At 41.5% G+C, this 144,179-nt stretch overlaps 1 protein-coding gene across 1 annotated transcript; it reads left to right on the forward strand.

Annotated features, from left to right (window-relative positions):
* Nucleotides 1-10,804: 10,804 nt before the first annotated feature.
* Nucleotides 10,805-117,817, forward strand: LOC124556028 (CLIP domain-containing serine protease 2-like). Its single transcript, XM_047130093.1, has 7 exons — nucleotides 10,805-10,874; nucleotides 85,503-85,651; nucleotides 97,029-97,266; nucleotides 102,321-102,429; nucleotides 102,506-102,699; nucleotides 113,762-113,857; nucleotides 117,286-117,817. Exons 1-7 carry the CDS (start codon nucleotides 10,805-10,807, stop codon nucleotides 117,600-117,602), a joined length of 1,173 nt encoding a protein of 390 aa, XP_046986049.1. The 3' UTR covers nucleotides 117,603-117,817.
* The last annotated feature ends 26,362 nt before the right edge of the window (nucleotides 117,818-144,179 follow it).

The following is a 144,179-nucleotide window of genomic DNA, read 5'->3' on the forward strand; positions in this document are numbered from 1 at the left end:
GTCTTTAATGAAAATTCTAAAGTTCCCTGATACGGATTTCTTATTCAACAATGAGTCCTAACTACGCGACTGCATAGCCAATGAATAAAAAAATATTACCTTCATTCCTCTTCATACTGTTTTAATTCCGAATCACTCATCAAATCCTTCTCGTCTGGTTCACAATATTCAAATAAAATCATTCTACTTAAACTTTCCGTTTGTTTAGCATTGGGTGACTTTGCGCATTTTCAACTGCGAGAGAAAACAAATATATCTGCCTGCGAGAATGCAATATGAATTTGGGAATAGCGGAAAGGTCGGGGAAGAAGGCCAGTGTTCACTCTGTCTGCTTGCCGGGGGGTCCCATCCGAGATGTGGAGGGGACCCTGCCGGCGGCGATAGAGAACACTGGGTGCACCCGACTGCAAATTGTTGCTCATGTCGGCACCAATGACTCCTGCCGTCTGGGTTCAGAGGTCATCCTCAGTTCGTACAGGCTGTTGGCGGAATTGGTGAAGGCGGAAAGTCTCGCTCCCGGGGTGGAATCAGAGCTAACTATTTGTAGTATCGTTCCCAGAACCGATCGCGGTCCTCTAGTTTGGAGCCGAGTGGAAGGCTTAAACCAGAGGCTCAGACGATTCTGCGGAGATCTGGGGTGCAAATTTCTCGGCCTCCGCTATCGGGTGGAGAAATGTAGGGTCCTCCTGAATAGGTCAGGCGTGCACTACACGCCGGAAGCGGCTACAAGGGTAGCGGAGTACGTGTGGAGTGCACATGGGGGTTTTTTAGGTTAGAGAATTCCCTCCCTAGGCCCGACAAGATGCCTCCTGAGACGCGGCAAGGTAGGAGTAGGCAAAATGCAACAGGGAATAACAATATTAATGTGCTAATAGTAAACTGTAGGAGCGTCTATAGAAAGGTCCCACAACTACTCTCATTAATAAACGGTCACAACGCCCATATAGTACTAGGGACAGAAAGTTGGCTGAAACCAGGCGTAAACAGTAATGAAATCCTAAACTCAGATTGGACTGTATACCGCAGAGACATGCTGGACAGTGAAGGGGGAGGCGTGTTTATAGCGATTAGAAGTGCAATGGTATCGAAGGAAATTGACGGAGATCCGAAATGTGAAATGATTTGGGTCACGGTTAAAGCAGGCTCAGACATGGTAATTAGATGTCGCTATAGACCCCCTGGCTCAGAAGCTGTTGTCGCTGAGCACTCGAAGGATAATTTGGAAAATATTTCGAGTAGATTTCCCCACCATGTTATAGTTCTGGGTGGAGATTTTAATTTGCCGTATATAGACTGGGAGACTCAAACGTTCATAACGGGTGGCAGGGACAAAGAATCCAGTGAAATATTTTTAAGTGCTTTATCTGAAAACTACGTTGAGCAGTTAAACAGAGAACCGACTCGTGACGATAACATATTAGACCTTCTGGTGACAAACAGACCCGAACTATTTGAAACGGTTAACGCAGAACAGGGAATCAGCAATCATAAAGCGGTTACGGCATCGATGATTTCAGCCGTAAATAGAAATATCAAAAAAGGTAGGAAGATTTTTCTGTTTAGCAAAAGTGACAAAAAGCAGATTACAGAGTACCTGACGGCTCAACACAAAAGTTTTGTCTCAAGTACAGACAGTGTTGAGGATCAGTGGACAAAGTTCAAAACCATCGTACAATATGTGTTAGATAAGTATGTGCCAAGCAATATCGTAAGAGATGGAAAAGAGCCACCGTGGTACAACAACCGAGTTAGAAAACTGCTGCGGAAGCAAAGGGAACTTCACAACAAACATAAACATAGCCAAAGCCTTGCAGACAAACAAAAATTACGCAAAGCGAAATGTAGTGTGAGGAGGGCTATGCGAGAGGCGTTCAATGAATTCGAAAGTAAAGTTCTATGTACTGACTTGGCAGAAAATCCTAAGAAATTTTGGTCTTATGTCAAAGCAGTAGGTGGATCAAAACAAAATGTCCAGACACTCTGTGACCAAAATGGTACTGAAACAGAGGATGACAGACTAAAGGCCGAAGTACTAAATGTCTTTTTCCAAAGCTGTTTCACAGAGGAAGATTGCACTGTAGTTCCTTCTCTAGATTGTCGTACAGATGACAAAATGGTAGATATAGAAATAGACGACAGAGGGATAGAGAAACAATTAAAATCGCTCAAAAGAGGAAAGGCCGCTGGACCTGATGGGATACCAGTTCGATTTTACACAGAGTACGCGAAGGAACTTGCCCCCCTTCTTGCAGCGGTGTTCCGTAGGTCTCTAGAAGAGCGTAGCGTTCCAAAGGATTGGAAAAGGGCACAGGTCATCCCCGTTTTCGAGAAGGGACGTCGAACAGATGTGCAGAACTATAGACCTATATCTCTAACGTCGATCAGTTGTAGAATTTTGGAACACGTATTATGTTCGAGTATAATGAATTTTCTGGAGATTAGAAATCTACTCTGTAGAAATGAGCATAGGTATCGAAAAAGACGGTCGTGTGAAACCCAGCTCGCGCTATTCGTCCACGAGACTCAGAGGGCCATAGACACGGGTTCACGGGTAGATGCCGTGTTTCTTGACTTCCGCAAGGCGTTCGATGCAGTTCCCCACAGTCGTTTAATGAACAAAGTAAGAGCATATGGACTATCAGACCAATTGTGTGATTGAATTGAAGATTTCCTAGATAACAGAACGCAGCATGTCATTCTCAATGGAGAGAAGTCTTCCGAAGTGAGAGTGATTTCAGGTGTGCCGCAGGGGAGTGTCATAGGACCGTTGCTATTCACAATATACATAAATGACCTTGTGGATGACATCGGAAGTTCACTGAGGCTTTTTGCAGATGATGCTGTGGTGTATCGAGAGGTTGTAACAATGGAAAATTGTACTGAGATACAGCAGGATCTGCAGCGAATTGACGCATGGTGCAGGGAATGGCAATTGAATCTCAATGTAGACAACTATAATGTGCTGCGAATACATAGAAAGATAGATCCCTTATCATTTAGCTACAAAATAGCAGGTCAGCAACTGGAAGTAGTTAATTCCATAAATTATCTGGGAGTACGCATTAGGAGTGACTTAATCGTCGGTAAAGCAGATGCCAGACTGAGATTCATTGGAAGAATCCTAAGGAAATGCAATCCGAAAACAAAGGAAGTAGGTTACAGTACGCTTGTTCGCTCACTGCTTGAATACTGTTCAGCAGTGTGGGATCCGTACCAGATAGGGTTGATAGAAGAGATAAAGAAGATCCAACGGAGAGCAGCGCGCTTCGTTACAGGACCATTTAGTAATCGCGAAAGCGTTACGGAGATTATAGATAAACTCCAGTGGAAGACTCTGCAGGAGAGACGCTCAGTAGCTCGGTACGGGCTTTTGTTGAAGTTTCGAGAACATACCTTCACCGAAGAGTCAAGCAGTATATTGCTCCCTCCTACGTATATCTCGCGAAGAGACCATGAGGATAAAATCAGAGAGATTAGAGCCCACACAGAAGCATACCAACAATCCTTCTTTACACGAACAATACGAGACTGAAATAGAAGGGAGAACCGATAGAGGTGCTCAGGGTACCCTCCGCCACACACCGTCAGGTGGCTTGCGGCGTATGGATGTAGATGTAGAACACAGGTGCACTTAACGTTATGTCTGCAGTGCCACAAGTCTGCCTTGCGTCCGTCTCTCTAACCCTCTAACGATAGAACTCTCGCGCTCCTCGCTGCCCATTGCAGCGATGACAAAAACACGTCTTCCAGCGACACAGCTACTCTGACCAACAGCCCCAGATATACGAATTTCCGAACCGGGTCGTACCCCCGCCCCCAGTCGAGCGTTTGAAATAGGGCGCCAAAAGTTTAAAAAAAATGATATTTCAAAAATATGTTCATAGCGCATATCTATCCGAAGAGATTAATATATAAAACATATATGTTCGAGGGTGTTAAGTCTGTTAAAGCGCAGCATTCTTCTACCGCACGTCACTGTATTTCACTCTGTGGAATTAAAACGTGTAGATTTTGTAATGCAAGCCATCAAACCTATATTCAGGACAGTGGAAATCAAAATCTCTTGTGGTGCCCCTCCTGGTCCCGGCCGCTTTCGCATCCCGCTTAAAAAAGGACTCACAATTAATAGTGAGAGGAATTATTTGTGAAAAAACGAATAAGAACTCTTCAGGAAATTTGCACTCTTTATTGCCTATTAGCTAATTAAATGCAGAAAAAATAAAACCACCAAAGATAAGAGACAAGCAAGAGGATACATATTTCTACAATCCTTAGGCCCCCAACATTTTTTCTCTCTAATCTTATATAGCTCCACGAAAAATCAAAACGTCGTGGCCTAGTGCTGAAAACGCTGTTAATACGAATAGTACCCAAGACTGGTGTGGCTTCTCGTTTTGATTACGTCTATTTTGTCACTATCAGCTAGATAATAGGAGATAGGCCTTTCTATTATTGCAGCAATTGTAGCACACGCCAGATAAGCGAGACTGTTTTAGCACAAATGGTCATTTTTATGTAACTCGTTCACGTAAATACGCTGCTCGTAACACGACAGAACATAATTCGCAAAATAGCAATATCAAACGCCTATTAGGGCTACTACAAGCAAACAGTTTTATGTTAGGAAATAGTTTCAAATTTCATTCACACCCTACAGTTTCTCAAGCGTGAGATCGAAAAGTAGTAATACGGAATTTTTATATAAATTTGGAATCGTCATATTCTTCCGTATAATCTGTGTGATGTCCCCGATTCTTCTCATTCCTCGTTCTAACAAACAATCTTTGTCATGACTAATTCTGTAACTATTCCTGGCACTGTCAAAACGTATTCTCCGGTTAACTTCACTAAACCCGCCAGAAGCAGGTTGAGTTATCCCGCGTTTATTCTCCGGTTAGGCGTTATTACGTGTTCATACTACGCGTCTTCCGCGCTGTTCCTGGGGTAGAACTTAAGCGGCTGCTAACCGGAGACTGTACAACTGGCAGTGGAGCGACGTGGCAAAAATTTTCTGTAAAAATTTCGTTTTCTTGGACACACCAAGAAGGTAATAAGTAATCTTTCTTCCACGTTATTCCTGTTAGTCGTTTATTTCCACTATGGTAATCTAAAACTATGGATTCCGCTAGTAATTATAACAAAGCCGGCCGGTGTGGCCGTGCGGTTCTAGGCGCTTCAGTTTGGAACCGCGTGACCGCTACGGTAGCAGGTTCGAATCCTGCCTCGGGTACGGATGTGTGTGATGTCCTTAGGTTAGTTAGGTTTAAGTAGTTCTAAGTTCTAGGGGACAGATGACCACAGATGTTAAGTCCCTTAGTGCTCAGAGCCATTTGAACCATTTGAATTATGACAAACCTGATCATTCGCTCACCAGTGAACCACATAAACAAACAGCAATTGGTATTCACCCGTTCGGGTTTATACGGCTCAGCTCCTATAGCCCCGTCCCTTCTGTCCGCGGGCAAGCTCTTTATTTCTAGATGTGACGGGGATTCCCCTGGAAGGGAAATCACGTACACTATGCACGCATCCAAAAATCAACTTATAATGTGTTCAAAATGTTCATAAACCAACTGGGTTGCGTGTCGATATCATATGAATAATCGATAGAGCAACGTGCGCTGCATGATACGCGCTTTCTAAAAGAAGGACTTTTTTTTTCTTCAAGAAAATGAGTTTGGCAGTCCCTGAAATTGCCGCCCGGGGCACATACTCCGGTTCGCTCTCCCCCCCCCCCCCCTCCCTCCTCCCCCATATCCGGGCCTGCCGATCAAAGACTGCAGGGACCGATGACCGTAGCAGTCTGGTTCCTTTAATCCCAACCAACCAACCAAAGACTGCGCGCGAATAATAAGCAATTCAGAAATTGTTGCTTAGAGCCTGAGACATCTATAGAACGTACAAATTCCAGAAATGCAAGTAACAAACTCCCAATACACCTGTTTCATCGGTTATTCGTAAAAAATGAAAAATATCTGTTATAACCGAGACCAAACAAATACTGAAAAATGTTGATGGTGTTAGGACAGCAAGCAGCCACAAATTTAATTTCAGTTCGTTTATTCAAAGGAAACCGTTACCGGTTTCGAATCGTTGTGATTCATCCTCAGACGGTTTACATGCTTTCTTCATGACATTTAGTGTGTTTTTACAGATTAATTGTCGTGAAACGTCTGTTTCGAGTGTTTGTTTTCATAACATTCGTCCAACAGATGTAAATGCATTCCCCCTGCATCCTCGTTGTTGCACACGTAAATAGTTCTCACTGTACACTTTAGATTTGGCGCTGAGATCATTTCAACCACGCACCACATGTTTTGATACATACAAAGAGCTTACAAACATATGTTTGTAAGCTCTTTCTATGTGTCATAACATATGGTGCGTGGTTGAAATGATCTCAGCGACAAATCTAAAGTGTACAGTGAGAACTATTTACGTGTGCAACAACGAGGATGCAGTGGGAATGCATTTACATCTGTTGGACAAATGTTATGAAAACAAACACTCGAAACAGACGTTTCACGACAATTAATCTGTAAAAACACACTAAATGTCATGAAGAAAGCATGTAAACCGTCTGAGGATGAATCACAACGATTCGAAACCGGTAACGGTTTCCTTTGAATAAACGAACTGAAATTAAATTTGTGGCTGCTTGCTGTCCTAACACCATCAACATTTGTCTTCAAACAGCAGCCACGGTCTCCATCATGTCATCATATGACAAAATTGCATTAATACTGAAAAATATCGGTTATTCAGAACTGAAATACCGGTATCGGTTTCAACCGGTCGGTTTTTCCCATCCCTAGACTCCGATGCTGGAAAACACGACAGCCATAACCTAGCCTCAATCCCGTGCGTGTCGAGGTCGGAGCAACCTGCCGTGCAGCTGCGGAGCTTTGGGAGAGCAGTCGTGTGCGGCGCTGTGCTGTTAACCCGTGCCACCTGTTTGGCTCGGCAGGGGCGCGCGGCGCGCCTTGGTGGGAGGTCGGTGGGGCCCGGCCGCTCTCGCCCACCGCCGCCAGTCAGCCGCAGCCTGCCCCATGGCGCACTCGCTGCTACCTGTCCTGCTGCTGCTGCTGCCTCTGCTGGCCGCCGCGCGTAAGTACTGCGGCAAGTGCTGCTGCCGCTGCCGGCAAGCATCTCGCTCGCGTAACGTAGCTGCGCGTTCCTCTCCTTTGTGTGTATTTTCAAGCTGAATGTTCACCGCTGAACATGCCAGCGTTGTTTCGAAGTGAAGTGAAACTAACGAACATGCACCTCAAGTCCAGCCGTGTTACGGATACAGAATTTCACTCTGCGTCTTATGTGCAACAGTTAAGAAGCTTGGGACAGCCGCGGTAAACAAATACGTCTACCGCAACTTTAATTCTCATCGAAACACTTTGGTCTGGGATAGTGCGTCTAGTAAATAATACAGTAAATTTGCTTGAAGCAGACATTTTTCAGTTTGAGCCTACTGTCACCGTGTAACAACAGCTTCTGTTGTGTAACTAGCAGCAATCTTCGTGCTACGCTTTTCGCGTCTTTAATAACTCGTTTTTAGGTATGTGCCTTATTTTTTAATTTTTTCTTTTCACCGTTTTATTTTATCTTATGTTTTTGCTGGACTACGGTACTGTTTGGATGACGAAACCGTACGTGAGCAGAAACAATCTCGCCCGTCCGTTGTCATTTCATTGTCAGCTGTATACTTATTAAATTTCAAATGAAATGCCATAGTCACTGCGATAGATTTTTCTTGACGCATATTTCATAAACAACACACCAAACATTACTGAAGCACCTAAGTATAAGATGGTCATGTATCATAATAATATGATGCGCCATCCAATCTCGAAACAGTCTGTATGAGGATCTCTCATTCAATTGTGAGTGGCCAAGGTGTTCATTTTGTCGTTTAAGATAATTTTCTCACATATTGACGCTAATTGTCCACAACACTTAAGCTGATCAAACTTGATGTGGAATCTGACTCGGGATGACTGCAAGACTGTGCCATGTTGTGCTTTGGAAACAAAGAATGACACTATCCGCGTGTTTGGAATACTAAGAATTGCTGTTATTCTCCCTCTCGGCTGAGAATATAAAATGAAACACGCCTCCAGTATTTCCAAATAGTGGCCTTCTCTTCACCTCGATTGTTCGCTTTATCTGGTTGCAACTGCATATGGGTATAGCTGGTGGTCCATGCAAACAGCACCTCCTTTCCGAACAGTGACACTGTTTATACAGTAGTGCACATCAGTAGGGAAATTGTAACTTGCATCACTCTTTTAGAGGAGCGAAGAGTGCGTAGTTTATCAGAATTTCACAGGTGGTTAGCATCCGGCCATCCTGATTTAGATTTTTCTTGATTTCCCAAAATCGCTTCAGGAAAATTCCAAGATGGTTCCTTTGAAAGGGCACGGCCGATTTCCTTCTCCATCCTTCCTAATTCGAGCACGTGCTCCGTCTCTAATGGTCTCGTTGTCGACGGGACGTTAAATACCTATCTCCTACTAATTTAATTGGTACCGATTCTTCTCACGTAGAGCTGCTGCTATCGTCTTCCGCAGTACTAGGAGAGATTCACGAAAAATTGAAGGTATCTTAAGCGAGCACGGAGAAAACTAGTTATAGCGTCCACCGGCATGCCAGACAGGATACGAAGAAGTAAGCCCAAAGGCAGGCGAACCGGAGAAACTTGCACTTCTGATGTCCTCGGCGAGCTGCGACCAGATAAATAAAAAGAGTGCAGCTCGCGTCCTGGCGCCGCCTCAGAAACACACTCAGTTGGTCGGCAGCTGCAGTACTTTCCTGAATTTGTAGGGTAAAGCTAAACAGTACGAGTAAAGGGAAACTCATTTAGCAGTCATGATTTCTTTTCGAACGTTTTTCCTGCTTGATCTGCATGATTCCTGTAGAGCCCGCCCACCTCGGTGTGTTATACAGGAACGTCTTTGGTGTTTGATCTACGTAATTCGCAATCTACTATACACTGTACTGGAGGAGGCTACTTCACATCATTCCTTTCCTGTTGGGTTTGCAAATTGAGGAAGGGAAAAACCATTGCCTGTGTGCCGCTGTACGAGCCCTAATTTCCCCTATTTTCTCCTTACGGTCCTCATGCTAGATAAACGTTGGAGGTAATAAAAGCGTTCTGCAGCCTGTCAGAAAAGCAGGTTCTTCGACTTCAACATATTTTCTCGAAAAGATAGTCCTCTTACCTCCGAATTCCAAGGATATCCATAAAGAACTCGTATACAAACATCATTGAAAAGTGATTGTAAAAATGGTTACCTTAAAACAAAAAGGTAGGAGCTTACGGGAAAGTAAATTTTAAATACTGTTTCATGAGATTCGAACCAAAAAGGGAGAACATGGCCAAAAAAATTTGCAAAGTGCAAAAATCTGCCTTCTTAAGTAAAATGCTGTAGCTCCGGTCGAAAATTGTTAAATGAAAAAGTTGTAGAGCATAAAAAGATCTGTCGATTGCTTTTTTTAATAAGTATCGATTGCTTTCTTACATTTCGAGATACACCGGAAAATTGGTTAAAAGTTGGGTTCTCTGGAACTCGTAAACATTCGCGTTCCCTTGCCCGCATCTACCGTAAGTGTAACCAACCGTAAATAAATTGAGTACTTGTATGAAAAATTGAAAAATATTCATTATTTTGCGAGATACAACGTTCCTTTTTTTTAAAAAAAAAAGCGCTCTCAACAATTGCCTAGATCTTCTCAATGGATGGCCCTACAACAACGGTTTTAGGTTTATTTCCTTCACAAAGTGTTGTGCTACCATCCTATTAAACAATTTTTACGATTTAATTGTAAGGATCAAAAAATTACTTCGGAAAACTTGCTCTTTCGTTGGGCGTGATTTTTTTGTAATGTAGTAGTTGCAATTACCGTTTCACAGCGATGCCCTTAATAGAGGTTACTAGTGAAAACTTATATTTCTAATAACATTTTTCGATTGGATCTATAGCTTTTTACTTATTTAAGAACAACAGTTTTGTGCAACTTTGAGGACTTTTTTTGGCGCATTCGCTGTCTTCGATTGAGTTTCATGAAAAAGAAATTCTATCAAAAATACAGTTTCTTACACGCTCATTTTTTTTTTTCAAGTAATAATTTTTGCAAATTTAGCATTACGCCACCACAGAATGCTTGGACTAGCACAGAATTTTTCCGCAGCGCTCTCGTGATGATCGAACTGACCGATAACAGATCTAGCAGCACTTCTTTGAATTGTTTCGACGACATAAAACGAATTATAATGAGAGATGCGATTGACTATTTAACAGTAATTTTTTACGTGCAGTATGATAAATTTTTCTCCGGCATCATAACATCGATCACTTCGCCCGTGATTGCTCGCAGTTACCTTTTATTCGTCGAAAGGAGTTTTGTCGTTCTTTTCGAAATGTGGAACAGATCTAGAGTGTGACAGTGTTGTCCCTGGAATGTTGGTTGTGGGGTAGACTGAACTTCAGCGTAGGTTAGACTGTAAAGTGACGGTTGGCTTTGGAACGGCGAAACCAAGGAATATGAATGCGAAATAAATGCTATGGTAACAGACTGGTGCGTAGTGCTGCCTGATATCTACGTTCGCGCCATATTCAACGTACTTCTCGTTACAAAAACTGAAACTTCGTAATAACTTCATAATGCCTATATTAGACAGTGGAGCAGTCTGCGAAGAACACTTTGCATATATCGAACATAAGTTACGAAAAATGGAAGAGAAGAGGGGAGTCCATTACGCAGTTTTTACCCAAAACTGATATTCTCTAAAAATCGCGCAAAGAAAAAGATGGTAAATGAGACGACGGCCCTTAAAAATGGCACGAATGACAATATTTCCTGGGAGGAGTCAGTACCAGGTGAGAGAAGTAGCATTTTCAAGATTTTCGTTTCCACGTTAGCCGCACGCCGCGTGCAGAGTCTCGAACGACGGCAGCTGAGGTTTGCTTGTGTCAGTGCTAATGTGTGTGTGCGTAAAAGCGCTGTGCTCGAGGGCCCGCGATCACAGGGAAGTGTTTGCCGCCAGAGCGGAGGTGGGGGGAGGGGGGTCAAGGACAGCAGCCGTAAACACTGCCGGCTCTGCGTGGATTGACGACTGTCTGTCCCGCCCCTCTCCCATCCCCTCCACTCCCCTCCACACCTCCATTCTGAGCACGGGCTGTACACAACAAGCAAATTATAACCACCATTATCATCAGCCTCTACAATCCACTGCCATTTTATTTTCGTTGCATCTATTTCTTTCTCCAAAGCATTATTGCACACGCTTCAACGTTGGAAACTACCTGCATTTACATACATGTTCCGTAATCGGCTGTACATGGCTCTGTGCTTCGTACCATTATCACTAACACCCTTTCATGCCCCGTCTGTATACCGCGCGATGGAGTGACGTAATAACTGTCTCATCTGCTTTTTAAGTTGGTAAATTTCTGCGAAGTACCTGAAAATTGCGTTAAACGGTAGGGCTGTTGGCGAGAGTGATTCCCACAAGTTTCTTCAAACATATAATAGATGTCTATACTCCGTAAGCCAGCGTATGGTGTATGCCGGAGAGAATTTTGTGTATCGCTGCCAATTCCTGCCTGTGCAGTTCCAGTCCCCAATGATTCCGTCTGAGCTGGAATCTCTGCTATTTTACGAAATAGCAATGTCTGTGTTATTAAGAAGTACGAACGTTGCATCGTACTTCATAATGACACAGACACTGTATTTCGTATTTTTTCGCAAATACCAGGCCCTCGACTCTCAAATATGCCCTTCCTGGATGGGAATACACGTAACGTACGAGTGCAGGTCGTGATACATGGACGACGACTTAAGGAAGTTAGCGTCTGGCCGCGATTCCTGCTCGGATGGCCGATGTGGTTAAAGCGACTGCTCACGTAAAGTGGGAAATCTGGGTTGGAGTACTGGTCCACCACAAATTTTCATTGTCTTACTTCCAACATGCAGCCGGAGGTGGTTCATACTCGCAACTGCGAATACGTTTCCTGTATCTCTTGTGTTGCCTCCACGGTCTTTCCGCGAATTTACAGGAGAAAGTAATACACTGATCAGCCAAAACATTATGAACACCGACCTGCTGTAAACACGTCCAGGGGAGGAATGACTGCTAGTCACACACGCACGGTGCATGTAATATCAGTGAGCGTGCTGTCCATTTGTAGAATGGGGAACGCACGCGAACTATCAGAGTTTGACCTGAGGCAGGTTGTGATGGCCAGGAGGCTCGGCGCAAGTATTTCGTAACCTGCTCGACCTGGTTGTTCGAGGAGTGATGTGGTGTCTTCAACACGTGGTGAAACCAAGGTGAAAGCACGTCCAGTAGAGATGGGCAAACTCGTTCATCCTTGGGAACTAGTTCACTGCTGATAGTTCTTTTTTGGGAACCGTTCATTTTTACTCTTTCACCGTTCATTTGTGCTTGGTATATGGTTCTTATGAAAAACTGAAAACTTGTAGTGTAGGTGACTGAAGGATGGAGGGCACCAAGAGGGGGCATTTGCCTCCCCCCTGGAGTATAGAGTTTATTCATTACAGAATTATTACACACTTTTAGAAGTAATTTCTGTGATTCTGCCGAACCTCTCGTTTAGCCAACTGTAGCGTTGTGCGGCTGATCACAGGGAAATAATATAGGGTGGCGCCCGGAAAACCGGCCCCGAGTACAGACTGCTCGCCAATTACGGACGATGTGTTGCCCGTAACGAGCAGATACAACAAACAGACAAACATGTAATAATTAGGCAGTGAAGAAATAACAAGCTAATGCAAGCAACAATGGCGAAACAATTGATGACGATGTGTAGAGAGCTGGCGAAGAGAACATGAAAATCTCACTCGACGCGCATGAGCTATAGCACATGTAGTCTTGTAAACCTGTTGGTGGCTGTTTCCCAACTTATTAGACCACAAGTTCAAATGGTTCTGAGCACTATGGGACTTAACATCTGAGGTCATCAGTCCCCTAGAACTTAGAACTACTTAAACCTAACTAACCTAAGGACATCACACACATCCATGCCCGAGGCAGCATTTGAACCTGCGACCGTAGCAGTCGCGCGAGACCACAAGTGTCTTGTATAAAATTCTTCGTTTCGACTTCCACTACATAGCTATGCTACGTTGTAAACAATAATCGTTTACACCCTATATATGCTTCACGTTGTCTCTGAGTTCGTAGGCGACGTAGACTTTATGGAAGCATAAAATAAAATGTGGTTTTCTCATCATACTTGCATCACATGCTTAGTAAAAATTAGGTTTTTATGTCGCATTATTAAAGTTAATGCAGCAATAATAATAATAATAATAACAATAATAATAATAATTAAGTTCGCAGTAATAAAGTTTTTGGTTTGAAAGCTCCTTCTGAACAAATGTTTTTGAGGTAATAAGTAAATACGATTTTATGGCAATCTATGTCTTTTCAAATGGAGAGGCACCGCTTTTCATACTGAGCCAAAATGACCCACAACCCACTTTTTTTTTTTTTCAAAGAAATCAAACTAGCAGGTAATGCAAATTGGAAACAACCAAACTTAAAAATAATTAGAGCCTTCCTAAATGTAATGTTTTGTATATGAAAAATACACGAAAATCGTTTTAATTGAATTTTCTTACACTAAAAATTAAGCAAATTATTGAAAGTTAGTTGCTAAATCAAGTCGATGAAACCAAAAAACATATGAATAACAAAAAAACTTGCCTTGTTATAAGTATGTCTTCTGCTGTTCATCGATATAATGAAGTGAGCTGATATGCCCTTTTGTTACCTGAAAAGACGTACCTATTACATACAAATGTAATTTACATAACTATAAAATACTTTTTGATTACCGGTCGTGGACGCTGAATAGCCAGACCCAAGTGCAAGAACAGTTTGAAACACATGTAAAATTGTCGAGCGCAGTGAACGAAACGAACAACTGGATACTGAACTAACTAGGAGCAGTCGGCAGTGGAACTGAGATAGGTGGTCATGCGAAGGACTACGAGTGCGGCCGAGGGAGACCGAGACTGACACGAGTACGCGACCGAGGCTGGAACGAGAACTGCCGAAGTGACCGCCGCGACCAATGTGACCTAGTGAACTATGAACCGATCGTTCCTTGGAATTCGTTCCTCGGTCCTGTCGTTCATCTTGGTGAACCGTTCCTTTGCACCCGTTCGTTCGCGAACTACCCATCTCTAACGTCCAGACGTCGTGGGGTTGGGCGGTCAGCCCCCATTACAAATGCCGGACTTCGTAGGCTGGGTAGAAGTAAAACAGGAAAGGCGGCGAATTGTGGTGGAACTAACATCACACTTTAATGCTAGGCAGAGTAAAAGTGTCTGAACACACAGTGCACCGAATACTCCTAGCGATGTGCCTCCGTAGACAACGATGCATGCATGTGCCAATGTTAACACAACGACATCGGCAATTAAGACTGAAATAGGCACGTGACCGTCGGTACTGGACGTTGGCGCAGTGGCAGAGCGTTGCGTGGTCTGATGAATCGAGGTACCTTCTTCACCGTGTTGGTGGGAGAGCGCGAAATCTATCGTCCTCTAGGAGAACAGCTCATTGACACGTGTACTACGGGACGGAGACAAGCTGGTGGCAATTAGCTTGTGCTCTTGGGAAATACATGGGTCCAGTAGAGCTGGTGTAAGGCACCATGACGGCCAAGGAGTACCATACGACGGTTGCAGACCCCGTACACTCCATGACGATCACGTTTCCTGACGGCAGTGGCATTTTCAACACGATAATGCCGTATGACATAAGGACAAGAGTGCGATGGAGGGGTGAGATGACCGCAGTAGCAAGTTGCGGTTGATGTTCTGCTCTCCCCCCCCCCCCCCCCCCCCCTCCTCCAACTCGCAAGATCTCTGAACGCGATCGAACACATCTGGGATGAGACTGAACGTGGCGACAGAGCTCATCGCCCCCCTTCCCTGGAATTTACGGGAATCAAGTGACTTGTGTGTGTGTGTGTGTGTGTGTGTGTGTGTGTGTGTGTGTGTGTGTGTGTGTGGGCAGATGTGGTGCCAAATCCCCCCAGCAACCTACCAAGGCCTCATTGCTTCCATGCCACGACGCGTCGCCGCTGTTATTCGTGTCAGAGGTGGACATTCCGGCGGTTAGACAGGTAGTCATAATGTACTGGCTGATCAATAAGTTGACTCTTTAAGGTACTCACGAAATTTTTACAATAAACCACTTTGTGATGCTCAACATCTCTGTCTGTTGTAGCTAATGCCTTTGGCGTTGGGTGAGCGCCTTACTAAATGAGCCCTTGACAAAACGTGCTGCTCTTCATCGAATCTTCTCTGTTTCCTCTATCAGTCCTACTCTGTAATGGTACCAGACTGAAGATCAACACTCAGGTGTCTGTCGAAAGAGTACTTTGCTGGGTATCTTCTTCGTGGGAGTATCACTTGAGGATTCTTCAACTGAGTCTTGTCTGGCACCTGCTACTCCTGCGATTAGTTACACTATATGGTAGTGGCACTTCCGGTCGCATACTCGCCGATATTTCTTGGATGTGACTGCTTCCAGTAATTGTCAAGCAATCGTGTAATCATGCAATAACGAGTCTTTCCACATTTGCGGTGCACTGTGTATGGTAATGTGTGTTTCGTACCATTTCACGTTCTATTCGCAAAGCCACGTTCGATTAACGCAGTCAGCTCCTTAACCGTTATTTAAGTGGCTGTATTGATACCTCTTGCAAATCTCTACAAAATATGGGAAATTTTAGTAAGCAATAGAGCTGTTGGGAAGCGTGATTCTGGTAACAGGTTTGTTCGAACATACTTATATTCCATTGTCTGTTCATAGGCATCCTAAGAGACCTTTAATAAGTTTTATAAAAGTGGGCAGAGACGAGCAGCACGTAGTAATAAAACTGTTTTCAGGCAGACTGTTCCCCAAACTGTTGAGGGAAGTTCCAGGCTTTTGCATGAGCAATCAGTACCTTGGATAACTTTAGGCTATAAATGAAGAAGTGTTCTAGAAATTTCGCTGGACCGCGATGCAAGATCGTGGCTTTAAGATTTGAGAGATTACAAGTGTAGGGATTCAATATGAATAGCTGTATGTTATCCTGAATGTACTTCTGAACAGAAAAAACGTATACACAATTGATGTCTGACAAACTCTCGACGAAGGAAGGATTCTTCAAAATATTTGCGAACGTTGAAGCATAATTCGAAGGACTTCGAACTTTTAAGTGAATAGGTGAAACATGTATGCTCCGTTGCGCTTCGAAGACGAAGCTGAAGTCAAAGTAATAGTTTAGCAAAGGTAGAAGTGCACCAAAAATGGTGCAATTACTTTCGTCGTCAGAAAGAGTAGTGACGACTGTCTGTAGCATCACAGGGTATCATCGATATTGGAAAAGGGTAAGACAATAGCTGCCTCTGTTTTCTAGCTTTATTGAACAGCTTTATGTAGTGTGCGTAAGTAGAACAACAGGCACTAAGCACTTTTGCGCCATCTCTGTTTATCTCTCCATCAAATTCGGCTTTTTTTGAATATTTAGTTCAATAACTAAAAAAAGAGCAGTAAAAGAAGAAATTTTTGTTATGTTAAGAGTATGTCTGAGGTGTAAAAGTTTTAAGTAGAACCGGAAAAATTAATTCCCTGAGGGAATAAAATTGGCATCTCGCAGCACCAAAGATATTGAACTAACTGGAGAGCGAAGATTGTCAATAACTTTTTGGCACGAAAAGTTGTTTTCTATTTTTTGTGAAAATTGACGTATCGTTATCGAAAGTGTATCATCGAATCAGTAACACGTTTCGAAGTCCAAGCTACTGCTCGTCGAAATAATCCAGAAGAACTTCGCAAGAATGTCTTTCTCCGAAAGGTTCCCACATTTAACCCGTAACTGGTACACCTATAAATTGTAACACATAAGGTACATCTGGGTCCTCGGGACCCACCCAAGTTTTGAGTATATTTTGGTAAAAAAAACACATTTAAATGAAATTTAAATATGAAACTTTTATTAATGTTTTGTTACTAATGTTTTAAAACCACATTCCTCATTTATGGTCATACCTTAAAGATGTTACAAAAAAGGACAATAAACTGCATAAAATACGAAATGTGAAAAATATACTTTTGGAAAGTCCTGCACATCAGTTACAAATAGTAAGATAGACAACTGAAACTTCACGTTTAAACACAAAATGTACTATGCTTCACAACAGTAAGCCAGAAGAAAAGTTCAAAATCAATATAAAAATTTCTGCAGGCACAACTTTTGGATAAATTTTAGTACATTTCTCAGCTAAATGACTATGTGATCTTTGAAAATAGCAGAAATTATGACAAAATATTAGGTTTCAATTATACAGCATCTTCACCAGTCCATTTCAGTTATTTCATTCATCCAGACTACCGAAACAGTTTGGACATAAAGCAGTGGAACATTCCAAACATAATGGTGTTCGACATCTGGCACACGCCCGGGATGCTTTCCTGTCTTTTTTAGATGGGCACACTGAGCATCTTTTCCTCTTCGATTTAGTAGCACCAGCTTCACTGTGAACCTGGGATGTTCCTGATGCCTTGGAGGGGGTCATGCCTAGAATATCACAAATGGAATTTCGGATATCTTTTCTCAAAAATGGAGAATCCAATCTTCTTTTCATACAATCACTTATGAGTTGTGTACCTAGTTCAATGAGGAATTCTCTGCGTGTCACATCATCAGTATCTTCTTTCCCATGGTACAAAACAAAAGCATTTACACCTGCTATATCTAGCATAGTGTAGAAGACTGCCATAGGCCACCGCCTTGTTCTTCTAGAAGTCGTGTAATTATGCGTCTTTTCGTCAAGTGCGTCAACTCCACCTTTTGTTTTATTGTAGTCATGGATTATTTCAGGCTTATTTTCCACCATACATTCTCCATGGTGCATTGTCGATATCAGGTTGACAACCTTGTTCTTTTTGGGGACGTGTGAAAGTATTGTTACAGAACCAGAGTATCCGTAGATTGAAGAAGACACATTTCTGCCCTTTGCTGTTGAAAAGCTTGGTGGTAGCTCAGCCTTGTTCTTTCTCATGGTGCCAATATAAGTCAAATTACAGTTCGACAACTCATTGACCAACTCCACACTTGAGAACCAGTTGTCCCCTGTCACATTTCTGTTACTTCCCTTGATTGGTTCAACCAACCGCATGACAACAGCTGTTGGTAAGAGGACACGGCGCGGGATGGCTACAGCTGATTTTCCCGAATATATCTCTGCATTCAAACAGTAGTGCATTTTGGCATCAGCTAGAATAAATATTTTTATACCGTATTTCCGTGGCTTGGATGGAATGTACATCCTAAATGGACATCTACCACGGAATCCTACAAGCATTTCGTCAACAGTGACGTACTCTCCGACTGAATAGTTTTCTTGACAAGCTTCTATCAATGAATTGAAGAGCCAAGAGATGTGGTACAGTTTATCTGTGAGTTTCCTTGCGTCACGGGTTGCTGCATCATCAAAACGAAGGCAACGTAATAAAAACAGCAAACGTTTCAAGGGCATAGTTGCCCTAAAAATTGGTCTACCAGTGCCGTTTGTAGCATATAAACCATTCAGATCTTCGTTGTTTGACTTGAAGGCTCCCCACAAATAACAAAGACCTATGACAGCTTTTATTTCAGTACTGTCTGTTAGATTTGAAAAAGAATTCTTTTTTGACTCAGGTGGCAATGACATAATCTTTTCATTGGTTCTGAGTACTACCTCTGCAATCATTTCTTTGCTGAAAAGTAGTTCCCAAAATGCTAGAGGGGTCTTTTCTGTTACCTGTCTAGCTGCATTACGTATGCCAGGAAAGTGAATTGGAGCAATGATGTTGGTTTGAGAGGTTCTTCCACGTATGCTGGGTGTTGTTGACCACTTGAATCTGTTTCTTCCATAGATATAATTAGTTCCAGATTGTTCGTTGTTACTGTCTCCATCATCACTTTCATCACTTCCAGTTTCATGTTCACTAATTTCATAGTCACTGTCGCTTCCACTTATGTCTTCAATATCACTGTCCAATGGTTCGTTCAGATTATCTGTAGTATCTTCCTCGCTCATTTTTCTGAAGCACTACACCGTAAATCCAAGATACCGGAAATAATGCCACGAAAAGAAAACTTTCACTAACGGTACACCTGGGTCCACGGGACCCGATCACCTTTATAGAAACAAAACTAACAAAGAAACGCCTGCAACAATGTTGTGGGCTGGTAGCCAGTTGATTGTTAGGAGAGTACAGGGAGAGGGAAGTCAGTGCTACCACACACATCACGGAGCTGGAAAAAAGAAATTTCGCTCGGGTCCCTGGGACCCAGGTGTACCAGTTACGGGTTAAGTCCCTCGATTATCTCTGTACCATGAAGTGCACTGGTTTTTTCTTTTGGTTTTTTCTGGAACAGATTTGTTTTTAACATTTGACTGCTCCGTTTTTCATTTTCAGAGTATCATTGTTGTTTTACCTCGTGCTGAGAACTAACCAGCAACTGCAGTTAATGGGGCTGCCCTTCCAAATAAAGGAAGGCTCTTACTGATGTTTCTTCTTTTCCTATTTCATAACTGCGTCTCTGTGGTGATAATCTTAAAATACCCACCATATTTAGTCTGATTTTTCACGTGCTGCTCCAGCCATTCTGTTCTGTGTAAATATGGAGACGCATAGGAAGGTACAAATTTAAAATCTCGGGGCTCAGGCTGACAATGCTTGTGGAAAATAACTCATTACTCATTTAGCGAATCCGTAGAACATGTATATAGGGTGGGTGGATGGATACTTGAACCATGCATCTCCTGCTTAGAACATACCCCGGTTTTTTTTTAGTGACAAGCCTGGAATTCATAACTGAATTTATACAAGTGAAACACAATATCAATACGTGTAGTTAACGGTGTATCCAGTTTGGAAGCGCAGCATGTCATGGACACCGGACGGCTCGTGCATGGTTTAAAGTTCTAACGCGTGTTGAGAAAGCGCTCTTGCTCTGGAATGTGATGGCAACGAACGAGAGGGGGAGAGGGGATGGGAAGGGGAGGAGGAGGAGGAGGAGGAGGAGGAAAGGAATGGCACTGCTTGTATCCAGTGCCAACTGTTGCTGTTGAACGGAAGCTGACTGAGACACATCTAAGATGTAATGAAACACGTGAACGAGGTACGTTTGTTTGTTTGTTTGTTTGTTTGTTTGTGTGTGTGTGTGTGTGTGTGTGTGTGTGTGTGTGTGTGTGTTACCAGTGAGACTGAGCAGTGTATCACTTCAGTTAGTTACAGATCTAATTGACAGAGCCACTGCAGGTTATTACAATAGTTCTATTACTCATCAGGCGTGACAGAGCTACTCAGCAATTTTATTTCCAATGTCACGGACAGCCGGCCGTTGTGGCCGAGCGGTTCTAGGCGCTTCAGTTTGGAACCGCGCTGCTGCTACGGTCGTAGGTTCGATCCTGCCTCGGGCACGGATGTGTGTGTGATGTCCTTAGGTTAGTTAGGTTTAAGAAGTTCTCGGTCTAGGGGACTGATGACCTCAGATGTTAAGTCCCATAGTGCTTAGAGCCACTTGATTTTTTTTTTTTTTTTTTTTTTTTTGTCGCGGACACAGGTGGTCTCCAGACACTTGTTCTTTAGGTTGACTGAACCTGGCGATACCAAACATCGGCTTTGACTCGTGATGCATTGTTGCTGTCGTTGTCCATATGACATAAGAAGTGTACAGTACTTGATTTGTTACGGTATGCGCCGGTATTCCATACCGATACCTCCGACGAAAGAAACAACAGAACCGCAGATTTTGAGTGGGGTACGATAGAACTTGCTTTTTAGCAGCATAAATGTTGTATTTGTACTTTTAAAATGCACACAAAAGTGTTTAAATAACGTTTTATGAAGTTCCTGAAGGTCACAGTACTGTATGTGATGTTACGAGAGTAACTAAAATTCTTGCTATGGTACATATTTTACTCTTATTGGAATTAGACGGATTTTCACGCCATTCTGATAATTTCATGCGCCATGCAGACGATAAATTCAATATTTACGAAATTTCATAAGACACTGCAGGCTGGGGTGTCTTCTAGACAATTTTCTGCGTAAATAGAATTCTCGTTTTATTCCCAACTATTAGCACATTTCCATTTTAAACAGTTGCCTTAAGTGTAATTTTTTTTGTATATAGGTACCTGTACGAAGTAGTATCATTACGATGGGAAAGCGAAGGAGGACGCAACGCGAGTTAGTGACCATTAGCTATACGGGCAGGTAGCACAGGTGTAGGACAATAAGCTGCGGTTGTGGCAGGCACAGCTGCGAACTTGGATCACTGTGCAGTATATCCGTTATTAACTATGGCTGCCGGACGGCAGGGTACATACACCGTGACTGTCGAAACTACGGACTGTAGGCTTCTCAGCACAAGGTATGCGGAGATTCGATGGAACCGATACTTTAAGGTTCTATCTATTTTTTAAACATGTTAGGGAAAATACAAGCGGTACTATCATTCAGCAGACTGATCGATTGTACAAAACTATTCGGCGTGAATGAATCGCAGTTTGGGTTCAGAAAGATAAAGTAATAGGTCGCTGAATCTGACCAAACCCAAACGGGGTATCCTGGTCAATAACGCCATAAACCATTTTATTTCATTTCATATCTGAATCAGGCCCGAAAACTGATAAAAACTGCTGACGAAAAGTACACAAATGTAACAATAGACCAATCGAAACATTTCGTAGCCGTAGAAAAAGTGTTTTATGTCCCAAAAAGAGGCAGATGGGATCCATACACGTGTATATCTGAAACTATGGTAGAGAAAGGAAGACCAACCGCTATTTGAGAGGGTCCCCCGATGATCTTAGGACACTTTGTGGAAATATTTGTAAAGACATGCGGAAAAGACATAACGAATAAACCACTGAAAGAAACACATTTCCACATGAGGGGGTAACGTTTGTAATTGTGTACTATGTTTACGTTCCACGTTACCAACGATGCTCAATGTGACGCTCATCTGCATCAACGACAGCCTAGAACCGCGTTCGAGATACCTATTCACAATTGTTCGCAGCACTTTCAGAAAGGTAGACCATAAAATGTTCAGTGGCCGTGACACAAAACGTGCACATTGCGTCCAGCATTCTCAGCCATGGCAACTAACTTGTTCAATATTTGTGGCACAGTCTGTCCTCGGCCTATCCCAGGAGAAATTCCCAAACCGCCAGTTCATTCGAACTTCCGAATCATGTTCTGCAGTCCCGATGTGTAAAGAAGACCTCTCCGTATTACTTTAAGCGTCGATACTCGCGTAGAGAAAGCAGTACTACTGCTGCTGTTTTGATAAAACAGCTTTACGAGTAAAGCTATGCTCATCTTGTCCAGACCCGTGTTGACTGTCGGCAAGTGTAACGCTTACTGATGCTTCTGTTTCACCCTACGTCGCCGTACTAGAGTCGGCGCCAAACGACAAGTCATGACACTGACACTACTGACAACGCGAATCCTGCAGCACCTCGTTAGAAGATCATTCGTATGAATCAGTGTCCATGTATCAACGAAGTAACTACGAATGTTTACGCGATGGAGATGGATACATTTTCAAAGGAAGAGAGAGAGGAGGAAGGAAACACCATAGACAATTAAATGTTTTTATTTACACGGTATATATATATATATATATATGGCTCACCGGCCACTTGATCATCTTCTTCTGTGCGAATGCACAAACAGTGCCCGAACTCTTACGGGAATCGGCAACGCTCCGCGAGTAAAGAGTATAATGGGCTGGGTTCAAAATGGTTCAAATGGCTCTGAGCACTATGGGACTCAACTGCTGAGGTCATAAGTCCCCTAGAACTTAGAACTGCTTAAACCTAACTAACCTAAGGACAACACACACATCCATGCCCGAGGCAGGATTCGAACCTGCGACCGTAGCGGTCGCGCGGTTCCAGACTGTAGCGCCAGAACCGCTCGGCCACCAGCGGCCGGCTAATGGGCTGGGGCACGACGAAAGTAGTGCGGGGCAATACGTTGAGAATGTGGGTTTCGCGGGAGGCGTGCCAGAGATAAATCCCTGCAGTCGCGCTATCCTCTGTGTCCTCGGTGGCTCAGATGGATAGAGCGTCTGCCATGTAAGCAGGAGATCGCGGGTTAGTCCCGGTCGGGGCGCACATTTTCACCTGTCCCCGTTGACGTATGTCAACACCTGTAAGCTGCTAAGGGTATTCATTTCATTGTAATTACCTAATTATATATGTTGGTCCAAAAATGGCGGGTTGATAGGTGTTTGGGGAATACTGAGAATTTTAACTGCTGTGATCTCAGACGGTGTCCGCCGTCACACGTTGTAGTACAGGCGAGGAGGAATGCAAGAAAGCGGAACGTTCGCCGTGGTGAGTGTTTCCTAGCGTCGAGAAGGCAACTTCGCTGGCGGAGGCTGCACAAGTGGAACTGCGAGAACGTGAAATAAGTGTAGCGTGATAGATCAGGAAACACATTTAAAAGAATGTCAGTTTCCCACTTCGGCTTGATCAAGGTTTACAAGATTTGAGAAACACGAAACAGTGTTCTAGTGCTGAAGATCGTAAAATATATGTGTACCTATTTTGACCGAATATTTGATCGGAACTGAGCAGCTGTAAACTTAAAATATATTAAACAGTAGTACATCTCTCATTGTTAAGTAGTACTCACTTCATTCTCTGTTAAAAAAGACTTATATGCAGAAGGCATGCCCCGACATTAAACCAAAATGTCAAATAAAGATATGACACAGACCTTCGATAGTATGTAGTTAAGTTAGTTTGTAAATAGATGTCATAATTAATCTTGTATTATCAGTTAGGCTGGTTTTAATTAATCGTTAGCTAGCCAGTGTAGATGTTAATCTATTTACCGTACAGGTACCCAACTTTATAGGGGATGATGTTCAGACGGTGTGCTGTTTGTAGTGTTATTGTCACGCCTTGACGTTACGCGCAGCTACTTGTATGTATTATATCTCTTAAAAAATAATGTACCTATTTATTTAGAGGAAACACTCTCCTAGTAAATTTGTTTGTCCTTTGATTTATCGTGATCTCTTGCTGATTTTTAGTGAAGTTAGTTTTTACGTTTAGCTTTCAAAAAAATACAAAAGAGATATAATAAGCAAAATAATGAATTTCGTAGGTTGCCAATTACGTATTGTATCTGGTTTTACCGAGCGCCAGGCTCCCTACAAATTACTGTAAATGCAATAGCGTAGTATTACTCAGCTCTGAAATTATTACTATCACAGAAAATAGACAAGTTTTAATAAAATTATTTCACTGGATTCCTTCAATTAATCTCACTGAATATTTTAACATAATTTCTTCCGCTCCGGCTATCAGACATTGTGCTGTGAAAAAATATTTTTAAATGTACCGCGTAATGGCGGCTAATTGTTAACAATCAGAGATCACTGTTACTCGCTCCGCAGCAGCTGGAAACGTGCTAAATAATTTTCACTAAATATTCTTTTCATAAGATAAATGTGGCGTGGCGTAGGTTCTTGAAATAACACACGGAGATCACTTTATACTAATATATTCTTACTAAGACACAGTTTACACCATTAAATATTTGCAATTACGTTACGACAGAAACAAATGCTAGCGCAGCACAATAGCTTGCGCACCTTATTCCAGCTAACACCAGAACGAACAGAACAAAACAGACTAGACAGAAGAATGAGCATTGCATTGTATTTTATACTCTTACAAAGATAATCACATTATAATCTCATACAATAAAAATGTCTTTTCTGCATTTATCGATCTATATAGTAGTATTTTTACAGTTAGTGTTATTACCTTTCGCAGATAAATCAATGTTTGTAATTCATTTTGAGTCACATACAGTCATTTTTATTTATGTTTCACCTCGATAAGGGTGAATATTGCAAAAGGTACACTACACGGCCCCCTGGGCTACAAGGAACACACTACTTAATGTTTGGTCCTTGTAGACCACGAGTGTCACTTTTCTTTCGTTCGTTGGTCACTTTCAGTTGCCGGCCGAAGTGGCCGCGCGGTTCTGGCGCTGCAGTCTGGAGCCGCGAGACCGCTACGGTCGCAGGTTCGAATCCTGCCTCGGGCATGGATGTGTGTGATGTCCTTAGGTTAGTTAGGTTTAACTAGTTCTAAGTTCTAGGGGACTAATGACCTCAGCAGTTGAGTCCCATAGTGCTCAGAACCATTTGAACCATTTTTTTCACTTTCAGTTCACTTTACCGTATATTAGATCATGGGTACACTTTCATTTTCAGTCTTTTTACATAACATGGCTGGGGACACTTGCAATATAACAAGCTCTTCCATTTGGACGAGGGCCGCAGGGAAACCCCAGAAAAACCTCGGCAGAGCTGATAGATTTAACCCTTTGTGTTACTTACATAAGTTGGTTCTACATGTTTTGGTATTACAATTATTTACATCAAATATAAAATTTTCTGAAAAAGAAACAAACATATAGTTTTTATATGAAAGTGTTCATCAAATTTTTTTATATTGTGTTGGTAATATTTTAGTTTTTTATTTTTGTCGGCGCTTTTCTCGTCGTGTGGTGTGGATGATGCTGTATGTCGCTACCGCGATGCCTCGTGCCCGTTGCCATGGAGCGTCGGCTGGAAACTGTTGTCTTCTTTCTTGTCCGTAGCCGGCGGTCAGGATGTGGAGTACGGAACGACGTTATTTTGTCTGCGTGGCGCGTCTGCATTGTTGCGCACCGCTCGTTAAAGTTTTCAGCACGGGAGAGGATGTTGACACGTGCAAATCATGAAACAAATGCACATATGTTATAGAACGGATTTTGTAAGATGTTATGGCTGTGGGTAAGAATTGATTAGTCAATATTATTGCATCATCGAGGCACAGGCTCCGTTACTTGGTATTTTCGTGTTCGTTTGCACGTACTGGTGCTGAATGATGCAGGAGATATGATGCTGAAGTAAGCACTGCACATCCCTGTTGTCATCACTTCGTATGGAATATTTATGTTCTATTATTTTTGTTTGGCGGCGTTCCACCGTAGTTGCCGTTGCAGTAACGTCCTACTACGTGGTCCGTGGCGTTATATTAATTGTTGGCGCACAGGAGGTAGCGTCCAAACTAAAAATTTTGTCTGTACAGTTTCGAACACACACTGATCAGTTTTGTGTTTTCGGTCACTGCACACAGATATGTTTAGTTAATGTTTGTACCTCGCGTTTTTTCAGTTGTACATCACGTAAGTGTTCACTGCCCAAGGTCATCATTAATACGGTTCTCAAAGCTCACACTTCCTCCGCGAATACCAACACACTATTATAGTTCCTGTTAGTATTGCTTACAGCATGACTTTGATACAATTGTATTACATGATTACTGGTTTTATATATATATATATATATCTCACATAGTGACACAGATGTCTGTTCGTTTGCACAATATGTTACAATGAAATTTCACAGATCAAAAGCACTTTTGTTCTGTTATTGCATACAATTAAGTGTTACATCATACATGCAACGGATTCTGGCCTGACTTGTAATGCTTTTATATTTGAGCATTAATAAATTTGTCATAGGGTATATTCATTTGGGGATTAGGACCGCTGCGCATGTGCTTGCTCCATAAGCTGTTAGCGTAATCGCGTATCCTATAAAAGGTTTGCAACTGTCAAAAACAGGCTCTAAAGTGGAGCTCTCATTTAATCTCAAATATTGTGGCTTGATGCTTATACTTTCTCCTTTAAGGTCAAAGCACAGCATCACAGATGTCACATGGTATGTGCGTAGTCTTTTGCATACACCATTCTGTTCATTTTTCATGTGACAGATTAGAATATTTAGTGCATTCTTTAAATAAACATTTATCTCACAGCATAATAAAATTTATAGTTACTAACTCTAGTAACCACTGAAAAACATCTTACTGATTATGTTTCTAAACAAATACTGTCATTGGACTGATGGTCCTTTAGCTTCTTTTTACTCATTTTTGAAGGCTGATGTGTAATTCATTCCTTGACATAAAGACAAAACATCTTACATACTAAGCACAAACAAAACATCAAATTCTTACAACTACACAAAAATATATATTGAAGTCTGTGCAAAATCTACATATTACACAAAAATACGGTAAACCATTCATGTCCTATTGTCAGGTACCACAAATTTCTTTAAGTCCTTATAGGGATACAATCCTTTGATCTTAGTCTTGCAGCTGTCCTACATTCTTGCACAGGTGCAAATATTCGCGACGGTATGGTTGCGACATCATTAATAAAACTTTATATTCTGACGCTCACTCGATCATTCCACCTAGCTGTGACATGCCTACTGGTAGACGTGATAAAGCGTCCGCAATGACATTATCTTTCCCTTTTATGTACATAATTTTTAAATTGTGTTCCTGTAGTACTAATGCCCAACGGGCTAGTCTGGCATGTAATAGTTTGCAGGTTAATAGGAAGCTTAAGGCTTGGTGATCACAGAACAATTTGATTTGCCATAAACACAATAATGAAATTTTTGCAGATCCCTTACAACACTGAGTGCTTCCATTTCGGTCACCGAATATGCTCTTTCACATTGAGTAAGCACTCGGCTGGCAAAAGCTATAACTTTTATTTCCCTGTTCCCACTGGTTTCTTTTACTTGAAACAGACATGCTCCTAAACCATAGGATGATGAGTCAGTGGCTATACAAAAATCCCGGGTCATATCCGGATGGTAGAGCATTTGTGCATTCACTAAGGCTCCTTTGATCTCTTCATAAGCTTACTGACACTCTGCGGACCAGTTCCATGTGACATTTTTTCGCAATAAGGTGAGCAAGGCTTCGTTGTTGAGCAGCTGATTCGGCACAAAACGTCGGAAAAAGGAGACTAGTCCGATAAATGATTTTAACTGTTTTTTGTTTGTGGGCTGTGGGAATTCTTTGATCGCTTGTATCTTCTTGGTATCAGGCATTATTCCGGAAGGTGATATGATGTGTCCAAGGAATTTAAGCTGATCCCTCCCAAATTTTGATTTTTCAAGATTTGCAGTTATTCCTGCTTCTGCGAGATTATTTAACACTCTATCCAGGATTTCTATAAGTTCTTCCCATGTGCTTGTGGCCACTAGACGGTCATCCACGTAAAGAGTAACTTTTTCTAGCAAGTCTGCGCCTAGCGCTTGGTCCAATGCCGTAATGAATACGCCTGCGCTTACGTAGAGTCCAAAAGGTAACACTTTGAATTGATAACTCCTTCCATTGAAAATGAAGGCGGTGAATTTTCTAGATTCCTTGGTTAGCGGGATTTGCCAGTAACTACTTCGCATACCTATCGAGGTGAGATATTTGACTCCATAGAATTTCTGTATTTGTTCTTCTAAATTCACCGGTCTCGTCCTAATGGGTACTATAATTTTATTAATGCTCCTGGCGTCTAGGACAAGTCTGATTTTTCCATCTGGCTTGGCTACAACTACCAGCCGACTGCTGTACGGCGAAAGGGATGGTTCTATTATACCCCATTGCAGCATTTTTTTTATTTCTTTGTTAACTGCCTCCCTTTTCGTCCACGGTACTGAATATGATGCTTGGCAGAATATCGCATGGGGAAACACATCTATATTATACATATACCCTTTGATGATTCCAGGTTTTTCAGAGAAAACATCACTGTAGTTATTCAATAACTGTGCGAGCTGCTTTCGTTGGGATTCAGTTAGATAACATGATTCTTCTGCTTTGTTGTTAAGGGTTTCGGTCCAGCGAAGCGTTTCGTTGTGAGCTACGTCCGAATAATATTCTCCCTGCCCCCTTAAATTGCTGCTTAATTGAAATATGGGCATCTCTTCGCTTTTTACTCGTACGCTCGGGTAATCTTTACCGGGTGTACTTACTGTTCGTGTTAAATCCAGTACAATCTGCTTATTTTCATTCAGTAGGGAGATCTTCCCGCTGGAGAAATCAATTTTTGCTTTCTCCTCGCTCAGGAAACCTCCCCCCAGGATGCAGGTTACTCTCAATCCTTTGACTACGAGAAAGATGCATTTTACGTTATCTTCTCCTAGGCATAAATCTACCAGCACCTGATACTGAACGTTTTGTGCTTGTGCTCCCATGGCTCCAATGACACAGCAGTTTTGTACAGGATATGTCGGTAAGTTGCGGTTTTGGCTCAAGGTTTTGAATAGATCATAGCCCATAACATTAGTAGTGGCACCTGTATCTATGTATATTTCTACTGGTAATTCATTAATTCTAGCTTTTATGATGGTTTGTACTTCAGTTATTTCTGTTTTGTTACATTGGTTTGATTCCATAAGTAAATCATGTTGTGTACTGTTTCCATCTTGGTATCTCAGTAATAATATATTATCTTGTGTATTGTTTATAGGTGTGCCCCCTGTTTTTTCGCCGACCATCAATTGGGAGCTTATTGTGGCCGTTGTTCGTTTGACGGTCTTGAACTATGGTGGTTTCCGTCAGTGGACATTTCTACTATCCTTACTCTGCTATTCGAGTCTGTCCATGTTTGGGGTATTGCGTTAGTATTCTGCATAGAATTCCTATTGTCACACTGGTACTGGTTACCGTTAGGAGGCGGTGGTGGTGGCATAGAAGTTTGCATCCACTGCACCGGGTAAGTGCGGTTGTTGGCACTACTGCTTTGTTGTGGCCATTAACCATCATTTCGACGTTTGCTATTGTAATTATTATTACTGTTACGGTAGCCGGGATGTCCTCTATCTTCCCACCTACGTTTTTGATTGTAAGATTGTTGACCGTTTCCGTTCTTCCTGTTTTGTTCTGCGGATTGATCTTCCTTTCCATTCCCGTGGCTTCCAAAATTGGAATTGTTGTTGCCATTTTTAAACTTGCGTGGTGAACCATTATTACTGTTCTCCCGGTCTTTATTTATCCTATTTTCTTCCTGGGAGAGATCGATTTCGTCCAGGTCATTTTCGGGTACATTTATTAATTTGTCTCGTATATAACCGGGCAATCGTAATTTTACGATTCTGATCACATCACGGGCTGACATAGGGTCATCCCAATATCTAGTTTTGTTGATAAATTTTTCAAAATATTTACGGAGTGTACTCTGTTTGTGATTGTACATTTGCGGGCTGTATACTTCAGTCCTCAGGCGTTCTTGAATAGCCTTAGACCAGTATCTGTCTAGAAAAGATTTTTCAAATTGTGCCAGGCTATGGCAATTTTCTATGACTTCATTTGCCCATAAGACAGCGTCGTCTTGTATATGTGCGATTATGAACTGAATTTTTTGGCGTTCATTCCAGGCACTCGGTAATACATTTCGGAATCCTTTTATGAAGATTACCGGATGCACTGTCTTCTTTTCCGCGTTAAATACTTGGAATTGTCTGCGTTTTATTAAGCTTTCATCAATGTTATTGCTTGTGGATGTAGAAGCTGCCCCCACGGGGTTATCAAAAGAATGCTTCCTGTAAATTGTATGTTTTCTGTTTCCGCATCGCTTTTTTGTTGGTATGAACTGTTCTCATTACCGTTACACGTTCCTAACAGGCGTGCCACCGTTGTTGTTAAGCATTTGCAAATCTGCACGCTCAAGTTCAGCAATTCTGTGTATCATTTCTTGCCTCCACAGCGGTACTGGCAATTTGTATCTCACTTCGCTTTTTTCACCTGCGAGTGGTAGCGTGTCTACTGTGGGTTGTTTACATACAGCTGCTCCGTTAGTTACTTTTTGCAGAGCAGACTGTATTTTGCTTTCTACACGTTCTGTGATCTGGCTTTCTTTTTCAGTGAGCCAGTGATGGAACTCTTTTTCTACTTTTTGGGCTTGATCATTTAACTGTGTTCCTATGGTTTCTTTTTGTGTCATTTCTAAATTGTCCATTCGGTTCGCAAGCTGTTCTACTTCGTCCCGGATGACTGTGTGCGCCGTCTGAAGCGTTTGCACATCTTGTGCTATGTTGCTTACAATGTTCGGCAGTTCGGCATGGGCTTTCTTTATTTCTGTCATTTCTGAATATATCTTTTCGAACATTGTACCTGTACTTTCTATTAAGACCTTTTTTTTCTTCGTTTTTTTTCCCTTATCTGCTTGACTAGCTGTTGATTCCTCTCTTCCCTCAATCTCTCTCTTCGTTCTGTTCCCTTATCTGATTGACTAGCTGTTCGTTCTTTTTCTCTAATTTCCGTAAAAATTCAGCAAATGGATCCGGTATTGGTGAGCATACCGGTGTGGTAGTTGTTCTAATCATTGGAAAATTATCACTAGCCCTACTAGTAGCACCTATTTTACTGTTTTCGTCTGCTGGCTACTTCCTGACATTTCACCGGACACTACATTGTTTACATTTTCTCCCCCCCCCCTATCACTATTAATATTTAGTAAGTCAGTGTCACTATCCATATCGCTCAATAATTGCACATTATTTGTAACATTGAACACATTATCTGGTTGCAAATCTAACACACGTCCAACTTTTCCCATAATGACGATAACTTTCACTGGGCTAACTACAAAAATTGTTTCAAACTACAAATGCGGACTAAGTTCACAAGTCAAACTGCTTATTGTTTCCAAAATCACACAATATTAATATCTACACCACTGTACACCATGTACCATCTATGATACTATACTTTGATGATACGGGCCTATGTAGCAAGCTTTTATGCGTAGTGGTCCTTACCTTGATTTCATTTTTCTTTTCTTTTCTTTTTGCTATCTCGTCCTCTCAGGGTCTATACAGTTCTTCTCCGCTTTCCTCGTTCAAGTTTATACATGAAATGAAATTTGATAGATATTAGAATACATACAACACATTTTAACAATTGCATACAAACCCTAAAAAAAAATATTTTATCTATTCGGGCTCCACGTTGGGCGCCATTTATTATATCTCTTAAAAAAATAATGTAACTATTTATTTAGAGGAAACACTCTCCTAGTAAATTTGTTTGTCCTTTGACTTATCGTGATCTGTTGCTGATTTTTAGTGGAGTTAGTTTTTACGTTTAGCTTTCAAAAAAATACAAAAGAGATATAATAAGCAAAATAATGAATTTCGTAGGTTGCCAATTACGTATTATATCTGGTTTTACCGACCGCCAGGCTCCCTACAAATTACTGTAAATGCAATAGCGTAGTATTACTCAGCTCTGAAATTATTACTATCACAGAAAATAGACAAGTTTTAATAAAATTATTTCACTGAATTCCTTCAATTAATCTCACTGAATATTTTAACATAATTTCTTCCGCTCCGGCTATCAGACATTGTGCTGTGAAAAAATATTTTTAAATGTACCGCGTAATGGCGGCTAATTGTTAACAATCAGAGATCACTGTTACTCGCTCCGCAGCAGCTGGAAACATGCTAAATAATTTTCACTAAATATTATTTTCATAAGATAAATGTGGCGTGGCGTAGGTTCTTGAAATAACACACGGAGATCACTTTATACTAATATATTCTTACTAAGACACAGTTTACACCATTAAATATTTGCAATTACGTTACGACAGAAACAAATGCTAGCGCAGCACAATAGCTTGCGTACCTTATTCCAGCTAACACCAGAACGAACAGAACAAAACAGACTAGACAGAAGAATGAGCATTGCATTGTATTTTATACTCGTACAAAGATAATCGCATTATAATCTCATACAATAAAAATGTCTTTTCTGCATTTATCGATCTATATAGTAGTATTTTTACAGTTAGTGTTATTACCTTTCGCAGATAAATCAATGTTTGTAATTCATTTTGAGTCACATACAGTCATTTTTATTTATGTTTCACCTCGATAAGGGTGAATATTGCAAAAGGGACACTACATATGGCAAAGTAGGGTTTAAACACAACCACCAGTAAATCTGTTATATGAAACCAACAGCAATAGTGCTGCTGCTCTTCGCAATTCTTCTGTCCACACCGGGGTTGAAGAACATGATTCGGAAGTTCGAATTAACTGGCGATTTGGGAATTGCCTCTGGGAGTGGCTGACAGCCTATACCGCCGCAAATTGTTGAACAAGTAACTGTTGCCATGGAGAATGCTGGACGCAATGTGCTCTCTTCAAGCAGTGCACGAGCTCTGTCACGACAGCTGAATCTGGATCGCAAAACTGGTGCGCAAATACCAAAAGTTAACTTTCTCATGTGGAAATTGTTTCTTTCAATGGTTTATTCGTTATTTCTCTTCCGCGCGTCCTTACAAATGTTTCCACAAAGTTTCCTTGTACTATGATCACTCCTTTGTCATGGGGGTTCTTTCTAGTACAGAAAGTTTAATTATAACCACCATATAATTTTTAAAAATTTGTCTATTTTAAATTAAAGGTAACTAACATGTATTCCTATTAAGGAGATGATTAGTAAATAAAAAACTGTTGTTATGATGAAGTAGGTTCGACAGCTTCACTTGGGTTGTCATGATGTTGAAGGAGGCGCATATACTCAAATAGAGAGACTCATAGGAAGCACCTCAGGGACGGTGCCCGCTTTGATAAGGACACCAGTCAAAATATTCGTTACTCTCAGGAGGCATCATGGTGGTAATACAAACGCCGTCTCTGACCTTCAGGTGTGCCATGTCCAGCTGAAGCCACTCATTGATCATCAGATCCCATTGAATTACCAAACTGTGGTGATGTCTATTACGACGTTTCACCCGCTGTTCCAAATGGTCGCAGAGACTTTCTATGGGAGTAAGATTGGATGATTTAGCGAACCTGTCGATGTGCAGTAGGGTGGCTGCTCAGTTCAAGCAATCAGGATCACGTGCGTGCAGTTCTTGAACGCTGCTATCGTCATCTTGAAAGATACGAGTGTCAACAGGATTCTTACCATGAAGATTTAGCAGAAGATAGCACCGAGAATTTTGAAGCACACGTCCTGGTTCGCGTTCTCGGAAAAGTGAATGGGTGGGCCCAATTCATTGTACAAATGCAGTTTCCTTTACTACAAAATGATTCAGATGTACCTGCTTTCGCTGACAACAGCAATTCCTGTCGGGTTTGAAACCGGCTGTAGTTCGCAAGGCATGTCTATGAGGATCTTTCCTGGACTTCATCTGCATCCACATTAACATACATACTCCGCAAGCTGCCATATGCAGAGGGAGAAAAGACTGTCTATATTCCTCCGTACGATCCCTAATGTCTCTAATCTTATCTTCGTGATCCTTACGCGAAATATACTTTGGCGGTAGCAGAATCGTTCTGTAGTCAGTCCCAAATACCTGTTCCTAAAACCTTCTCAATAGTGAACCTCGAAAAGAACGTCGCCTTTCCGCCAGCGATTCCGATTTTAGTTCCCGAAGCATCCCTGTAATACCTGCATGTTGTTCGAACCAACGGTAACCAGTCTAGCAGCCCGCCTCTGAATTGTTTCGATGTCTTCCTTTAATCTGACCTGGTGCGGATCCCAAACACTCGAGTAGTACTCACCAGTACGTGGCACTATCGTCTTACATGTGTCTCCTTTACAGATGAACCGCACTTTCCAATAATTCTCCTAGTAAACCAAAGTCGACGATTCGCCATCCCTACTACGGTCCTTATCTTATCCTCATTCCATGTAATATTAATTTGCAACGTTACGCCTAGATATTTAATCGACGTGTTTGTATCAAGCAGCATGCTTTACTCGAACAGCATAGGTTGTTCTTCCTACTCATCCGCATTAATTTAAATTTTTATACATTTAGAGCTAGATACTATTCATCAACAACTAGAAATTTTGTGTAAGTCCTTCATCTTGCACTCTCCTAAAGTTATGCAACGACGACACCTTCCAATATACACAGAATCGTCAGCAAACAGCCTCAGACTGCTGCTTACCCTGTCCGCCAGATCATTTATGTTTGTGGAAAATAACACTTGCCCGTGGCACTCCTGACGATACCCTTGTCCTTGATGAACACTCGCCGTCGAAGACAACATACTGGGTTCTACTACTTAAGAAGACTTCTATTCGTATGCTCGCACCTTCGTTAACAATCAGCATTGTGGCACCGTGTCAAATTATCGAGGAATATGAAAACCACCTATTGCCCTTCATCCACGCATAGTCTCATGTGAGAAAAGTGCAAGCTGAATTTCCCATGAGCAATGCTTTCTATGTTCATTTGTGGACAAAAGCTTTTCGCCCTCAGGGAAATTTATTATATTCGATCTGAGAATATGTTCAAGGAGCTTGCAGTAAACCGATGTTAAAGATATTGGCTCGGTTCTATTACCCTTCTTATAGCTGTTCTTTCACCATGTTACATTGCTGCGAATGGTATATCGTTCCTTGTGGTCACATTGAGCAGCCAGTATTGATACAGTAATAAATATTCAACTTAATACATGGTGCGGTCATGAGTACATTCAAACATTACAGCTCATTACAGCTACTCAGCAACGTCTCCATGTAGATCCATCGTTGCGTCGGTTCCGGCTGCCGATTGCCGGTACCGGCGCAGGATCCCATGACACCCGGTAACAGTACCATGACGGTCGCTCAATAACTAATGCAACACTTTCTTTTTCTCGGTCAGTTTCGGTTGAAGAAAGCAGGATTTGTTTTGCGACATCGTGGAATATTCCCGCTTTCATTAAGTTACGATAGGTGGCAGCCTTTATAATAGGGGCTGTAACGGAGCTGCGTTCCAAGCAGAGAGCTGTCGTTGAGTTTCTTTCGGTGGGAAACCAGAGCTTCGCAGATATTCATATGCGTTTGAAGAATGTCTACCGAGACCTGGCAGTGAGTCGTTGGGGAAGGCATCTGTCATCATTCCAACAAGGTCGTGCAAACCTATCCGATCTCCCGGATGCCGGCTGACCGCACAATGCTGCGACTCCAGTGTTGGAGCGTACGGACGTTCCCATTCCAGCTGATCGACAAATCTCAATATAACACCTCACTGCACAACTGGACGTCCGTTGGTAGTGCTAACACACGCGTCCACCAGTTGGGTACTCAAAGGCGTGTGGCCGCTGCGTTCCACGCCGCCTAACATAACAAGTTTGGCCCAATGGCGGATGCATTCCGCGGAAGTAGTACGTGGACTATGGGGAGGCTATTGATGCAGCAAGACGATGACTCTGACGTCAACCAGCAGAGTGGTGCCATGTGGGCACGCAGGCCCTGCCAGTAAGCTGGCGCAAGATTGTTGCATTGAACGGCGATTATGCTGAAAATAGGGCTTTGTAGCCAAAAGCGTGGTTATAATAAGGTGATGGGAATCCTGAATAAAACCAACTTGTTTTCAGAAAAAATGTCTTGCATTACTTATTGAACACCGTCTACAGTGTTCCAAAGCAACCAGTGTGATGTTTAAAGGGATGGCATTTCTTCCTGGTGAGATTAGTTATGTCACAAAGAAATGCTCTCAGGTCTGGTACTCGTGACTCCTTAATCCTATGTATCGTCTTGGTGGCCACTGCAACGTGCGGTACCGCTGTAAAGCGGCCTACAGACGATCTGATTCAGTCAGGTGATCGGGCAGGTTTGGTCAGGTCAGACGCATTGCCAGGTCGTGTGTGCGTAGCTGTGTCGGCTGACAATTTCTTGTCGGATGGTTATTGGGTGGCCAGCCCACGCGATCACCAAACTGCCTGACTACGTCAGAATGTCTGTAGCGCTGACGTATGATAACGCTCGTCAGGTATGCTTTGGACTTAACCGCGAGAAGGTCGTGCGTACGTGCACTATAATGGTCGCTGTTGATATTAAGCGACAAGCCATTACGGAGTTCTTAGAACTCTAGAGGGACTTCAAATGTGTGTAGGGAGACTTCTAACAAGCGGTATTGCAACAAGGATTCCAGAAATCAGGCGCTACAAATGGTTGCAGGGATACAGAACAGTTGCTGGTATATGAAACACAGGTGAAGGAAACACGCTGCGTTACATGCAAAAGACGTGCAATAGAAAATCATAAGAAAACAGAAAGGGTTAATCGATATGGCACCTTCATTACTTTCAGCTGAAGAAAGAAAAAAAAAACTGAGATATATGGGAGTGCTGTCGACCTACTGCTACGATAATATGCGATATTTTTATGTAAAATTAGGGAAGCTCATTATACAGTCATCGATTGCGAATTTACTCGTATGTGATACCATCCCGTGCCCTCACTGTAGCCTTCGTCGTCGTCATTGGGCAAGCACAGATTCAGTTGTACTAGCTGTACGTGCAACTTTGCAGTTTCCCCCAATTATTCCAAATATACGCAATTGTGCTGCCCAACATGAAATAGAAGAACAAGAGTGCGAAAACCGGAAACAGTGCTTTCACTGGGAACGAGTTCTGTATACTTGAGAACACTGGTGCACAATAAAACGTCTTTCCACATCAAATAAATTATCAGTTATTTACATCCTCAAAAAGTGATTTCTTTACGTTTGTGGTTCCTCGGAATTCTGCATACTGATTCGCACCTTTCAGTGATTAATTCTGAAAGTAAGTGTTGAGAGATTGCAGTATTGTGTGTAAGATCTGCATAGTCTCTTGCAGCAGCCGAAAATCTTAAAGGTGGCAACCAGCTTTCTTGAGCATGACATAGTTCTGCTTCAAAATCAATGGAGTCATCAAGCGCAGCAGTGTAATGAAGCGGCCTTAGTTCAATCTCAGATAATTGCGAAACTCGTCATTATCCAGCGTCACATGACTTAAATATTTTCGTTTCAGTAACTATTTTTTGGTCCACATCGCTCGTTCTTACGTGAGGAGTTTCTAGAAACGCTACCAGAGCAAAGCCAACTTCGTTTTGTTTCGATAGAACAAGAGGCATGGCGGGCGCACTTGTATTCTCGACAGAAGCCAAGAACCGACTACGCTGAGTCAGGTGGTGTGGATGCCGCACCTGACCTCGCCCGTTCCGCTGCCAGGCCGACAGCTCAGGTCGCCTGTAGCCGATTCCATTTCATTAGTCTGTCTCGTTGACGTCGCGGCCATGTGAGAATCAGCAATGACTCTGTTGGCAAGGGTATGGGCGTTCTCCTTGTTGCAGGAACGAACACATTTTTTGGATGGCGCGATTTGCGATACTCATGAGATGCCTAAATTCCAGTTGGTACAAGGGAATTGATTTCATTCATACCGCACCACTATTCCAGGGTGTTAACCAACGTGCCACTTTGGTCTATTCAATATGCTACCATCCTCTGATTAATTGCTTCTTTGGTAAAACTAAAGAACAGTGCATTATCAATGTTGAACTCTTTTTCCGCTTCTTGTCGGTACGTGTATAGGTAACTGCATACTTTATTGGTTAAAACAAATGCATTCCAGGATTATCTGGCAAAAAAGTGTCAGTCATGACAGATATTATTTCCGATCAGTTTCACACAGTCTATGAAGAAACGAGTTATCTAACTCGAGTAGAAGGACCAAATTACTTTAAATCAATGTTAGGCAACGTCTTTACTAACAGCACAGAGTTTCTCATACGCCAAATGGTTTAGAGGCTAGGAAAATGTCTTCCAATTCTCCTGCAGGTGGCATGAACGATGCTGGTACTGTTGAAATGGGAATTCAGAGAAACACGCCGTCTGAGCGCACTTGCTCGAACTGACGTTAAATCGTTAGTGGCGGCGCCGTGAAAATATGGTAAAGAGGAAATTCCTTGCAACTTACTGTTTCTGTGTGTGGGTATGTGGGTGCGTGAAGAGAGCAGTCATTACAGGAACTGAATTATCTCTACTCAGGCTGCCATTGGTTACGGATATGTCTTCTTCCGTCCGAAACATAGGCTATAAGAAAGATTCGCCTTTTTCTGTTGGTTTTAGACCAGATACGCGGGGCGTTCGCGGTCCTTTCTGTCAAAATTAGTTGTCTAGTCCGCACCATGTTGATTACTTCCGTGCTCCTCGCTTATCCTCACCTAGCCACAACCCAACAACGTAAACGTAGGATAAATCATTTTCCATGCCGGATTTTTAACTCCTCTCCCCCTTTCTTTTAGGTAAATCGCAAAGGTATATTAACAGTGCACAGAGACGTTTAACAATAATATTAATACCATAATAATTGTGTAATACCGTCGAGAATAAGCTATTGTGAGTTAATCGTTTTTAAGAAAAACCATTAACATAAAAAATCTTACTAAGTCTGTAAACACAGAAACGATCACATGAGTTTAAAAATATATGGGACTTGTAGTGACACTTACGCAGTGTGTACAGCATTTAAATGCGGCAGAATGATAAGCGAAGCACGACTGCAGACAAATATGTTTATGTTATAGCTTACAAAATAATTGAAATATGCGATATCAATGTATCAGGTTTGCCACAGGACAAGTGCCGCCATATGTAGAGTGTGATTATCCTTTGCAAGAATACGATGTTGGCGAAGATGTGTATGGGCACCATACGAACTGAATATCAACCCAGTACAACCCCACTGCATATGCGCCCTTAGCAGGGCTGTGGTTTGGAGAGCACTGCGACTAAAAACACGCCTCACAATAATACTCTGAAGAGACAAGTCATGGGATAGCGAAATGCAGATGGCAGTAGAATCGCGCACACAAGATATAAAAGGGCAGTGCAGTTGCACAGCCGTCATTCGTACTCAGGTGACTCAGATGAAAAAGTTTACGGTTTACGACGTGACTATCGCCGCCGCCGCCCCCCCCCCCCCCCCCCCCCCCCCCCCGGCGGGAATTAACACACTCCTGCCACGCGGAATAGTAACAGGAGCTAGACGCATGGGACACTCTGTATTGGAAATCGTTAGGGAATTCAATATTCCGAGCTCCATCGTGTCAGGAGTATCCCGAGAATACCAAATTTAAGCGTTACCTCTCACCACAAGCAACGCAGTAGTCGACGGCTTTCACTTGGTGACTGAGAGCACCGGCGTTTGCACAGAGTTGTCAGCGCTAATAGATAAGCAACATTGCGTGAAAAAACCGCAGAAATCAATGTGGGACGTAGGACGAACATATCCGTTATGACAGTACGGCGAAATTAAGCGTTAAGGGGCTATGGTACCAAATCACCGATGAGCGTGCCTTCGCTAAGAACGCGACACTGCCTGCAGCGGCTTTGCCCAGCTCGTGACTATATCGGTTAGAACTGTGGCCTGGTCAGATGAGTCTCGATAAAGCTGGTAAGAGCTGATGGTTGGATTCGAGTCTGGCGCAGACCCCACGAAGCCATGCATCCAAGCTGTCAACAAGACACTGTGCAAGCTGGTGGTGGCTCCATGAAGGTGTGGGCTGTGTTTACATGGAATGGACAGGGTCGTCTGGTCCATGTTCGGCTACTTGTAGACCATTTGCAGCCATTGATGAACTTCATGTTCCCAAACATCGATGGAATTTTTATGAATGACAATGCGCCTGTCACCGGGCCACCATTGTTTGCGATTGGTTTGATGAACATTCTGGACAGTTCGAGCGGACGATCTGGCCACCCAACGAACATTTTTGGTACATAACTAAGAGGTCATTTCTTTCACAAATTCTTCTACTGGCAACACTTCGCAATTATGGACGGCTACAGATGCAGCATGGCTCAGTATTTCTGCAGGGACTCCCAACTACTTGTGGGGCCCATGCCGCGTCGAGTTGCTGCACTACGCTAGGCAAAAAGAAGTCCGATACGATATTAGGAGCTACCTCGTGACCTTTGTCACCTCAAGTATTTCACATATGTTGTACGATATTGAGGTCAGGAGACTGAGGTGGAAACTTTATGCGCTGGACTGTATGCTGTTGAAGTAGGAGCTCTCGCGAAAACCTGTCGGATAAATTTAGATATTCAGAGAAGACGGTGCGACAACTCTGCTGTCGCCATGTTATACGTCGCCTAGGATCACGTTAGCAAGAAAAGAGAGATTAGGGCGCGGACACAAGCATATTTTAGACTGTCATTTTCCTCTCAACCAGTACGCTAATAAATAAGGACAGAACACAGGTAATACTGGTGCGCAGTACATTCCACTATCACCTGTACTGTGGCTTGCGGGGAACCTACACTTATGAAGCAAAACACTATGACTACGTGCTTAACGGTGTGTTGGTCCACGTTTGGAACGCAATATAGCAGCGATTGTGCGTGGAACCGAATCGACAAGTCCTTATGCGGCACCAGATATCTGCGCGCAGGCTTCGCATTTCCCGAAAATAACGGGCCAGTGGTTTGTGGCGTTGAGCCGGCGCCCGAAAGCGTCTGAAACGTGTTCCATCGGGTTCAGATCAGGCGAATTTGATGGCCAAGACATCAGCGTAAGTTTACTATCATGTTCCTCACGTCATTGTAGCGCGATCCTGGCCTTGTGAAATGGACATTTATCCTGCCAGAAGCTGCTATCAAGTGTGGAGGGTGCAGGTGTTTCACAGTAATGTTCACGTAGTCCATGGCGGTAATGATGGTTTAGATTAACACCGCAGGTCCCGTGGAAGCACACGTGAATGTCCCGCTTAGCGAAATGCTGCCCGCACCAGTCTGCTGTCCGTGGTGTGGTGCATGTCTCGTGCACGCATATGTCTGAATGACGGTTGATAGGGACACGATCGTTGACCTAGTGTAACAAGAAACGTCGTTCATCCGACCAGCCGACAAGTCTACATTGATCCACGGTCCAATCTAGATGATCCCGTGACCACTGCATTTACAATTGAATGTAGAGTGTGTCCGGAAAGTAAGTTGAATGATTTTTTTTTTTTTCCTGCCATCCTAGAAGGTTGCAGTGTTGTGACTGGTGGAGGAAAATTTGGAGAAGGTGACGGGAAAGCAATGCGTTTCTCGCTAGTTGCTTGCTGGTCATTGCCCAGTGTATATTGTGCCTATGTTCCAGTGACTCGTCGGGAGACCAAAATGCCATGATTTACTGAATAGTGGCATGCCATCAAATCAAAACGACAATGAGTAGAGTGGCACACGAAGGCCTTCCCGAAGGCAAAAAAGGCAAGAATGACGAAATACTGGGTGAAGCAGATGCTCATCGTCTTTTTTTATTACAAATGCATTGTCCGCTCGGAGTCTGTGCCACAGGGACAAAATGTCATCAGCAAGTTTCACTTAAAAGTCCTTGAAAGGCTCCAAAACCGGTTGTTTCGCATCACGAAGATCTGTAGAAACTGGCGATTCCATCACGAAAACGCGCCGCCCCATACTGCCTCCATTGTTAGGGAGTTCCTGGCCAGAAACGGTGTGGCAACGCTGCCCCAGGCACCAGCGGACTTCTTTCTCTTTCCTCGAATAAAAAGAAACTTAAAGGGCCATCATTTTGGGACGGTCGATCCCGTGAAAGCCGCTGAGAGGAGATGCCTGAAGGAGGATGCTGTCAATGTGGTCCAGGAAGCCAAGCAAACTTGGAAGAATCGCTGGAAAAAGTTTAATGACGTCCAAGTGTGCTATATCGAAGAATACTAAACATTTGTATTTTATTGTCGAATTTATTCAACTTATTTTTAAGACACAAACTGTACATGGGAACACGTAGGTGTTGTCTGCTTTGGAATCCTATTTTCAACAATCTTCCGTGAACGATGTGCTCTGTAACGTTTACACCTACACCTGCACCCGCACTGTACTCTCTCGTCAGTATGTGCCACAGATCGCCGCTTCTCCTGCTTTGCAGAGCGGGCGACCCTCCGATCTCCATGTTCTGTGGTGAGGCGTGGACTCCACATCGCGTTCCCACCGTTCTTCAACCGCTTTCCATACACACTCACGGTACTAGCACACGAACAGCAAACCATATTTGCCGTTTCCGAGTTGCTCGTTCCCATGCGTTTCGCCATAACACTCTGGCTTTTGTCAAAATCTGTTACTCAGTATATTTCCCCCACTTGGGGCTCGTGTCATCAATGAAATGATTCCCCATTTGTCGCTGTTCCCCTTACATAATTTCCTTACCACGTCACTTACCCACAACCCTACGAGGCAGTATTTAGCTTTGCAGTGGTCAGAACTCATTGGTTTTTGGTCGTCGTGTATGTAGATATGTGGATGCAGAAAATGTTGGTACAGGAGAAAGCCTCGTACAACTAAACAATGCCATCTCATAGGGTGAAGTCATCCGCTATCGCACTCTAGGACTACATAAATATCAGCAAAACTACATACCTAAGCGTGCACAACTCACATGAAAGGTTATTGGGCTCTGCGCGTCTATGTGAAAGTATATCCACTTCGTTCGAATAACTTACGGGAATGCATCTGGGTGACATCGTTGACAACCGCCGTTATGTCGGCAAGTGATTACGAAGTGATTTTCAAAGCAAAACTTCAGCAAGTAAGCACCGTTCAATTGCGTTTAAAACTTCGATTTGCAGTGCAATTCCGGAAAAATAGCACACATACATTCAGCCATAAACGTTAGCGCCACCACACAACGAAAGATGACCGACGCCAAAAGTTATCGATCGTCAAAATTAGCAAAGGACGGGTGAAGTAGCATTAACTTTGTCCGTCTGTTTTTGACAAGGGAGAGAGCAACATTCCACGCAGAATCTACGCAAAAATCTCCATCTGTATTAGAAGGTTACTTGCTAATTTGATTTCAGCAGCTTCTTTAATAACACAGTCCCAATAGCAAGAAGTGCGTGCCTTGCTGCTATATGCTATAGGGTAACCGATGCCAAGACAGTGTTCTGCAGGAGCCGATTTGCTCGGCTGTTGTAAGCGTGTGTGACGCTTTTGCTCAGTACAAAGGTCGTCTACGGTCCTGATAGCCAGACTAATGACACGCCACAACAGCAAGGAATGCGGTAGGTACCCACGTTACGCAAACCAAGATCAACCTTAACGGAATCTAAAAGGACCCTAATCTTGGTTGGAGGTCACAAAACACATTTCACATCATATTTCCGCAAAATACGACGAATCTTATTGGAAATGCTTCCTGCGTAATACCGGTATATATTATAAACGTCACCCGATGTACGGATGGTCAGTACCAAAACGCACGTTTAATTCGTCTTTCAGTACATTCATTCTAATGAAAGGTGACCGCAAGATGGGTTAACTCAGCTGACAAACTCTCAGGGTCTGAAATGACGTGGGCCCTGTGAACCCAGATACGAAGTACTCCTTCACGCTGAGCCGCATGAGGACAAGTATCAGCCTGTAGATACGACTCTGTGTAGGTTTCCTATAAACAGCATATCCCAGCGTACCATCAACCTTTCTCCTGACCAGTACATCAACGAAGGGAAGGCAGCCACCTTTCCCATCTCCATCGTGAAACGAATATTGGGGTGGATTGAATTCAAGTGTTATAAAAAGTCGTTCAAATTCTCACAGTCATGAGACCAAAGGACACAAGTATGGTCTACATAACTGCAAAAAAGACCCAAGTTTCAAAGCCGCCGATTCCAAGGCACGTGCCTCGAAGTATTCCAGAAATAAACTTGCAGTAACAGATAACAACAGGCTTCTCATCGTAACTCCGTCTGTCTGCCCATAGCAGCGGTCATTGAATAATCAGTAAGTGGGTGTCAACACATGTTGAAATAGGATCGTTACTTCAACACCAAACCTAGATTCAAACAGAGAAACACTCCGAAGAGAGAGACCACATCGAAACTTACTGGAATATCAGAGTAACTCCAACGCATTCCCTTTGATCGACGTGAGTTAGGAATCCGCCAAGTTCTTAATGTGGTGTTGTTTGGAAAGCCGTATAACCTAGTCTCCTGCGACAAGTAACTTTTCTTCAGGAGGCTGTTGGTCTTTGTCGCAACATTTTTGTAGGGTCAGCACCGGTCTTCCGACATTCTGAATCTGACAGTAAACACGGCACCTTGTGAACGTAATCCTGCTTGTGCAGAACAGCTGTAGCAATGCCCTTGTCTGTACTTAAAATAACAATATCTGGATCAACTCTTAAGTGAACGTAAAACAGCTCTCTCTGTTGCTGCTATATTACTCTTGGGTGACCGTATTCCAGTTAGTACACGACGTGACTCCCTCCTAGCCACCTCTGCAGCCTCAGGAGGTAGTTTAAGACAGCCTGTTCAACAGAACTAAAAAATCACACACACACACACACACACACACACACACACACACACACACTGGCAAACGCTTGGGTGTCGGTGCTAAAATTAACCTTTTCCCTAGTACGGATAAATCTCTTTCGACTATGTTTAATGACTGCTTCAAAAATGCCCGCTTTTTCTTGGGATTGGCTGCACGATGCTTCATGCTTGCAGCCTTAATGTAAATATTCTGTGACTACCCGGCATTTAGAATGTTTCCGCGACTCGTAGTCTAACTCTACATCTCGCTCGGCGTACTGTACTAAATCTCACGGAGAAAGCGTGTGACGACGCAGCTAGGGAAACGTGCTAAAGAAAGATGTTAGGGAAATGATTAAATTTTGCGAAGACACCCAAGCGTTTGCTAGTGGTAGATTTTATTTGTTCTCTTGAACAGGCTGTTTTTAATTACCTTCTGCGGCTGTGGAGAAGACTAGGACGGAGGCATGTCGTGTGCTGACTGGGGACGTCCACCCAAGACTAATATAACAGCAGCAGAGAGGGCTATTTTATGTTCACTTAGAATAGATCCGGATATTGTTATTTCACCTGCGGACAAGGGCGATGTTGCAGTTGTTCTGGACAAGTATGATTACGTTCAGAACGTGCAGAGTTTTCTGTCTGATCCAGCGTATCACAGGATCGGTGATGGCCGCTCAAAAAAAGTTGAGACAAAGACGAACAGCCTCCTGAAGAAAAGTTCCTTGTCGCAGGAGACTATCGAGAGAAGTAATACTTATTGTGCTGTTCCGCCTAGGTTATATGGCCTTCCAAGTATCCACAAAGAAGGGGTTCCTCTTCGTCAGATTGCAACACTGGTGCTCCGACGTCTCGTGTAGCAGAAACCATGTTACTCTGTTGAGCCCACTAATTGGTCAGTGTGAGCGTGACATTAAGACCTCGGCGGATTTCTTCCTCGATTAGAGGAAATGCGTTGGAGTTACTCCGATATTCTAGTAAGTTGTCTCTTTACAGTGTTCCTCTGTTTGAATTAGGTTTGGTATTGAATTAACGACTTGTGTTGACTTCCACTTACCGTTTATTCAATGACCGCTGCTATGAGCAGACAGATGGAGTTACGATGGGAAGCCCGTTATCATGTGCTACTGCAAATTTGCTTCTGGAACATTTCGAGGCACATGCCTTGGAGTCGACGGCTACGAAACCTACTTTTTTTTCAGTTAGGTAGACGATACTTGGGTTGTAGGATGTGAGGTCCGCCAGTTACGCAAAAGACCCTTTTTTTCCCAAGTAACCAAACATGTTTCAGCACCACTGTGCCATCATCAGTGGGTTTCCGTTTTATTTCATGCGTAATGTGAACATTTTTACTAAATGATTACAAAATTATGTGGATATTTGGTTCTAACAATAGTTTCTTTTTGTTAATATCTTTACACTTAGCGTGCATGATTTTTCAGGACGACTTGTGTGTTATTTGTTACAGGTAGCTTGTCATCTGCAACCGAACGATGTTGATGAAAGTTTGTTGGGAGTTAACCTATCATCTAAAAGTAATTTAGTTTGTCGCGATACTTGTGTCGTTTAACGTCATGGCAGTAAGAAGTTTGAACAACTGAATTCAGTCCAACCGAATATTCGTTACACGATGGAAGTCGAGAAGGACTGTTGCTTTCCCTTTCTTGGTGTGTTGGTCTGGAGGAAGGTAGATGCAACGTTTATAGGAAGCATATGGAAATTGCCTCGTATCTACAGACTGATAGCTGTCACTATCCGTGAAGGAGTACTTTATACCTTGGTTCACAGGGCCCACCGTTATTTCAGAAACTGAGACTTTGTCAGCTAACACATCTTGAGGTCACCATTCGTCAGAACGGCTATAGTGGAAGATCAGAAGTGCATTGTGCTATGGATCACCCGCGCATCGGTTGAGTGATGCTAATGCCGAGTTGGCGCCAAAGTCTTCAGCCTTTCGCAGGAAGCATTTCTAATACGCCTGATCATATTTTGCAGAAATATTAATGGGAAACGTGTTCTCTGACCTCCATATAAGGTTAGAGTCGTTTTAGGTTTCGTTAAATTTGGTTTGCATAAAGGCGGATGTCTATCGTATTCCTTGCAATTGTGGCTGGCTAGCAGGACCGTGGAGGACCGGTGTTTTGAGTATGAGGCACACAGGGAAATACTGGCATGCAATTGTAGCTATTATGGTAGTTGTCGAAATTAAATTAACAAATGACCTTGTAAATAGAGATGGAGGTTTTTGCTTAAATTCTGCGTTTAATCCCGCTCCTTCCCTTGTCAGAAAAGAGAGGGGCAGAATTAATCCTACCTCGCCCGTTGTTTAGTAGTTTTCAATATCGATAGCTTCTAACGTGGGTCATCTTTTATGTGGGGGCGCTGCAGTTTGAGCGAGCGCGCGCGCCCGCGCGCGCGCGCGTGTGTGTGTGTGTGTGTGTGTGTGTGTGTGTGTGTGAGAGAGAGAGAGAGAGAGAGAGAGAGAGAGTGAGTGTTATCTTTCCGGAATTGCTCTGCTATCCGTTGTCGAAATATTGGCGGTTGGCGGCAACAGTACCCGGATGTCTTTCCGTAAGTTATTTGAAGACTGTATATGCCGGCAGAAACGTAGGTCTCGTATATCAACCTCGTTCGAAGAAAACACTGTCGCAAATGTTTTTAGATAACAAGGTAAACCTGCTTTGAAAACTTCAGTCTTTTTTTTCCAAACTAAATCCCGATCTGCTTAGTTACGTCTTGGGCGTCCAACGCAGACGTCTGCAGTGGAGACCGGCGAGCGGTACACGTGTAGCCGGTCAAGTCGTTAACCACCAACACGAAGACAGTGACTATCAGTGATGAAATTAGAGAGGATTTAAAGGGCAGAGTGTCAATAACAAGGAAAGTATTTCTGAAAAATGAGAATTTTTTTAACATCGAATACAAATTTAAGCATTTGGAAGTCTTTTCTGAAGACATTGGCCCGAATGCAGGCAAGTACAGAAGCGAAACGTGGACGGTAATCATTTCAGATGCGGCGCTATAGAAGAATGCTGAAGATTAGATGGCCAGAGCGCACAACTAATGATGTACTGAATTGAATCCAGGAGAAAGAAATTCGTGGGACAAGTTGACTAAAAGAAGGGAATGAATGATGGCAGACATTCTGAGGTAGTTCATACCGAAACTGGCGATTTGCTATCGGAGAGAAGCGTGGGGTATAATAATTGTTGAGGGAGACCAAGACATTTGAATACATTAAGCAGGATCTACATCTACACAGATACTCCGCAAGCCACCATACGGTTCGTGGCGAAAGGTACCCTGTACCACTACTAGCCATTTCCTTTCCTGTTCCACATGCAAATAGAACGAGGGAAAAACGACAGTTATATGCCTCCTCGTGACCCCTTATTTCTCGTGGTTCTTACGCGCAATATATGTTGGCGGCAGTAGAATTGTTCGGCACTTTGCTTCAAACGCCGGTTCTCTAAAGGTTCTCAACAGTGTTTCTCGAAAAGAACGTCGCCTTCCCTCCAGGGATTTCAATTTGAGTTCCTGAAGCATCTCCGTAACACTTACGTGTTGTTCGAAACTACCTGTAACAAATAAAACAGCGCGCCTCTGAATTGCTTCGATTTCTTCCTTCAACCCGACTTGGTACGGATCCCAAACACTCGAGCAGTACTCAAATGCAGTCTCCTTTACAAGATGACCACTCTTTCCCAAAATACTCCCAATAAACCGAACGTCGACCATTTGCTTTCCCTACCATAGTTCTCACATGCTTGTTTCATCTCATATCGCTTTGCAGTGGTACGCCCAAATATTTAAACGACTTTACTATGTCAAGCAGAACACTAGTAATACTGTATCCGAAAATTACAGGTTTATTCTTCCTACTCATCCATATTAACTTACATTTTTCCACATTTAGGGTAAGCTGTCAGTCATCACAACAACTGGACATTTTGTCTAAGTCGTCTTGTATCTTCCAACAGTCACTCAACTTCTACAGCTTACCGTACACCAGAGTATCATCAGCAAACACTGTCCTCCAAATCATTTACATATACAGAGAACAGCAGCAGTCCTACCGCACCTCCCTGGGTCGTTCCTGACGATACCTTGTCTCTGATGAACGATTATGCACACCGCCGTCGAGGACAACGTACTGAGTTCTATTATTTAAGAAGTCTTCGAGCCATTCGCATATCTGTGAACTCATTCAGTTTGCTCGTATCTTCCTTAAAATTCTGCAATGGGGTCTCGGGTCAAATGCGTTCCGGAAGTCTAGAAATATAGAATCTGTCTGTTGCCCTTCATCCATAGCTCGCAGTATATCATGTGACAAAAGGGCAAGCTGAGTTTTGCACGAGCGATGCTTTCTAAAATCATGCTGCTTCGTGGACATAAGCTTCTCACTCTCAAGAAAGTTTGTTGTATTCGAATGAGGAACATGTTCAAGGTTCAAATGGTTCAAATGGCTCTGAGCACTATGCGACTCAACTTCTGAGGTCATCAGTCGCCTAGAACTTAGAACTAATTAAACCTAACTAACCTAAGGACATCACACACATCCATGCCCGAGGCAGGATTCGAACCTGCGACCGTAGTGGTCACGCGGTTCCAGACTGAAGCGCCTTTAACCGCACGGCCACACCGGCCGGCCATGTTCAAGGATTCTGCAGCAAACAGAAGTTAGGGATTTTGGTCTGTAATTTTGCGGGTCCGTTCCTTTACCCTTCTTAAATACTGGACTCACCTGCGCCTTTTTCCATTCGCTTGGGAATTTGCACTGCCGCGCGGGGTAGCCGTGTGGTGTGAGGCGCCTTGTCACGGTTCATTCGGCTCCCCCCGTCGGAGGTTAGAGTCCTCTCTCGGGCATGGGAGTGTGTTGTCCTTAGCGTAAGTTAGCTTAACTTAGATTAAGTAGTGTGTAAGCTTAGGGACCGAAGACCTCAGCAGTCTGGTCCCATAAGATCTTACCACAAATTTCCAAAACTGCGCAGGGCGAGAGATTCGCGACAAATGCAAGCTAGGTAAGTGGCCAGTGCCGTGGAGTACTTTTTGTAACGTCGAACTGGGATTCCATTTGGACCTGGTGATTTATTTGCTTTCAGATTTTTCCGTAGCTTCTCTGCGCCAGGGATGCTTATTAGTATGTCTCTGCTATTGTCAAATGAGGGCATGTTTGTACGATTCTCCTGAGTGAACGATTTCTTGAACGTGAAATTTAAAGCTTCGGCTTTCATTTTGCTATTTGAACTGCCACACCAGACTGGTCAACAAGAGAGTGAAAGTAAGACAAAAATTTCCTCCGGTTATCTGCCAGATCTTTTGCTAAGGTGTGACGGTAGTAGTTGGTGTGCGCTTCGCGTATAGATCTTTTCGCAGACGCCCTAATCTCTACTAATTTTCGCTTGTCGTCATTTGTGCGTTCCCTTTAGAACCGAGAGTGCAAAAGCCTCTGTGCTTCCTCAGCATCCTCCAACATTCGTTATTAAACAGTGGTGAGTCTTTTCAATCCTTTATCGACATACTAGGCACATAAATCTCCATACCACGATTTACTATCTGCTTAAACTTTGCCCATAATTAAAAATTGGTAAGGCTTTCGTGGCCAGTTGTTGACAAACTGCCTATTTGCTTATGTCTCGGGTTCTTCGGCCGACGTTCGTCTGATGATTTTACTGACGTTTCGCCAGCACGAGTGGCTGGCATTGTCAAAGCTTTACCCTCCATTGCCGGTGGTGAACTGGAGCCGAGCTCGCGGCCGCAGACTATATGTACCTGGCGCGCCAACGTCCGAGGGCTTCTCCGCTGTCGTTTCCGGTGCGGTTCTCCTCTTGCTACCTGCGACGGTCGTTCGCTGCAGTACGAGAAGCCAAGATCCGTTTACCTTAAGGCTTTCGTCTTTCTTGTTGAAGCTGTTCCCGTGTTTGTGTATTTCTACAGCTTCTCTAAACAAGCGGGTGTGATAGTGCTTCTCTACAGCCAGAACTTCCGTGTTGGAGAATTTTATTACATGGTCGGTCTCACTCAGCGCGTGCTCTGCCACGGCCGATTTCTCCACCTGCCCCAACCTGCAATGTCCCTTTTGTTCTTTGATCCTGGTGTTGATTGATCGTCCAGTCATTCCGACGTAAACTTTTCCGCATGTGCGTGGTAAGCGGTATATTCCCGACATTGCAGGTGGGTCCCTTTTTCCTTTGCCGATCTAATAATTCCCATAATTCCTCTACATCCATCTTACCGGAACTAAGTGGTGCCAATTCACTGTCTAAATGAGATGCTAATAACTGCTTATATGCTCAGTCTAGTAGAAATAGGCTACCGAAGTTCTCTCCCCGACCGGAGAAAACCTCCAACTCGGCCGGGAACCGGACAATCAAAAAAATATGTAGTTAAAGTCTAAGACGCAGGCCAAGTTTAAAGTTGCCAACCGCACTTGAAGTTCCTTAAGATTTGAACTGTGCTGCAGCGGTGTGAGGCGTGGCGTCACTACCATGGCCATATGAGAAACTGGAGGCGACTGAGGAGACGAGGGTGAGGCTTCGGGCACGCGCGGCCCACATTCGGCTCCAGCTTTCGCAGCAGAGTTCCGGAATGACGGCTGTGCGTGCTCTCACCTACGTGAACCTGGAAACGCGGACTCGGCCGCGCGCTAGTCCCAGAGGAGGTCACGCCCGTTTCCTGCTCGCCGCTAAATGCCTAATAAATATCTGTTCTTTCGGACACGCCCGAAAGAACAGATACCATTAGTGATCTTGCACCTCTCGAAGAAAGAAATTACAATGACATCCAGACCTTTGGCTGCTTACAGGCGTTGATAAATGTCAACGGGGGACAGTTGAAAAATGTGTGCCCCAACCGGGGCTCGAACCTGGGATCTCCTGCTTACATGTCAGACGCTCTATCCGTCTGAGCCACCGAGGACACAGAGGATAGTGCAACTGCAAGGGACTTACCTCTGGCACGCTCCCCGTGACACCCACATTTCCAACTTATTGTCCACACACTACATTTATAGTGCCCCTGCCCACTATACTCATTGCTTGCGGCAGACAATCTACCGATTCCCGTAAGAGTTCCGGCAGTGTGAGTGCATCCGCAGTGAAGAAGATCGTTGGCCGGTAAGCCTTATGTATATGAAGATGGTATCTGTGCGGATGCACTCATATTGCCCGAACTCTTTACGGGAATCGGTAGGCTGACTGCCGCGATTAATGAGTATAGTGGACAGGGTCGTTACCAATGTAGTGTGTGGACAGTAAGTTGGAAATGTGGGTCTCACGGGGAGCGTGCCAGAGATAAGTCCCTGCAGTTGCACTATCCTCTGCGTCCTCGGTGGTTCAGACTGATAGAGCGTCTGCCATGTAAGCAGGAGATCTCGGATTCGAGTCCCGGTCGGGGCACACATTTTTCAACTGTCCCCGTTGATATTTATCAACGCCTGTAAGCAGCTATAGGTCTAGATTACATTGTAATGTCATTCAAATATCTAATCTGTCGTTGGAAGTGGTAGGTGCAGTGTGTCGTAATAACAAACGTACCGTGTCCCCGCATACATCACGTCTGTACTGTCAGTTTGCGGCACTGGAAACGTGTAGGGAAGATCGTGTAGCTCGTAATCGGTAGATTTAATTGCATCGATGTGTAATCAGAAATATGAGATAGTTGGTCTAGATTCTCTGCCATCAGTGAATTGAAAAATAAGAATATTTAATTTTATTTTCATTCTTGCCAATTTTACTTTTGTCATCCAAACATGGAACATACTCAAATCTATCGGTAGGTGATTACTTAGGATCTAAGATGCTATGCGCTTTCATGAGCTAATGTTCGTGTGCACATTTTTCTAAAACTGGTATTTTTTTCCATTGTTACACGGAGGCCCGTAAAGTCCATTAAAAGATCTTTATCAGTGTACTGCGGTATTTTTATCATTTTTTTTGTAAAACTTAGTGTTCTTTTAGTTTTTTATGAACAGTTTGTTAAAAAGCGTGGACTTTGTAATATTGACCTTTGCACTGCGAAACGCGTAGAAGTGAATCATCGCTTTATCTGACGTTAAAAAATCGTATTTTGGTTGGTACTTGCTTCGCTGTACGAGATGGAGTCAGAAAGTTTTAATTATCACTTCAATAAACAACGAACCGCGACTGTGAAAATTGGTGGTGTTACCATTCTCTACGTTTTCACCCTTCAACATGACACATTTTTCCAGACGATGGATGACTTAGTGAAGACCTTGGTTGTAGAAATCTGCATTTTGGCTGTTTGGGAAAAGTCACACCTCGAAAAATCTCCTCTTCGCCATTCTGAAAATGCCTGTCACCCAACTGTTTCCGCTCCCCCGGCGAAAGAGTAAGTGGTAATTGCGTGCTTTGTCAGGAGTTTCGGAAGGGCGAGAGGCAGGAGGTAAGATCTGACAACTCAAAGAAATATCACGTGTAACTGTCATGTGTAGAATGACTTGCGGCGTTGTGGTGGCGCAAAACCGTTTACACAGTTTCCGCTAAACTTCATCTTGACGGCCCTCCTTAATTTCGCCTGGTTTTGGTACTTACAGTGGTATGCTACTGTTCCCCTAGTATGAGCGTAGCTTTTTAGCACTATACCCTGGCAATCTAAAAAAGAAAAAAGATATTGTAACACCGCCCTGGCCGATGTTGGTTGGGTCTCCGACTTATCCGGCCTTGATGAACCCACATGCTTCCAATGCGTATTTTGCTCCCATGTCGCAGGGTCATAGTACATATCCAGCACTTGTCCAAGATGATGACAGTGATTAAGCGGTTTGAGACATTACCTGGATTGGCCTGAGAATGCCACAACATTCCTTCTGTTATCTCAATTTCGCTGGTTTTTTGAATAGGTGTGAGCGGTCGCGGAATCCGGAGGACGATGACATTTGCCATGTTCAAAATGTCGTGCAACAGGCTGAGAAGTGATGCACGACTGATTTTCATTTTTTACACAGTCGTCTCGATGGAGATCCGTAGGTCTTTGAGCGCAAGGCTTTCATTTCTCTTAGGATCCCTGTTCTTCGTAGTTAGTCTGTCGTATCGAACTTTTCCATTCAGACTTCTTTGGCCACACTGGAAGTTTCTGCCGCGCTGTCGTATGTTGTGAAAAAATAAAACACCAACAGCCGTCCGTATCATATATCACGTCAGTTGCCAGCATAATTGGATACGCAGATAATGTGTCAGCGCTCCAACAATCAACTTCGCAGTTGATGGTTGGAGCGCTGACACATTATCTGCGTATCCAGTTATGCTGGCAACTGATGTGATATATATAAGGATCATATCAACCCATACCGCATCAACAACAGCCTGAAGATGGCGCAATGAAGCGTTGAAACTGGTCGCAACAAAATAAAATAAAATCATAAGGACGGCTGTAGGTGTTTCATTTTGTCACAATAGGAAACGGGCGTCGTCCCAAAGACCTCCTGCCAAAAGGATGGACATACAAAAAGTAATTTGTTGTGCTTGGTTGCCATACACTTTCACCATTTCGGCATGGATTGTTGAGGTGTTGTTTCCCTCCAAATGCGGAAAACGAATTATAACGCGATTGTCGCGTTTACAAATGTGCTGCGCAGTGTTATTTTCGCTCTTCTTGCGGCGTGCTACGCCAATGGGACGCGGGTATTTTAGTGTGCACCACTGCTTCAGACGTGTAGCTGGGAAAAATACTTCAGTTTATTTTATCGAGATGATAATTAAAACTTTGTGGCCACCCTTCGTACCTCTTAATATAAGTTTGTAATTTTCACTTCGTCCACTGATAAGGCCGTCATCCAGTTGAAACGACTTAGTGGTCAAATGCACACAAGATGATCGTTCTTAATATTTCATTATTTTTTGTGAGTATGTTTTTCCATATCCACACATTACCAGTTCGTATACTTTCGTCTCACGCCATAGCTGTCTTCACTGCTGCAATCTTTGGTTGTCTACGGTTCCTTTTGTCCCAGACATAGAGATTACTCGTTCATGGAGTGGGACAAACAAATAGTATAGGTCATGAAACCTTACATGGTAAGCCTTTCACTCTTTGGTTTGATAACAAGTGTAATATGCAGGGTGTATCAAAAAGTGTCACCCCATTTGGCACGTTTACATTTCTGAAAGTAATAAACATATACAATCAATTTTGTTTTTTGATGAATGGGAAACTGTTTTTTTTCATACCTTATCATAGGTGTTCAATATGCCCTCGTGAGAACACGGTATTCAAATTGTTCAAGGTCTTGAGTTACAGCTTTCGCAGCTGCTGTTACGCGATATCTCGGTACATTCATTGTTGTTGGTAACTGAGGCACATAGACAGACTCCTTTACAAATCCACACAAGAAATAATCACATCGAGTCGGGTCCGGGGACTTTGGAGGCTAGTAATGTACGGCAGAATCATTCGATCAAGTGCGACCGATACATCGTTCGGTAATCCTTTGATTTAAACATTCCAGCACTTCCAGATGCTAGTGTGGCTGTTTCCCATCCTGCTGATAAACGAAGTCGTTCGAATCAATCTCCAACTCTGGAAAAAGAGAGCTCTGAAGCATATCGAAGTATGTGCTTCCTGTAACAGTGTTCTCGGCAAAGAAAAATGGACCATACACCTTTTCCTGTGAAATTGGACACAACACATTAAATTTTGGAGAGTCCCTCTCATGTTGTACAATTTCATGTTTTTCTTCCATACCCCATATTCTCACATTATGACGCTTAACCTTTCCATTTAAATAGAATGCTGCCTCGTCACTAAGTACTAAGTGTGGAAGAAGACTGCCATCCTTCATCTTGCCAAGAACGAAATTACAGAACACCACACGGTATTGTTTGTCACCTTCACGAAGAGCTTGCAGTAGCTGAATTCTGTATGGTTTCACGTGTAAACGTCGACGGAACGCATGCCAGACGGACATCGGGAGCATGTTGAGCTGTCGAACAACACGGCGAACGGATTTCTGGGACGGTCCGGCGATTTGCCTTTACTCAAACAATCTGTTTCTCGGAATTGTACATGTCATCGTCTAATGCTCTTTGCTGTACGAGGATCGGAGCTTATGGGGCTTATGGGCTGTACGAGGATCCACACCATACTTAGTACGAAAGTCACGCTGGAAAGTTGTTACTGACCCGCATTGCGCAAGAAGTAGAACACAAAACGCTTTGTGTTGTTCCGACACCATTTTTACTAGAAGTGAAGTGGACGCACATTGTAAAACTCGAGGGTTTTCTCTTTCCACCAATACGTCGTTCGCGCGCATCTCAAATAACATATTAGCTATGATTTTCTTAGAAATCGGATGACCCTGTATCACCTAAAACTTGCACCACAAATATTGCGGAAACGGAAAGGGCTATTGATGTGCGGTTTTCACAAAATGGGTTCGTAGTCATGGGCTCGTATTGTTAGCCAATCAGCAGACTATAATAATACACAGAAAGTGCATTTTTTGTGCATACTTTTTAAATGGAACAATGCCTATTGACATCAACAAACTAAAAGTGGGGTAAATTAGAATGTCAGTGGTTTACCATTCTCTACGTTTTCACCTTTAGTTGCAGGATTCTAGTGCGAGTCGTTTACAAGATATGGTATTTTGAAAAGCTTCCCAGACACTTTTTCAATACCTTTGGTAGCACACAAAAAAACAACACAAATGCATACACTAGATTTGTGGATTCTGGCCAGTAACGAGACAGATGACCATCACAGGTTGTGTTCAAAATGACCACTGGCAGCGGCAATACACGCTTCCAGTCTGGTATGGAACGACTGCTGCACACGTGCTAGCATTTCAGCGGAGATGTCCGAACAGGCTGCAGTAATACGTTGATTCATATCAGCGGATGTAGCTCGTATGTCCTTTTAGACAACATCTTTTAGTTTTCCCCACAGGATAAAGTCTACAGGCGTCAAATCCTGGGAACGGGCGGTCCATGGGAAAGAGGGCCTCTGCGTGCAATCCAACGATTTGGAAACAATATCTGAAGACGTGCTGCAGTACTTCGTGCACTATGGCTGGACAGCAAACATGCTGGTAGCACAGGTTCCTAGAGTGCAGAGGAACGTCTTCTAGAATCCGTGGAAGACGGTCTGTTAGGAGGTTGCGACACTTGGCGTTTAGTGTTCTGTCTATAAAGGCGGGCTTACGAGCTAATGGTCCACTATCCCACACCACACGTTTACACCTCATGGGCGCCGACGTTCCACCTAATGAAGCCAATGGGGATTGTCAACAGACCAACAATGCATGTTTCGGCGATGACTGGTAAATATGGCTTCATCTCTAAACAAGATACGTGATATATCTTAAGTATCCTGACTTAATGACCATGTACAGAAGCTAATACACTTCTCAGAATAGTTTCCATGCAGCTTTTGATGGAGAGAGATGTGATAGGGAAGGAACCTGTATCGATGGAGAATGGCGTGGGACACTTGGGTGTCTCACGGCACTTCCTTGTGCGATTGCGCGGGAGCTGACTTGCGGATCAGTTGCAGCAGCAGCAGCAGCAGCAGCAGCAGCAAGAACGTTAATTTCCCCGTCTTCAGTTGTCACGTGTTTCCTTCTGTTACGTTGTCTAGATGTTACACTACTACTTTAACGTTTTTAAGAAGTCGACATTTGAGAAACTTCCCCCAAAAGGTCATAGTACTTTTTATTTTTTGTTTGTTTTGCAAATCACGTTAATGCTATCCATCAGCTAATTCTGACAATTTTCCTAGTGCCTGTATCTGTTTGTTGTTTCTCATAGAACATAAATTAACATATGTTCAAAACTCGTATGACTGCACGATTGTAGTGCGAGTGGGCTTTAAATAGTTATTCATTATTATGACAGGCGAAGTAACTTTTGTTGAATGCTGCACTACACTTCACAGTGACACAGATTCAACAAATTGAGAAAATCTAGTAATCAATGGTTATATTGTACCAGTCATTCAATTCCTTGTCGATGGGAATGCGCTCCCTGGCCACAGAGCATTTCCAGAACAGCTGCGTGGAGGTCCTCATCGTTGGAAAATCTGCGATTACTGCGAATCAGCTCCTCGGCAGCCTGGACAATCCCGTCTGTGGTCGATATCGATGGCCTCCCTTCCCAATCAGCGCCACTCACGTCTGTGCGGCCTCGGTCAAGTGTTGCCTAGACGATACATTGCATTTTGTCCGTATACCGCCAGGATTTCACTGTGACTCTGTGAGAAATTTAGGCGTTTTGTCCACAAGAGTCGTTCTGTTCTACGTACTTCAGATTTGGAGAACGACTCCTATTGCCCAGCCATTTCACTCCCACACTTCCATGCACCTATTTTCCATACCTCAGTAGAACTGTGACTGCAGGAACCCCGGAACATGTATTCTCTTCTGATATTGTGCCGCTCTTGTTGCGCCGTTGTCTTAGTGCGGAACGATATGTGTAGCTTACTCTTTGCAGAGTACTATTGCGTTAACGCTCGGGTATCAGTAGGTGTCGATTATAAGGGGAGGCGACAGGCTGCGACTAGGTTAGGCGTGCTACAACTCGGTCATAATAACAAAATTAAGACATTCGATCTTGGGAGGGGGGCGATGTTGTCGCTTCACGTTTGTCTGTTCACACAATATGTCTGCGGTAGCAGCAACTGAATACATTTACACGCTGTCCCTTAACATGCAGTGCTGGATTGGCTTAGCATCGTGGTTACAGTCTTTATGCGCACTTCCGCAGTTACTTTTGAGTAAAATAAACACGCCGTATACAGAAGCATTGCAGACATCTGCAACTGACTGTGGCAACTGGCATCTGAGGAAGGAGAACGATATGACAGACAGAATAGAACTTTCATTGATTGTTGCAATGGTAGCTGTCCTGTAAATGAATAGCTGCCAATCTCTTTGTTAGTCTGATCTTGGTCACAATAGGGGGGCCATTCGAAAGCAACTCCTTTGGAAGAGTTTCCGCTTTCTAAAATAACTGAGGTCAAGGGTCATGACACAGAACCTGTCTCGGACCATGTTAGGTTGTTAGAACAATCGAAAATAATGAAATTTTACCAGTACACACAAAGCCCAGAACGAAATAGATTCCTAGAAATCTAAGAATGAGCTATTTCGTGAAGACGTTAGGAATTACAGTGCAGCACAGAATTTTAACAAGAACTGCACCACAGATATCTGGTAGAACACTTCCAGTCCATTTGATACAATTGCAGTCATCCGCAAAGTGCTCCTGACAGCAGAGATGACACTCGTTTTCTATCAGACAGAGTGACAGAGCCAAGCCAAATAGTTTCTTTGTTGATACCAAATGAACCGACTGGAAGCCTAGTCAATCTTGACAGTGTACGTTAGATATCAAGTGGATGGGACATTGTAGACGTCCACACCGGTTGACTGACAATTTGTTTAGATCTTTGGTAATGTAACCTGACGCAGAGAAACGTCTTCTGGACGTCCAACAAACTTATTCACTGCTTATGCTGCTACCGTGTACTTAATTGACTAGTAACTTAAAATAGCTGAAGCTAACAGATAACGATTCTCAAAAACATTGCAGTGCAAATTTACGATCAGTTCATCTCTGATAGTAATTTGGCACCGAGAGGAAGAAATGACGAAAACAGTTTAGATAACGTGCGACTTTACACGGCTGGTACGTCTCAAATAACACTGCAAGAATCAAATAACAACCTGGATTAAGAATTGCGTACCATAGAGTCGGTTTTGACCTTAAAATTACGATACAAGATCAAAACATTCGGCTGTTACGTCATTCCGTTAAATATTGGATAGCGCGCTGGAATTAGGCGGAACAGGAAATCCTGTGGCTCACCACAACGTCCATACCTCGCTCGCACTTCTAGGTTTATTTGCTTCCTTTGCGTCCACGAAAATAACTGTACTTCACTCTGGTCTACGAACATACATTAACATCTTTGTAAATTACAATAAGGATGTATGTGAATGAAGCGTACTTTGCATCACAGATTGGGTGCATGGCAGCACCCAAATGATTAGGCTTGAGGAACTGTAACTGATCTACGATTTTGAGAAATCATAATTTGAGAACTCCCACATATTCCAGTCGGCTCTGAAACGTCTGACGTAGGAACTTGAAGATGTTCCTAAGGCATTATTCCCCCTCCCTCCAGTTGGTATGTGTTTCCATGAAGTGTCAGCAGCAGTTACTACTGTGTAAGCACAATTTTCGTAAAGTTGGCCAGAGATGTTTCATGGAAGACATGTCAGGCAAACGTCAGATCAGGGAAGCAGTGGTGCATGTCAACCTTTAGAGAAGTCTTGCCCGAGCATTCGCCTCCTGACAAGTGGAAAACTGAGTTACGTGAATTAGTGTTGATATCTAGGGCCCCAAAAACTCCGATGTTGAAGTTGCTCGCAATAGATAGGATTAGAGATCGCATATCGTATTCATTGGCGCCCCATAACCACACTGTTCTGTTTTGTCAGCTATGTCGTTCAACAACGCAGTCCTCCAGTTTGCAACGCCTAGATGCAGTGGGGCGCGCGCAACACCTGCCCAGCAGCAGCAGGGGGCGCCGAACCGTCGACGCAGAGAGCTGCACTCCCACTGCAGTGCTCCACTGTCAAGCCCGCACTATCGATGAAGCTGTAGGCGCCTTACAGACGTTACACATAACTCATTACGAAAGAAACCTGCATAGGACTCCGGGCAACCGTTTACTGGCCAGGTAACCGTTGCTGTGGCTGGGTGGTGCCCAGGGGGAGAGCCTCCGTTCAGAGTGGATGGTACTGTGGTAGAAGATTCCACATGAAGCGAATTATACTTTCTACAGCTGGCAGCCACAAGGCCCCAGCAGCCTCTTTAGATGCGAAAGATTACCGTAATGCAGAGAGATACGATGTTTCCTTCCCTGGTTACGCCAAATTTGGGGAATTTGAATCTCTGGGGAAAATTCGAAGTGGTTCGTTATTAATTAAAACTTCCACTGCTACCCAATCTACAGATCTTCAAGCATGTGATGATCTAGATAAACATATTTGTAACCATTGCCCGACACAAAAAAAAGACCACGGATAATTACACGGCTACATGCGGCTTTGTCTTGAAGGGAATGTCTTCCCAGAGAACTCCCTTAGGGGGCTCAGCATTCGTTTGCTGGGTACGGGCTTGGCGAACCCGGGGTTCTCGAGCTGTGGACTGGTGTGCGCCGCCAGTCTGCTGATACCGTAAGCTCTGGGCATGCTTCAGCGACGACCGTGTGGCGCAACGGTGGAACGTTGCATGTCGTAGGGACCGGGGATCTTGGCTTGATTGCCTGGATCGCGAGGACGTTACATACCTCTATAAAAAGACCTTCAATCTTAAGGTGTGCTGCGCGCCGATAAGATGCATGGCTGTTGAGGTGGAACAGTCGCTAGCGGGCAACCTCTGGGGAACCTGCCGCACCTCAGTTGTACAAGGCTTATCCAGGCATGCAGGGCTCTGTCTAGATGGACATAAGTTTCCCTAGCTGCTCGTGGGACGACCATGGATACCACGAATTCTTCCTCTTTTCCTCCTCCTAATTTTTCGCTGGCCAGTGGGATGGGTGGACCGCTGGTAGGCACTACCGCCCAATCCAACAAGAGGGCTAGGTTAGCCAGTCCTCCTGACTTAGGCGTCAGCAAACGTACAGCAGTTCAGAGTAACAGAGCACATACTGACAACCAGAATGTGTTTTTAATAACAAAAAGGAAAGAGGGTTCCTTTGAAAAGGTTTCGCCGTTCTATATCCAAAAGGGTCTAGAAGGAAAACCTGGAACTTTAAAATCAGTGAAGCGTTTACGGAATGGGACACTGCTTGTTGAAACATAAACTTCTCAGCAAGCAGTTAACCTTCAAACAGCTAAAAGCTTGGGGGAATACACAATCGATACAGAGCTTCACAGCACCCTGAACTCCAGTAAGGGTGTTATTACCTGTAGGGATCTCGTTGACATTCCTGTAGAAGAATTAAAGAGTGAGTGGGCTCAGGAGGGAATTGTTGACGTTCAGAACATCATGAAAGGGTGGATGGGAACCTGGTGAAATCTGACTCCTTCATTCTTACTTTCAATACCCCCAAACTCCCAGTACACGTCAAGGCCGGATTTCTTCGCCTAAACGTACGGTCGTATGTCCCAAACCCGATGCGCTGTTTTAAGTGCCAGCGTTTTGGGCATACAACTCTAGGGTGTAAAGGATAAGCGAAGTGTGGCAACTGTAGTAAGGCTGCCCATGACGGAATTGACTGTTTTCGTCGCCTGTCAGATGTATAAACTGTTCTGAAAGCCACCCTGTTTGGAGTAGGGACTGTAGAATCTTCCTAGAGGAACGTAAAATACAAGAAATAAAAACAACTAAGCGTATCCCCTACAGTGAAGCCAAAAAGATCTTTAAGGCCATGCAGCCCCCCACATTCGTTACGTCTTTTGCTTCCATTGTTCAGAAGCCGCCTCCAAAAGTCGATGTATCTACACAGACGGAGGTTGTTAGTGTTGGCACGAACACCTGCACATGTCAGTGCACTTGCAAGGCAGCAGGTGTATCAGAGCCTGTAGCCCCTCCTCGAACAGCAGAGAAAGGTACACTAGCTAACATTGAAGAGCCCCAGGCATCTCCGATTGCTGAGGCTGTTCCAAAGCCCAGCATGGTCATAAACACCCCAGCTCCAGTTCCAGCAAAGCCCCCTAAACAAAGGAAAGCACACGTCAAGCAGCACCAACAGATTAAATCGGCTGGTAAACCCTCGGATCATGTTAATGTGGTCCCACTAGGCGCTTCATCAGACTCTTCTCCAGAGCTGATGGAGTCTGAGAATATGGGGCAATCATCTCGCCCCAAGACTGAGCCTACACCCGCTGCAGTCTCCCCACCTCGGCGGAAAGAGAGGCAGAAAATACAACCACCGTGATGGCTCCCATATTACAATGGAACCTGCAAGGGTTCAGGACACATGTGGAGGAACTACGTCTATTGATTGAGGATAGACCTATGTGTGTATGTCTGCAAGAGACAAATTTCAGTGAAACATACACCCCTGAGCGACGTGGTTATGTCCTCCACAAAAAGGACGACCTGAGTGGACAGAGAGCTCGAGGAGAAGTAGGTATCTTCGTCAACACCGACTACCACTCCTCGCCTCTCTCCCTCACGACGAATTTACAGGCAGTTGCAATATTAGTACATGTGCGTCATATGCTAACAGTATGTTCGCTTTACCTGCCCCCATACGATGTGCTCGACGAAGAGACTCTCAGTGATCTTCTGACACAGCTCCCCCACCCCTTCATCCTCTGTGATGATTTTAATGCACACAATATGCTTTGGGTCTCTGTGAGTACTTGCCCCAGGGGTAGAGCAATCGAGAGGCTTCTTCTGTCTTCCAGTGTCTACTCGTATTTGCTAAATACAGGTCAAAGCACGCATTTTTGCATTGCAACTGGGTCGTTCTCTGCCATTGATCTATCGCTTTGCTCTCCAGCCATCGCCCACACTGCTGCATGGGAAGTGGTTGATGATTTACACAGCAGCGATCACTTCCCCATCTGGATTCACCTGCCACATGCGGTGGAACCGGAAAGGAAACCACCTCGATGGGTGCTCGGTAGAGCCAACTGGGCACTATATAGTCAACTAGCCCAGTTTAAACATCGGGTCAGTGTCCAGGAATGGGTGGATCATATTACTGAAGTGATCCACCGCGCCAGTGAAGCGTCGATCCCACAGTCCATGGGACAACCGAAGCGGCAGCCTGTCCCTTGGTGGAGCGACGAATGCCGCTCTGCAGTCAGGGCTAGGTGGGCAGCTCTGCGTAGGTTCAAATGCTGGCCAACTGTAGAGAACCTTGCAGCCTTTCGGGTGGCGAGGGCAAAGTGTCTTCGGATTATACGAGAGAGCAAGAAGAGGTCGTGGTAGTAGTTCCTGAACACCATTAATCGTTCTACTCGAAGTTCCATTGTATGGGAGACCATAAGGAGGATTTCTGGGAGAGGTGGGAGGTGCCCTATGGCTGCTATAATGTGGAATGGTACTCTCCAAACGACCCCAAAAGATATTGCCCAGTCTATGGCGGCTCATTTTGCAGCTATTACTGCAACCGCCAGTCAGAATCCAGCTTTCCAGTCCCACAGAGTGGCTGCTGAGAGGAGCAGTTTTGACTTCCGCTCACCCAATACAGAAGAGTACAACTGCCCATTTTCCATGTGGGAACTGGATTCTGCATTGTGTGGGGCTCGTGATACATCCCCTGGTCAGGATAGAATCCACTATAGCATGCTGCGGCACCTCACAGGGAGAAATAAAGAAATCCTCTTCCGACTTTTTAATCTAGTTTGGATGTTCGGTCACTTCCCCGACTCGTGGCGTGAAGCAATTTTAATTCCTCTTTTAAAACGTGGGAAAGACCGCACGTGCCCGGGTGGGAAAGACCTTGGAGTGGATGGTCAACCGCCGCCTTGTCTGGATGTTATAATCCAGACAACTCCTTAGTCGCTTTCAGTGTGGGTTCAGGAGGTATCGCTCCACCTTTGATAACCTGGCCCTCCTGGAGGCGGCTATACAACAGGCTTTCCTGCGCCAGCATCACCTGTTGGGATTATTTTTTGACATTGAAAAGGCATACGACACTACTTGGAGGCATCTTATCATCAGGCAGCTCCACGAATGGGGTTTTCGTGGATGTCTTCCCAATTTTATTCGGTCCTTCCTGTCGCCACGTTATTTTCGGTAGCGAGTCGGAGACGTACTGTCTAGTCGCTTTGAACAAGAGAACGGTGTCCCTCAAGGTAGTGTTTTAAGTGTGACGGTCTTTGCTATTGCTATTAATAGTATTACGTCTGTTGTGAAAAGTCCTGTGCAATGTTCCTTGTTTGTGGACGATTTCTCTGTATTTTGCTCTTCTTCAAGCCTTGCAACGACGACTCGTCAGTTGCAACTCACTCTGCGACGTTTGGATGAATGGGCACAGAAGAGTGGTTTTAAGTTTTCAACTGATAAGTCGGTGTGTGTTCTTTTTAACCGTTCCCGTTTCATTTTTGACTTGCCTGAGTTGAGAATGAGGGACGCCGTTCTGAATTTTAAAGACACGGTGAAGTTTCTGGGCCTCACTTTTGATTCTAAGCTTACGTGGCTGCCACACATTAAGGAACTGAAAAAACGGTCTCTTAAGGCGCTGTCTATTTTAAAATGTCTTAGTCACCACACATGGGGAGCAGACAGGACTTGTCTGCTCCGGTTTTACAGAGCCTTCGTGCGGTCCCAGCTTGATTATGGATGCACGGTGTATGGGTCTGCAGAACCCACTTATTTGAAGCTGTTGGATGTGGTGCACCATGAGGGGATTCGGTTGGCCACTGGGGCGTTCAGAACGAGCCCCATACCGAGCCTCTGTGCAGAGGCAGGTGAACCGCCACTTCACCTCCGGCGGTGTCTACTAATGGTGCGCCAGGCCTATCAAACATTATCCACACCATACACACCTGCATACCACACTGTTGCTCGGCCTCCACTGGAAAGGCTTTTTCGCAACCGGCAGCGAGCAACAAGGCCCTATGGGATTCGTGCAAAGGATTGCATTTTAGAGATGGGTGTGGCCGGTTTTAATGTTTCACGTCGAGGTTGGAGCAGATATGCACCTTGGCTCCTCCAGAGGCCAAGACTGATTTTAGATTTGGCAAATTTTAAGAAAGACAGTACATCAGATTTTACTTTCAAATCTTAGTTTTTTAACATTTTAGATAGGCATCATGATTTTACAGTAGTCTACACTGATGGATCCCAACAGGGGGATTTTCTTGGATGCTCAGTAGTGTTCCCCGAACGTGTCATCAAGATTCGCATTCCCCAGGAATACACTGTTTTTTCCGCAGAACTTCACGCGATCCTGAAGGCATTGGAGCAGATACGGTGTACTCAGGGCAAACACTTCCTAATTTGCTCTGACTCACTGCAGAACCTGTACCCAGCGGAGAAGTTGGAACAGCTGATTTACGACCAACTGTACATCCTCCAACGACAGGGCAAGCAAGTGTCCTTTTGCTGGGTGCCAGGGCATGTGGGCATACGAGGAAATGAACAAGCTGATAGAGCTGCCAAGGACGCCTGCAGATTACCGGAGGTGACACAATGTTCTATTCCTTTGCAAGGTGTCGTTTCTGTGCTGTGGCGGAAGTATATGCAATTGTGGGAGGAGGAATGGCTGGCGGTGAGGGAAAATAATGTTCCTCCTGCCGGTCACCTAGGCGTGACGAAGTGACCCTTACACGCCTTCGCATAGGGCACTGTCCTCTTACGCATGCCTTCTTACTACGGCGAGAGGAACCCCCGCTGTGTGATGCTTGTGGCGTACGAATCACTGTACGCCACATTTTAGTTGAGTGGATTTATATCGTTCTGTCAGGGTGGAAGTTAATATTAGTGGGGATCTGCCCTCGATTTTAGCCGATGACGAGGCGAGTGTCAAGAAAGTTCTAAGGTACTGTCATGTTTCTGGGCTTAAGCCTAAAATTTTAGGTTGGAATTTTTAGTGTGTTGCCCTGTGGCTGACCACTCCTTTTTCTTCTTGTAATCGGCCGGTTCCAAACATGTGCTGTGTGTTTCATTTTAACCCCTTCCCCTACGTTCTCTTGCAGTTCTCCTCTTAATGTGCTGCTTTCCACTTGGCTACTGTTGCCGTGCACACTGCCTACATAGACTGTCACCTTTAATTTTAGTCCTATTTTTGCACTTGCTGCATTTTAGTGACACTCGTCCGTTGTTGTTTCCGTTCGGGCGCTAAAGACTACACTGTTGAGCGCCCATAACACCACATCCATCCATCCATCTTCCCAGGGAACATTAAGGTCATTGTGTACAGGTTTGATGTGAAACCATATGTCCCACCGCCTATGGGATGCTTCAAATTTTTACAATTTGGTCGTATGTCACCCCAATGCACGGCAGATCCCAAATGCAGCAACTGTGTATGATCACTCAACGAAGGTAGTCCTTGTGAACACCCAGCTTGTGGGTCAACAGGCAGAACATGACCCTCCATGTTCGTCAGTTTGCCCAGTTTTTAAGAACGAACGGAAGATACAAAAATACAGACCTATTGACTGCTATCTGTCATATGCTGAGGCACGGAAGAACTATGATTCGCCAGTTTGCCCAGTTTTTAAGAACCAACGGAAGATACAAAAATACAGGTCTATTGACTACTATCTGTAATATGCTGAGGCACGGAAGAATTATGAATGTCTACATCCTATGGATATCACTCAGTTATGCTAACATCATGACTATCCCCCTCCCCCCTTCATCAACGTTCCTCAAACCAGATGTCTGCCGTGGTTCCTGCTGCACCTTCCCACACCTAGCACGAGAAGCGTCCCGCTTCTCAGCGTCCACTGGTGACAGGACTTCCTCTCGGGATTGCTTTCCTGTGGGTCCCAGAACTTTCCACGCTTCATCCGTCCCTGCACTCTGCACTCCATGCGGATAGCCCCTTAAACGAACCTTGCTCACCAAGAAGAGAAAGACGAAGAAGATCGTACCCTGTAGACAATATCAGTGGTTTATCAGGTGGACACTTGATAGAAATACAGATTTATGCAAGCTTAATGTAAAGCCCGAAACAAAAAGGTGATCAGACTTCGTTACTGTGCACCGTGAGTGGTGTACAATCGGATCAATTAATCGTTTATGCTCCGCCTCTGCTTGCTTATCGTCCAGGTTATTCACCAACTTAGGTATAAAGTCTGATCGCTTTCGTCGTGAATTTCGGACTTTTTAACCAAGATGATCAAACTCTTACCACACATTATGTTGCCAACTCAACATGAACAAAGGCAGTAATTTCCACTTAAGGTACCCGAATCGGCTAAGCTGGAATCGCCCACGAATACCGATCCCTAAGTTCGGAAGTGCGCCCACATTGAAAATAGAATTGTACGTATTACAACATAAAAGAAATAGTATCGACAGTTTCACATGTAATGGATGTATATACTCTACTTTTTATACAGATACGCAGACGTTATCACGCGCCCCTTACAGTTCAAATTACTAATATCTTATTCTCTAGCATTTGTTTTCAGCAAGGTCGTAGTTCCTGCAAAATGACTGATTACTGATAACAATATGTTTTTCAAAAAATAAAAACGAAACATAAATGTCGTCTTTAACTCTTGTGTCTCCAATGTTTTGACTCTGGGAAAAATAGTTTCAATCTGTAAAACATACCAGTTTGTAGTAAGCTGTCAACATAAGGTAACAGATAACCTAACTGGAGTACCATTTAGACTGACGAGGTTATATACATTTAGGTGAAATAGAGGATGGGGACGTAAAGGGAAAGGATGTGTTGGAAATTGTGACTTCCAGCCGCACAGGGCATTGTGTTAATGCAAACGCGAAATTTGTACCTGACCGAGACTCGATGGCGGATGTTTTGCTTCTATAGAACGGTTGCCTTAGCGTCTCGGCCATCCGGACACACTGTTCGTCAAAGTTCTGAACTTACCACAAGCTGCAGCGCAGCGTCCCTCGTCCATTAACCCGCTACTCGTAGATTATTGACTCCCGTAAGAGTTCGGACGATACTAATGCATCCGCACTGAAACAAATGTTTCCTGAAAGTTTGGCTGTACCTTTTTGTAACACCATATATATATATATATAAAGGTACGGCCAAACTCTCAGGAAACATTCCTCACGCACAAATAAAGAAAAGATGTTATGTGGACATGTGTCCGGAAACGCTTAGTTTCCATGTTAGAGCTGATATTAGTTCCGTCAGGATGTACTGTACTTCCTCGATTCACCGCCAGTTGGCCCAATTGAAGGAAGGTAATGTTGACTTCGGTGCTTGTGTTGATATGCGACTTATTGCTCTACAGTACTAGCATCAAGCACATCAGTACGTAGCATCAACACGTTAGTGTTCATCACGAACGTGGTTTTGCAGTCAGTGCAATGTTTACAAATGCGGAGTTGGCAGATTCCCATTTGATGTATGGATTAGCACGGGGCAATAGCCGTGGCGCGGTACGTTTGTATCGAGACAGATTTCCAGAACGAAGGTGTCCCGACAGGAAGACGTTCGAAGCAATTGATCGGCGTCTTAGGGAGCACGGAACATTCCAGCCTATGATTCGCGACTGGGGAAGACCTAGAACGACGAGGACACCTGCAATGGACGAGGCAATTCCTCGTGCAGTTGAAGATAGCCCTAATGTCAGCGTCAGAGAAGTTGCTGCTGTACAAGGTAAAGTTGACCACGTCACTGTATGGAGAGTGCTACGGGAGAACCAGTTGCTTCCGTAGCATGAACAGCGTGTGCAGGCACTATCAGCAGCTGATTGGCCTCCACGGGTACACTTCTGCGAATGGTTCATCCAACAATGTGTCAATCCTCATTTCAGTGCAAATGTTCTCTTTACGGATGAGGCTTCATTCCAACGTGATCAAATTGTAAATTTTCACAATCAACATGTGTGGGCTGACGAGAATCCGCACGCAATAATGCAATCACGTCATCAACACAGATTTTCTGTGAACGTTTGGGCAGGCATTGTTGGTGATGTCTTGATTGGGCCCCACGTTATTCCACCTACGCTCAATGGAGCACGTTATCGTGATTTCATACGGGATACTCTACCTGTGCTGCTAGAACATATGCCTTTACAAGTACGACACAACATGTGGTTCATCCACGATGGAGCTCCTGCACATTTCAGTCGAATTGTTCGTACGCTTCTCAACAACAGATTCGGTGACCGATGGATTGGTGGAGGTGGACCAATTTCATGGCCTCCACGCTCTCCTGACCTCAACCCTCTTGACTTTCATTTATGGGGGCATTTGAAAGCTCTTGTCAACGGAACCCCGGTATCAAATGTAGAGATTCTTCGTGCTCGTATTGTGGACGACTGTGATACAATACGCCATTCTCCAGGGCTGCATCAGCGCATCAGGGATTCCATGCGACGGAGGGTGGACGCATGTATCCTCGCTAACGGAGGACATTTTGAACATTTCCTGTAACAAAGTGTTTGAAGTCACGCTGGTACGTTCTGTTGCTGTGTGTTTCCATTCCATGATTAATGTGATTTGAAGAGAAGTAATAAAATGAGCTCTAACATGGAAAGTAAGCGTTTCCGGACACATGTCCACATAACATATTTTCTTTCTTTGTGAGTGAGGAATGTTTCCTGAAAGTTTGGCCGTACCTTTTTGTAACACCCTGTATATATACCGATCCTAGCACCTGCGCTTCGTTCCTCCAGTAATGCTGTTCATACTTATCCCATAGGAGGACGTCTGGTTTGGAAATCACAGGCGGGAACGTCGGTGACCATGAGAATTGAAGTCACACCAGGAGGCGTGCTGAGAAAGCCAAATTGTCGAGAAAAGGGTCCCGATCTACCATAAACTTCATTACACCCAACATACAGGGAGGGAGTAGTGTAGTATTCTAATTACCAATTCGGATTAATAAAGTTACGGAACTAGATACGTAATTTTTTTTTTTTTTTCGAGGTTATAAATAAAACTTAATGACTGTCCCTCACACTTAACGCAATTTTTTGTCATATGATATTTGAGATCAAAACAACAGTAAAAGCTGTAAAACACAAAAGACAGATATTTAAAGAGAGAAGTCTTGTCGATATAGAATTGCTTAAAATTTGTTATCGATTAAGTCAATGACAGGGCACTACGTAAACGTTTAAGAGAAACAAACAGCTGTGCACATGATTGGATTTAGACCGAAATGAGTGAAGACTGTTTCGAGGCTGATTAGATACAAACGAAAAGAAACATGTAAGTGAATCTCAACGCAGCAGTAACAGACTGAGTCAGAATAGCGTCTGTAGATGTTAGCAGCTGTGACGTAGCAGACGGCGCACGTGGCGGCCATCTGCGTGACGCAAGCGGGAAGCACAGTCGCCCGGGGTCATTGCAGCCGCTTCGTAGACGACGAGAGCGGAGAGAGGCTACATGTTGGCTCGTATCAGGAAGTTTCCCACCAGCATCCGTACGAGGCCTTCAGTACGTTTGCCCTGTCCTTATTGTTGTCGCCTTCCGGACATCTAATATATATATATATATATATATATATATATATATCTGACGTTTCAGACATAGAGCTCAAAGAATACCCATAGCTGTTTTATTCAAAAACTTTTAATCGTATAACCTATGTTATTATAATTAGATACAAACTGACAGTTTCAGACTTGGTACTCGGACCTGCTAAGAATGACATCCCATGAAATGGGCAATACGTTAACCAGGTACAACTGAAGTATTGCGCAAGAGTACATTTTTCCCCCTGCTCTACACCAGGCAGACCACTGTGACGTGCATGGCACAGACTACGTGGTGTACCTAAAAAGTTCGGTGAAAGCTATCAGAGAATAAACAAAAGAAAAGATACAAACAGATGTTGTTTATTGACCTTCAAAATTGTCGCCACCCGCTACAATACACTTTTGACAGCGTTACTACAACGTCTGGAAACTATCAGCAAAGGCCTCCTGCGGAAGCAATCGCAGGACGGCTGTCACACGATCTTTGAAGACATTCACGTCCGCAAAATGTTCACCATTCGTGGCCGCCTTCAAGCAGGGAAACGGGAAGAAAACCGCAGGTGCCAGATCAGGGGAGTACGAAGGGTGTTGAAGAACAGTTAGCACCTTCTGCGGCAGGAATTGGCTCACACGGATCGCACAGCGTGCAGGGGCATTGGCATGGAGCAGCATCCATCTTCCAGTCCTGTGCAACTCGGGCCGAACCCGCCGGATACGTTGTGGCAATCGGTTCAAAATGCAGCATTAATGGTTTGACCTGCAAGAACAAATTCCTTGTGGATGATCCCGTTGTTGTCGAAGAATGCGATCAACAGTGTTTTCACCTCGGATTTTTGCAGACGGATTCTTTTTTTCTTGTCGCGGGGAAGACTGTGAACACCGTTACGTCCATTGCCGTTTTGATCCCGGATCGAACTGCTGGCACCACGTCTCATCTCCCGTGACGATGGTGAGAAGCAATGGATCCTGGTCACACATGGAAATGAAATCACCAGCAGTTTACATCCGTTGTGCTTTCTGCTCGTCTGTGAGCTTGTGCGACGCAAATCGGGAGCAGATCTTCCGCGTACCCAGATCATCGCGGACGATGGTGTGCACCGTGTCCTTGCTAATGCCCAATTCCTCCGTAATCAATCTGAGAGTCCGCAGCCGATCTTGTGCCAGCATTTGTTGCACTTTCTCAATCTTCTCTGGGGTTCTGCTTGTCGATGACCGACCTGAACGTGGCTCATCCTCGGTTGTTTTCTTCCCTTCACGGAAGCGTTTAAACCATTCGTAAACACATTTTCTGCTCACGGCTTCCTTCCCGTACACCTGCACCAACATTCCATGTGTCTCCATTCCAGTCTTTCCCAATTTGTAGCAGAACTTGATGTTAACACGTTGCTCGATTGCGTTATGACACTCCCTCTCACACTACGTTCAACTGGTCGCAGTCTGTTTACACAGCCAGTTACATGCAGTGCATGCCGTGCACAGACTCTCCTCAAGTATCTGAAGACCTATAAGCATGCACGCAAACATGCGATAAGTTGCTGTTCAGGTATGACACCATTCACCGAATTTTTTAGACACACCACGTATTTCCCATTGCATCACATATTAGGTTTCTTCACTTTCCGTTCAACTATTGAGTGCGGGAAGAATAATTGCTTCAATCTGCCTTTGCCCACAGTGATTACTCCAGAATTGTCTCTACAGGCCACCAGCTATACGTTGGAGGCTATAGTATATTCCCAGATTCTTCATTTAATATTGGTTATCGAACCTTTGTAAGTAGGCTTGTGCGAGATGATTGGCATTTGTCTTCAAGCTCTGGTAGTTCGGGTTTTTTTCAGAATCTCCATGGCCATCCATTCATGCTCCATAGATCCCATCATGATTGAGGACCTTTAGAAGTGTGGAACAAGTGGAAGTTTACACTAAGGGAAGACAAATCACTGAAACTTAATCATGAAGTGTGAAAAAGACGTTATTTCATTATGTGTGTTGATGTTATCACTGAGTCCTGGCTATTCGCTGACCTCATATCTTTTCTTTTAATGTTCTTGTCACGGGGGTTAAACTTAGAGTAACACCACCTGGGCTGAAGTCTAGACCAGGGCCATAATTTAAATTCTTCCATATTTATTTTTGTTTCGTAGTGAACAAAAGCAGGTTATATTTAATTTTGTTTCTGATTACGATTTCTTGCGTATATTTCACTCTTTGAATTGCATTGTAAATATGTTGCTCGTATTCTGCTTTATTTCTGTTTACATCAGTAGTGTTGGGTGGCGTCAATGATTCTATGTTTGTTTTGTGGTTAAAGTGCACTTAAATGGTTTCGTTGACTCTTCCTGCGTGCTGCTGTCGGCAGTTCGTTTCTCTCGCTCGTAGCCAATCGGATGATAGCATAGAACAGCCAGTGAGATTCTCTGGATCTAATGACTTGTTTCAGCAGAAAATACCGAGATCGACGATTATTGATCTGGCTACTGTGGATCCTCAAGCTAGTTGCTGGTTTTCGTATGTATTTCTTGTATTCTTGTTTCTGTGTACATGACAGGACGTCTTCGGATACTGTTCCATATTTCAGTGTTAAAGTTTGGTTGTGAGTTGGCTGAGCCAATGAATGTGACTGGACAAAAACCGGTATTACTGATGAGTGGGATACAACGCGTCGGCTTTGATCAATGACGTCAGAAGGTACCAGAGATGATGCATTGCACAGATTTGACAGCAAAGACGAAAGTTGAGAAACAAAGGAACGCAGGACAGAGAAAACAGATAGTAGACATATAGCACGTACATTTAGATTTCGAACATAATGTTAAATATATCGTTTCTTTGAGTCCTAATAACCTATTCCTCAGCAGACATATATAGCTCAACAGAAGAATACTGCTATAAAATCCCTCTGCGGGTGCAGGGGTTGAAATAGGCCCGAGGTATCCCTGCCTGTCGGGTGACTAAAAGGAGTCTCACACTTTTCGGACATGTAAGTTCAGGTCCCATTTTATGCTTTGACCTGCACTTTTCAAATTCTACAGAAGTGGGGGCCATATGGGGAAGGACACCTTACGTGGTGCACGAGTTATCCATAGTGCCCTTAGATTCGATCTCCTGAACCTCTTCTCATGGCTTTGCATCTCCACCTGCAATTCAACTGTTTGGGCGAGGACACTTTTTTCGGGGTATGTCATCTTCTTCCATTGTCTCCTGTCCTCTTTCACCCCAATGATAGTATTTGATTTCTCTGCGCCCAATATCCAGCACAGTAGCAAGTCGGTTGTGGTGGGGCCGTCATGTACCTATTTGGTGATAGGCCCCTGACAACACACGGATCGCACTGCTGATGCCTGAGCTGTAAACTCCCCACGTATGCCAAGGAGTAGATGGCTGTCTTCCTGGGGCATCAGGACTCCCGGCAACAGCCATCATGCCAGGTGGCCTATGCTCTGGCTGGATGGCGCCCGTGGGGAGAGCCCCTGATTGGAGTGGGGGGCATCAGGGCAGATGACCCACAATGAAGCAGACTAAGTCGTCTCTTGCTGGTGACCGTACGGCGCCAGCAGTCTCTAAGAAAGGCAAGATCGAGTACAGTGCTGACAGATACGACGCTAAATCGTTTCCCTCCCTCTCGCTATACCGTGGGAGGAACGTAGGGCTACAGAAAGAAGAGAGCCATATTCGCCTCACTATTTAGTCTGGAGCGGAATGGATGGGGACTCCTTTCTACCTATGAAGCCTCAATTTTTTGTTGAACAGCTTGAGGATAAGTTTGGGGAAGTGACAGTGCTCTCCAAGATGAGAAGCGGTGCAGTCTTGAATCGGACAGCATCGCCAGCCCAATCCCGGGCGTTACTCGTTTGCAACTGGCTGGGTGATATTCCTGTTTCCGCCACTCTCCATAAAAGCCTCAATATTGTACAGGGTATTATTTTTCATCGCGACCTCGTCTTGCAGTCTGACGACGAGCTCCACACTAACCTAGAACGGCGGGGCGTTCATTTCATCCAGCGCGTTTACAGGGGACCAAACGACAACAGGGTTGCTACAGGTACCTTCATCTTGGCCTCTGAGGGTGATTCATTACCTGAAAAGGTCAAGGTGATGGTTTACTGCTGTGACGTTAAACCATACGTCCCTCCCCCTATGCTTTAAGTGCTGGAAATTTGGGTGCATGTCTTCCTGCTGCACATACAACGCCACATGTCGAGACTGTGGACATCCACTGCATCCAGGTACTCCTTGTGCACCTCCTCCAACTTGTATCAAATGCAGAGAGCAGCACTCCTCCTGTTCACCAGACTGCGCAGTACTCCAAAAGGAGCAGAAAATCATGGAGTACAAAACCCTGGACCGATTGACTTACCAAGAGGCTAAACATAAATTGGAACGATAACCCCCCCTTCGGTTGACGTCCACATATGCTGCAACTACAGTACCACTGCCATCACAAGTACCAGTCGTACCACACTCTGTGCCACAAACAGTGGGCCCTCTGGGCCTTCAGAATAAATCTGCCCCCATGGTGGTAGGGGGAAAATCTCCTTCCATTGCTCCCAAAGTACCTACTTCGGGAGCAAAGCCCCCCAAATGCAGAGGACATTGGTCCCCTCCCCCCAGCTGGAGAAGCAACAGCCTCCTCCAGCTCCTCTCTCCCAAGGTCTCCACTAATGCCACAAAGGACACTCGCCAGTGGCTAAAGGAGCCAAAAGCTGCTGGACAAAGAGCTTCACGGTGTTCCTCTGTGCCTGAGGCTATTTCAGAGAAGATCTTTTAGCAAGCCCCTAAAGAGAAGTCTGCTAAGAAAAGGACCCTCTGGTGGTCCCAACACCCCCCCCCCCCCCCCGCCCATACCATTTCTGCACCTGCACATGAGATGGAGATCTCAGCTCTCCCTGAGGACCTGGGTCTCACTGATGCCTCATCCACCATAGGAATGGATACAAATACACAATCGGTGGCAGCAGGTGACCCTGAGGCATAACTTGCCTCCTTCAATGCTTCATGCCTTCCGAGCTTCATGCCTGGCTGATCTATGGCAACTGTTAAGCTTTACACCTGTTTTCTGCATTGCCCTCCAGGAAACCTGTTTCCCGGCAATGCAGACCTCTGCCCTTCGCGTCGATAGGGGATGTTACAAGAACTGTAGCAACTATAATAGTGTGTCAGGTGACGTTTGTGTGTGGCCTGAATTCAGTATGCAGTGAACCTGTGCCCCTTCAAACCCCTTTTGAAGCTGTGGCCGTCAGGATAAGGACAACGCAGGAAATAATTGTCTGCAACGTATATCTTCCTCCAGATGGTGCAGTACCCCTGAATGCATTTTCTGCACTGATTCATCCACTCCCTAAACCTTTCCCACTTGGGAGATTTTAACTCTCATAACCCCATGTGGAGTAGCACTGTGATTACTGGCCGATGTAGAGATGTCGAAACTTTCCTGTCTCAACTCGAACTCTTCTTCTTAAATACTGTGGGCCCCACAAATTTCAGTGTGGCTCTTGGCAGTTACTCAGCCACTGATTTATCCCTCTGCAGCCCAGGACTTCTCCCATCTGTCCACTGGAGAGCCCGCGATGATTGGTGTAGTAGTGGCCACTTTCCCGTCTTCCTGTCACTCCCCCAGCGCTATTCCCCCGAATGTCTACCAAGATGGGCTTTAAACAAGGCAGACTGGGTGGGAAGCTTTCACCTCTGCTGTCACCGTTGAATCTCCCCCACACGGTGCCATCGATGTGCTAGTTGAGCAGGTCACTAGAACGATATTTTCTGCGGCGGAAAACACGATCCCTTGTTCTTTATGGTGCCCCCAGCGAAAGTCAGTACCTTGGTGGTGACTGGAAGTCGCTGAGGCCCTTAAAGAGCGTCGACGAACTCTACAGCGACATAAACGGCACCCTTCCCTAGAGCACCTAATAGCTTTTAAACGGCTCAGTGCCCGTGTTCGTCAGCTTATAAAACGATGGAAACAAGTGTGTTGTGAGAGGTACGTCTCGACCATTGGGTGCCATAAGTCACCTCCCAAGTCTGGACAAAGATCAGGCGTGTTTGTGCGCACCAGACCATCACAGGTGTTCCTGGCATTAACATCAATGGCGTGCTATGTACCGACGCAAATACAGTTGCCGAACACTTTGCTGAGCACTACACTCGAGCCTCTGCGTCAGAGAATTATCCCCCAGCATTTCACACCCTCAAATGGCGGATGAAAAGGAAAGACCTCTCGTTCACTGAACGTCGCAGTGAACCCTATAATGCTCCATTTACAGAGTGGGAGCTCCTCAGCGTTCTTGCACATTGCCCCGACACAGCTCATGGGCCAGATTGGATCCAGTCAGATAATCAAACATCTCTCGTCCGACTACAAGTGACATCTCCTCATCATCTTCAACCGGATCTGGTGCGATGGCGTGTTTCCATTGCAATGGCGGGAGAGCACCATCATTCCAGTGCTCAAACCCGGTAAACACACGCTTGATGTGGATAGCTATCGGCCTCACCAATGTTCTTTGTACACTGTTAGAATGTATGGTAAGTCAGCGGTTGTGTTGGGTCCTGGAGTTACGTGGCCTACTGGCTCCATGCCAGGGCGGTTTCCACCAGGGTCACTCTACCATTGATAATCTAGTTTCCCTAGAGTCTGCCACCTGAACAGCCTTTTCCAAATGCCAACACCTGGTTGCCGTCTTTTTTTTTTATTTACAAAAAGCTTAAGACACGACCTGGCGACATCATATCCTAGCCACATTATATGTGTGGGGTCTCCAGAACCTGCTCCCGATTTTTATCCAAAATTTCCTATCGCTTAGTACTTTCTGTGTCCACGGTGGCGCCTCCCATAGTTACCCCATATCCAGGAGAATGGCGTCCCACAGGGCTCTGTATTGAGTGTATATTTTTAGTGACCATTAACGGTCTAGCAGCAGCTGTTGAGCCGTCAGTCTCACCTTCTCTGTATGCAAACGACTTCCGCATGTCGTTCTGCTCCTCCAGTACTGGAGCGGCGCCTACAGGAGCCATCCACAAGGCACAGCCGTGGGCTCTAGTCCACGGCTTCCAGTTTTCAGCCATGAGGTCGTGTGTCGTGCACTTCTGTTGGTGATGTACCGTTCATCGAGAACCAGAAATTTATCTCAGTGATGATCCACTCACTGTATTGGAGACTTGTTGATTCTTAGGACTGGTGTTTGACGCCCGGTTGACTTGGCTTCCTCACCTTCGTCAGCTTAAGCGGAAGTGCTGGCAGCAGCTCAATGCTCTCCACAGCCTGATCAACACTAACTGGGGTGCAGATCGCTCTATGCTGCTGCAGCTCTACAGCGCACTTGTTCAATCTCGCCTTGACTATGAGTGTCTGGTTTATGGTTCGGTGGTGCCTTCAGCATTGCGTTTACTTGACCCAGTGCAGCACTGTGGTGTTTGCCCTGTGACAGTAGCTTTTTAGGACGAGTCTGGTGACCAGCGTCCTTGGTGGAGGCCAGAGTCCCTCCATTACCGGTTAGACATGCACAACTGCTGGCCAGTTATGTTGTACACATTCATAGCTCTTCTGAGCATCTGAATTACCATCTCCTTTTCCCATCCACAGCAGTTCATCTCCCGCATTGGAGGCCCAGTCAGGGCTTAGGATTGCAGTTCCCATCCGATCTTTTCTGTCTGATGTGGACTCCTTGCCTTTACCACCTATACTCAAGGTCCATTCACGTACACATCCATGGTGTTCACCCAGGCCGAAGCTTTGCCTGGACCTTTCACATGATCCTAAGGACTCTTTGAAATGTTCGAAACACATTTTGGAACAACTCAAATAAAACAGAATTTTGGAGTAAGATAGAATGTACCGGTTCTTCTGTTAGATGTTTAGCAGTAAAACGAAGACAAATATTACATGAAAACATTTATATAAAACTTACTTGCAGTGTGGACCAGACAGTTTTGCTGGCACAACTAATCCTTTAGAGGTTATGTATTCCAGTCCTAGTGATCTAGCTCCCTTGCAACTTTGTTTGTCATAGGCTTCTACATTTCTTACACCTTTTCTTCTCCCATGCACTTTTTCAATTTCAGAGTCACTTTCACTCATTATGCTACGAGTCTACAAACGGCAACTTACGTAAACACACTGACAATGTGCGACAGTAAAATTGAAACAATGTTTTTAAATACCGCTTAGTGGCATTGTTGTAATATTCTTTGCCTCACATCTGGTGATGCTCCTTGCACTAGCGAGTGGAAAACAGAAGAATATCCGGACATTCTTCTCTACTCCACTAATTACAAACTTTAAAATGCTGTACTTTCCCTGTTATTACTGGTTTTTTCTTCCTGTTTCCACTCTTTGATGAGTGGAAAGCTCCAAAATTAAATTTATATCTCAGCTTATTTTCGGAAAAAAAGTACTTTCTTCCTTTTTCCAATCAGTGATTCAATTGATGTCTTATAATTTGTAATTAGCTTCTAAAAGCGAGCAGTTTATGTACTGGACAACTTTTTTATGCACGTAATGTGAACTGTCCAATGCCATTTTTTGCCTTTAACATATGTTGAAATAGAGTGTCAATGAGAAATTATCCGTTCTGATAGAGAGCATGTTGATGGAAAAGTAATGATAAAAAATGTAGGTCGAATTTTCATGAAGAACATGGTTAGCGACAGCATGAAGGTGTGCACCATCTCATCAGTTATCATCTCGTTAAACAAGCGTTTTATTTTACTGCGCTGTGTACAAGGATGTATCAATAGCACATATAATTTTCTCCAGCATGCTAAGCAAGTAGTTAACTCAGAACAGTAATAATAGGAAACAAAAGAACAAGAGATAGTTGCATACCTCTTTTCAAAAAATATAAGATTCTAACGTTCTACAGCTTGTATATATATAAAATTCTGCTCCTTGCTTGGTATCATAAAAATAAATTCAACAAAAGTGAAGATGTACACAACCACCAACACCAGAAATACCAAGAAATTAAGAATTCCGCAGCATAAAACAGCTCAATATGAAAGAAACAGTGGTTACATGGCAGTAACGTTGTACAACTCTTTACCACCTCACATCACTAAGCCAAATCGAAGGATATGTTTAAACAGTCTATCAAACAACTGCTATTAGAATCCCCTTTATATTCAATCGGAGAGTTTCTTTCAAACGAAAATAACTGAGACAAACAGGCATAGTACACTAAAAGAAAAATGTCCACAGGTATAGAGAAAAAGAAAAATGTGTTAACTTCTTAACAGCAGTGTTTTATCTAAAGATTTTGTTTTTCTACAGCATTATTGCTGTTAAATTATTTTAATAAATGTAAACAAAACGGGATTTAGAATATGTATGTGCTATGTGGCTGTATGATACCGTATATATAAAATAATGGACCCATAGCATAGAATTATTGCAATTAAATGTTCTGTAATTTAGGTATATAGATTATGTATGCCTCATAAAATCTGTTCAGTTTACTGTATCTAAAATTTTCTATGATGTCAATTTTCAGAAATATTGTGGCTAAAATTTATTACCAAAACTATAGTCAGAATCAGTAAAAGTAATATATTTTATTGGAAAACTGACAAAGCAAATATGTACTTGGACTTACTCCATAGACGTGCATCATAAGCTGCTAAATAAAGAAATAAAAAGTCGACAATTCGTTGCAAGGCTCCCCAGTCTCCACTGAAACGGCCATTGCTAAAGCCGCAAATAACTTTTTAGTACTGTAATGTCTTGCCGTCATTTTTTTTTCAAAACATTTAATTCTTCCTTCAGGCGCTGCATTAAAGAAAAAAAGGAAAATTTAAGGGAAACAATCACAAAAGAACCGAAAGAAATACCGAAGCATCGTTCTAGAGCTGACGCAGACAGCGAACCGGTATACACAAGCACGTTGCAATACTTTGATTCCACGATGTTTTTAAAAGGTATTTTAACAAAGCGAAGAATAGAACATTCAGCAGAGAGCAAGTCTTCTTATTTTTCTGGACTCTAAATGTTCTACTCTGGACGACGGATTTGATGTGGGGGGGACCCAGAAAAATGGCATTGAAAGAGCTACTGTCCGTGTCAGTTAGGAGACTCACTGGCACCAGTGTTTGTCAACGACGGACCTTACCTTATGGCTTCCGACGTTGAACAGCCAGAGCAGGCCTTGCTGCTGATTTCCCGAGTAACGGAAAAACCCAGAAGGGTAGCCTCCCTTCAGGCTTGATAAAACCAACAGTTGCATCGAAGCTGAAACGTAAACAAAAGGTCGACTACATGCTTTCTCGAATTAGAGATACAGAAGATTAAAATTATGCGCCAGTATCAAGGAGATAACAATGACAAAAACCTCCTTTGGTCGAAGTACATATTGTGATTTATGAAACAGTTCCAGTCATTAAATACATAACATTTTGGAACGCAGATGCAGTAGTTATTAAGGAGATATCGATCACCTCCGAGTGCCACTACTTGATCATTCACATCTTAATAAACATTGAGAGAGGTGAAAGAGTAATTGCATATATTGTTATGGGTGTAAAGAAATAAAAGAGCTGGTTTTTCTTTACTCGTTTTCTTACCCCGGCCACCACCAGCCTTTCTTCAACCAAAAGAGGTCACTGGAAATAAGTGAATTCACTTGCAGAACAGGTTTTATAGCGTCCATAACACAATCAAACATTGAAGGTAGCTTCGATGATACTTCTTGAACAGCAGAAGTTGGCATTTAAGTTTTTCATACAAATGGTAAAATTCTCCATGAATCTCCTTTCACGAATATATTCACTGAGGTGACAAAAGTCATGGGATAGCGATATGAACACACAGAGATGGAAATGGTATCACAAACACAATGTATAAAAGCACAGTACATTGTCAGAGCTGTCATTTGTTCTCAGGTCACTCATGTGAAATGGTTTCCAACATGATTATGCCTGCATGACGAGAATTAACAGACTTTGAATGCAGAAAGTTAGTTTGAACTAGATGCATGATTGTATCTGCCCTCCTTATTCTGCTATATTCACTTAACTGGATATTAACTGTTGTGTCAGTTCCTTGCTATATGCTCTTGTAAAAGAGAGTTTATTGCAACATGTCTTACAAGCTAATGAAAATACTTGTCTCACTTCCTTTGGATTTCTGCCACAGCCCCTCTCCTGCTGAATGCTTATCCTCATTTGACAGACAGTGTTATAATGTGTCGACGACCTGACCCATTTGCGACATACTGGGTTGTTTGCTGCTCCCGCCCCTGTCTCTGGCATTAACTTTTCATGTGATGTTATGAATGAGTTTTAATAAAATTTTTGAATTTCTACCCTTACTACTGTTGCTGTAACAATGTATAAAACGAACAGCAACAATCCCTATACACTTCCCTGAGGCATGCCTGAAGTTACTTCCGACTCTCCATCCAATACAATAGATGCATTCTCTCTATCAAAAAATCCTCAGTTCAGTCAAAACGTTCATACCCTATTTAATTGGACTTTTATTACTAAATTTTGGTGTGGTACTGAATCAAATGGTTTTTGGGAGTCAAGAAATACTGCTCCTATCTGATTACCTCGATCTATGGTTTTCAGGATGTCATGTAAGAAATTTCTTAACTACTGATGTAGCACGTACATTTTGTAACAGGGGATTAACGGAACTACAGATAAATGATTCTTCTTAAAAGTCACATTATTAGCAGACATTATTTGTAGAAACCTGCCATATATTGTGTCTAAAAGCAGCTGGAAACATGCCCAAAACTAGCATTACTCTGTAGATCAGAAACTATAAAGTGTGTTTGGGTGCACACAACTATTTTACATAAAGCATTATTGCAGTTCACCCTCTTTTTTTCTCTCATGTCTTTACCATTTTCAAATGTGAGTAAATGTCTTAAAACTTTGGTCAATATACAACCGATGTCTGAAAAGTTTGGTGAACAGTCTCGGAAAATAAAAGAAATGAATTACAAATAAAATGTTGTCATTGGCTTTCAAAGTAATCACCATTAGCTACAACATGCTTCTGACATTTGGTGTAAAGCTGTTGAAATCTGTTAGAAGTGTTTTTCTTGTGGGATCATTTGAAGCACGTGGGCATGTGTTTTTGGATATCTGCAGCACGTGCCTTCTGAACTTTCTCACTAAACACAAGGTAACTGTTTTCCAGCACCCTCCTTATTCTCCAGATTTGACATCACAAACTTCTTTTTGTGATCCCACAAGAAGCTACTAATGTCTTTATATCCAATGTCAGAAGTGTATGGTTGCTAATGATGATTACTTTAAAGCCTAGTAAAGATATTTTGTCAGCATTTCTTGTTTCCTTTATTTTTTAATATCATTCACCAAACTTTTCAGGCTTCTATACTATATTTCCTGTTACCGGACTGAACTGAAATTTTTTAAGTATGAAACTAATAACAGTGAAATTTTGCACTATCTGTATGACATACATTTAGGGGGAACTCATTTTTATGAGAAATTAACTTGGTTACCACAGCTAAAGCATCTGTAGCTAGGTTAGAGCAAATTTCTTACCTATGGTAGTTGTCAGTGAGGCTTAGACTGTTTTTACAATGGTATCTGAACCATAATGCCTCCGAACTTTTCATATATAAACTCTTAAAAGCTTTTTAAATGAAACAGTGTAATTAACAGTTTACATCTTATTCTTCACCTTTACATATTTATTTCACAATGTTGTCACACTGGCAATTGGCACATTTCTCCCGACAAGAGACAACTTTGCTGATACCATCAGTGTGTATTGTTTGCCCTTCATGACGAATCCACAGTGTCGTCTCTGCTTACAGTGCTTCATTACTATCAGAGTAAAGTCCTTGAAGATGTTCTTTAAATTTTAAAAACAGAGGAAAATCAGATGGGGCCAAGTTGGGACTATATGGAGGATGATCGAAGACAGTGAACTGAATGCATTGGATGGTTGCAGACATAACAGCACTCGTGTGTGGCCTGGCATTGTCATGCTGAAGGAGAGAGTGCCCCTGAAGCATAGACAAACTCTTCCAATTCAGATCTCGATTACAGCATGCTATTCCTCACTTGCCAGCACAGTTATGTTACACACCAGCGTGTTACATGTTACATGCTACAGTGTGGCAGAGGGACGGAAATATGTAGAAATTAAGAATAGAGATGTAGAATGGTTAAAACATTTGTTTCATATGAAAATCTTTGAGTTTTCACATAAAAAATTTGGAGCAATTACTTTTCAGCATGCCCTGTAAATTTAACAAAGTCAAAACCTTTTTACTCTATATTTTGTCTTTAAACGAATACTTCATACTTTTTAAATAATCATTGGTGTGTCTAAATGAGAAGGTGTCAGCAACTAAGCACTCTTGCCTCACAATTGGTGTAGGACAGGGCTCCCAAGTGAAAATACAGTATGTGATGTAGAACTCTGTGATCCTTAGAGCAAGCATTGCAGCAGACAACACGCTGCAAATCGTGTAATGTACCAATTTTCTTCGATTTGCGTAAATGTATTTCAGAGTATTAAGTTATCATGTAGGTGTATGTAACAGTCAAAATGCATCAAACATCAAACATCCGTTACATACTACTATGTCAAGGTAATAATGTGTAATTCTTCTGGAAATGAGTTCACTGACACAGCAGCAAGGAAAAGAAAGTGTATTCTGAAACCAATTTGCCCTATCCCCTTGGGTGCTGTTGTATCTCTTTGTTGACATGAAAAATCTTCGATAATGTTGGAAGCTGAAGAATTGAATTAAAATTTGTACTGCGGCTGGGACTCGAACCTGGGTTACTAGGCAGATATGCTGACTGTTACATCACCACAGCATTAGGGTCAACATAGCTGCACGAACTACCCAAGTCAAATACCCTCCCCAACCTGGAAATAAGAGGAGGAGACTGAAGATACGAAATAATAAGCTACTGCAGATTATGCCAACCATGACAGACATCGCTTCTGTTTGAAAATGGAAATAACACCTGAAATTCAAACAGATACATTGACCTGAATCATAGTTTTATAATTTTGACTATTTAAATGTTCTTCTTTTTAAGTATTAGCAAAGATACAAGTTACTTACACAACCCATGTGCTGAACTGCAGATTGTTTTAAACTGACTGCTTTTTTCCTACTTTTGAAAAAGTATTTTGTTTCAACTATCCTCATCACATATTAATATAAGTAAGAGCATTAAGGACAATTTTGTTGTGTGCCCTAAACATATAACATCCATCCACAATCTAATATTTCCTACCTGATTTTACATAAAGCTGACATTCTGTTAATTGTTATTTGAAATGATTACAAATATTCTTTTTGAAAATGTTAAAACATGTTTTCTTTATCCTTTTAATTGGACTAATGTTTTAAAAATTTTATGAATAGGAGAAAAACTAGGAAGTAACATGTATATAAAACACAAATAAATGTTTAACATTCTTTTATCTTAATTGCATTGTCTGCAGAATCCGATGGTGACGACTGCTTGTTTGTTGATGGGCGAGATGGCACTTGCAAGCCACTGCCACGCTGCACAGAGCTATTTCAGCTGCTGCAGGCATCACCCTCACGACAGACCATAGAACTGCTTTCACGCTCGAACTGTGGATACCAGGTACATCTCACATGTGTAAACTTGGCAAATGCAAGCTACTCACTTAATTTTTATTTGAGTCTTATGAAAGAGGTAACATTTGTTAGATATTGTTTTTAGATACTGCCACAGTCCTGTATATCATAGGCCATCTGCACACAATATATCATAGGCAATCTGTACATGTATCATTATGAACAGTAAAAATTGCAAAAATCAAGGGTCATGAAAAAGTTTCAGTATTTGGTTTTGCAGATTACTGCATCAATCCTTGTTACAGTAGTACTAAAAGTTATCCCAAAATAGGCAACAAAAGAGAGAGATTTTCTAGCAAAGCCAGACTCAAAAACTGAAATGGCCTAATGAAATTAATGGTCGCCTATTATTCTCTAATATTACCTACATGGTAGGAACTAACACTAAACAATCAAATGTGGCAACATTAGAATACAGTAGAGACTCTATACACAACCAACAAACATTTGAAACTTCCTGCCAGATCAATTAAATTTCAGCACACATCTTACTGCAGAGTTCAATTCATTCTTCAACAAGCATCTCTTTCAAACTTACAGCTAGTTCACTGAAAATGAATAACTTTTCTAGAAATGATATATTGTAACACATGAAGCTGCTGTATAATTTATTTTTAATTCCACGACCAGTCTGTCGGAGCAATTTTTCAGTTCCTCTTGCACAATGTTATAAATAAAGGACAGTTTACATGCAAAAAGGATACCTGAACAGTGTAGTAAAATATATATAATACTTACAAATGTTTGTTAAAAGCAGGTGTTAAATATATATCATAAAACAAATTTCAAAATATAACATTTGTAAATAATACCTGGTGTTGCAAAATTAATGTTAGTGTTTAAGGCTTTGTGGCATGTACTACAATCGGCTTACAAATACAAATAAACAGTATATGAAAGAGGAAATCAAACAGTTTTCTCGCAAGTGTTCAATGTGAGCACCATTCAGGGTGCTTTTCTTTCAAGAAAATTATTTAAGTCAGTATTATGTGGGTTTTTAACACAGTCAGAACTGGAATATTTTTGTGGATAGTTAAGTCACCATTCATCTTCTAAAATGTTAAAAGCACTCCATACCCCAGGTCTAGCCCCTCCCCCTCAAACCATCATATGGATGCCCTTGCATATATATGATCCTTTATGAAACCACCAGGGTAAAAATTACATGGCTTGAGATCAGGTGAGATTAGAGGCCATGTGAAACAAGTTCTGTCATCCAGCCTTTTGCAGCCAATGCAGCAGTCAGCTGCAACATTGAGTAATCAGCCACATACTGAGTTATGCCAGTGAGACAGCACATCATCTTGCTGTCAAACAAAAGTTCTTTGGTTCAGCTCCTTCCAATTGAGGAAAGAACCTTAGTTGTAGCGCACAAGATAAGAAATCCCAGTTACAGTTGATTCACCAAAAAAGAAAGGACCATAAACTTTCTGCCACTATACGTTATGAAAAACATTAAATTTAGTGGAGTCTATTGCAACAATACCACAGTGATTTGGTGATCCCCAGATGGACATGTGTGTTCACATTTCCACTTGGGTGAAATGTTGATAAGTTACTGAAGACAAAACTATCCAGAAAATCATCACGGTCATATAGCAACATTTTGTTAGCAAAGTAGTCTATAGGCTTTACAGCTCATAACAACTTCAAATGGGGTAGGATGTAGTTGTAAGCATCTCTACACAGATATCACTGGAACTGCTACTTCAAACCCAGCCTTATGGACTGATTTCTTGGTGCTATGCGTGGAAAAACTTTCACTTGTTCAACACTTTCTTCACTCGATCTTGGTCCTCCCATACTTTACCCTTTATAAAGACAGCTGGTATCTTCAAATTGATGATTCCATCAGTCAGTGTTATAATCACTTGCAGGATTACAATGGAACCTAATACAGAACATGTGTTGCACTGTAAAAACAGTTTTAGTCCTTGCAAACTGTTAAACACAAACTTTCTTTTCTAATATCATTTTTTTTTTTTCTACCGGAAGATGCAGGAATCACTGGATGCACACAGGTATGCAAACAAAACAGATTTATTTTCTCTTTCATATGATGTATTGAATATAATTTATGCTACACACTCTTAAAATCCTGATACTAATTTTGAAACTCTTGATATTTTGTTACATGAAGGTAGAAGTGTGAAGGGTCAATTACACAACTATGCAAAGAATATAAGCAATGTAATGGCAAAGAGCTGGTATTAAGACCAATATTGTCCTTCTAATAAAGTATCATGAGAATTTCCAATAAAGTTCTTGCTTTTCAATTCAAGTTACCCATTCCACAGGAATTTTGGATCTTCAACATAATCTGAAAAAAATTCTCTCTTGCATGAGATTCATTTATCTACCTTTCTCTGCTTTGTGTAGAATAGTAACACTGTTTTCATTATTTTCTTACATGCTTAGTGTTCCTTAAATGTATAACCAATGTTGATAAGTTGCTTTTGTTAGTGTTACAATGGTACTTATATCTTGTACATATTTTTCTACCTGTTTGTCCAATGTAAAACTTACTGCAATCATTGCACTTTATCTCATATACTTACCTGGTATGGTAATGGTGTACTGGATCAGATTTGCATTCAAGTGCCAAAGAAACTGGTATAGGCAAGCATATTCAAATACAGAGATTTGTAAACAGGTAGAATATGGCATTGCAGTCAGCAACGCCTTTATAAGACAAGTGTCTGCCGCAGTTGTTAGATCGGTTACTACTGCTACAATGGCAGCGATTTAAGTGAATCTGAATGTCGTGTTACAGTTGGCAAACAAGTGATGGGATGCAGCATCTGCAAGGTAGGGATGAAATGGGGATTCTGTACGAACATTTCACGAGGGTACCATAAATATCAGGAATCTGGTAAAACTACAAACCTCGGACATCATAGTGGCCAGAAAAAGATACTGCAAGAATGGGACCAATGACAACTGGAGACTGTCACTCAATGTGTGACAGAAGTGCAACCCTTCCACACAAATTGCTGCAGATTTCAGTGCTGGGCCATCAACAGGTGTTAGAGTGCAAACCATTCGAGGAAACATCAACATGGGCTTTTGGAGCTGAAGGCCCACTTGTTTATCTTTGGTGACTGCGTTTGGTGAATGCACAACACAAAACTATATGCCTCACCTGAGCCCATCAACACCAACACTGGGCTGTTGATGACTGGAAACATGTTTCCTGGTCTGGCAGGTCTCATGTCAAATTTTATTGAGCAGATGGACGTTTGTGGGTATGGAGACAACCTCGTGAATCCATGGACACTGCATGTCAGCAGGGAACTGTTCAAGCTAGTGGAGGCTCTGTAATGGTGTGAGGCAGATGCAGTTGGAATGATATGGGACCTCTGATACATCTAGATAAGACTCTGACAGGTGACATGTACGTAAGCAATCTATCTGATTGCCTGAATCCATTCATGTCCAATGTGCATTCTGATGGACTTGTAAAGTTCCACCAGGACAATGTGAGACCTCACACGTCCAGAATTGCCACAGAGTGGCTCCAGGAACACTCTTCTGAGTTTAAACACTTCTGCTGGCCACCAAATACCCCAGACATCAACATTATTGAGCATATGTGGGATGCCATGCAACATGCTGTTCAGAAGAGTCCACCACCTCATCCTCTTACGGATTTATGGAGAGCTCTGCAAGACTCCCTCCAGCACTGCTTCAGACATTAGTCAAGCCGGTGCCACACCGTGTTGCAGCACTTCTTCATGCTCGTAGGGGCCCTACACAATATTAGGCAGCTGTACTAGCTTCTTTGGCTCTTCATTGTATATCCTATATTGAAATACATTGTATTACCAGTTTTAAAATAAATTTTTATTCCTGTTTTACAAAATGTGTAGCTAATTTTGCAAGACATTTGTCTGCTATGTGGTAAGACTGTGTATTTTGGCGTTTTTTGTCTTTTCATTTATTATGGTTATTCTTCTTTTACTTATAGTTTTTATCTACATAGATTTTATTCACTAAATCAGGATTGTATCCATTTTCTGTGCCTGTCTCTCTCAATAGATATAGCTTTGTTTCAGCGTTCTTATCAGGCAGTTTCTTCTCATTTTCATATTCAGTGGTACAGTGTGTGGTTTTGTGGAATTCATTGAATTTCTGATAAACTGTGGATGTCTCTTTATTTGTTCCACTGAACAAAATAATAGTGTCCTTAACATGACATCAGTTTGTCAACTGGGATTGCTTGCTCTTCAAAGAGCTTATTTTCCATATGATTGATCTAATGTTCCTGCCAGGTTACAATGAATAGCAAAGCCTCTATTTTGCATGAAGGTTTCACTTTTAAAATGAAGTAGTTGTAGCAAAGATTAGTTGTCAAAGTTCAGCAAGCTCAACAATTTCTGCCTGGCTAAGTTTCCCATATTTCAGATTTTTTTTTAAGAATATTAACTGTTTCATCTACAGGGACATTAGTATATAATTCCAACACATCTAAGGAAAGAAATTTACTCTCTGGTGGAATGTTAATACTTTTAATCTCATAAATTGATTCAGAGGAGTTCTTCAAAAAATATGAATTATAAAAAAGTAATTCTTTTATTTTATTTTTGACTCCACAGATAAGAAGGGCTTCCTCTGTAGTTTATGATTGGTCTTACAGTGACGCTTCCCTTATGTGGATTTGGGTGTGCTCTTAATGTAGGATCTCTTAGATTCATATATTTTCTCTAAGAAGAAATGGTTATTATTAAGTGCATTTTTAAGCAAGTTGTCATTTTTCTGCAGTGTCTTTATCTGAGTAATATTATCACCTTGAAAATAGTTTAATAAATATTTCAGTGTTTTTCTGTGTAGCCAGAATTATATATGACAGTTGAATTACTTTAAAAGTCAGCTGTAACTGTTACAGCATTGTGAGCTGTTAATTTGTTTTAAATTTTCATTACAAATGCCTTTCAGATGAACTCATTTCATATATTTGTTGAGTATTAATTGCTTTATTCATGATATTTGCAATTTTTCTTGTCATGATGTTCTGTTCAGGATTGTTAAATTTTGCTACATTGATTGCACTTTTAACATGAGCAATTACAGATTACTTGGTAGAGGAACTAAGTTTAGTTGTGTGTTAAGCCTTCACTCAACAAACCTGTCGCCGAGCGAGGTGGCGCAGTGGTTAGCACACTGGACTCGCATTCGGGAGGACGACGGTTCAATCCTGTCTCCGGCCATCCTGATTTAGGTTTTCCGTGATTTCCCTAAATCGCTTCAGGCAAATGCTGGGATGGTTCCTTTGAAAGGGCACGGCCGATTTCCTTCCCCATCCTTCCCTAACACGAGCTTGCGCTCAGTCTCTAATGACCTCGTTGTCGACGGGACGTTAAACACTAATATCCTCCTCCTCCTCCTCCAACAAACCTGTCTCCCTATCCTCACATGTGTTATGTATCAGGTTGTTTACATCATCATAAAATTTATGTTTTAATACAATCAGTTCATTCTTTTTGTTATGAAAATAATTAAAAAAGAGAGCAGCTTGTTTCTTGACATGGCACTGTCTAATAGTTGAGGTTTCCTTATTAATGCAGTTGTTAATTAAATCAAACATCCACTAAAAAACTTACCCACAAAGTTTCTTTCCAAAATTCAAGTGTGCTGTGTACATTTGTTTCTTTAAACAAGTATTAAGTTTAATGTTTCTTATGAAGTTCTTCAGTGACCCACATTTTCTCACACTTCAGCTTCACGTGTTTTGCTGCTTAAGTATTTGTCATGATGCTGATTTTGGCAAATGTCACTGTTAACTTCTCAGCTAGGCACTGCTTGCTGAAATTTATGCTTTCTTGACATTTTAATAACTTGTATTTCAATTTTTCGTACTTCAGGATAACACTTTGTGCCTCAGATTCCAAAATAATTTTCATTGGTTGTGTTTCATGGTTCTCATAAATCAAAGAAATGATATAACATGTGAGGCTGCTGTATAATTTGTTTTTAATTGTTCAGCTGGTTTGGATAAGATCATTTTCCAGTACCTGTTATGTAATGTTATGGATGCAGTACAATGTTGTTGTTGTTGTGGTCTTCAGTCCTGAGACTGGTTTGATGCAGCTCTCCATGCTACTCTATCTTGTGCAAGCTTTTTCATCTCCCAGTACCTACTGCAACCTACATCCTTCTGAATCTGCTTAGTGTATTCATCTCTTGGTCTCCCTCTACGATTTTTACCCTCCACGCTGCCCTCCAATACTAAATTGGTGATCCCTTGATGCCTCAGAACATGTCCTACCAACCGATCCCTTCTTCTGGTCAAGTTGCGCCACAAACTTCTCTTCTCCCCAATCCTATCCAATACTTCCTCATTAGTTATGTGATCTACCCATCTAATCTTCAGCATTCTTCTGTAGCACCACATTTCGAAAGCTTCTATTCTCTTCTTGTCCAAACTATTTATCGTCCATGTTTCACTTCCATACATGGCTACACTCCATACAAATACTTTCAGAAATGACTTCCTGACACTTAAATCAATACTGGATGTTAACAAATTTCTCTTCTTCAGAAACGCTTTCCTTACCATTGCCAGCCTACATTTTATATCCTCTCTACTTCGACCATCATCAGTTATTTTGCTCCCCAAATAGCAAAACTCCTTTACTACTTTAAGTGCCTCATTTCCTAATCTAATTCCCTCAGCATCACCCGACTTAATTAGACTACATTCCATTATCCTTGTTTTGCTTTTGTTGATGTTCAACTTATATCCTTCTTTCAAGACATTGTCCATTCCATTCAACTGCTCTTCCAAGTCCTTTGCTGTCTCTGACAGAATTACAATGTCATCGGCGAACCTCAAAGTTTTTATTTCTTCTCCATGAATTTTAATACCTACTCCAAATTTTTCTTTTGTTTCCTTTACTGCTTGCTCAATATACAGATTGAACAACATAGGGGAGAGGCTACAACCCTGTCTTACTCCCTTCCCAACCACTGCTTCCCTTTCATGCCCCTCGACTCTTATAAATGCCATCTGGTTTCTGTACAAATTGTAAATAGCCTTTCGCTCCCTGTATTTTACCCCTGCCACCTTTAGAATTTGAAAGAGAGTATTCCAGTCAACATTGTCAAAAGCTTTCTCTAAGTCTACAAATGCTAGAAACGTAGGTTTGCCTTTCCTTAATCTTTCTTCTAAGATAAGTCGTAAGGTCAGTATTGCCTCACGTGTTCCAGTGTTTCTACAGAATCCAAACTGATCTTCCCCGAGGTTGGCTTCTACTAGTTTTTCCATTCGTCTGCAAAGAATTCGTGTTAGTATTTTGCAGCTGTGACTTATTAAACTGATAGTTCGGTAATTTTCACATCTGTCAACACCTGCTTTCTTTGGGATTGGAATTATTATATTCTTCTTGAAGTCTGAGGGTATTTCACCTGTTTCATACATCTTGCTCACCAGGTGGTAGAGTTTTGTCAGGACTGGCTCTCCCACGGCCGTCAGTAGTTCCAATGGAATATTATCTACTCCGGGGGCTTTGTTTCGACTCAGGTCTTTCAGTGCTCTGTCAAACTCTTCACGCAGTATCATATCTCCCATTTCATCTTCATCTACATCCTCTTCCATTTCCATAATATTGTCCTCAAGTACATTGCCCTTGTATAGACCCTCTATATACTCCTTCCACCTTTCTGCTTTCCCTTCTTTGCTTAGAACTGGGTTTCCATCTGAGCTCTTGATATTCATACAAGTCGTTCTCTTATCTCCAAAGCTCTCTTTAATTTTCCTGTAGGCGGTATCTATCTTACCCCTAGTGAGATAGGCCTCTACATCCTTACATTTGTCCTCTAGCCATCCCTGCTTAGCCATTTTGCGCTTCCTGTCGATCTCATTTTTGAGACGTTTGTATTCCTTTTTGCCTGTTTCACTTACTGCATTTTTATATTTTCTCCTTTCATCAATTAAATTCAATATTTCTTCTGTTACCCAAGGATTTCTACTAGCCCTCGTCTTTTTACCTACTTGATCCTCTGCTGCCTTCACTACTTCATCCCTCAAAGCTACCCATTCTTCTTCTACTGTATTTATTTCCCCCATTCCTGTCAATTGCTCCCTTATGCTCTCCCTGAATCTCTGTACAACCTCTGGTTCTTTTAGTTTATCCAGGTCCCATCTCCTTAAATTCCCACCTTTTTGCAGTTTCTTCAGTTTTAATCTACAGGTCATAACCAATAGATTGTGGTCAGAGTCCACATCTGCCCCTGGAAATGTCTTACAATTTAAAACCTGGTCCCTAAATCTCTGTCTTACCATTATATAATCTATCTGATACCTTTTAGTATCTCCAGGGTTCTTCCATGTATACAACCTTCTTTCATGATTCTTAAACCAAGTGTTAGTTATGATTATGTTGTGCTCTGTGCAAAATTCTACCAGGCGGCTTCCTCTTTCATTTCTGTCCCCCAATCCATATTCACCTACTATGTTTCCTTCTCTCCCTTTTCCTACACTCGAATTCCAGTCACCCATTACTATTAAATTTTCGTCTCCCTTCACAATCTGAATAATTTCTTTTATTTCATCATACATTTCTTCAATTTCTTCGTCATCTGCAGAGCTAGTTGGCATATAAACTTGTACTACTGTAGTAGGTGTGGGCTTCGTATCTATCTTGGCCACAATAATGCGTTCACTATGCTGTTTGTAGTAGCTTACCCACATTCCTATTTTCCTATTCATTATTAAACCTACTCCTGCATTACCCCTATTTGATTTTGTGTTTATAACCCTGTAGTCACCTGACCAGAAGTCTTGTTCCTCCTGCCACCGAACTTCACTAATTCCCAGTATATCTAACTTCAACCTATCCATTTCCCTTTTTAAATTTTCTAACCTACCTGCCCGATTAACAATATCCATGCAAAATGGATATTCCAAAATTGTAGAAAATATATAGTAGTAAAACCTGATCAAAATTGTAAGTATTGTGTGTGTTTTACTACAAGTTTCAACTTCTCTGGTTACAGTGGTGTTTCTGGCACAGTCTTAAAATTCTGTAGACTTAAGACTCACCACCTTTTTCAAACAAAATATGTTTAATTCAGTTAATTACTAAAGGCATACTTCCTGACAGACTTAAACGTGCAGTAATGACCATAGGCAAAGGGAACAAAGTAAAGCAAATATCTGTCTTCATAGTCCACTCATTTCAGCCTTTTCAAAAATGTTTCAGAATGTAGCCTACAGTCAAACACTTGTCCACATTTCCGAGGATACTTTGAGCCTCTGGTTGATTTTCTAGTAGAATTTTCAACTAAAAAAGACAAATTTAGCCTCACTAGTGTAATCACAGCAGTGGTAAATAGTAATTGTTCTGGTAGCACTTCATTGTTTCTGACATGGCAAATACTTGTGTAAACCAGAAGACATTGTTTGAGAAAGTAAAATACTGTAATTAATGGCATACCCCTTGCATGAATGTGGAATCCTTCCATCCTTTATAATAGAAAAGAGTATTTCATTGATAAATTGGACCAGAAAATCAAATTAATCTCTGAAATGGAAAACACACAGTATGGTGTCCTGTGTGGTTTATTAATGAGCATTCATATATGAGAGACAAATGGTATGCTAAAGACATTAATGACTTCTTCAAAAACCTGTAGTGTTTGATGGTGATAAAACAAAATATTAATCAAGGGTTCAGACCAATTCATACCGGGATAATACTGTATAGGTTGGCACCTAGCCCACAGCAAACTTAATAGTTCTTTTCTGAGAGAAATTCACATTATGCAATTGTAAAAGAAAGAAAATAAGTGTTACTTATAGATACAATAAACATACATGATAGTCCAGGGCTAAAGAAAACACTATGTGTAAAATGTATTGGTGTTCAGAGAAGTAACCAGCTGAAACAGATATTATAGTGGGAAGTTCATTAGTTTTTATTTAAGTTTCTACAGGTGAAATGCGGACAAAACTACAAACTCTATTTGCATATTTCCATCCATGATGTTTCAAGAATATTTTCTGTTAAATATTGCTGTTCAGTACAAAGTCTTTGTTCTGGAAGAGTGAGCAGTATGAATATTTTGTAACTTCAGTAACAACAGATCTTGTAAAGATACTGATGTTCTTACTTTCACTCCTTTGTACATTCCCTCTTCATTGTATTAGGGATTAAAAATAACATTTAAATCTTTCGATATGCCATTTACAGTGATATATCAATGTCAACGAATTGAAAGACTGAAAAACGCAATTATAGGCAAGGTAACAGTGACCATTATAAATGCATCTCTGTTCCTGTAGTGTTAGCTGTTATCCACTGACAGTTATTAGAATAATTATGGATAGTAATTAAGCAGAAGTAGATTATTCATAGCTGCTCATTGTAACTCAGGAGATGACAGCTTTTTCAATCCATTTTGCTATTTGTATTTAGTACATCTTTTGGCCTTTCTCAGACAAAGTGGAGTACAGCACATAACTGTTATCTGTTAATATAGTATACAAACTAGTTATTTCTCTCTGTTATTGAATAACTAACCTTGACATATTACTGAAGTTTCTCATTTACAATGAGATGTACAAATAAGGAATCGGAGCACTCTTATTGATTCAACTCTCGTTCTTAACTTGAAAAGATCCTCAGATGCAGTGAAGAAAATGTACTTGTTGTATTTAAATTTTGGCCTTAAGGACACTAAAACTGTGCACATATGAAATATAAGTGAACAAGAGGGTGGAATAAAATAAAACTTCATTATGTAACAATTTCATATTATTTAATTTATCTTATATTGCGCAATTTTAACTTTTCATGTAGCTAGGAGTCAAATTTTCGATATATGTGCTCTGTTGTTTCCTCAGACAATGTTTTGTCACTGTTAACATAAAATGCAAGTAATTTACCTCCTTACTGTTCCCATTTGGTGTTGTGCTGCTGGTTTGTGAAAAATTTTGGTATCCACTTTGTGAGGGCAGGAGAGCAAGATAATCCAATCTCGTTTGAGGTGGGAAATCTTTCTGCTATCCACTTCAGACAAGGTCAAACAGTATTAATGTGTGTTCCCTTGTGAAATAAATATGCTTTTATTGAAATAAATAATTCAAATTAAAAATGACGTTTTTCAGAACCAAAGGCACCACCAGAAAAACGTTTGCTTCAAATAAAAAGAAATAAAGAAACGAAAAAGAAAAAAGTTATAAATCTGTTCAAAGATTGTTCTTCTTGAAGAACCAGATCCTGTAACTTTGCCCTAACTTTAGATGATTTTTATATCTTTTGTGTTTTTAAATATGTCTCCTTGCCTCTCTTTTTCATAATGGATAACTAGAAAATGTACCCAAGACTAATTATCAGAGAAAATTATTTACATCTTTACTTCAGGGCAAGGTTCCAGTAGTCTGCTGCCCACAGCAAAAAATCCAACCAAGTGGCTTTTCTTCCACTGATGGTCTTCCTGCTCCTATCTCAGAGCAGCCCAACGATGTGAGTCTACATCCAAGAGTGGGTCTTTTACCATTCAGTGAATGTGGGCATGCAGAGAGTGATCGAATTATAGGTGGAAATGAAACAGGATTATTTGAATTCCCATGGATGGCTCTCTTAGGCTACAAGACACGTGGTTGGTACCATTTACTTACTTACTTACTTACTTACTTACTTATTTGCTGTCTACATAATAATCATTTCTCAGACACTATCATAGCTTTAATTTACATATATGGTGCAGTACAAGATTGTACTGACTCTACTTCTTACCAGTAAAAGGTAAATGCATATTGTAATATAACGGACTGAGATTTACATATTGTTGTATATGATACTCTGATTAATAAACATCATGATACACTGTAGTTTTTATTACATGGTTATACATTTATAGTCATGTCTTGATATTCAACTTATATTTTACTGTTTAATGACATCTGAGAAATGTAAAAAATACATCAGTAGAATTTTTGTTCAAGCCTTATAAAATATGTAAACAAATATTCATGAAGTAAACACATTATTTACTGGTTTTAAATGCAAGATGTGATGGTGTATTTTGTATAGAATAATTAGGACTGATGAATATAATTATGGTGCCTCTATAGTAAACAATCAAAATATCAGTCCAATTCTAATAAAAATATACACATAATATTTAACACTCCGTATTTTACAAAACTAACATCTAAAAAATATGTTTCAGTTTTCTGCTAAGTGTGATGCCACATTTAAATAATCTTGTAAAAGCTTTTTTAATTGTAAGTTTTATATAATATTAATTATAACACTGTAAATACCAAGCATTGTCAAGATGTTATTTAGTATGAATGAACAAGTTACCTGTACTGCAAAAAGGGAAAACTCCAGCATTGGTTGCATAAATTTGAAACCATTTTTTTGTTAATATCGCATATTGATTTCAGTCGCAGAGTGATCATCTTCAGTTCTAAAATAAAAATTAAAACACACAGTCAAACCTAAATGTTCAATGTACAAACATATGCATCATTTTACAATAGGCGACATTGAGCTTTACAAGGTAAAATACATACCAAGACTAAGCCCAGTGGACTCATAAAAATCATGCACAAAACATAGGTGTTTGTCACGAAGAACATGCCAGCTAGCAGGTAAGATTCAAACTGAGCCACCTGCTTACAAAAACCTATGCAGCTAAGCTCCATGTTTGTGGTGGACATCATCAGAACCCTCTTTGTTGAATACATTTATGATACAGATTATTTGTTTGTAGAGAAGAAAACAATAGGTTCTACAGAGATTTATATAGAAATAGAAGACAGAATTATAAAGTTAAAAATATTGCCATAAACGCATAGTGCAAGTACTATGTTCTTGTGGCAATATTTTTAATTTATAAAATTCTGTATTCTGTTTCCTCATAAATCTCTGTGTGACCTATTGTTTCCTCATGTAAAAACACATACTCCACATCCGAAATGTATTCAATGAAGAGGCCACTGTTCTGTATTGTAAAATGGCACATACATTGTACATTCATTCTTCAGGTTTGACTCTGTGTTTTTATTTTTATTTTAGCACTGGAGATCTCTCTGTGATTGAAATCGGTATGCCATAATTTAAAAAAAGTTTCAAATTTATGCAACCAGTGCTGCCAGTGCTGGAGTTTCCCTTGTTTGTGATAGTTATTGTGTGGTCATGGTACAAAAACTTTATAACAGAATCCAATCTCAACTTATCTATTATGTGGTGTTGGACTTTTTATTAAAAAATGCTACCTGCGACAAATTGTAAGTTAAGTGTCAGCATTGCCAGTAGTAAAAAACACAAGATACTTTGTAGTAAACAGATATGAACAACAATACATTCCAACAAATAATTCTGCCAGTTAAATAAGGACACAGAATGTGACATTTACAGTTGTAAGACTACCTGAATTGCAATATTGTAAGTGTTCGGATTTAAGTTCTTTTTTTTTTCCCATGAGAATAGGTCTGTATTACATTCAAATAAGAACTGCAGATCATAAATTATCAGTTTCTGTTACAAAAGCTTAAGACTGTGTACACTAAAATTTTTATTAAGGGGCATTACAATTTGAAACCTTCTGTTGAATTAACAGCACTTCTTTATTAATAAATGCTTCATTATTTTCTTTAATGTATTGATATTTTAAAGTTAGATGGTTGTCTGTTGTAAAAAATTGCCCACATTTTGTGTGGACGGCAGCCTGGAGCTTATTATTATGCTTGCAAATAATTCTGTGAAAGTTTCGGCTTCTCCATCTATTGTTGTTGTGTAAGTTACTTTTCATTGAATTATGTTGTAGATTTAGTTTCACAAACGTAATTGCCTCGAGAATGTACACACGTTAGCTAGTAAGAATTTTATGCTTCCTGAAAACTTATCTACAAGGCTTTCTCTTGTTAATGTTAGCTGTCATGCTTACTGCTTTTCCCCTCTTTTGTTTTTTTAAGTCTAAAATGTCGGTGTGTATAAACCGCTGGTACATCCCCATCCCCCACCCCACCTTGCCCTGTGTGACGTTCGCCTGCTTTATTTCATTGTTTGTTGTTCTCGGTGTCAACATACTGCATTGCTACACTGGCTGAAAAATGGGGCTTGGAAGTTCAACACTAACAACTTTAAATGATGTAGCTGACAAGTGCACATTAGCATTTCGAAGTTCTGTACTTTCACTGTTCACAACCTCCACCCCACAATAATACACAGTTATATGGCCAGTTATCTTTCAATAAGCCTCATTAATAGTTTGCAACTAATGACCTCAGCAGTTGAGTCCCATAGTGCTCAGAGCCATTTGAACCATTTTAATAGTTTGCAGGCAAACATCCACATACTGCTACAATAGTTTACTGTTGAACATCTATGAACAGTGAAAAACATAACCACATAGTTCACAATTTTTTCAGAATAGTCAGGTACGTATGGAACAGACACTGTCATTGTTTTAACATGGCCTAATTGTGTTACACTTATTTCAGAGTTAAAATTATGCATTGTTGCTGATCTAACCAATACAGGTTCCTCGTCTGAATCTCGGCCGTGAACTGACTGTCTCGGGCCCAAAAATCGAGCCTTCATATATCCTCACAATAATAGGTACAGAAACTATACATTGTTCGAAGTTAAAGTAACAGAAATTGCAATTAAAACATCACTCATTAAAGTAAATGAATACATCGAAAAATTTATTCTTTTTAACAGTTTCTTCTGCTGCGAGGGTTAGGCCGAATTATTTGCTTAAGTAATGAAATGAACAGATATCATTACGCATATACCCTTTAAGAATACTATTGGTGGTTCCTCTAAATGTTTACAATTAGTACAGAATTTATCTTTGTATATAAGTCGACGATAGAATCTAAGTTATGAAACAATTACTGATTCCACCCTATAACAAAATATATTAACTAGGAGTAGTTGAAATAAATTAGAAAATCAATTACATACATAAAACTAAGCATAAAATTAGATCTTGTGTTAAATCCTTTAAAACTGAGGGTCATCTTTCCCTTTTATGGCAATGCAAATTATATTCACATACGTTAACGGCAATTAGTCAAAAATGAAAAATGAATTTTAAGAAGGCAGATTGCAAAACAAGAGGGGAAGTAAAAATATCCCAGCTTGCTTTGTCACACCCAGCCACCCCCTCTCCCAGATTTCGATACCATACGTATCAATCCGAAATCTGCATCTGTGTCCGTCTGCTGTAATTGAAAATGGCCTTGGTGGCTGACACAAGTCATGGTGTTAAAAAAACTTATGCTATAGTTTATATCCAATTAATTCAAAACATATTTTCTGTAAGGTATCATGGTTCAAGTAGGCTGACACCCATGTTATTAAATACTTTTCTGTACTGTTTTCCTTACAATATGATACATATAATTTAGTACTTCTTCATTTGTGTATGTGACAGTTCAAGAAAGAGGTGGAAAACTTAAATGCAGTTACTTGGATACTATCTGGTTCAGTCTTAAGTCTGCAGCCAAAAGAATTTAAAAATGTAAATAAAAGATAAATAAGAATAAATAAATACAAATAAATTAACAGATAAAAATACAAGATTAATTAAAAATAAATAAATAGATGAAAATAAAATGATAAATGAAACTAAATAAAAAACTTATGGGTCATTGTGTTTGACTTCAGCGTTGTATCACATAAACTCCAGTTACACAACACTCATTTCCATTTCTGAATATGGCATTAAATTTTCCAGTTTTATTTATGAATTTCTTCATTTTGATTATTATATTATGTGTGACTCATTTTCAAATGGAAAATCCAGGATGGAATAATAATATGAAATAAGATTGATTGCCATGTCAACACAAACCTAAATGTACAGTGAACTGTTAGACAGCAAATACACAGCCATGCATTCCCCAATGTGATAAGTCAAATTCTACAAGTATTTACTAGTTAGTAAAATAAGGATAGGGAAGTTTAGTGACAGGAAACTGGAAGGTTAATTGGAGGAACTGGTGGGGAACAACAAGTGCACACTATTTCAAAACATGGTGACACTATTCGTTGTGTTGTGGAAAGAGTCAAGATAGACATTCACAAATTGAAAGTTCTGCTAAGTATCAGTGAATACATTGTATGTTTGCAAGTTATTAGTACAAATATATTACTTAATAATAATCCTCCTAGCTGAACACTGAACACAGTTTTGAATTTGCAGTAAAATAATAACTATATTGTGAACAGTCATTCTTGTATGCTTACCAGTCACTGTCCATGGTAATAATTTGTCAGACTTGATTTTAACTAGACAATTAAAATACATGGTTCTTAACTTCATATTTTGCTGTTATTTGTGTAATTACCATTGTTTCCCTTCCATTCACTTACTTTATTTTTCCTTGGCTGGAATTACAGTGCCCTTAACTCTATGTTGATTTTGTTATCTAGAAAAAACTTACTGTTGCTTCATTTTCCACTGCAGATTCTGGTTAGGAAATTAAGATTCTAAGGCACTGATCCAACATTTACTTTCTTCCCTCCTTATGTAATTCAGGTGAAAATTTGTTTCTTTCTAATCTGTGCAGTATAATGCAGATATCAGATACTTACGATAGATGTAACTTAAGTTTGAATTGGTTATTTGAAATAAATTGATTAATATTAAAGGAACCCTATCTGGCTTTAATTAATGTAAATTGTTTGCAGATAATAAGTTTTATGGATTCCGTTGTGGAGGATCACTTATTAATGGGAAGTACGTCTTAACTGCTGCCCATTGCATACCAAATCCACATGACCCTTCTGGATTAAAACTGTAAGTTCAACTAAGCTACTCATAGTTTATCCCATCAATACAATCTCACTTATTGTGACCATTTTCAATTACACAGATCCACAATAAGACTGGGAGAGCATGACCTCAGAAGCCCAAGAGACTGTGAAGACAATGGGCTAGTTTGTGCACCAGAACCACAGGACTTTGAAATTGAATATGCAATTGCACATCCATCATTCACGAAAGACAAACTTCAAAATGATGTTGGCCTTGTGCGTATTCGAGGAGAAGCTCAATTCACAGAGACAGGTAAAAATAATCATTCATGAACATTTTGAATGGCTAGGAAAAAGCAGATTTAGTATTATCATCTATGAGGAAAATGGTTGTAGTACATATCCAGTAGCTTTAATGGAAAAAATCTTAAGTTGCGGTTTTTGGAAGTACAAGTTTGTTATTCTGCCAAAGAAAGGATAGAGTTGGAGGAAATGGACTGATCAGGCAAGCCACATAGTGGCATAGTTCTTATGAAAAAGGGGGAGACAAAGGAACAGAGTGAGTGTGAAATCAGTGACCCTGATGAGGGTGAATTTGTGATTTTACTGTCTAGATGTAGTGTATGTTAAATGCTGACTAAAGAAATATTAATTCCACGTACATTTCTGCACTACACTACCATTTATATTCACATGGTAGATTAGGTGATGGCATTCGGAAAAAAATACGTACTTGTGCTCTTGAACATGGCAGCAGTCAGCAACTGTAGAATCTGGATCCAGTCAGAATCATGCAGCCAAGCAATTGCACACGAAAAGTTTATTGAAACCTTTACCAAGGTTTAGACAGATATAAACCTGTCTTCCTTAAAAGAAGTAACAACACCTAAAATATATATATTACAACAAGTACAAGTAAGTCATATGTACAGCAAAAAGAAACATAAAAAGTTACATACTATAACATAAACTTATGGGTTACATATTGTGTGGAAAGAGAAAAGTAGTCATAAGGCTTAGTGAACAATGAAATGATCCATATAAATGCTATGGCATAACCATAAGGCTTAGTCAACAGTACAAATTATCCATATAAAATCTAAGACAATCATACATCATACGTACAAATAGACTTCAGAATCTTTCATAAGCAAACTTTTTCAGATAGCACTATTCTGGCTGATTCAGCTCACCCTCAAGCTCACAGATTGGCCTTTTTCCATTCTCACACTTTGGTTACTCCATTATCCCTACAGAATTTTTGGGAAGAGATGAGTTTGATTGAAACTGTAGCCAGTAATAATGGCTCTGAACCGTCATTAGGCATTATCAAATCGAATATTGGCTAATAAAACTGCTAAAAAATAAAATATGGAAATATAAGGTAAAAAGGACGGTAATTTTTTTCTGTACCATTTCCAGATAAGCTGCCTTCTACTACGAAATATAGCTGTAAATTTTGGTTCTCAGCAAACAAAAATCGTGGAAAAAATTTAATTCATGCCTTAAAGTGTAATGAGAACTATTTCCTCATTCTAGATGTGTAAAATAAAGTGTAATGGTTGTCACTGTTTCTATATAGTGCAGACAGAAGGAGCAGTCAAAGCTAGATTCAAATCACATTATTGGGTAAAGGAGGCTATAACATTCATGGCTCTATTTTTGCCGAGCGTCACATACAGTGTGCACACTCTTCTATTAAATTCAAAGACATAATTATTTTGCATAGGGAGGAGAAGGGTTTTAGATTGCACTTGCTGGAGGAATTTCAAAACTTTAAGCACAATTTCAATTATAGGGACTTTATTCTTAATGATCACTTACAGCTTAAAAACAGATTTTTTTTCGGTGGCTTTCAGCTTATTCTTAATCTCACATAGCAGCTGTATCAGGTTTTCTGCACTGTTTCAAAGTGTTATTTTTCTCAAAGACAAAATCTGTGACTATCTTACTTTAATGTGCATCATAGTTTTGTTCACCGTTTGCATAGATTTATATGATTTTTATAATAGTTTTTGTTATGTTGCTGTTTCCATAAATACTATTTTAATGTAACTTCAATAACGTATCAGCTGTCTTTTGTGGTTGGCACCACTTGTCATTTGAGCATCTCTGGGGCTAAGTATCCTGCAGGGATGTCCCTTCTGCCCTGTTTTCTGTTAGTCTGTATGATGCCCATCTGCCTTAGATTTTATGTGGATCATTTTTACTATTGACTAAACCTTATGACTTCATTTCTCTTTTCACACAATACATAACATATAAGTTTATTTTATATTGCCACTGTAAGTAATTTTTTATGTTTCTTTTTGCTGCACATATGACTTCCATGTACAGGTTGTACTACACCAGATTTTTAGGTGTTACTGCTTCCTTTGAGGAAGACAGGTTTATATCTGTCAAAACCTAGGTACATGTTCGAATAAATTTTTGGCATGCTTGGCTGTGTGATTTCACTGTATCCAAATATTTACACTATTATTTTCCGTTAAATTCATTTAACTGAATTTTATATGTATGGCTTAGTATTGTTAATAGCTAGAAACTGTGTAAGTGTGAATTTGATGGGGGTCTGTTTCCCCTCCACAATACAAAAGTGCTGTTTCTTCAGGTAATTATTTACTTTATAAATCAGAAAAAAAAGTTTTTATAATCTCAGTTCATGTGATATGGGAAAGTCCTAGGTGGAGTATAAAAAAAATGGAAGGAGAATGGGTGACACTGTTGAGTGGTAAATCTAATAGTTCTGAGTGCCAAAAACATAAATTTTTTCAATAAAGTGAAGAATTTGTGTGGTGGTAAGAATATTAACAAGCTCTTTATTTATTCTTTTGTTAATTCCTTGTAATGATTCACATTTTCCAGTACTGCTACCAATTTTGACAAAACCAGGTCTAACAGATTTTTACAATTTTTAAAGGCGTATAAAGATTTAAATGTATGTTGAGTCATAGAATGTGACCTAAATATAACTCTTAATTAAGTTGTTAGGGGTTTAGCACAAGTTAAAAAAATCATTATTTTCTTTACTAAAAATTCAAATGCAGCACAAATTTCTTTTTTCCTGCATTTCAGTCTAGGGTACATCAAAAGTAGAGCCCAAAAATTCTGCTGATATCACATAACAAACTCTTCATTTCAGAATCAGCTGCATGTCACACTGAAGGACATCTCTATAGCATTTCTTCTGGTACTCAGCCTTGAGCTGTAGTTAATAGCAACCCTTGAGATGTCTTTTTGTTTTTCCTAAGGCAATGTCAAAATTTAAAAATCATTTTTCTTTCCATTTTTTAATACTTCACAGCATCACCTTAATAGCGACCTTCTTTTTTTTATTGAAATGTGGTCAAAAATACCAATTGTAATGGAGGCTATCCTTGTTTATTGGCACTTGTTTTTCTCTCTTCTCTCTTATTGTTGGTTTTTCAAGGATTTTAGGACTTCCCACTGACTCCTAAGTAATGTTTCTCTTTCCTGTAACCTGACACAAACTGAGAGCCTGGACATGACTTTCAAAAAATACACAAATTTCAATAGAACAATCAATTGAAAGAGCACTAAACTACATTATAGTGAGTCATATGTTTTATTGACAAGTTGGCAGTAATGCTGCAGCACTTGGAACTCTTTCATACGACAGTTAGTTCTCCCTGAACTTAGCAGCAGCTCTACTTGAATCTTGCTTTGAAACTGGTATGTAGATTGCTATGAAAAAAATAAAAATAAAAGCACTAACAGCTCAGTTTTGGCACTCATATCAGTTAGCTTTCCCATTCACCAACTAGTTGTGTAGTTGAGTCCTTGATAAACTTTCAGACTTCGTTCTGCCTTGTCCAATTTTTTTTTTTTAATATTTTATGTTCATATTCCTTCATAGCAAACTAGTAGACAATACACAATCATCATTGTCCCAGTTGACTACATTAGAAGGGAATGAAGCTGCAATTGAGCTAGCAAGTAAAGCAGTCATCAATCTGAAGACTATTTTGAATACAACAGTGCTTTATGAGGCATGGTTCTGTAGGAGGTGGTATGCGGTGCCTTCCTCCAACCTTTGAACTGAATCAACCAGCCAATTATAGGGGAACCTACAGTGTGATGTGGATTCTGAACCATATACAAGTAAGCATTTTTATATCAACAAACATTGCCAGATGTGGAGGAAGTGATAAGTGACACAAAAATCCTAAGATTGGACGAGAACAGAACCTGAGACCTTTGTCTTTGTAGCCTGGCACATTACCACTGGGCCAACAGAGCTATTGCACGGATACAATGTATTAATTTGAGATAATTTGTACGGAATACACATACATCTTCATGGCTATGTCTACTACAGAAGAGAACAAACATGAAACATAAAGAATTGTGAGCAAGGCAGAGACAAAATGAAATTCTCTTAAAAATAAGAATAAGAATCATCTTTGTCAATCTTAGGTAACTTAGATGTTAGTTTTTATTACTAGGTGTTACTCTAAATCTGGTAACCCATCAGTTGTTATACTATGTATTTAACTGCGTGTTCATTTATTTATTCACTGAGATCAAGAATGCCGTAAATAGTTTTCTATTTCAGGAGTAATAAGTTTTTCTTTGACTTGCAAGGTTTTTAAGAAATTATAAACAATGAAGGAAAAGATGTAGTACTTCTCATCAGAGAAGAGACATGAAGAGCTTAAAGATTTCTCCCTTGATATTTAAGATGTTGCATTAGTTCATTCAGTTGATAATGAAATTTAAGGGAGAACACAACAGTAAAATGAACTGTGTATGGTATTTTCCCATCTGCAAGGAGTTCATTGGACTCTGAATGTGGATGATACTGATGGCCATTTCATCCATTGTTTCACCAGAACTTGGTAGGCATGGAGTTGACAAAGCAGAGACACAACTACTGACCATCAGAATTGAGTATCCATAATGTCTTGTGAAAAGAAGGCTGATGCATATATAAGAGTGTAGGTTTTCATGGCTGGACTCCATTTCAATAAAATTTTTCAATGTGTGTGTCCATGCCATAATGTGATAAGACAACTGATTTCAGTTATTATTGGAGGCATCATGATAACCCCGAGATGGCTCCATTAACCCACTGATTGTATTTCTCCTTTTTAGATATGCTGTGGTCTGTCACCACATCTTTGCCTTAATTTTCCACACTCACCCATAATAATGAAAATTAACACCACTGCATCAACCGTTCCACCGAAATACAACACGTCTACATGACTATGTCGATTGTTGTTGCACCATCTCATGTCCCATATTATTCTCACCAATATAATTAATCCTAGATTTTCAAATAGATCACTCTTCCTGCGTCACTGTCATTTGTTTTTGCATGTTACTTTTCATATATATTTCTCTGCCACACAGACTTGTAGCTCATTCTACTAACCTTTCCCCAACCCCTCCCCTTCTTTTTCCTCTCTTTTTCCAGATTGCACACACTAACTTCATCTAGTCTGGTCACCGCTGCTGTACCCCTCTTCATACATATCCACCCACCAACCAGAACCCATACTATAGTCTTTTCATTTATTTTTGTCTTTGATCTCATTGTTATTTGACACCAGCTTCAGTTGTTTTTGCCTTTCACTGTCAGCGTACTTCCTGAGGTTTCATCGTGTATCCCCATAATTCATCTTTGATTTTTACCATGTATTCTGCTGCTGTGCATCTCATATTCCTGCATCCTATCTTACACATAAGCTCTTGCTTTCCACGAACTAGAGCAGCATGCATGACACCACCTCAAGAAACTCTCCAACCAGTTTTGTCTCCTACTCCTGCCTTCGACTACCACTGTCCACTACCTCTAAAGCAGCCTTCAAACCTTACCTACATCCACTCACAGCTGACAACCCCTGCCTCATGATCTTCTACATTTACCTCACGCTCAAAAACTCCCTCCCACCAGCACACAGAATACAGCGATTAAACAGATCTGAAACACAGTCGTGGACATTTCCTCCAAAATTGTTATTCCCACAGAAGTATCAGTCCTTCCCAAAGGCCCTTAGCTTTTGCCCCACTCCCAAATTAAGTCATAGTGCACTTGTTAAAGAAAATCTCTCCTTCTCACATTCCCTACAGTGGAAACACATTTTCGCCATCAACCCTACCAGACTCAAATAACACCTAATGTTGAACCCTCTTCTGACACAGTTTCCTTTTTCATTCAACCATAATCCATAGTTCGCTGCCCCCAAATCCCCCCCTCCCACCCATTAACTTTCCACACTTTTTGAACTTTGTGCCTTGCATCACCATCATTCCCCAAATCACTCAATATTTAAGCTAACCTTATATCTGCAGAAATAACTGAAATCCACCACCTAAAAGCTGATCCAAACTTTATACTCAAATCTGTTTACAAAGGCTCTGCCACTGGAGTTTTGAACAACAAAGATTACCTGCAGAGGGACTCCACCAGCTGTAAAATTCATCCACCTACAAAAACTGCCACACCACTCCAATTTCAGAAATCCAGCATGATCTCCAGTCTCTATCAAAAAGTCTTTGGCCCATCCTACAATGTCTCCCCAGAGTCCATCTCTTACCTCACCCCTAACACTCCCCACACTCCCACCTTCTATATCCTTCCTAAAGTCCATAAACTCAACCACCCAGTACACCCCGTTGTGACCAGTTACTGTGCTGCCACTGACAGAATATCTGTTCTCATAGACCCAACACCTTCAACCTGTTACCTGCAACCTACCTTCCTGTATAAAAGACACCAACCGTTTCCTTCACTGATTCTTCAGCTCATGTTCCTTCACCACACAGCACTCTGCTTATCACTGTTGATGCCACCTTCCTTTACACGAACATCCCTAATACCTATGGGTTTGCCACTACTGAAAACTAAGTTTCCCAGTGCCCAGTGGATTCCAAACCTACAACCTCCTTCCTGTTCACCATGACCTACTATATCATCACCTGCAATTGCTTTGTCTTTCAAGGCATCACCACCACCTAAAAACAAATCCATGTTACAGATATTACAGACCCATGACCCCATCAAATACCAACCTATTCATGGATCATGTAAATGAATCCTTCCTAAACATCCCAGAACCTGATTCAGATTCATTGATGACATCTTTGTGATCTGAATTTAGGGTGAGGACACCTTATCCATGTTCCTCCAGATCTCAGCACCTTCTCCCCCATTTGCTTCGCCTGGTCCTCCTCGACCCAGCAAGCCACCTTCCTCAATGTTAACCTCCATCTTCTTCAGTACCTCCATTCATATCAAACCTATCAACCACTAGCAATACATCCACTTTGACAGCTGCCACCCATGCCATACCAAGAAGTCCCTTCCATACCTAGCCACCCATGGCCATCACATCTGTAGTGACAAGCAGTCCCCCTCAAAATATATCAAGCATCCCAGTAAGGCCTCCATAGACCACAATGTCTCTCCTAACCTCATACAGGAACACATCTCCCGTGCCTTCTCTCTCCAGTCACTCACCACCTCTCAAAGTCCTACTGTCTGCCCACAGAGGAGCATTTCCTTCTTAACTCAGTACCACACAGGACCAAAGCAACTGAATCACATTCTCTGCCAGGGTTTTGATTACATCTCATTGGGCCCTAAATTGAGTAATACCCTCTGCCCTTTCCATCCTTCCCACATGGTATTCCACCACTCACCAAACTTACATAATATCCTCATCCATCCCTACTGAACCCCTGCTTATAACCCTTTGCCTCATGGTTCATATGCCCATGATAGCCCTATATGCAAGACCTGTCCCACAAATCCTCCCATCACCACCTACTCCAGGTCCAGTCAAAAGCATCCCATGTCCCATCAACGGCAGGGCTACCTTTGAAACCAGTCATATGATCTACATGCAACCACTGTTTTGTGTTGTATGTGGACTTGACAACCAACAAGATGTCTATCCACATGAATGGCCACCAATGAACTGTGATACAATAGCTCCATATTTAGCAATTATATACAATTGCTCACTCACAGAAAGATCCATACCTAAAGACTGGAAAATTGCTCAAGTCACACCAGTGCCCAAAAAGGGAAGTAGGAGTCATCCGTTGAATTACAGGCCCATATCACTAACATTGATTGCAGTAGGGTTTTGTAGCGTATACTGTATTTGAACATTATAAGTACCTCAAAGAAAATGAGATTTATTGACGCATAGTCAGTATGGATTCAGAAAATATCATTCTTGCGAAACACAACTAGCTCTTTATACTCATGAAGTAATGAGTGCTATCGACAGGGAATGTCAAATTGATTCCATATTTTTAGATTTCCAGAAGGCTTTTGACACCATTCCCCACACGCATCTTCTAACCAAACTGTGTGCCTATGGAATATTGCCTCAGTTGTGTGACTGGACTCGTGATTTCCTGTCTGAAAGATCAGTTTGTAATAATAAACGGAAAGTAATTGAGTAAAATAGAAGTAATATCTGGCGTTCCCCAAGGGTGTTATAGGCCCTCTATTGTTCCTGATATATATTAACAATGTAGGAGACAATCTTAGAAGCCAACTTAGATTGTTTGCAGATGATGCTGTCATTTACCATCTTGTAAAGTCATCAGATGACCGAAACGAATTGCAAAATGATTTAGATAAGGTATCTGTATGGTGCGAAAAGTGGCAATTGACCCTGAATAAAGAAAAGTGTGAAGTTATTCAAATGAGTATTAAAAGAAATCCATTAAATATTGATTACGCGATAAGTCGCACAAATCTGAAGGCTGTAAATTCAACAAAATACTTAGGGATTACAATTACAAATAACCTAAATTGGGATAATCACATAGATAATGTTGTGGGTAGAGCAAACCAAAGATTCCAATTCACTGGCAGAACACTTAAAAGGTAAATGGAAATGCCGTGTGGCTAGGGCCTCCCGTCGGGTAGACCGTTCGCCTGGTGCAAGTCTTTCGAGTTGACGCCACTTTGGTGACGTGCATGTCAATGGGGATGAAATGATGATGAAAGACACAACACCCAGTCATCATGAGGCAGAGAAAATCCCTGGCCCCACCGGGAATAAAACCCGGGACCCCATGCGCGGGAAGCGAGAACGCTACTGCAAGACCACTAGTTGCGGACACTTAAAAGGTGCAACAGGTCTATTAAAGAGACTGCTTACACAATGCTTGTCTGCCCTGTTCTAGAGTATTACCGTGCTGTGTGGGATCTGCATTAGGTGGGACTGATGGATGACGTGGAAAAAGTACAAAGAAGGGTGGCTTGTTTTGTATTATCGCAAAATAGGGGAGATAGTGCCATAGACATGATACGTGAATTGGAGTGGCAATCATTGGAACAAAGGCGTTTTTCATTGTGACTGGATCTTCTCATGTAATTTCAATCACCAGATTTCTCCTCCAATTGCGAAAACATTCTGTTGGCACCTATCTACACAGGGAGAAATGATCGTCATGATAAAAGAGAAATCAGGATTGGCACAGAAAAATTTAAATGCTCGTTTTTTTCATGTGCCTTTTGAGAGTAGGATGGTAGAGAGACAGCTTGAAGGTGGTTCATTGAACCCTCTGCCAGGCACTTTATTGCGAATAGCAGAGTAATCATGTAGATGTAGAAATATATCCTACATTTTATTAATGAACCACAGTGCCCTTTATTAGTGCTACATCTGCAGATTTTTAATTTGTATCAGTTAGACTGCACCCTAGCCAGGCAATATGAATGAACGTGATAGTGTTATACCAGGGTGATACAAAAAGATGGCCACAATTTCAATTGCCTATATTTCCTGCACTGTATGTTGCATTTTAATTCTGTAAATTACATTTGATTATACATATGTGGAAGGTGAGAAATGTGCAATATATCCTCCTCTGGCTGCATGGATAACATCTAGACAGTAACTGAATTCCTGCCACGCTCAGTGACAAATGTCTTGCATGACTAGGTTCATCGCAGACGTGATACATTTACTTAGGTCTTTCAAGTGGGAAAACCATTCAGATCTGTGAGAAGAGGTGGTACATAAACTGCACATTTCACAAACTCTCACAGGAAAAAAATTGCAGAATGTGAAATCGGGTGACCTCAGTGGCCCAAAGTGAAGTGCTAAGTCTTCATTCTCAATGCAACTTATCCATCACTGAGGTAGACATTCATTCAGAAACATCAAACATTCAGATGCCAATGGGGTGGAGCTCCATCCTGCTGAAAAAATGTGATTCTTGGATCTTCATTCATTTGAGGAACAAGCAAGTTTTGCATCATTCTGAGATATGTTATTCCAGTAACCATACTATTATCAAAAGAGAAAGGTTCATAAACCTTTGTCATCAAAGCATTGCGAAATAAATTAACTTTGGGGCTGTCCAGTTCAGGTTCCAGTGTTATGTGGGGATTTTGTAGTCCCCAGATCCAAATGACGTTCCTGTTGACTTCCCATTTAAGTGAATCATAGCTCCATCACTAAAAACTACACAAATCGGAAACAATTCATCTTTTTTCTGTTTCAGAGCACTTGGTCACAAAATTCTCCATGCTTCATCTTATCATTTGCCTGAAGAGTCTGTTCCAGTCATAGATAATATTGTTTGTACACTAACTAGTGTCTCACCTCATTGGAGTTCCAATGATAAACTTAGGCTTAAATGCATGCTGAACCACAGCTGCAGTCTCACTTAACAGAGTGAATGAATGTAAAATGTGTTGGTTTGCATAGCAGCCAGCTCACTTCCAACTGATGCAGTACACACTACACTTAGTGTAGTGCCAGAGCACTCTAACAGTAGTATTCGAAACTTTACAACATCTGCGTTCAAATATATTTAATTCAAGTACAATAATAGTGCAGAAAATATAGACAACTGAAATTGTGCACATCTTTCTGAATCATCCGGTATGCAAGCATTTCTTTAAAGACATCAAATACATTCTCTATGGTTGAAGAAAAATGAACCTGGCATTCCTGTTCAGTTAAGTTTACTTAGATTTCTTAATGAGAAACAGTACATTCACTTTCATTGAGCTCTCTTCACAAATGTCAATTTATTAATCTGTCAGGAAAACAAGGTGTAAAAATTGGCTATATGTCATATCAGCAATCTTTCAAATGGTTTGGAGACAAAAAAATGGTAGGACAGAAAAGTTTTAAAAACATTCTTTGTATTTTGATTTTTTTCTAGTGAGACGAAATAAGGTTTATTCAGAAAGCTGGTTTTCTTAATATATTATACTCACAAGGCTCATGGTATCAACCTAATTTTTCTTCCAAAATATACTATCAATCAAGTTGATAAACTACCTTAAAACAACACCGATTCTCTTGTTACAATACAGCTAAGGCAGTAAAGTGCTACACTTTCATTGACTTTATGTAATTTTATTTCAGTGAAGCCAATCTGTTTACCAGTTGGAGAAGAGCAACAGTATATGAACCCTAACAAGAAGAGGATGATTGTTGCTGGCTGGGGAGTTACTGAAACAGGTAAATATTTCATTTTAAAATATGTTTAATTTCTATTATTTAAATACAACTGTCAAAACTGCAGAATAAAATATAAGGAGACAAAGAACATCACCTTCTTTCTAATGGTGAAACTCAAATTAACTACAAGATGGTGAATCTAAAGCTTCCAAAACTGGGATTTCTTAAATAGAAATAAATTTTCTACATAATGGTGTATTGTTAAATTTTATTGGTACTACACCAATGAAACTTTTTGGATTTACTCTCTCTCACACACACACACACACACACACACACACACACACACACACACACACACCCCACATCTCTCTCACCCCCCTCTCCCCACCACCCATTTCCTTCCCCCGCTCTGCGCTCTGTCCACCCAACCCCAACCCCTCTGCCTCCACCCCCCCCCCCCCCCCCCCTCACTACTAGGAAGTCTTCAGCACTTGGATTTTTACATATGCATGAGGTTCTGGGCCCAGAATGGATTAAGAACTGTCTTGAATCGTTTACACATCTGCTCCCTAGGTGGAGATTGTCACAACACAATACTTTCCTTCACTTTATTGATGGCATCAAGAAATAGGGAGTCTTTTACCTTAGCGTACTGTTGAGACAAGGCAAGATCACTGAATTTTTAGGATACTGTGACAGTAATACAGTAACACATTCAGCCAATATGGATACAGTGACAGATACAATGGGCTGAGTTCATGTAACATTTTTGAGTTTTCACAGAAATATGTCCTACAAGCTCACCACCTTCACAAGGTGCAGGCATTAGGGACTCTTTGTGGATGATAAAAGTGCTGTAATCCAATCTGATGTAGATGCTACAATATTATAAATGGTAAACAAAACTTTCTTGAAAATTATTAACTGATTATTGCATACGGACAGGTACTGAAGTGGTATAATGCATAGGAAGTAACCATGTGTACTGCATTAGGCCTGATGACACTCCTCTTTCCCCCTCAAAATAATACTTAAGTGAAAATCAATAAATGAAACAGAAATTACGTAGCTTGAGTGTTTGCATTGTTAAATGCTGATAATTCCTTTGGAACTTCTGTAGTCATTGAGGAAAGTGGCAACCACGTGACTATTTAAGTTGGTGTGTAAGATCAGAATCTGGAGGCGTACCATCAGATGTTCAAAAATATATCCGCCACACAACGCTGAAGATATAAAGGGCAGATAAGTGTGAGAACTATTGTAAAATCAGTGTTGATTACAATTCCAGAAAATTTGGACAATTTATTCAAGAGGAAAAGCTTCACAAATTGAGAAGTCAATGATGTGCTGGTCCTTCTCTGGCCTTTGCACAAGCTGTTATTAGGCTTGGCATTGATTGAAAAGTTGTTGGATATCCTGAGTGATAAAGTTCCTAAGTCTGTCAAACTGGTGCCTTAGATCATCAAAATCCTGAGCTGCTTGGAGGGCCCTGCCTATAATGCTTCAAATGTTCTCTATTGGGGAGAGATCTGGTGACCTTGCTGGTCAAAGTAGGATTTGGCAAGCACAAAGACAAGGAGTAGAAACTTGCAACAAGTGCGGGTGGGCATTGTCATTCTGAAATGTAAGCCCAAGATGGCTTGCCATGAAGGGAACAAAAAGGGGCATAGCATATTGTCAATCCAACCTGTGCTGTAAGGGTGGTCCTGCTATGAAATGAAATGAAATGGCACCCCAAACCACCTCTCCTGGTTGTCTGGCCATATGGCAGGCAAACCCTCAGGTTGGTATTTCACCATTATTAGAGGCTTCTCCAGATACATTTTCAGCATGGACCCTCACCAACACCACATTGTTTATCAGTTTATATATTATGACAGACACACAATAGGCATAAGTTGGTAACCAGGAAAAGATCTTGAATCACAACAATTAAAGAAAAATCCCTCTCTTTTACATCCAATAAACAGTCAGTACCCCATGCTATGACCAGCATGGAGAACATCCAATAATCAAACAAATAATATTGAGGATGTATGGTTACAAGTGCTATTCTGAGATGGAGAGGTTGGTACAAAACAAGAATTTCTGGTTGGCCATGCTGAACCAGTCAGAAGAGTAATGACTCACCCCCCCCCCCCCCCCCCCCGCAAAAAAAATCAAATATTATTGATCCACTTAAACACTGGAACTTAAAGTCTTTTGCATTGTGTGTAAGAGCAGAGTTTTGAAGATGCTGTCAAAAAGTAGACAAACTGCTTTTATTTTCACTCATACAGAGACGTATTCTGCCAACCCTTCACTGGTGAAGAAAGTGCTCATTGTACAGGAGTGTGTAATAAGAGTAATATGTGAAGTCCACTACAGACAGTTTGGCTTACTGCCCACAACCATACAATAAATTTGCAGCCCTTTCTTCTTCTTCTTCTTCTTCTTCTTCTTCTTCTTCTTCTTCTTCTTGTGTTATGGCGTCTGTAGACAGTCTGGCTTACTGCTCACAAACATACAGTAAATTTACTGCCCTTTGAAAATTGTTGTAAACTATTGCTCACTGATCGAAAACAATGGTAACATTCATAAATATAATACTATAAAGAGAGTGATGCCTTAGGATCAGGTGTTCAAAAATTGTAACAACTAATAAATTTACTCACTGAAATTGTCAAAAGAAGACATTAGCTGTTTTCATGTAGTGAAATAGTTATTCCACAAAGATAGTGATGAACCATGTGGTCAAGTAAACAGTAAAGTAAAATAAGTGTGCTTTTTGTATGATGGTATCCTCACAAACATTTCTTGCTAGCAAGTAAACCACAGGAGTTGCAATACTACAATTCCAGACATATCATTTGATTTTTTTCCTCAGTGATATAAATGATAAATGGCAATGGGTCAAATTTAAACCTCTATATAATTGAGATACTTTGTATTAAATCAATCATTGGTTTTAATTCATTCTTAACTGTTTTTCTTCACATACCTTTCTTCTCCAACCCTTGCATCACTTAGAAAATCATTAAATTATATCAAAATTGATAATGTTATCTCCACCACCCTATCCTTTCTTTCCTTATGTCATCTTTCCTCTGTATCATGACATGTGTCAGACCACTTTTTTGTAGTCATCTAGCACAGTCACATCTCATAACACCATTCCTCATACATGTGAAACTGATATTTTCTTCCCATACACAGTGCACAAATGAAAGAAGAAATTTTGATACATAGCATAATGGGAAGTACCTTGAGCTGCACACTTCAGTGGTTTGCAGAGTATGGATATAGATATAGATGTAGGATCGATGGTATGTTTTTGGGGATAACATTAATAAATTTCATGTGTTGACTCTAATGTTCTGGAATAGCATTTTAATGAAAATTTAGTTTTAAAGTCACTGCGCTTCTAAGTGCCTGTGTAAAACTTGTTCCAATAAGAGTATTAATGACAAACAATTAGATGAAGTAAAAGTAAAATACTGTTACAGGAACCAGCAGTTCAAAGCTTCTCAAAGTGACAGTTCCAGTTGTACCTGTACAAAGATGTGCTGCAGCATATAAAAGAACTAATGCAGTAATTAACATCAAACAGATATGTGCTGGAGGCTCTGAAGGGCGTGATTCATGTGCTGGAGACAGTGGAGGGCCTTTAATGATAAATGAAAACAGTAACAAGGGTCCAGTGATGGTGCAGTATGGAATAGTTTCATTTGGCCCAAAGAAGTGTGCATCTGAGGGCTATCCAGGAGTGTACACAAGAGTGGCATATTACATGGATTGGGTACTTGACAATATGCAGCCGTGAAACTACATTTTGTTTTCATAATGAAAACGAAGACCACAATTGTGATACCTGTTGTATATATGGTACTGTTTCAATAGCAATGACTGTTTTTATTTATTTTTGGCTGTATTGTGTGATCTTTATCATGCTATAGAGATCATTTACCAAGATCTAGTGAAATATTTTCAGAGTGTATATTCTGTATATATGGTAATTATGCACCTCTAACGAGGTGCTATGAGGTGCGGCTAGAAAAAAACCGGACTGATGCTGGAAAAACATTTATTTACAATTATTTACAATTTCATGTGATCTCCTTCAATGTACTCTCCTCCTCGGTCTCTACACTGCTCCATACGAATTTTCCACTGTTCATTGCAATGCTGCAGATCATTTTCGGTAAGTCCATACATTACTTCCGTCGCTTTTTCTTTTACTGCTTCAACAGTCTCAAATCTAGTTCCTTTCAAAGCTGACTTGACTTTAGGGAAAAGAAAAAAGTCACAGGGGGCCAAATCAGGTGAGTAGGGTGGATGATCTAAGATGGGAATGTTGTGTTTTGCCAAAAACGTCTTCACTGACAATGCACTGTGAGCTGGGGCATTGTCTTGGTGAAGGATCCATGACTTTTTTTCTCCACAAATCATTCCGTTTTCTCCGTACTCGCTCACGTAGGGTAGCCAGGACGCTAATGTAGTAATGCTGATTCACTGTTTGTCCCTCTGGTACCCAATCAATGTGCACAATCCCTTTGATGTCAAAAAAAAAAACAATCATCATTGCCTTGAATTTCGATTTTGACATTCGTGCTTTTTTTTGTCGTGGAGAACCAGGAGTTTTCCAATGCATCGATTGGCGTTTAGTTTCGGGATCGTAAGTAAAAAACCACGATTCATCGCAAGTAATAACATTTTGTAAGAAGGTGGGATCACTTTCAATGTTTTCCAGGATGTCAGAACAAATCATTCTTCGGCGTTCCTTCTGTTCAATTGTGAGACACTTTGGAACCATTTTTGAACACACTTTGTTCATGTTGAAACTTTCATGAAGAATCTGCCTAACACTTTCCTTGTCAACTCCTGTTAACTCAGACACTGCTCTGATTGTTAAACGGCGATCTTGTCGAACAAGTTTACCGATTTTTTCAATGTTTGCATCAGTTTTTGCTGACAATGGTCTGCCAGTGCGAGTGTCATCACTGGTGTCTTCGCGGCCATCTTTAAATCGTTTAAACCACTCAAACACTTGTGTTCGCGATAAACAATCATCGTCGTACACTTGTAACATTACAAACGTTTCACTTGCAGATTTTCCTAGTTTGAAACAAAATTTGATGTTAACACGCTGTTCTTTCTGTACACTCAACATTTTCCGACGCACAGACAAAACGTCAACTACTTAAAACAGACGCCACGGGCAGACTGAGTGCAGGAGGCAGATGAAACTCGAGCAGTAGGCGGAGCGAGAGTCACGTGACAGGCCACGCGACTTTCAGCCTTATTGCATTCGTTTTATTGTTTCACCAGTACTAGTCCGGTTTTTTTCTAGCCACACCTCGTATTTGTGAAGACTACATGTCAGTAATGTGGATGATGCAATACACTAATCAGAATGCTACAGGCATAGAATATGCTACCTTATTTCAGTCTCATTAACATTGATTGTTTGTAACAACAATAAAATGGAAGTTTTTGAAATAAGGTAAGTTGCCTGAAAATTTCTGGCAGTACATGAATTGTGTGATTACAAGAATAAGGTTAAAAGTACCTGGAACACAGCTGCGACAGCTGGTTAAAAGACTGGATAACACCCTAATTTATCATATTATAGTTAAGACATGATGTAAAACTGTTACTTTAGCTGCCTGCTTTTTCAGAGCATTGTAATCTTAAATGCTGATTGAATAGTACACCTTTGTCAGATAAAAAACTGCAGGAGCAGTACTGATGAGCTTTTAATGTTACAAGAAAAATTTTCGATTTATATTACTGTTGATCATTACAGTTTTCTTGCTTATAATGCATGAAAGAAAGAATGTTTCTTCACAAAATATACCTTCAATTTTATTTATATCAAATGCTGTTGATTGTGATACTAACATTATGTGATAAATGTGTGTTGTGATAAATAAAGTTAATGTCTGATCTTCATTATTTTCACTAAAACCACTGTGAACTAAGAAACAAAATTAACTGAATAAGTATTATCTAAATCTATTGTTGTTAGAAATACATACAATGCAAAAAGAGTGTGGATGTGTCATTCCTCTGTTTACACATTATTTGTACTATTATACTGTCTAGCCAGTGAATCACGTAATTTTTAAAACCTAAAATTGTTGCTCATCAGCTGCTTGTTTAACATTGAGAGAATAAGAGAGAGTTTTTGTTTTTAAATTGTTGTGCTCAGATTTACATCTCAACAGTTGAGGATTTAAACTTGATAATATTGTGTTTACATTGTTATCTAATTGACTCATTTATATTAATATATATTCATGTGACAGAAAAGTATAAATTTTTTTAAGGTGTGAAATTACGAATATTATCACCCGAACTAAGCTTAAACTGTCAACTGTAACAGTATTAGTTAGTTTAAATAATTAACTGGAACTTACCTAAATTCTATCAGTACAGTTTCAGAAAGATAACCAAATGAGAATCTGATAGTAATTCAAGGATCATCTCTTCAGAGTCAAAACCCTACTGGAGCATTACAATATTTGTGCAATATCAGGATGCTAGTTAGAAAAAATCCCTTCAACCAATAAAAAGGATAATCTGCAACAGCATCAGAAAAACAAGTCTTGCCTGGTAAAGAATTTTGAAAATTAGCTGAACTAGTGACAAAAGATAAGACTGGGTGACATTTTAAATTCACACAAACCATTTGGGGGGGGGTTGGGGCACTAATAATCCCAAGTAAAAGAGACAGTCAACTCAATGCTTAGAGAGCTTTTAATGTTGATTACATTGTGGAGATTAATGATCCAAAACAGCTATAGTTATATTGAAGCTAAAGTTTCTTTATATTCGTAACAGCAGGACTACATTTCACAACAGCAGTATAAGGCGTGCTTACTGAAAGGGTTCTGGGTGTGAATATGTATTAAATTCTTGATACGGTTTTTTTCATCAAACTCATATTAATTGATAATACTTTAATATTAAATCTTTTCCAAAATGGGAAACGTCTGAAGTAATATGAAATAGCTTACATACAGAAATGATGCCCTTATGTAGTATTTAAAAAGTGCAACATTTACAATAAAACAGATTACCGACATGCTTTCTCATTTAGAAACGGCCAGAGTACAGAAGACATTGTATGTTTAACACAGGAAAAATCCTGAGTTTAATTCACCTAAATTTTGTACCCTCACATACCAGCTACTTTCAGTAATTGTTTTACTGTCCATAGCATTGATAAAATACAAGATTAATAAACTACTCTTTAGTAGAAAAATGGAACAGGCCTACTCTGTATTATAATTGTAAGTTATTTTAAGACAATGTAGAAGTAGCAGATGAGAAATTACACTCCATTCGAAAATACCCCAACAGCGTTGTGAAACTGTGTGTTCCCTATGATAAATAGTGGTAAATTTCAACACAAAATAAGACTGATAACACATTTTCAGTTATCTCTTATAATAACAGTTTCATAAAAATTTTATATTAGGGTCATTGAACATAAAGTGGGCCAATTGTCTCACCTGGCCACCTATAATGTGAATGAAATTTTGCATGGGTGTTCTCTATTGAAGTGTTCTGCAACTGGTGTACCTTCACAAAGTGAAAGGTGTCGTGCAAAGTTTTACATATTACTGTAAGAAGATAATTTAATATATGCTGATGCCTGCTATATTTTCATAAGAATTAAACGTAATTTATTTACTATTATTGTTGTTATACTTTACTTACCTTAAGTTCATTGTATTCTCGCCTGTACCACTGCACCAGTTATACTGCCAGAGAGAGAGTACTTTGTAACACAACATTTTTCATACATGGCTGGCTGTACATGCATTTCCCTAAAATTCTGGGATTAGCAAAAATGCTCTTCCCTTATTAATTTTATTGCATTGTTTGGATATTTGTTCCAGTTTATAGCCACTGCTTAAACTTGGATATTTTTGTATGCCCCCAAAGGTGTCTTACATTGTCAGACAGTATTTCAGTTCAACAATATTTCATTCCATCCTGGACCTTCCATTGTTGAGTATTTCTGTGTAGTCAGTGCTCTGCGGTCGTGTGAATATTGTGATTGCAACACTAGTATTTTCTGTTGGTGTTGTTAAAGTGAAACCACTGAGTCCGGAAAAGAAACAGGAAGTAAGGCAATAAAGTGATAATTATTTATATTATTTTTTGTGTGTGTGTGTGTGTGTGTGTGTGTGTGTGTGTGTGTGTGTGTGTGTGTGTGTGAGAGAGGTGAAAAACTCGCCCTCTGTAAAGTGAAGGTTTGAATTATTTTTGTCGGTTGTCAGAAAAAAAAATAAAAAACAAGTAAAGCTCTTGACTACATTGATACACATTTCACTAAAAGTACAGGAAATTATCTATAAGGTAGCCAAACTTATCATAAAGACCAAATAACCACACACAATAGTAGAAACATTGTTAATGCCCACATGATAAAAGAGTGGTAAAAATAGTCCTTGGTTCAGAAGCTGCTACTGAAATTTCAAACATCACTCTCATGACACGAACAGCTGCTAATTTGGTAACATGGGCAACATCAAAGGTATTTTGAAGGACAAAATTAAGAACAGTTATAAGTTCTCACTTCAGTCAATGAATCTACTGATATTGGCAGTTATGCATAACTTCTTTGCTACATACGATATGTTGATGGGGACATAATTGCAAGTAATTTATTGACTGCATTAGTGTTTATACAGTTGGGGCTGATTATGTGACATGTGTGAAAGGATTCATGAGTTAAGTATGCGAAGTTAGTCATAACTGATCATTGTCTTATTCAAATACTAACAAAGAGATAGAGGGGCTGGCCAGTACTTACCTCAGCTCAGTACAGCCGATAGATACACACAAAACAGAACTGAAAATTTACGTTCCTAGCTTTCGGAACAAATGTTCCTTCATCGGGGAGGAGAGAGGAGAGAGGGGAGAGGGGAAAGAAAGGGAAGAAGGGAAAGGAGATTCAGTTACTCACAACCCAGGTTATGAAGCAACAGGGAAAGGAAAATAGGGAGGGTAGCAAGGATGGAGGCATGGTTGTCAGAGGGAAGCCAAAGATATTCTACTGTAAGCACTGTGCCAGCTTCAAACCAAAGAGGATGCATACAGAAGTAAAGAGGTATATAGTATAAAGATAAACACAACTATGTAGGATGAAAAGATGCGTGAATGGCTAAAGAGGAAAGGGAAAGAGGAGAAGACTGAAGAGTGAATGGGAGTGAGGTTGTTTAACGTAGGTTCAGTCCAGGGGGATGGCGGGATGAAAGGATGTGTTGGAGTGCAAGTTCCCATCTCTGCAGTTCAGAGGGACTGGTGTTGGGTGGGAGAAGCCAAATGGCACATACGGTGTATCAGGTTCCTAGGTCCCTAGAATTATGCTGGAGGGCATGCTCCGCTACTGGGTATTGGGCATCTCCTAGGCGGACAGTTCGTCTGTGTCCGTTCATGCGCTCAGCCGGTTTAGTTGTTGTCATGCCGATGTAAAAGGCTGTGCAGTGCAGGCATGTCAGTTGATAAATGACATGTCTAGTTTCACACATAGCCCTGCCTTGAATTGTGTATGTTTTACCAGTAGTGGGGCTGGAGTAGGTGGTTGTGGGGGGATGCATGGGGCAGGTTTTGCAGCGGGGTCGGTTACAGGGGTAGGAACCGCTGGGTAGAGAAGGTAGTCTGGGAATATTGTAGGGTTTAACAAGGATGTTACGGAGGTTAAGGGGGCGACGAAAGGCAACTCTGGGTGGTGTGGGGAGAATTTTGTCAAGGGATGATCTCATTTCAGGGGTTGACTTGAGAAAGTCATATCCCTGGCGGAGTAATTTGTTGATGTTTTCGAGGCCAGGATAATATTGGGTGACAAGGGGGATGCTTCTGTGTGGTCTGGGGGTAGGAACATTGTTGTTGGACGGGGAGGAATGTATTGCTTGGGAGATCTGTTTGTGGACAAGGTCTGCAGGATAGTTGAGTTGCATTTTATTCCTTCTTATGATTACTATTTCAACTTTAGTTATTTAATTTCCCTACCCACCAGTTACCCACTATGTACAATAATCCTATACCACATTATTTACATTCATTCCGGAAACATGCATTCACCGTAGCCAAACTGCAATCCCACATACTTTTCCTCTGGTCCTGCTTAACCTTTGGAATTACCCCTAAAGGGCTTACCTTAAAAGTTCCCATCTCTGGGTGCAATTCCTCCTTCCACCAGTCTCTCCTGGACTTCCAGAACCTTCAATCCTTAGCCCTTACCCAACTTGTCCTGAATCTCTACACTACTTCATGTAACCACCACTCCCAACAGCTCCTATCTCTCTTCAAAGTCCTCCACCTCTCAAACCCTTGCTTGGAGAACACACTCAGGAACATCATCCTAGAAGCCAGCTGCAAACTTGAGTTCCATGCCACACACCACCTGAAAAAACTATCCACAGTGCTAGTGCAACACCTAAGAAGTGGGGTCCCTCTCCCTATCCCTCACAAACACCAACCACAACAGAACCTTCAACAAACCCCCCTCATAGCCAACAAACCTAGCCTAGCCACCCTACTCAATCTCCCCATCCCAGCACATACCCCACACAGACCAAATCTCAACTATAACCACAGTCAAATGCCACATATCACCAGTCCCAATTCAGTCCTAAACCTCTCATCCAGATCCCTCTCTCCTCCAGAGACACCTGTTCTATCAAAAGGCTTAACCTTTAGCCCCACACCTAAATTCAACCACACTGCCCTGGTTAAAGATCTCCTCTCATTCACCCGGAACCTCAACTGGAAATATCACTTCACTACCCAAACACAGCCCCCAAATACTAGACCCAGTGTTGAACCCTGTCTAGAACAGTTCCGACTGCCTTCTCAAAGGGATCCTCCTCCCCTCCCCCAAAACCATCCCTTGCAGACATTTCAGGAATTCCTCACATCCAGTGTTGCCTCCCAGTCCTTCTTGAAGAACATGCCGACAACCCCCAACATCACCCCAGCTGAATCCCGTGCCATTGAGGAGCTGAAAATAGACCGCTCTATTGTCATCCTCCCGGCGGATAAAGGCTCCACAACTGTCGTACTTGACCGTGTGGAGTATGTGGCGGAAGGACTGTGTCAACTCTCTGACACCTCAACCTACAAAGCTGTTACCCAGGACCCCATTCCCTCCATCCAGACTGAGCTGCAAAAAATCATAAAAATCCAAGGTCCCTCACAACGGCTTCCATAGACTTACTCACTCCACCTGAGCCACGTACCCCTTCCTTCTACCGATTACCCAAAATCCACAAAGAGAACCATCCTGGCCGTCCCATTGTAGCAGGCTTCAAAGCCCCAACCGAACGTATCTCAGCTCTGGTAGACCAGCACCTACAACTTATCACCCGCAGACTCCCATCCTACATCAAAGACACAAACCACTTCCTAGAACGTCTCAAATCCATTCCCACTCCTCTCCCACCTGAAACCTTTCTTGTCACCATAGATGCTACATCCCTCTACACAAACATCCCACATACCCATGGTCTCTCTGCCCTTGAGCACTACCTCTCCCAACGCCCACCCGAAGATCTTCCAAAAACCTCATTCCTTATCACACTTACCAACTTCATCCTCACCCATAATTACTTCACTTTTGAAGGCCAGACCTACAAACAAATCAGGGGAACGGCCATGGGAACCAGTATGGCTCCGTCCTATGCCAACCTCTTCATGGGCCGCATGGCGGAGGCTTTCCTGAAGACCCAAAAGCTGCTTCCCCTGGCCTGGTATAGGTTTATAGATGACATCTTTGTGGTCTGGACTCGGTGAAGAAAGACTCGTTAATTTCCTCCATAACCTCAACTCCTTTTCGAATCTGAATTTCACCTGGTCCTTCTCTAAAACCCAAGCCACCTTCCTGGATGTTGACCTTCATCTTGTTGAAGCTCACGTCCACACCTCTGTCCATATCAAACCGACAAACAAACAACAGTACCTTAACTTTGATAGCTGCCATCCTTTCCACATCAAACGCTCCCTTCCCTACAGCCTAGGTATTCGTGGCAAACGTATCTGCTCCAGTGACGAATCCCTCAACAATTACACCAATAACTTGACCAGTGCTTTCCTCTCCCGCAACTATTCTGCAGACCTTGTCCACGAACAGATTTCCCGAGCAATACATTCCTCCCCGTCCAACAACAATGTTCCTACCCCCAGACCACACAGAAGCATCCCCCTTGTCACCCAATATTATCCTGGCCTCGAAAACATCAACAAATTACTCCGCCAGGGATATGACTTTCTCAAGTCAACCCCTGAAATGAGATCATCCCTTGACAAAATTCTCCCCACACCACCCAGAGTTGCCTTTCGTCGCCCCCTTAACCTCCGTAACATCCTTGTTAAACCCTACAATATTCCCAGACTACCTTCTCTACCCAGCGGTTCCTACCCCTGTAACCGACCCCGCTGCAAAACCTGCCCCATGCATCCCCCCACAACCACCTACTCCAGCCCCACTACTGGTAAAACATACACAATTCAAGGCAGGGCTATGTGTGAAACTAGACATGTCATTTATCAACTGACATGCCTGCACTGCACAGCCTTTTACATCGGCATGACAACAACTAAACCGGCTGAGCGCATGAACGGACACAGACGAACTGTCCGCCTAGGAGATGCCCAATACCCAGTAGCGGAGCATGCCCTCCAGCATAATTCTAGGGACCTAGGAACCTGATACACCGTATGTGCCATTTGGCTTCTCCCACCCAACACCAGTCCCTCTGAACTGCAGAGATGGGAACTTGCACTCCAACACATCCTTTCATCCCGCCATCCCCCTGGACTGAACCTACGTTAAACAACCTCACTCCCATTCACTCTTCAGTCTTCTCCTCTTTCCCTTTCCTCTTTAGCCATTCACGCATCTTTTCATCCTACATAGTTGTGTTTATCTTTATACTATATACCTCTTTACTTCTGTATGCATCCTCTTTGGTTTGAAGCTGGCACAGTGCTTACAGTAGAATATCTTTGGCTTCCCTCTGACAACCATGCCTCCATCCTTGCTACCCTCCCTATTTTCCTTTCCCTGTTGCTTCATAACCTGGGTTGTGAGTAACTGAATCTCCTTTCCCTTCTTCCCTTTCTTTCCCCTCTCTCCTCCCCGATGAAGGAACATTTGTTCCGAAAGCTAGGAACGTAAATTTTCAGTTCTGTTTTATGTGTATCTATCGGCTGTACTGAGCTGAGGTAAGTACTGGCCAGCCCCTCTATCTCATTGTTAGTATTTGTTTCACATCTTTATATGAGATTTTCCATTAATCATTGTCTTATTCAAACAATGGAAAATCCTGGATGGAATGTAACAATACTACGAAAAGGAAAGTCGCTATCTACCATATAGCGGAGATGCTGAGTCACAGATAGGCACAACTAAAAGACTTTCACAATTAAAGCTTTTGGCTGTTGGCAAACAAAAACACACACACACACACACACACACACACACACACACACACTCTCACACACACACTCACTCACTCACTCACTCACTCACACTCTCTCTCTCTCTCTCTCTCTCTCTCTCTCTCTCTCTCTCTCTCTCTCTCTCTCTCTAATGCAAATGCAACTCATACGACTTCAGTCTTAGGCAACTGAAATAACACTGTCCTTTTGTTGTGCCTATCTATGACTTGGCATCTCCGCTATATGGTGAGTAGCAACTTTCCTTCTCATTACATTGTCTTATTCATGGAGAAGTCAATGTTACTAAGTCTTTGCTGTCTCTTCTAAAAATTGTAAAAGACAAAGAAGTAAAAACTGTGGGCTTCATCAAATTGTAGCTCCTAAATATGAAACTTTTTGATGCTTTGTGTCAAGAAATGGGATCACAGCACACTACATTTCTGCTACAGGCAGAAGTATGATAGTTACCTGGAGGTAAAGTGTTAATGCAAATGTGTGAACTCAGAGATGATGTACTTGTCTCTTTTACTACTGAGGGCCAGGAGTATCCAGATTCATTTGTTGATGATGAATGGGTATCTAAGTTAGTATATCTTTCTGATATTTCTGCACAATGATATGGATTAAACAGAAAAATGGCACTAAAATTGTGTTTCATTCAGTTGCTGTCAGACGGTCCCTAAACTAAAAACTACCAATATACTGCAGGAAAAATGGAAGGTGGATACAAAAGTATTTGGACTAGTTTGGATAATAGCCAAGGAATTATTAATAAGCTAAATTTGTGGATACTGAAGATTGAAAATGGATTGTATGAGATGTTCTTAGCTGTATGGCCTGTGACTTATGATAATATGGTGTTGATACACTTAATTAAAGAATATTTAGTACTCGTGCAGCAAAATTTCAATAATTGAAGATTGTGATTGGGTTCATGATCCATTTGTGGATTCAAAATATCATGTGAATAATGTAGGGTTTAGGTTTGCAAAAGTAACTGGCAGATTTGAAATTATAATTTTTCAAAGTACCTTTAGATACATTTTGGTTGTCAACAAGCCACAAATACCTGGCTGTCTGAGATGCCATTTCAGATGATATTACCATTTTCAACTACGTATTTGTGCGAAATGGGCTTCCTGGCATTGACTGAAATTAAAAATAGAGTCAGACAGAGAGAGACAGACAGAGAGAGAGAGTCTCTGATTCATAGATGATGAAATGAGGCTTGCTTTGTCAATGATTCCACCATGAATCAGCATCTCTGTGCAGCTAAGTAGACTCAAGTATAACATTGAAGCTATGAGCATAGTTATTTACTTTAAAATTCATACTGGAAATTTCTATTTTCTACAGTGAAGTGGAGTTAATAAGTTTTTAATAAAGGTATGATTTTTTTCTGTTTAATAATAATAACAATAATAAAACAATGGAAAATCCAAGATGGAATTAACAATATTGTAAACAAGACAGTTGCTACTCACCATGTAGTGGAGAGGCTGAATCACAGGATAGGCAGAACAAAGAGACTGTCAGAAAGTGATCTTTTGGGTAACAAGGTCTTTGTCAGAAATAGACAACATACACATTCAAACACAACTCACACACACACACACACATCACCACAGTCTCTGTCTCTTGAGGCCAGTCTGTCTTGAAATATTCTGTCCACACCTACAGAAATGGGCAGCCAATGAATAACACTTGCATTCAAATTTTCAAAGGTAATTTTCCTTCCTTAATTGCTCCATACAATTCCTTGTGTGCGACTTGCCTAACTGATGAATGGGAGAACCAGTTGTAGGATTTTCTGATTAGAAAGTATAAATTACTAGGAAGGAATTCTGCAGTAGCATGTCCCAATTGCTATTAATTTTACAAAATTTACACCCCTATCCCTTATACAAGCATTTAAGGCTGAGGTAAGAGCATCAGTGGTGCATTCATTTAGTTGCAGTATATTGAATAATGGTATATAGTGTACAGCTTTGAAAAAATGTCACAAGTTACTACAAATGCATTGCAAAGACAAATGTTGACAAAGGAACGTGGCACAAAGAAAACAGATAGTGAAAATGTATCGCGCATACCCGTATTTCGAATGTAATGTTACATATGTCGCTTTTTTCACAGTAGAAAGTCTTGGTATCCTATTGTTCTGTCAATCTACGTAGGCCAAATGTATGATAGGATACTAGTGTTAGAAGGGAAAAAAAAGTGACATATGTAACATTGGTATGGGATACCCCAGTTGATATTTATCGGCTGTAGGTCAACTGAAGTACAAGATACAGATTTATGTATCTCAGTTTTTTCACCTTTACTAGTATCAACTGAAGAATAGGATACTAGTACTAGCAACAAACATAAAATGTGTGTCCTATGCTTCAACTGATCCAAAGCATCATAATCGTAAATAAAAATAAATGAATGTGTTATTAAGAGGTAGCCATTGTGTACGCTTTTTGTTGCTTGTGGTAGAGTCTGCACAGAATACTGTGGTCGGCAAATGCACAGTCAGCAGGGCATGCGTTTGCAGAGTGGTTAGGCGCTTGTAGGGGAAATGCCAAGTGCTGGAGGGGAACTGCCGCTCTAAGCTACACTCAGATTTTTTTGTAGATGTTAAGTGGAGCTCCTCCACATCCACACTCGTATGGTGACCACTCAAAACTATCCGTCACCCCTATTTTCATTAGTATCTAAAAATAATCCCGCTTAATGCAGCAGTTTATTATCTCTTGGCATGTTAACGATTTGCAACTTTCAGAGAAGCATCGTGAAGGGTGAATTTTGAGTTAACCTACACATTTTTCTGGTTGTCATGTTAAAATTTGCTTCTTTTGCCAAAACACAGCAGAGTTTACACAGTGTTGCCTCTCTAACATATTGCGGTGCAGTTGTAGGAGAATTCTGAAATGGTCATTTATTAAGTTAGGAACTGAGGAAAAGTAAGGTCAGTAGCTTATTAAAAAAAGCACATCCTCTGTTCAGAATAAGCATGTAATATCTTCACTCATGTTGTTCCAAAACCCATAGCATTTCTCGTTTCACCAGCTATCGGTGGCCTCTAAAACTTACATTCTTTCATCAAAAAAGTCTATTGTTAGTGGAATAACATGGTAGATAATGAAGCTTTGTATAATAACTGTATGGTAAAAAAACTCTCCTATTTGTGTACTATCATTTGCCAAAATCTCATTTCGATATTTCAAACAAATTATGAAATGGGAGGGATGTTGTGGATATTTCATTCTGGCTTTATGGCTGGGTCAGCACGATCGCAAATGAATGTGTTACATCAGGTCAATTTTCTCAAGATGTGATGGAGAGACCTCCATCTCAGTCTAAAGAAATATTTGATATGTTAGCTAAATTTCACATGCAGAAACATATTGTGTAATTTGCACCAAATGCAAAATCATAGCGACTCCCATTTTTCACTGCAAACATTTTTGAATTTCGTGCAGTGCGTTACTTCCATGTAAATATCACAATAACTGTGACCTTTAATGAAATGATGAACACATCATCATGAACCTGACATATAAATCTATAAATAATGCAATAATCAATTGTTTTACCAACTAGTTTCTGTAAAACTGTTTGAGCAAGATGGCAGGCAAGCGCCTCAATTCTGTCATTGCTGACTGGCTGATAGGTGGCAGACACTGTCTGCCTCCCCATCCAAATAAATAAATGAATGATCTTGCCCAGTTCTTTGGATGAAAACTGGTCACTGCACATCGGCCGCCTTTTCCTCTGCAGATTCTAATTATAAACCATTTGTGTACATATTTTGAATTATGCCATTTTCTGATAGAGTGTCATCCCAATTGCTGTTTCCCCTGCAATTGATTCATATCCTGTCGTGTGTACATCAGCTGAAGAATAGGATACTAGTACTAGCAAAAGCAAAAAAGTGACATCCATAACTCTGGCATCTAGTACTTCAGGTGAACTATGAAGGCTGTACCCTATTCTTCAGTTGACCCATATAGGCCAACTGAAGTAGGGGGTACAAGTTTGTTGCTTTTTTTCACCTTCACCTTCACTAGTACTAGTATCCTATTCTTCACTTGACCTACATACTACAGTATATGAATCAATTGCAGTGGAAACCACAATTGGAATGACTCAGTACCAAAGGTATAATTCGAAATGCGTACAAAAATGATTTAAAATTACCACAAGCGACAAAAAGCATACGAAATAGTATCTCTTAATAACACATTCATTCATTCATTTATTTTTGTTTACTTTTAGATGCTTTGCCACAGAACATGTTATCTACTCCTAAAAAATAAACTAATATATGTTACCAATAATAACATCATTGGTCAAAGCTGATGAGTTGTATCCCATTCCTCAGTTCACCCTTCAGTTGTATTACCTGCAAGTAGGTTGCAACAAAGCACTTCTTTGTTTCTGAACAGTACATGATGGCTAAGCTGTAACACCTGTCATCAATACCCTTTAATAACTGTTCCTCAAAATATCATCCTAAGACATTGCAAATGATAGCAGCACATTTTGGTTTTGTGAATCTTTAGTTAACTGGCACCCCTACTGATATGGTCTTACTCAAGTCTGGATTTATCATTAAGTCGGTTTGGAAGTGGCAGGGCTAGACCAAGTTCTGGGGGATCGAGCAAAACAGGCTCCAACAGAGAGCGAGTGGCGTGCCTCAGAGTAGACAACTCTCAACCCAAATACACACCCAAGGTACAGGGTACAAGATCACAGTTGGGTGCGGAACATCAGAAACCAATGTTGGTCCTGCAATGATCATAAATACAGATGTCTCTTGTCTTCCCAAACAATAGAAAAATGTAATCAACCAAGCAACAAGCCCGGAACACTACAGCTTATGGCCGTAAGCTGTCAGGTAAACCTGCTGCGGTTAAGACTATTAAACGTACAGAATTATTTTACCTTTTACATATCAACAGACATAGATAAAGGACTACAACAAGATAATCATTGAAGCAACTAGTAGCAAGTTATATATATATATATATATATATATATATATATATATATATATATAGACACACAAACATACACACGAAATTCAAGCTTTTGTAATCAACGGTTGCTTCGTCAGGAAAGAGGGAAGGAGAGGGAAAGGCGAAAGGGTGTGGGTTTTAAGGGAGAGGGTAAGGAGTCATTCCAATCCCGGGAGTGGAAAGACTTACCTTAGGGGGAAAAAAAGGACAGGTATCACACACACACACACACACACACACACATCCATCCATCCGCACATACACAGACACAAGCACACGTTTGTAAAGGCAAAGAGTTTGGCCCAAACTCTTTGCCTTTACAAATGTGTGCTTGTGTCTGTGTATGTGCGGATGGATGGATGTGTGTGTGTGTGTGTGATACCTGTCCTTTTTTTCCCCCTGAGGTAAGTCTTTCCACTCCCGGGATTGGAATGACTCCTTACCCTCTCCCTTAAAACAACCCACATCCTTTCGTCTTTCCCTCTCCTTCCCTCTTTCCTGACAAAGCAACCGTTGGTTGCGAAAGCTTGAATTTTGTTCTAGCTTTCGCAACCAATGGTTGCTTCATCAGGAAAGAGGGGAAGGAGAGGGAAAGACGAAAGGATGTGGGTTTTAAGGGAGAGGGTAAGGAGTCATTCCAATCTCGGGAGCGGAAAGACTTACCTTAGGGAGAAAAAAGGACAGGTATACACTCGCACGCACACACATATCCATCTGCACATACACAGACACAAGCAGACATTTGTAAAGGCAAAGAGTTTGGGCAGAGATGTCAGTCGAGGCGGAAGTACAGAGGCAAAGATGTTGTTGAAAGACAGGTGAGGTATGAGCGGCGGCAACTTGAAATTAGCGGAGGATGAGGCCTGGGGGATAACAAGAAGAGAGGATATACTGAAGGGCAAGTTCCCATCTCCGGAGTTCTGACAGGTTGGTGTTAGTGGGAAGTATCCAGATAACCCAGACGGTGTAACACTGTGCCAAGATGTGCTGGCCGTGCACCAAGGCATGTTTATCCACAGGGTGATCCTCATTACCAACAAACACTGTCTGCCTGTGTCCATTCATGCGAATGGACAGTTTGTTGCTGGTCATTCCCACATAGAAAGCTTCACAGTGTAGGCAGGTCAGTTGGTAAATCACGTGGGTGCTTTCACACGTGGCTCTGCCTTTGATTGTGTACACCTTCCTTTACAGGACTGGAGTAGGTGGTGGTGGGAGGGTGCATTGGACAAGTTTTACACTGGGGGTGGTTACAAGGGTAGGAGCCAGAGGGTAAGGAAGGTGGTTTGGGGATTTCATAGGGATGAACTAAGAGGTTACGAAGGTTAGTGGCTGTAAAACATTTTGTAATAATAGTATTTTCAACTGTACGCTGACTGAACACTCAATAGCGCTCTGCCGAAAGGCTCTTCTTATGGCTTGCCATTAAACAAATTGTGATTCAACAGTGCACATTAATAATAACAGGAAATATCAACATCAGATTTTATTATTGTCACTTCGATGTCATGGTAAGTGCTAGGGTGGGAATCCCAGAAAAAATTTGGGATATCTGACAGTGATGTATGAAAACAGCAATACATAGGAAACATTTACTCAATTCTTTTAATTGATATTTGCCCTGCCAACACTGATATTTTGTGGCTCCTAATGAGGAATAAGAAAGTTATATCTAATCACTGTGACAACTGTTTCACATTTCATGTCAAACTAAAACTTACAATTTACTGCCATTCTTTAAAAGACTCCAGAGTAGTTGCTAAAACACTTTTAAAATCGGCAGAAATGAGACATGTCCCAAAACTTAAAATCGGCAGAAATGAGACATGTCACAAAACTTAAAATCTTGTCGCCAAACTGAATTAATAAATGCTAGATCCAGTGACAAAATCGCTAAGTTGGTCACCTTGATGTACATGTAAGTTACATCTCTTTTACTTGTATTAATTGCATTGCAATCTGACTTAACACTTTCACTGCGGCTGATGCTTATAAGCGTCACAACAAGCCACGAACCAGTGAGGCTGACACTTATAAGCGTCCGCGCTCACTGTCGGATTACGCAGTCTAGTTGCAGCGTCTAAGCTAGCATAAAAGCGTGTACACCTTTGTGTGGTCAGTTATTGAACATATATTGTTCGTAATGGAGACTAATGAACAGACACCTGGACCTTCCAATGTGAAAAGGAGCAGGAAAAGTGTTAAACTGACAGAGGAACAGTTACTTAGTGTACTAGACGACAGTGATTTGCTGTGTAGTGAGGATCAGGCATACCACAGAGATTGTCATTTAGAGGCTGCAAAAGAATTTCAGAGTGATAATAGCATGGAAGCACAACTTTAGAATCTGTTTCATGACAGTACCTGCCGTTTCAATGTGTTACTGACTCGCACTTGCACATTGCCGGGCCGCACTGGAGAGTTGCGCACGTGCACCGACACCGCAGCGAAAGTGTTAAACTATAGTGACAGTTACCTATTAAAAAAGTTTTGAATCTGTTGCAAGGTATGTTGGAATTTATTCTTTATAATTACTCAAAATGGCCTGATGGTTACTAAACTGTCCAAACAACAAATTGTGTTACATGGTAAGCCTGGGTCAACATATGTATTCATCTGTCCTACACAAAATTATTTTTGTGAGGTACTGTCAAGCCACAACACCGTGAAGTTGTGTAAGTTGTTTAAGAACAAAAAAATTCTGTTGGGTTATAATTAAAAAATGTGAACATACTACCACTCACCTTTATATATTGTACAAATGTTTCTTCAAGCACCAGACACATTCATAAATAGTCGTTTCAGGACACATGCTGGTTAACACTGACTGTTTTTGAACTGTTGGTGGCTATAAGTAAGTAGCAGCCTGTTGTTCTTTTCAAATAACTTCCATCCTGGATTTCCATTAACAATACAATTTCTTGGTTATGATCATACATGGCTAAAAAGTAAACGTACTGGTATTAACAAATACACACAATAACAAAAATCTATCTGTAGGAGTTATGGTTTGGTGCCTTGCAGACTGAAGCTGAAAGTTAACAGGAATTTTATTACTAATAACAGAGCATACAGAAAAATCAAGTGAATGCAAGATAGATGTTCACCGCAAACAGAGGAAGGCTACAATGTCAAAGATATTCCTTCTTACAGGAGAGATAAATATGGCTGCTAAAGAGTTTTATTTATATGATATTTCATGTCATCAATGGCAATGTTCCCAAAGAGCCTCTTCTCCTTCCACTTATTTTGTCCAGGTGATACTGACTAAGGTATGGGGGAGGTCATTCGTTATGGCCATATTGAGATTGCTGGTTGGTGTTGCAGTTTTTGGGTTGTGGCAGCAGAAGGATCATTTGTGACGGTGACAAATAAAGTGGTGCATTGTCAACCATATCTTCTTCTGTGTACACCAGATGCAATTGTTTTTTAGCAACTGTAATAGTAAGAACACGAAGAGATGATATTTAGAAGTTACTGTCTCTAGTTCAACTGTCTGAAAATAAAACCATGCTCATTCTGTCTTTTCTTTGTGCTTTTCTTTCAACAACAACAAAGCCATCTACCATTTTTACATTTGTTTCATGTGACTTGAATTGTTGCAGATCAAGGCTCACCTTGAAATCATTTTTAGTATTCTGAATGATGTTCACCTGTGCCTCATTACAACATGTGTGTTGTCTTTTGTCCAAGCAGCACATGTATCAACTGTACTGGGTGTACCTCAGAAAATCCAGGCTGATTTCATATGATATAATCACAGCTGATGACCAGCTTCCCATGTAGTTGTGTGTTGACTGTATTATCTCCCCATTTCAGTACTCATTGAGGTCCAGAATACAGCAGCTGCAGTGCTGGTCTGACTGTACTGTCTTGTAGCACAATGTACTTGCAATCTGCTACTGCCTTGTGAAAGAAATTTTTGGTGAGCCTTGCGATTGGGGCAATGGTGGTCTTATTTATGCAATACACTGTTTCTCTGCCCAGACTAGGGCTGGTAACTCTGCAGTGGCCACTGGTTGTACTAGAGAGATGAAATCTGCCAGTAGGTTGAGTGGTTCTTCAGATAAAATCTCTGCTAATGGAGCTCGAAGGTCTTCTTTGAATGTAGAATGAATGCTCAATAGAATCCAGGTTATGGACTTGATCAACATAATTGCTGCCTTGAGTGTTCAATGCCAGCACTCCACAAATATGTTGCTGTGTAGACGGTAGGCTGTGATATGGTAGCACTGGACAGCAAAAAGGTTACATATCTCAAAGAACAATACAGACTCAAATTGGTGGCCCTGTTCAGTAGTGATGGACACTGGACAGCCAAAACATGAGTCAATTATATGAATGCTCCCACTGCCATTTCCACTGTTACACCTGGCATGGATGTCACATCAATCCAGTAAGTGATGCGATCGATCATGGAAAGAATGTACCAGCAAATTTCTGATTCCAGTAAAGGGCTGACCCAATCGATTGGAATATGATGTAACCAACCTTATGTATTCTATATTGCCCAAGCTTTCAATGAGCATGTCACTTGGTCTTTGCAGCACTGGCAAGCCATTCAAGTTTGAGTCCACAGATTGCAATCTTGCTTCATATCAGGTCAGACAAACAAGCTTGATAGTAGGGGAGTCACTGTAAGCTATTGAAGATAAGCTTCCTAATAGTGAGCAAAACTAGTGGACAGACCTGGTGTTGCAATACTACACCAGGCTTACATGGAGGAAGCAGGGATAGTGCACAGTTTCAGGTTCAGTACAGTCATAGACCTTGAAGTTCACAGATTTGCAGACCCTGTAGCTCAGCTTTGGTGAGATTGTCGTAGCTGATGTTAACTGACAGTATATTGACTCAAGATAGGTAATCCTCCATGACATTGTCTGCGCCCTTCAGATGCTTGACTTTGGCAGAAAACTGAACAACATAATCGAGGTGGTGGAACTAATGTGGGAATGGTCTTTTCTGGGATTGCTTATGGAAATCTGCTAGCTGTTGGTGGTCCATGTAAATTGTTAGCAGCCAATCTATCAGTTCTTCTGTGAAGTGGGGCACTGCCTCATGCATGAGCATAAGCCAGCCACTTACATTTGGACATGGTTACCTTCTGCAAAAAGAAAGGTAATGGGTGTTTTTGCTCGCAATTATTTGCTGAAAGACTGTGCCACCTGTGGTTTCACTTGCATCAGAGGTAATTGACAAGGTGTCAGGATGGGCCAATATTGTGGCTTGTAGTAAGCTGAGTTTAATTTGGTTGTAGGCCTGTTGAATTTTTGGGAGTCCATGGAAGAGTCCGTTTGCCGCATGTTCTTTTTTTTTTTTTTCAGCCAATGCATCCATCAGAGGCATGTGACATCTGTAAAAACTAATCATGCCAAGAAAATGTAATAACTTCTGATAGTTTCTTGGCCATGGAAGTTGACGAATATGTTCTGTTCACCGGGTTGTGGGTCAAACCCTGACTCAACTGGGGGAATGTCCTATAAATATTACTTCCGTTTGGTGCAGCTGGCATTTATCTTCATCACTATTCCAAAATGTTCAAGGGTCTCAAAAATAAGTCAAAGGTGTTTATCATGCTCTTGCAGAGATCCCAGAAAAACTATAATGTCTAAGTATAATAAATAGAATGGAAATTTGAGGAGAATTTTAACAATGAAGCATTGCCACCTTTGGGCTGCATTTTTGAAAACCATGAGGCACCAACAAGAATTTGTAGAGCACAAATGGTGCTATTGTAGCAGTTTTGGGTATGTCCTCAGTAGCTATGGGAATTTGCAGGTATGCTTTTTTAAAGTATAGAATACTGAACATGGAAGTGCCTGCTGAGGCTTGAGTATTCTTGGATATTTGTTATGGGGTAACAGTCAAGTACAGTGTGGGCATTCAGGGCCTGCTAATCACCATATCATCTCTGACAGTCTTACTGTGCCTGCCTGCAGAAATTCCTTGATAGCAGTTTCATCTGCTCATAATCTAATTGGTAGCATATTATGTTATGTTATGTTAACCGGGGACCTAGAAACAACGGAGAGGTTCCATCCTCGCCGCAGCTGCAGTGGTCCGCAATCCCACAACGACTATAGCAGTCAACTTCACCCCTCCGCCGCCCCACTCTGAACCCAGGGTTATTGGGCAGTTCGGCCTCCGGTGGACCCACCAGGGAATGTCTCACACCAGACGAGTGTAACCCCTATGTTTGCGTGGTAGAGTAATGGTGGTGTACGCATACGTGGAGAACTTGTTTGCACAGCAATTGCCAACAGAGTGTGGCTGAGGCAGAATAAGAGGAACCAGCCCGCATTCGCTGAGGCAGATGGAAAACCACCTAAAAACCATCTACAGACTGGCCGGCTCACCGGACCTCGACACAAATCTGCTGGGCGGATTTGTGCCGGGCACCGGCGCTCCTTACCGCCCGGAAAGCCGTGCATTAGACTGCACGGCCAACCGGATGGGGTTAATTGGTAGCATGCTGTACATTAATTTTGTGCTCTGTGCTGTAGTTGACACCTCTCTGTTTGTATGCTGCACACATCATGTGGGGGATGCACAGGGCACAAGTAGGAGATGCATGAGCACTATAAGAAACATTCACTACACTGGTCTGTATTTTTGGCACATAGTACACTGACTGTCCATGTGTGTAGTCTGTGGATGTCTCAATGGGTGCTGTCTTGTTCATTCTGGAAATCTGAGTCGGGGAGCTGTTCCCCTTTTAGCTGTCACAGATATGACTGTGTAGTGCCCACTTCCCTACTTAATGAATGTGCTGAAGCTTTATAATTCTCATCGTGTAGCCACAGCCTCTGATTTTTTCCTTCTTCATGACTTTTTGTTGCCACTTGTAGTTTGGATTTCAAACGCCGGCAGGTATTAAGTTATTGTAGACAAATGTCATATGTAGGGTCTGAAGGTGGTTGTGCAGGAAGATTTTTCTCAGAAGCTGCCTGTGAACATGCTGCCATACTGCCAGTGATACCAGGTTCTGACTCTCCACTGCTGGTTTGCCTGAGAATCCCTCATGTTAGATCAGGGAGAGGCAAAATCAGCTAAGAAATGCCATGCCCAACATCGATTTATGAATGTCTGTGACCACAAATTTCTATATAAATTTCTCATGCAAACCAGGCTCTACAGTGCACTTGACAGTTCCAAATAGTTTGATATGAGTGTCTGTTGCCCAAATTGTACGACACACATTGTGTGTTCAGTTTGTGCCTGTTCCCCAGGAATGATGCTCAGTTCAGAGCCAAGGTCAATAAGGAGATATTAATTTGTTGCAGTGTCTAACACATACAGTCTACCACCATATCTTTCATGTAGGGTAAAACTAGTTTGGCCCATTTCCTTGAGCTTTAGGCAAATTTGTTGTGCATTACAAGCCAGAGCACCAATTGAAACTGCATCTTGAATTTGGGTGGTTACACAACATGGAGCAATTGTGTACCCAGTCACTGAAATGTGAGTGAAACCTACACAGCCACAGCCATGAGTTGTGTTATTGTCAGCCATGGTTGTGGCAGTCATGGTTGGCTGAAGAACACTGCTTCCAGGGCAGTCGCTCTTGACATCACCCTCATGAGTTTATGTAATCACTTTGGTCTCCGCACTTCCATATAGTTGTGGCTAGTGTCTCATGTCAGGAATAAGCTGGCAATGTTCACTTTTGCACATCATATTCTAGTGTTGTCATTGCTGTGGGACTGCAAAAATTCTGTCAGGCAGCAATAATTTTTTTCCCTTGAATCTTATTTTTGCAACATCATCACTGGCTGTATCTGAAATGATAATTTAATTAACCAGAGCATCAAGAGCTTGCTGTCTTGCATAAGGGATTAAACAGCAAGATCATTGGTCCCTTGATCCAGGGATTGTTCATTCTGAATTAGTGACCTCCATAAAGTATGTGTTTTGATGATGAAAGTACATAGGAGCAGTGAGATTGAGGCATAAGGCAATACCAATGCCAGAGCTGAGAAAGAATTTATGGAGAAGTGTATGGATCAGGCCATAGGCAAGTTAGAGCATATGAGGCATCTCCTAGGGCTCATTCAATAGTGAAAAAAGTTTCACCCTACTTTCGACTCCTGCCAGCCAACTGATGGATGAAGACAGTTACAAAGCAAGGCAGCAGATTTAGAATGGTAAGAGTGAGGAGGCTAAAAATTTAATGGACTTCAGTTGTACTGCCAATAATAAAAACAAGATGAGATAAATAGGTACAGCAGTTGGTGGGCATCCACAGGGCTTTGCGTGTGACAGGAGTCTTCCTGCCCACAGCCATATGACCCCTGCTCCATTGTAGTCAAGGTGCTAAACCACTCTATTCAACAGAGTGAGAACTCTACAATAGAAAATAAGGTGTGGCAAAAAAGGAGACAAATCATATCCAAAAATAATTAGAACAGAGTATGAGTGGGATGAAAATATGAGCTGGTCAAGGGGATAGCATTGGGCGTCCCCAGACCAGCGTGCAACGTGAGATACACCAACCCCAACCACATCACACATGTTCCAAAGGTAGCTTAAAACTCCTTATATTTGAAAACAAAAATTTCTTTCATGGAGAAAACAGAGACCCAGTTCATCCGTCTACAAATTGTGAATATTTGAGGCAAAGGATTCAGAATGCTATGCTTAAAATGGAGGGCCAAAAGAAGGAGGCACTCCACCAGAATATAAGCTATTGTTTGTAAGGCTCCACAACTACAATGTATAGGTGGCTTGTTACATTAAATAAAACTATGGGTTAACTTAGTTTGACCAATGCGGAGAACATGTAGGCTGGGGGAACGAGGAAGAATGCCATGCAGACTCCTTGATAATGCAGACTGTATTAGAGTGACTGTAGCCAACAAGACATTGTTCCATGTCTGAGTGAGCAAATGGCCCTGTAAACCTGCACAGGAGATTGGCAAAGTGAATGGGGGTTGAGTAATTGCTGCCAAATGTTCTCTCAGTTCCTGCCCTAGGATGTGTTAGATGGTAATGGAATTGTGGAATGGCAATTACATACAAGGCCTAGAGCTGGTACCTTCAGAACTGAAGACATAAAGTTCCAGCTTCAGCAAGGGAACTGTGTACAGGACTAGTCTGGAAGGCATCAGTGGCCACATGAACTCCACAATGGCAGTCTGAGTCTAAGGATTTAAAACCTGGTAACCATAGTACAGTCAGAATGACACCAAGACAAGCAAATATGGAAAAGAGTAGTACAATCCTCACCTCAAGAAGAGTGGGCAAGGAAGCAGATAGCACTAAGGTTCCACATGGAATTAATCTTTTGTTGCTGAATATGGGACAGCCAAACCAAGTCAGCTTTTTATCAAAAAGGAGGCCCTAAAAATGAGTCTGTGGAGCAACTTCTATATTCTGGGTACCCAACAAGAGCTCTAGGTCAGGATGGACCATAGTATGATGACAAAAATGCATAACCTGCATTTTTGCAGGGGAGAACTGGAAACCATGGCAAAGAGTCCACACAGAAGCATGTCAGATGGTGTTTTGGAGCTGGCATTCAGTCAAGGCGACTAAGATGAGCTACATTAAATGCAAAAGTTGTCAACATAGAGTGTAGGGATGACCAGCAGTGCCACAGAGGTCACTATCCCATTTATGGTCATGAAGAAGAATGTGACACTCTGGACGGAGCCCTGTGGGATGCTGTTCTGCTTGGCCCATGAAGAGATGAGTGAAGTATCAACTGCAACATGGGACAACCAGTGGAGTAAAAACTGATGACATTGAAAGTCCCAGTCATGGTGGGAAAGTAAAATATGATGGTGCCAAGTGGTGTCATATGCCTTTGTAGGTCAAAATAAGACTGCAGTAAGATGCTGATGCTTAGAAAAAGCCTGCTGGATTGCCGTTTCCATCCAGATCAGATGGTCAGTTCAAAATCATCCTTCCTGGAAACTACACTGATAGGGGGACAAAAAGATCCAAGACCCTTTCAAGCAGTTTGAATGGCAAGTTGGTGAGGGTAATCAGTCAGCAGCTGTTGAGAGATGTTGGGTTTTCACTTGGTTTAAGGATTAGAACAATGATACTGTCTGGCTATTTTGAAGAGAAGACACCTTTGAACCAAATATGGTTGAAGACCCTGAGTAGATGTAGTCTTTGAGTAACATTCAGCTATTGGATCATCTGATTATGATCTGAATCAGGGCTTGGGACTGTATTGTGAGATGAGGCAAGAGTGAAGCAGTTCCCAATCAATGAAAGGTTCATTAATGATACAGCTTGGTAGGGGGTGCAACATAGGGGGTATCTTCAATTTGTCATTTCTATCCACCATGGCACCAACTGGTGTGGAGGGGACATGTAGAAAGGGGAATAGCAGTTTCAGCATTGTGGATGATCATGCTGGAGAAGTATTGCACAAATTCACTGATGTAAACTGACAGATAGGGGACAAAGATATCAGCAGAGACAGATAACTGCCAGCTTACCCTTTGAAGCACCCATTGTGATGGTCAGTCTGTCTGGCAGTGGCAAGGAAGTGACAGGATCACCAGAAAACTACAGTCCACTATCCTTGACATTGATTTGTTGTAGAATCTGAGAACATATTCTGATCTCAAATATAATGAGATATCTTAAACAGAAGGACCTCCTTCATGCCAACCAGCATGGATTTCAAAAACACTGATCATGATAAACCCAACTCGCACTTTTCTCATATGAAATACTGAAAGCTTTGGATCTATGCATCATGCAGATGCAGTATTTCTTCATTTCTGAGAGGCATTTGACTCATTACCACTTCTATGCTTATTGTCAAAAGTATGATAATATGGAACATCAACTGAAACTTGTGACAAGATTAAGAATTTTTTGGTAGGAAGGATGCAGCATGCTATCTGGGATGAAGAGTTATTGTCAAATGCAGATGTAACTTCAGGTGTGCCCCAGAGAAGTGTGTTGGGACCCATGTTGCTCATGTTGTATATTAATGACATTGCAGACAATATCAATAGTAACCTGCAGATGACATAGTTGTCTATAGTGAAGTACTGTCTGATGAAAGTCGCATAAATATTCAGTTAGATCTTGAGAAGATTTCAAAGTGGTGCAAAGATTCACAACTTGCTTCAGATGTTCAGAAATGTAAAATTGTGCAGTTCACAAAATGGAAAAAGGAAGTATGCTGTGACTTTGATAGAAATGCATCATTCAGGCATAACATTTTGCAGAGATATGAAATGAAATGAAATGAGATGATCACATACACTCAGTTAGGGTAAAACAGATGGTAGACTTCGGTTTATTGATAGAATACTGGCAAAATGTAGATAGACTACAAGGGAAATTTATTACAAATCACTCATGCAACCTATTCTGAAATATTGCTCAAGTGTGTGGGACCTATACCAAATAGGATTAGCAGGTGATATTGAGCATATACAGAGAAGGGCAACACAAGTTGTCACAAGTTTGTTTCACTCATGGGAGAGTTCACAGAGATGCTGAAGAAGCGGAACTGGCAGGCTATTGAAGATATACCTAAACTATCCCAAGGAAATTTACTGACAATGTTTCAAGAACCAGCTTCAAATGACGATTCTAGCAATATACTACAATCTCTTACTCACTGCTACATATAGATCATGAGGAAAGATTAGATTAATTACAGCACACACAGATGTGTTCTTCCTGTACTCAGAACATGAATGGAACAAGAAGAACACCTGATAACTGGTACAGTGGGACATATTCTATGCCAAATAATTAACAATGGCCTGCAGATTGTAGATGTAGAAAGTAGACACTGTCACAAATATCATTATGTAATGACCAGTGCGTTGTAGCCATGGCACTAGGGGAAGAAATTGTTAGGTTGACAACTGGAAAAGTGCTATGGGCAGCTACCATCATTAAGAAGATAAAGATTGTAGTCAGTAGGAAGCTGATCAAGTTCTGCTAGACAAAGTGGTACC

The sequence above is a fragment of the Schistocerca americana genome, chromosome 1 (genome assembly GCF_021461395.2).
Source record: "Schistocerca americana isolate TAMUIC-IGC-003095 chromosome 1, iqSchAmer2.1, whole genome shotgun sequence".
NCBI lineage: Eukaryota > Metazoa > Arthropoda > Insecta > Orthoptera > Acrididae > Schistocerca > Schistocerca americana.

Excerpts from the sequence above, each read along its gene's own strand:
- LOC124556028 (XM_047130093.1), top strand. The coding sequence starts at position 10,805 with ATGGTAAATGAGACGACGGCCCTTAAAAATGGCACGAATGACAATATT. Across the intron at positions 10,875-85,502 it reads CTGGGAGGAGTCAGTACCAG|AATCCGATGGTGACGACTGC; the intron begins GTGAGAGAAGTA and ends CATTGTCTGCAG. Across the intron at positions 113,858-117,285 it reads CTGGGGAGTTACTGAAACAG|GAACCAGCAGTTCAAAGCTT; the intron begins GTAAATATTTCA and ends ATACTGTTACAG.